Consider the following 144179-nt stretch of genomic DNA (forward strand, 5'->3'; position numbering starts at 1 on the left):
TTTAAGACGTTGAATCACCTAGCCAATGTCACATATGATAGAGGCAAGATTTGAACCCACACCTTCTAACAGCAAAACCAGAATAATGCCTCACAGGCTCCCACCCCTGCAGGCAGCCTGGCTTCTCCCCAGTCCCCTGAGAATTCTGGACCTAGCGGGTGAGCGGCGCCAAGTTGAAGTTCATCCCAGACCCTCAAAACAACACTATGCCTGGTTATTGGGCTCTGAAAGCTCCGCAATCTGGAGCAGTGTTTTTAAACCACAATGGTCACCTATTAGTTGGGTCGAAATCTACATTTTTTAATGAAGGAATAGAATAGAATGGGGGGAAAAACTAGATCAATGCAAGCAGCAAGGGTAAGTTTTGTTTCAGGACATTTTATTTCAGTTTTGCACATGTGTGTGCGGGGCTGTGGGGAATGGTTGCCAGGTTGGCCTTCATGCTTCAGCCCAATCCAGAAATCCAGCCCAATCTTCACTCACCAGCTCCTACATTCTGACAGGCAGCCACATCCCCAGGAGCAAAGGGCACCTCTTTCCAAGCTGTGTGCTAACAGAGCTGAGTCTCCCCAGCAGAGGCACCCGTTTCCTCATGCAAGGGCACTGCACAGGTGAATGGTGTCTGTGTGTGCATGGGCTGGACACTGTCCATTTGGCCACACCCCACTCACTGTCCATTTTGCACCCTTCTCTGCAATGTTCTGGGCAGCTACAGGCTGACCCCTTCAAATGCCATCTCCTTGGCTCTTTCGTTCGTTGGGTTTGCCCAGCGGATATCCCTGTTTGAGATCAGCAGACTGTTTCTCCCCACTCCCTCCTGGCCTCAGCACAACACCCCTGATAAAGGCTGTTCCTCCCAGGACTGCAGCTCCTGCCATGGCTTCGGCTGTCAGTGGGCCCCAGTTACACCATCCCTTATCTTGTCCCTTCAGCCCTAAGGGTGGTAACAGCTTCCCATCATTGCTAGACTTCAGGTGCCTCAACAGGTATTGTTTGTTTCCTTAACCCAGCCCGCACCTCTGTGAATATCCCGTCAATAAAATCCCTTTATTTGAACCATTTGAGAGAACTCTGTAACCTGCTAGGACCTTGACCACCACTGATCCAATGTGTGTGTCTATCTTGCTGTGGGTTACAATCAAAACAGTTTAAATATCACCGACCTAGAGAAACTCTAATGCAAAACAGCCTGGGGAATGCAGGCAGCCTTGGAGGTGGGGACAATGGCTTCAGTGGGGAGCGCAGGGGTAGAGAATTTGGGGTGGAGTGCACTGGGCTAGGAGTCAGGTCCAATGGGGCTTCCTCAACCTCAGTTTCCTTGGCCAGGATGTGGGTACTAAGCCCCGTCCATCATTCATGGGCTCCAGCTAGTGTGAATAGTCTAAGATTGTTTTGGAAGCTGATTTGTTTGTCTATTCCAAGGCCCACATCTATGAACATCATACATATTTTTAATCTAAGAGAAAACATCATTCTCAGTAAACTATCGCAAGGACAAAAAACCAAACACCGCATGTTCTCACTCATAGGTGAGAATTGAACAATGAGAACACATGGACACAGGAAGGGGAACATCACACTCCAGGGACTGTTGTGGGGTTGGGGGAGCGGGGAGGGACAGCATTAGGAGATACACCTAATGCTAAATGACGAGTTAATGGGTGCAGGAAATCAACATGGCACATGGATACATATGTAACAAACCTGCACATTGTGCACATGTACCCTAAAACCCTAAAGTATAATAAAAAAATAAAATAAATAAATAAATAAATAAAGGTACCTAATGCTAAAAAATAAATAAATAAATAAATAAAATAAAAAAGAATTAAACACTTAAAAAAAAAAAGAAAATATCAGAAGGACATCTACAACTTGCTTAAAGGAATTAATAGTCCCCTCTCAACCTCTTCCTCTGAGGATCAAGTTTCTTTCACATCATAGTGACCACTTGCTAAACCCACATTACATCGCATTTGTTCCCTCTAATTCCCCAATTATGAGTCATTGTCCTCCCCTGAATATTTTTATACCTAACTCATGATCAAACTGTCTTGCCAAAATTGTAAGCAAAACCTGTTCGCAGCCACCAGTCAGTGAGGGAAGCAGGCCTGGGGGCTGTGGATAAATCCCATACATTCTCTTGATGTCCTCTGCACCCAAGTCCCACAGGCCACAAGTGAAAAATGCTCCTGGGGGAAGAGGGTCTCCCTCCCTGGCCCACTCCCACTAAGCGTGTATTAAGAGCCAAGCACGAAGTCGTGCTGATGGTGATGCATATAATCAGATCATCATGTGGACGGCATTCTCTGTACAATTTCCCTAGGAGTCTCTGGATTTTCCAACCAAAATGGCAGTGTGGCTCCCTGTCAAATGATCATGCACACTGCAATGCAACTTTGTTGCCCTGCTTTGGAAGGGGAGGCCTGTGGTTGTGACAGATACTGTCAAAAGCAAGGGGGGCAGCACACCCGCTAGCCTGATGTGGGCCAGGATCTCAATACTCTGTTGATGGTCCCCAGCCTGGACCTGAACTGGAACACAGGGCACAGTGGAGAGACACACTTTGGCTTCAGGGGAACCTGAGAGGAAATTCTGGAGCTGCCATTTCTTAGCCATAGGATGTTGTAGGTCCATCCTTTAACCTCTTTGAGCCGCCACACCCCCATCCATAAAACCAGGATGAAAATACCTGCTGCAAAAGGTAACAGTGAGAGTTAAATAAAGCATTATGTGAAAAGTAGATAGCACCTAATAGACACTCAATAAATACTTGTGACACTGTTGAAGCACGCAGGCACTGGTGTGAACCTACCTGTAACCAAATCTTTACTCTGCCATTTACTAGCCCTTGGACTTGGGCAAGCTACTTAATCCTGCTGAGATTCCATTTGCTCATCTGAAAAATCAAGAAAATAATAATACTTACCTCCCAACTTCCCATGGTGGCCTTAAGGAATAACTTCATTAAATGAGACAAGTGGTTAAAAAACAAATATATATATATATACACACACGCATATATATATTCTACAATATGTATATTGTAGAATAATGCTCATTTTTAACTTATTCTTTTGGAATAGTTTCAGACTTACAAAAATTTGAAGGAGTAGCACAAAGAATTCCCATCCACCTTCTATATACCAGCTTCCCCAGACCTTAACATTTTGTCCCCTGCGCATATCATTTTCTCTCTCATGTATACAAACATAGGTGTGTATAAATTCAATTTGTTTCCTGAAAAATTTGAGAGTAAGGCAGAGTCATCATGTTTTTTTATCTCTAAATATTTTATAGCGTATATTTCCTAAAAACAAGTACACTCTCTTACATAACCACAGTGCAATTATTGAAATCAGGAAATTGACCTTGATAAAATAGCATCATCTAATCTTACTCGGATTTCACCAACTGTCCCGCTAATGTTCTTTTCCTGGTCCAGAATCCAATCCAGGATGGCATGTTTCATTTATTTGTCATGACTCTTTAGTCTGCCTGAAGCTGGAATGATCTTCAGTTTTTCCTTTATCTTTCATGCTCTTGATTATTTTGAAAAGTAAAAGCAGCTATTTTGTAGAATGTCCCTCAGTTGAGTGTGTCTAATGTTTCTCATGATCAAATTCAAGTTAGGGATTTTTAGCAGGAACACCATAGTACCAGCAGGGATGTTATGCCTTCTCAGAGCATCACACTACATGGTGTTGATTTGTCCCTGTCAACTGGGGATGTCACCTCTGATCTTGGTTCATGTGGTGTCTGTCAGGTTTCTCCACAGTGTTACCTTTTCCTTTCCATCATTCATAAGTATCTTTTGGAGAGTGACATTGCAGTTAGGTAAATATCCCGTATCTCATCACAATTTCAACCAATGATATTAGCATCTATGGATGATTCTGGCCTGAAACAAGTATTACTGTAGTGGATGCCAATGTTCAACCCCATCATTCTTTCTTCATCCATCATTTGAAAGCTACTGTATTAAAATGCTCCCTCCCTTTATTTATTTATCTCAGGAGTATGAATTCATAGATTCTTGTTTTCTGCCCCCTGAGCTTATGAATTAAGATAAATGTGGCCGGGCAAATGTCTGTAATCCCAGTACTTTGGGAGGCCAAGACAGGAGGATCGCTTTAGTCCAGGAGTTAGAGACCAGCCTGGGTAACATAGGCAGATCCCATCTCTACAAAAAATAAAAATAAAAAATTAGCCAGGGAAGGTGGCACATATGCCTGTAGTCCCAACTATTCAGGAGGCTTAGGTAGAAGGATCGCTTGAGCCCAGGAGGTTGAAGCTGCAGTGAGCCGTGATCATGCCACTGCACTCCAGCTCCCCTGGACAACAGCAAGACCCTGTCTCATAAACAAAGAAGATAAATATTATAGTTTACAGTTGTAAGAGTGTACTCTCCTGCCATTAATGATACCCATTTTCAATTACAATGATGACCACTATTTGCTATACACTTGTCATGTTTCAGCAAATACTAAGCGTTTTATTCACATTATCTCATTCAATTCTTACAATGACCCTACAAGGCAAGTCCCATTATTTTAGATGAGGAACCTGTTGCTGTTAAGAGACTACTATGGCAAAATCAACAGTATAGCTGCTGCTATAAACATAACTGTACAAATATCTGTTTGAGCCCCTGTTTTCAATTCCTTTGGACATATAGCCAGAAGTGAATTGCTGGATCATATGGTAATTTTATGTTTAGGTTTTTTTTTTTTTTAAGAACCACGATACTGTTTTCTAATAACCAAGTGGCTTTTAACACACCACTGCCTAAGAATATTCCCTTCTCCAACCCTCAAGTCTACTCTAATGAGCTTCAGCTGTAGCCTCAAGGGATCGACAGTGCCACTGAAAACCCCACGCTGCCCAAAAGGCCTCTCAATCAGGATCCTGACTGCCCCACACATGGAGAACAGAACTTTGACTCTCAGTAAGACCCTGTGGCCACTTCTACTGTGAGCAGGGAACTATCCTTCCCCTAAACAAGGATGCAGACAGAAGTGGGGCTCCACCTCTGCAGAGTCGGAAGTGATGCCGGAGATGCACACGGAAGTCCTATCCACAAAAATACAAGTGTCTGCTCTGCACCTCTGTCTAATTATGATCCAGTGTCTTCACACCCCCCAGGGACCAGAGACTTGTTTGTTCGAGCTGACATATCTATTATTACTCTTTAGGTAGTTAGGAGAATCATTTGCAATGTTCATTAATCAGTATCACCTTATGGATTACTAAACAGCAGCACTGCTTTAGCTAATGAGCCCCAGTAGTGTAATATTTTACATATTTTATAGCAAGACAATTAAGCAGTGTTTTGCTTTTATAGCAGACCTTAAAATAAATCATCTGAGATACAAAGAGGAGAACAGGTAACAGTGCATATAGTGTGTTTGCTACTAGAACTGGGGAAGTTAAACTCTTCACCCAACCCCTTGTTACGCACATACTCTACCTACATAGAAATAACAGGTTTTCAGAGCTTTTTTTCTCAATTTCCTAGCTTCAGAATTACAAAGTACTTATGTAAAATGTGTGTGGTTCACAGGCAGAGAAGACAAGGGAAGAAGAAGGAAAGATGAATAAGCTGTGTTTCATCAGTGTAGGCAAGAAGGGATGAAAAATGCGAGTATGTATTGAATGTCTACCTATGCCGGGTATTCATATCCACCCTTCATTTAAATTTCATAAAATCCTGTGACATAGGTGTGATGGTTAATATTGAGTGTCAACTTGATTGGATTGAAGGATGCAAAGTATTATTCCTGGGTGTGTCTGTGAGGGTGTTGCCAAAGAAGACTAATATTTGAGTCGGTGGACTGGGAGAGGCAGACCCACCCTCAATGTGAGTGGGCACCATTTAATCAGCTGCCAGCGTGGCTAGAATAAAAGGAGGCAGGAGAAGATGGAAGAGCAGACTTGCTGAGTGTTCCTGCTTTCATCTTTCTCCTATGCCTGATGCTTCCTGCCCTCAAACCTTAGACTGTAAGTTCTTCAACTTTTGGACTCTTGGACTTACACCAGTGGTTTGCCGGGGCTCTTCAGGCCTTTGGCCACAGAATAAAGCCTGCACTGTCGGCTTTCCTATCTTTGAGGCTTTGGGACTCGGACTTATCCACCACTGGCTTCCTTGCTCCTCCACTTGCAGAGGACCTATCGTGGGACTCTACCTTGTGATTGTGTGAGTCATTCCTCCTTAACAAACTTGCTTTCATACATATATCTATCCTATTAGTTCGTCTCTCTAGAGAACGTTTACTAATACAGTAGGTATTAGTATCCCCACTGAGAGTTGCCAGTTACTCAAAGCCATGTAAGTTGTAAATGGCTGCACCAGGATTTAAAAACCAGGTCTGCATGATCACCAAGACCCTGATCCTCCCAGAACTGTGTCAAGAATGCAGGCAGAATCTCCACCCCCACTAGTTTCTCTGCTAGTTTTTTGAATGCCCTCACCTTCCTAGGAGCATGGGCTGACCTCCATAACACGCTTTTCTCCTACGGTGTGCTGACTCTGGGACAGAAGGACAGACAGCCTTCCCATGACTCACATGTCTCTTTGGCAAGACCCTCCTACTCTGTCCAGAACTCCCATTTGCCCCACCCCCCATTAGCCAATCATAAAGATGTTCTATGGCTAACGATGAATTTATGAGTTTAGCTGCCACATAGTGTCACCTCTGCCCTGCAACCCTAGGAGTTTAAAAAAAAAATAGAGCATTCCAGACTCAATTCTACTAATCCTACCAAAGATGAGATTTTAGCAATAAGAGGTTTTACCCAAAGCACCCCACCACCCACCCACACATTAGATCTACTGCTCTACACTCTCCTCCAAGCACATCACAGGTCTTAGGGCAGCAGAGGGACAGGCACGTGTTTGCAGCTGCTCTGAGTTTAGGCCACTGCCACTACCAGCCTCCAGGTGGACCCAAAAATTCAAGACTCAACTAGGTCACAGCTTCCCCATCTGTGAAACAAAAGCAGATTCTTCTTTTCTGCCTTCGAAGCATGAGTTTCCAACCACTGGTAGGGTCTCATGACTGCTTCCCTGAGTGGAGACAGAGTCCCCAGGGCTGGTCATAGTCCTGTTTACTCTAATGGTTCCCTAGGGGCTGTGGCTAGCCTCCCATGACTGCAGGCCACCTGCCAAGAAGGAGGCCCTCACTATGAATGAGGCCATGGCCAAACCTTGTAGTCAAGCAACTCAAATGTCCACAACAGCAGGAAACTGTTTAAAATATGTACATAAATGATCTGCCATAGAGTGAAATACCATGTAGCTATGAAACAAACAAACAAATAAGCCAGGTCTCTCTGAATAGAAATGGAAAGATCTCCAAGATATATTCTGAAGAGAGAAAATTACAGAGTATCTAATGTATTACCTTTTATGTGAAAGAGAGAAATGAGACTCCATATTCATATTTGCTTGCATATATATTTCAATCTCTGAAATACTTTTAATCCCTGAAATAAGATACCAAGGAGGGTGGTTACTTCTTCTTGCAAGCACCTTCTAGGCAGGAGGGCTGAACATCTGGGGACAAAGTTGATAAGAATTTCATCAGATGTACCTTGAATTATTAAACCATGTAAAGGTATTAACTATTCAAAAGACATTATATTTTAAACCTCACAAACACCCAGGAAGGGGCAGAGCAGAACTCACACTAAGTATATAGGATCCCAAGCCACATCCTGCCATTTTTGTGCTCAGGGTACATGGCCTGCACACAAGGTAGACTCTATACAAATGTTTGCATCATGGGGATGCAGAGAGGCCACCATGGCCAGGGACTGAGAATCAGATTTGACTCTAGTCCATAGACCACACTGATGGGGACTTGCTGGCCTCTGAGTTGGGACATGGAGAGGGCAGGGCTATTGCCAGAAAACTCCTATCCCAGTCTGCCTCAACTGCTGGTTTATGAGCCACATCTCCCCAGCAACAAGGCAGGACCTCAAGGTCACCTCCAACTTTCTCCAACAATGAACTCTTCCCCATTCTGGGTTAGAAGGTGCCAACTTCCAAGGTTCCTCTCTAGGTCCATCTGACCCCCTAGAGAGCCTTTCCCAATTGGCCCCTCTGGTGACTCTTTGTAGATGCTTCTATCTTATCACCACCACTTAATGGCAGGGTCCCTAAAGTCACAGACCCTGTGTGGTGTCAGATATCTCTCATTTCCCCATATACAGCATGCACAGGAGGGACCCCAACAGTGTCTATGGACAAAATGCTTGATATTACAGAAGCAGCAGCTTTTTATTACCATTTTACTGCAAGAGAAATCGATGTGATTAGAAGCAGCATATTGAAGGGGAGACCTGATGGCAACAAGTGGTGACAATGGACAGCATAACAGAAAGTCATCAAAAGCAGACCCAAGGATTCCCACATCTCTGCAGCCTGGGGCCATTAGGTCTTGTGGTTACAGGGCTCACCAAGTTAGAGCTCAGGGTCACTCTGTTCAGAGTCAGGCCCCCAAGCCTTGAGGCCATCAGTGGGGATGGGAGCCAGTGCGGCAGGCAATGAGTCCACCACATCAAAGTGCCAAAATCCCACCAGGGCTGGGCCTGAACATGAGGTGGGTCAGCACATGCCCTCCCAGGCTCATGTCTGGGTGTACATCCCTCAGGGGGCCTGCAGAGAGGACAATGGCAAAGTGCAAAGTACTCCTTATCTCAGAAAGAACAAGGATGCCCTGCGGTGGAATAGCACTCACCATTGCATTCTGGGACAAAAGGAAAAAGGCAGTGAGGAGAAAGCAGATGGTGGCCATAATATCAATAATGGCCATTCCCTGAGGGCCTGTGATGAGCTAGCCATGGTTCTAGGCCCAGAGGTACTGTGGTAAGTGAGACAGGCAAGGCCCTTGCTCTTCCCAGCTGATTCTAAAGGTAGATACAGACAACCAACCAAGTAAACACATAGGAAATAAACTCAAGAATGACATATGCTATTCAGAACATGAAACGGGATGATAAGAGAGTGACCAGAGTGGCCATAAGCGCAGGTGCTTGGGGAAGGCCTCTCTGCCGAGGTGATAACCTGAATGGAGGCTGGCCTCTTGAAGAGGCAGTGGCTGTGCTGAGATCTGAGAATAGACCATTTCAGAATGCAAAGCAAGTGAGAAGACCAATATAGGAACAAACTTGCGGGTGTGAGTAATAGAAAGAAGCCCAGCAAAGGTGGGTTAGGGTAAAGAGGGGAAGGTGTGGGAGAAGGTGAGACTGGAGGTATCTCCAGTGCAGCCATCTTGGAAGGCCGTGGAAGCCCTGATGAAAAGCCTGGGTTTATTTCTTTCTTTTTCTTTTTTTTTTTTTTTTTTGAGATGGTGTTTCACTCTTGTTGCCCAGGCTAGAGTGCAATGGCACGATCTTGGCTTACCACAACCTCCACCTCCTGGGTTCAACTGATGCTCCTGCCTCAGCCTCCCAAGTAGCTGGGATTACAGGCATGGACCATCACGCCCCACTAATTTTTGTATTTTTAGTAGAGATGGGGTTTCACCCTGTTGGCCAGGCTGGTGTCAAGCTCCTGACCTCAGGTGATCTGCCTGTCTCGGCCTCCCAAGGTTCTGAAATTACAGGTGTGAGCCACTGGGCCCGGCTGCCTGGGTTTATTTCTGTGATAAGAAAACCACTGGAAGGCCTTAGGCAGGACAAGGAGGTGACCCATTGCACCATCAAAATGCAGGAGTGGAATGTGAAGCACCAGACAAAAGGCTACTTCAGGAGCCAAGGAAAGATGGTGGAGGCTTGGACTTGGAAGGAAGAGGTGGAGATGGATGGAAGGGATCAAATGTGAAATGTATGTTTGAAGGTAGATATGTTTAACTACTTGTTGATGGAATAGATATGGGGGGTAAAGGAATAAAAGGAGTAGAGTGAGACTCGGTCTCACTTTTATATGTCCCTTATTTCTAGCACCAAACATTGCCCACGGCAGGATTTAACGAATACTTAAATACTTAGATGCTCAGCTGTCTGCTGGCAGATTGGCTGACTGGTTAGTTGTTTGAATGGTTGATTGATTGAATAGTTGCTTAATTGGATGGATGAGTGGGATGTTGGTTAACAGGTGGATGGGTAGTTGACTGGCTGGGTGAATGTTCGGATGGGTGGATGGGTGAATAGGTGGATGGGTGAATGAATGGTTGGCTGGTGGTTGGGCAAGTAGGCAGTAGAGATGTTGGTTTGGTCACTAACTGGTTAATGTCTTCCCTACTTACTGCACAATCTCTCCTTCCAGGGTCCTTGGGACCCAACCACTCCCTTGACCCTGATTCCCGGCCCTGGGAGACACCGACACTACTTATTCCCCTCTAGGTCCTGCATTGTCCAGATCTTCCAGGACTACTGAGGGACCAATGCTGAGCATCTGGTCCTGAAAGATTTTCACTGCAGTGGACAGGTATACAAAGTAGGCCCTGACTCAGGCAGAGTACCAGCTTTGCCTCTTAGTGGTGTGTGATCCTAGGCAAGTCATTCTACCTCAGCTCCACTTTGGTAGAGTGGAGCTAAAACTATCTGGACCACCTGCTCACAGGGTCATGAGAATCAAAGGAGAAACCACACATGAGGGTGTCCAACAGATGTCAGGAATGACTTTCATTCTGCTCTAGCAGTTAAAGAGCAAGAGTTCCTGCCTGGAGAAGGCATCTCCCAAGTTCTAGGGCCTTGTGTCTTCCTCACTTGCTGCTGCCCTCAAAGTCAGCCTAATTTGTACCTGGACCTCAGCCCTCTGCCTTGGTGGTAATCAGTGTTTCCTTGGCTTGCCTTTCTCTGCCTTGGATACCTTGCTCTTTGCTGTGCCAATGTCCACCATGCATGGACCTCGGGCTGGTTGTACTTTAGACAAAGCTCTTGCAATGCCATCTGCCTCCAGTACTGCATTTGGAGAGCCAAACTTGTCTCCTAGCTGGAGATCTCAAGCCCAACCCAAAGCACAATGTTTAGAACTTAATAAGATCTCAGTAAGTATGTGTGCATGCATGAATGATGCCTCACTGATTTTCCAAACTGTGTTTTGCCTAGGTGTATAAGTTAGCATTTGCTGCATAACCAATCACCTCAAAATGTAGTAGCTTAACAAACACATACTAGTTCTCACAATTCTGTGGGTGACCTGAAGTTCTGGTCTAGGCAGCTTGACTAGAGCCAGATGGTCTAGAACAGCCTCGCTCATGTCTGGGACTGCTGAGATGACTGGGACCTCTCTCCACATAGTCTCTCATCCTCAAGGATGCTAAGCTTGGTTTTTCCACAAAACAGCAGATGAGCTTCCAGCAGCAAAAGAACACAAGCCCAATGCACATGAACTTAAGACAACATCGCACATTTACTATCTGCTGGCTAAGGCAAGTCACATAGCCGAGGTCAGGTCAGAGTCAACCTAGGAAGGGATTGCACAAGGGCATTGACACATGAGGCATAATTTATTGGGGGACATTAATGCAACAAATTACCATACTTGATGACTTGGAACAGGCTTGACTAGGCCCACATTCCATAAACTCCTTGGAGAAGCAGAGCATTGAAGACCACCAGGGTAGCCAGAGAGATCAAGAAGCAGCTGGTTGAGAGCTATCAGGTCTGGCCAGAATCCTAAGAAAGAAACTGGAACCTTCTATCCAACATGACCCCACACACATACAAGCTTTCACCTCTGTATTAGCTATTGACACATAATGCTGCATAACAACCTCAAAATATCAGTGCCTTCTATTCGCAACAGCAAAGACATGGAATCAACCCAAATGCCCATCAATGATAGACTGGATAAAGAAAATGTGGTACATATACACCATAGAATACTATGCAGCCATAAAAAAGAATGAGATCATGTCCTTCGCAGGGACATGGATGGAGCTGGAAGCCATTATCCTCAGCAAACTAACACAGGAACAGAAGACCAAACACCACATGTTCTCACTTATAAATGGGAGCTGAACAGTGAGAACACACGGACATAGGGAGGGGAAAAACACACACCAGGGCCTGTCAGATGGAGGGAAGGGAAAACATCAGGATAATACCAAATGCATGCAGGATGCCAGGCTTAATACCTACATAATGAGTTGATAGGTGCAGCAAACCACCATGGCACATGTTTACCTATGTAACAAACCTGCATGTCCTGCACATGTATCTTGGAACTAAAAATTATTAAATTTTTTTAAAAATCAGTGCCTTACAACACATATTAATTTTTCTTGCTTGCAGGTCTGTGGGTCAATTGGGGTTCAATTGTGTTTTAGGCTCAGCTGGGATTTCTCTCTTCCACGTGTCTCCTTTTGGGGTCTAGACCAAAAGGGCAGCGGCTGCCCAGAGCACATGCTTTTCCTAGCAATGGCAGAAGTGCAACAGAGAGAGCTCAACTGTCCAATAATATTCTATCTTCTGCTTACATTACAACTGTGAACATCTCATTGTCCAAAGCAAGTTACACAGCTAAGCCTGAAGTCAAAAGGCAGGGAGATGTCCCTTGTATATCATGAAACCATGCCGGGTGTGGCTGTGGAATACTCCTACCTAGAAGTGAAGAATCCAGTCCAATTTTGCAATCTGCTACAACCTGCCACCGTGGCCTCCCTGACCTTTCCATTTCCTCCACCCTGGCTCCATCACTTCAAAGCTAGAAGTAACAAGCAGGTTAGCCAGCCTTGCCCTGCAAGGTGACCAGCACTTTCTCAGAAGCTTCTCTGCTCTGTTCCCATAGTAGAAATGGCCAAAAAGATGCCATGGCATAAGGTTTTGTCTTCCCACAGAAAACAAAACCCTGAGGCCATTGAGCTATATTTGTCAGAATAGAAGCATTAGATTTTGCCTGTTTTGACACTTGTCATCATTTCTGATATCCAATGTCACTAGGATCTTACAGTCAAGGTTGGAAGCAGAACTATTGGCTGATATCCATATCTGACAGGGACTCTTGTCCAGGACACATTTTTATGATTAAACCTCTTCTAGCAGTTAAGACAGCGAACACTTTCGAGGTAACTGGGCAAAACTTCCTTGTGAAACATGTTGATTTGAACCACCTGGGCAGAGCAGATGGCCTGATTGTCTTTCTTTCTTGCAGAGCACCTTTATTGAGTTATTATATTCTCTTAACACATGTAAAGAGAGATCTCATTCATTAACCCATAGAGCTTCCCCAGGCCCCAGGAAGAGGAGTTGAGGGAATGTTAGAAAACAAGACCCTTGGCCAGGCACAGTCATTCACATCTGTAATCCCAGCTCTTTGAGAAGCCAAGGCAGGAGGATCACTTGAGCCCAAGAGTTCAAGGCCACCACCCTGGGCAACAACAGCAAGACCCCAGCTCCACAAAAAATAAAAACTAGCTGAGCGTGGTGGTGTACACGTGTAGGTCCTAGACACTTAAAAGGCTGAGGTGGGAGGATAAGTTGAGCCCAGGAGTTTCAGGTTGCAGTGAGCTATGATCGTGCCCCTGCACTCCAGCCTGGGTGACAGAGCAAGACTCTGTCTCAAAAAAAAAAAAAAAAAGAAGACCCTTTTTAGGGTGCACCTGCTAAGTGCCAAGTGCTACATAAGAGGCTTCAGGGATGCAAGCAACAATAAGGTCTAGCCCCTGTCCTCACCATGCACACACTTGGGGAAGAATCTTAAGGAAGAGGATACAGTAGTTGGTGTAGATGATAAATCCTACCGGAATTTTTGAGGAAGGGGAAGTTCCAGAGGCTGGCTGAGCAGAGATGGTGCCACCTGAGATCACCAATACTCGGTATATAAGGGAATTAAGACTGAAAAAGATGAAATGATTGGCATAATAAAGATGGCGGTGGGGGTGCAGGTGCTATGGCTCATGCCTGTAATTGCAGCACTTTGGGAGGCCAGGGTAGGAGGGTGATTTGAGCCCAGGAGTTCAAGGCTTGCACCACTGTACTCCAGAGAGACCTTGTCTCAAACAAAACATATGGAAAGCACAAACGATGAAAGTTTAATAAATCTAAATGAGGGCCAGGCACGGTGGTTCACACCTGTTATCCCAGCACTTTGGGAGGCCAAGGCAGGTTGATCACCTGAGGTCAGGAGTTCGAGGCCAGTCTTGCCAACATGGTGAAACCCCATCTCTAGTAAATATACAAAAATTAGCCGGGTGTGGTAGCAGGCGCCTGTAGTCCCAGCTACTTGGAAAGCTGAGGCAGGAGAATCGCTTGAACCCAGGAGGCAGAGATTACAGTGAGCTAAGATCATGCCACGTCACTCCAGCCTGAGTGAAAGAGCGAGACTCCATCTCAAAATAAAAAAATAAATAAAAAAAATAAAAGGATGAGGGAACCAGAATTCAATCTCAGTTCTCCTGAATTTGGGTTCCAGGTATGTCCGTGATGTCAGAATCCTCCCCTCACTGACAACTTTCCAGAAGCGTCTTGCTTAGTCTTGTCCCAAGATTATATAGATGGAAATGGATTAGAATAAACTCCACCAAGACTTTCAAAACCTATGTTCTAGACCTGGCTTTGCCATTTTTCAGTCATTTAAGCCCACTACAAGGCCTTCTGTTGGAGCCTGTTTTTCGATGTCTATAGAAAGGGGTAAAAATCAGACAGTACCAGAGTTGTGAGAGCTCTCGCAGGCTAACTAGTACACAAGATACTTGAAGCCCTTCCCACTGGAAGAGATGTAGCCTATACTTGCATACTTCTGATGATAAAGAACTCAGCACTCTCTAGGCAATCATCTGTCATCTTTGGGTAACTCTACTGGAAAGTTCTTAAAGTGAACTGATATTTATTTCCCTGCTTACTCTAGCTGTAGATCTTTAACCTCCCTCTTTGAGATAAGCAGAACCCGTTCTTCCCAAGGAAATGTCTTCCCTCACTTGAGGACTTGGCTCATGGGACCCTAACCTTCTGCCTTCTGTTGGGTGTCTCCAGTGCCTTCCATCACTTCTCACATGGCCTGGTTTCAAGTCTGTTTAGTAACTTGAGCTCTCTTCTCTGGAAAGGTTTCCACTTCTTTTCAGAGATCCAACAACAAAGGACAGAAGCCAGTGTGGAATTCTCACCAGCCCACCACAGAGAAATCCTTCCCTCCCCAGCAACCGCATTTTCGTCTTCACAGCCTGACACTGGAGTGGCACTTCCTCCCACACTTGTGACACATACTGGGCTTTCTTTCAGCCAACTAGGTCTGTTTCACGTGTGTCAAGAAGTCACACTTCCCTGGTTTCTTATTAAGGGATTGCATTTGGACTCATCCAAATTCAGAATCTTACACCTATCTTGGTTTTTTCCTCAATTCAGATCTCTGCTCCAATAGATCAAGAGCCATTTATACCTTTGGGGTGTGTTGTTTGTTGATTTGACGTGCACTAGAGTGGTTTTACTTTAAAATTTTAGAGTGTGTTGAGACTTAAAAGAGCCATTTCAAACCTCTCATTTATTTATACATGTATTTGGTTTTCTTTAAATTATAAAAAGTAGAGAAAAAGTCATGAATGGACATTTCACAGAAAAGGAAGTACAGAGCTAAAGGCTCTTAACTTTACGAAAAGATGGCCACCCTCATGCATATTAAAAGAAATGAAGATTACCCACCAAATATGTGAAGCTCAAACAGTTGCCAAAAATATAGGAAAGAGGCTCACAGTTATATTGCTGGTGAAAATACAAATAGACTACTCCATGAGAGCAATATGAAAACATCTACCAAATTGCAACACAAAAGTAGTAACAATAATGAACATACCATTTAAATTCAAAGCTAACAGAAAGAAGGAAAAATAAATATAGGAGCGGAAATCAATAAGACAAGTAATAGAGAAACTTCAGCGTTGTATTAGAGACAAATAACTTCTGAAATTAAATAAATTGAGGGATATACTATATTCATGGGTTGAAAGACTCAATATTGTTATGATGTTGATTCACTCTGAATTAATCTATAGATTTAATGCAATTCCATACAATTCCTAACAGGCTTGTTTGTAGAAATTGAAATGCTGACGATTAAAATTGACATGGAAATGCAAAGAACTTTGAATAGCCAAAAGAACGTTGACCAAGAGGAACAAAGAGAAGGAGTTGCATTACTTGATTTCTTTTTTTTTTATCATTTTAAAAAAAATTTTTTTTGGCACACAAAGCAATAAACATTTTCTAAAGAGACATACAAACAAAAAGATGCATATGAAGGTTGCACACGGGAAGATGGGGAATAGAAATGGGGGGATGAGAATTAAAGAAAATAAATGAGAGAGGGACTTTGTATGGATCAATGATAATAACTCAATCCTCTATTAGATAAAGAAGAGGGAGAAGGAAGAGGAAGAAAAAGAAAGTGGGATAAAGGATCAGAAAGGGAGGAAAATAGAAAAAATTAGAGTATGACTCCAGCGTAGACCTGTTTTGTTGTCACTGGGTTGGTTGGTTGGTTTGTCTGTTGTATTTTTCATATGTTTCGCCATGTTGGCCAGGCTGGTGTCGAACTCCTAGCCTCAAGTGATCAACCCGCCTCGGCCTCCCAGAGTGCTGGGACCACAGGCGTGAGCCACCACGTCCAGCCCCCACATTGCTTGATTTCTTACTATATAAGTTATAGAAGTCATAGATAGATAGATGATAGATAGGCAGATAGATAGATAGATAGATAGATGATAGATAGATAGATGACTTACTTGGAAAACTACAGCAATTAAAACAGTGTGGTTAACTGATGTTTGACAGAGGTACCAGAACAATTCAACAGGGAAAGGATAGTCTTGTCAACAAATGGTGCTGGAACAAATGGAAAATTATTCAGAAAAAAATGAATTTTGCTCCACAGCTTACAAATGCACAAAAAAAACCTCAAAATGAATCATAAGCCTAAGCACAAAAGTTTAAGTTACAAAATTTCTAGAAGAAAAGATGGGGTGAAAACTTTCAGATCTTGGGTTAGGCTAAGATTTCTTAGATGGGACACACACCCACATACACACATACAAAAAAAAAAAGGAAGAAGAAATAAAGTGGATTTCATCAAAATAAAAACTTCTGCTCTTCAAAAGACACAAGAAAAATAGAAGGCAACCAACAGACAATAAAAAAAGATTCACAATATGTGTAGCTTAAAAAGAATGTGCATATAGAATATATAAAGAAATTTTACAACTCAATAAGAAGACAAAGAACCCAGTGAAAACAACAGACAGAAGATTTGAACAGACACTTCTCAAAAGAAGACATACTGATAGACAATAAGAACACTGAAAGATGCTCTACATCATTAGTCATCAGAGAAATGAAAATTAAAAGGATAATGAGAGGCCAGGCATGGTGGTTCATGTTTGTAATCCCAGCCCTTTGGGAGGCTGAGGCAGCTGGAATGCAGCTTAAGAGTTCAAGACCAGCCTGGGCAACATGGTGAAACCCTATCTCTACAAAGAATACAGAAATTATCCAGGCATGTGGCATGTACTTGCAGTCCCAGCTACTTGGGAGGCTGAGGTGGGAGGATCGCTTGAGTCCAGGAGGTCAAGACTGCAATAAGCTGTGATTGCATCCCTGCACTCCAGCCTCAGTGACAAAGCAAGAGACTATCTCACCAAAAAAAAAAAAAAAAAAAAAAAAAAAAAAAAAAAAGGATAATGAGATTCTTCTACACAACCAATAAAAGTGCTGACAACAAACAAACAAACAAAACAGAATAAGCCTTGTTTACAGGGTTCTGCTCTCCTAGAAGTTCCCACTTTGTGGACCAGAACCTCAGGTAGGCTGTCAGAGGGATATTCCCACTTTGGGTACTTGGCCAAAATAATACCTGGAAGGGTCACTTTTTGATGCCTATAAAAGAATTTGCTGAGAATGAGAAGAATTTGCTGAACCAATTCATGAAGTAAAAATTCTAGACATTTTACAACTCAGTGACCTTACTGTGAATGATTTTTGGGGGATTCTGAAATTGTCAATCTGCCCTTCACTTGGCCCAGGCATGGCTGAGCAGGGGCCACATTGCGGTGGTAAGAAGCGAAGCTTTGAGTGGCACAGACCTGGCCTCCACTCCACTGAGTGACCGAGAGCTTGGGCAAGTTATTCAATGTCTGAGCCTCAGTCTCCTCATACCTAAAAATGGGATAAGGACACTTATTTCACAGTACTGTCATAAAAGTTTCCATGAAATCAAGTATCCCTTGGCACATGATGTTATCAATAAATGACTCATGTTACTCTTTTTTTGTTTGTGTTTTTTGAGACAAGGTCTGGCTCTGTCGCCCAGGCTGGAGTGCAGCGGTGTGATCATGGCTCACCGCAGCCTCCACCTCCTGGGTTCAACCCATCCTTCCCCTTAGCCTCCCTCGTAGCTAGAACTACAGGCATGCACCACCATGCCCAGATAATTTTTGTATTTTTTGTAGAGGCAAGGTTTCACCATGTTACCCAGGCAAGTCTTGAACTCCTGGGCTCAAGCAATCAATCAGCCTCAGCTTCCCAAAGAGCTGGGATTACAGGTGTGAGCCACTGCAACCGGCCTCATGTCACTTTTACTGATAAACCTACCTAACTTTATTAACCCCTTGAGATGCTCTGCTGATCTTCTCATGGGCAGTGTACTTCACCACTGTGTGCTAAGGTGCCGCTGAGCTACCCTGCGACATTTCCCAGCTCTGTATCACAGCAGAGACCACCCTACAAGCTGCACTTCCCAGACTCCCATATCAGCCTATGGGAGGCAAGAGAGACTGGAGGGTGGGGAAGAGGGGGCAGCTAGGGTCCTTCTACTCCCGACTCTCTGCCTTGGGGTGTCTTTGAGGCAGCAGCTCCTCCAAGCTTCACTCCCACTTGATTCCAGATCACACTGGGCTCCAGTAACACCAGCTCTTCCCTCCATTTCTCCGCCAGGCAGGGTAGTAGCTCCCTCCCCTTGCTAATCTCTGGGGTACTTTATTGAAATAACTGTGTTTGGCTTCTGGTCTCCTCCATACCACCTGCGTCCCAAATTCCCTGTCTTACACGCCCCCTGTTGTAAATACCTGACGTGGTTCCTGTTTTCCTGGTCTGCCCCGACCATACAGATGGTTGGTCACCTGGTGCGCAGGACCCTTGAGATTTGCAGAACATTAATTGTCATTACTTATGGCTTGTTCCCAGTCCACCGTCAGTGCCAGTTCTCTATCAATCGCTTTGCTGGGAAAGCTTTGCATCTCTCCGATCCCTTTAGTAAAATGCCTGCTGCTAATTACCTATTACCCAAGGGGATGGGATGGCTTCTTTTTGTTTTAGAAATTTTATGGCCAGATTCCTGGCTGTGGGTATTTATTTCTGGAGTTCATCTCGGTGTACAAATTGGCTGGGGAGTGGGGAGAATTGTATAGTTTTCCTTTAGTTGAAAAGAGGCACTTCCTGAATGAGATCCCAGTTAAGAGTGGATTTTTTTTCTCATCATTGCGCAGAAGCCTGGACACCATGTCTCTCTCCATGTAACACATACAACATCTCTCCACCCTGCCCACACCACCCCTATGCTGACCATGCACAGCAGCTCAGGCCTGTTTGTTTACCAAGTTTACACACAACGTGGTTCAGGCTGAATTTGCATGGTGCTAGGTTCTATGGAGAATACATGGATTTGTCGGACAAAAATGCCCCCCCATCAAAATCAGCTACATAATGTGCAGGACCCAATGCAAAATGAAAATGTGGGGCATCTTATTCAAAACATGTCAAGAGGAAAACAGCAGAGCTCTGAATCAAGCACAGGGTCTTGTGCAGATGCGCAGGTGCACGCCCAGGCACCTGGCTCGTCCTCCACCTCCCCCATCACAGTGCCCCAGGATTGAAGCCTGCTTTAGGAAGACTGGATTTAAGTACCTAAAACAGTGCCAAGTGACATGGGATCAATGGGCTTGCATGGTCCCAGAAGGTGACAGCATCAGGGACAAAGGAGTTCTCTTGGCCACATGGGTAGCATGCACCGAGGAGGGAAGAGAGGAAGGAGGGAGAGCTGCCTATCCTGAAACTCAGCCAGCACAAGGGGACCTGTTTTACCAATTAATCATGCTGTAGGTTCAGTCTCAATGCCGCGTCTCCTTAGATTCCCCCATTACCACTATTTTGGCCCCCAAATCTTCAAAAGCTCAATCACCCTCCTCAAATGCTTTAGCCACGAGACTTTGTATTATCTGCCCTAAACCGGAGCAAGCTAAGGGAGAAGGGGAATCCTTTAGCCTGGGCCAATGCATATCAATTAACCACAGTAGCAGATCACATTAATCTATGCATAAAGAGAAAGCTATATATTGACAGGAATTGACTGATCTACAGGCCACATAAGATCACTAAAGAGACCTGAACCTTGGGGACAGATCCATCTCAGGACTGGCAGCATGGCAGGGGAACCATAGATATCCAGTCTGGATGAGGGAGGGAACCTGGGTTTGAATTGCAGCTCTGCCACCTGCTAAGTGATCTTGGGTTAAAAGATTTCATGTCTTTGACCCTCAGTGTTATCATCTGTAAAACAGGGATGGTATCTATCTTATTTGAGGATTAAAGCATTCACTTTACATACATTTGTATGTAATAATACCTTTTACATACATTAGTATGTAATGATACCTGGCCTAGAGAACGTGCAGTAGTGGACTCTCAAAAATGATAGTTTTTGAATACAGATATATCTGTTATACACATGGCTATGTCCATATGCACATATATTGATATGAATCTGTATTATACATGTGTATTTATATATATTTTCATGCATTCAGGTAAACATGGTTGTATCACCATTCTATTGAGCAACTTTCTCCAACACTGCTCATCCCAACCTCAACTGTCCCTTCAAAACAGCTCTTCAGGTTGTTCTTTCCCTGCCATGAGAACAAAATCTCTGGCAGGTCCCAGAGCTTTTCTGCTTTGCAGTCACTTTCAGTCCCAAGCATAGTCTCATTTCAGTAATTAAAATTTCAGGCCCAGAGTCATAATTACTAACTCCTTACTCTCCCCACAGGCCAGGTTTATCCGGGGAGGCCCAGGGGGTCCAAGGGCAACAGGGTGGTCTTCTCTCCACTTCCCAGCCTTGTGTATCTCCTTCTCTACTCCCCCAGACTCCCAGGCCTCCAGATTTGGAAAAGAAGAGGAAGAAGAAGAGGATTCAGATGTAATCTTGTGCCTTAACTGGCTACCATAGATGTTCAAAGTTCACTTTCTTGAGGGGTGCTTTTTCTGGGTTTCTCTAGAACTCTCTCTCTAGGAATCTCTCCTTCTCCTGCTACTTAAGACACCCCAGCCCCTGGGCTTCCAGAGGTCCTCCCAACTCAGATGTTCTCAGTTGAGGTCACATTGTCTGACTAGCCAAAGTCGACTGTCTCCTGCAGGTCTCCTTGGCTCATGGGAAGGCTCATTCACCCAGGTCCCCAATTCTAGGGAACATGGGTCAAGCTTTCTGAGCGGTCCTGCTTGAGCCTGTCTCCCTTGACTTGTGAGTGAGAGGGAAATACCACCTCCCAGGGGTGGGGCAGGGCAGGATGCAGGGAGCAGAAGGAATTGTAAAATGGGGAAATGTACCACATTTCAACTAGCCCCTAAGTCCTCTGCCCTGACCTCTTTGCTTCAATCCTTTATAATCTTCTGGTAGGTGTCCTTTCAGCATCTTATTACATGTAAACTACCAAAGAAAGAAGGGATTGCCTCTGCTGCCTGCACCCCTGCGTCATCCCATATTTACTACAGTTCCAGCTCAGGGGAAGTACTCAGGAAGCATTCGTTGAGTGGATGAATGAATAGAACTTCCAACCTAGGCTGGCAGTTTATTTAATCTAGTTAACAAACATGTAATACTAGTTTGCCATCTGCCAGAATGTGTTCTAAGTGCCTTACAAGTATTACTACTTAGTCCTCATAACAACACTTTAAGAGGTGAATGTTATGGCCAACCCCATGGTACAGATGATGGAGGCTTAGACAGGTTAAGTCTGGCTCCAGGGTTTCTGCTCTTTACCCCTCCCTCACCATCAGCATCCCCATGGCTTGAGAGTGTGTTCCAAATGCAAATTATCAGAAACCCCCGGATGCACCCACCCACCAAGAGGGTCAGCACTCCATTTTTAGCAAGCCCTTCTGCTGATTCAGGTGCTTGCTCCGTGTGAAACACACTGGTCCATACCTGCTGCCTCTCAAACGTATCCAATTATAAGAATTACCTGCGGTCTTGTTAAGACTATAGCTTCTTACATGCCCCACCCCACCTAATGAATCAGTCTGCAGGGAAGGGGCAGGGAGAACCTCAGAATCAGTAGCTTTTAACTTTCTACTGGGCAAGTTTTTGAAACATTCATCCAAGCTATTCACATTTTAACTCTGCATTGGAAGAAAACTGGGATGAGATACCATAAAGAGCGTGGTTGTGGGTGTGCAGGTGGGTGGCTGGATCTGGAGGATGGCAGGTTTATCTTTCCTGAAAATTGAGTCAAACACAGCAGCTGTTCCATCCCGAAGCTTAGAGGACAGCAGATCACAAGAGAAATCGCAGGTATAAATCTCCCTCCCCTCAAAGGTGGACACCGATGTTTGTACATTGTTCGCAGCTTCCTAATCAGAAGGACAGATTCCACCTCCTGCAAGAATGTTAATGCCACCTCCGTCAGATATTTGCAGCTCAGCCTCAGAAGTCCGGTGCTCCAGGCAAAAGTTTGCCTTTATTGCTGTCTCTTTGAGAAGCATGAGATCGTCATTGCCAGGGATTTCCTGTAATAAATACTTTTGTCGTCTTGACTAAAGAAGTTGTTGATCTGAAACACCTTGGGCTGAAATATTATCTCTGCCTACTCCTTCACAGTCACCCGGCCCTTTCCCAGTCACCCGGACTGTTGCAGTGTTGGGTTTGTGGGAGACTGAAAAGACAAGGAGGAGGCCAGGAAGGGACCGAATCACCCATGAAAAGTGCCATGCCACCCACCCCAAAACTCCTAGTTCCCAACTGCTGCCGAAAATCAAAAGGGAACAATGAAAAAAGGAGTTGGGTATAAGTTGGCAAAATTTTAAATATCTTAGTGTTTATTTATTTATTTTTAGAGACAGTGTCTCACTCTGTTGCCCAGGCTAGAGTGCAGTGGTACAATCATAGCTCACTGCAGCCTCCAACTCCTGGGCTCAAGTGATCCTCCCACCTCAGCCTCCTCAGTTGCTGGGACTACAGTTGTCCACCACCATCCATGACTGGCTAATTTTTTTTTTTTTTGTAAAGGCAGAGTCTTGCTATGTTGCCCAGGCTGGTCTCAAACTCTTGGATTCAAGAGAATCCCAAAGTGCTAGGATTACAGCATTGAGCTACCTCACCCAGTCTGGCAGAATTTTTAAAGTTAATATTGTAAAATAAAAGGATAAGTCCAGACATGTAGCTTTTAGCCCAGCTTTTCACTTATAATATACTCTGGAATATTTATGACGCTCAATCTGTCCAAAACAATCTGCCAGACTGGGCCTTCCAGGCCAAAGGGTTTACATTCTACTCCACCACCATTTACCAGCCAGTGTGACCTTGAGCGAGTCTTTAAACCTCCTGGAGCCTTGGGTAATTTATCTGTAAAGTAATAGAAGTCACACCTTGTTCAGCTGACCTCACAGGCTGTTGGGAGGATTATATGGGAAGATGGCTCTGAAAAGCACTTTGTAAATGCCCTCCCCGTGTGAAGGGTTATTATGGTATAAGAGCAAAAGTGGGTCCTGGGCAGATCCCAGACCACTAAGTATCAGACACAGAGGAAGGAGGTGGGTGGACAGTGCGATATCCCAGGGTGGGTGGTGAAAGATACCTACTCTGTGTGAATGATTGACATTCTTGATGTAATCCATGTCCTCAACTTGGGGATATGAGGATGTGAGATATCACTCATTGAGTGAGGGCCAAATGGAACCAAGGAATCACTCCTCTTCCCAGACATTGTAAAAGTCAAACCTGAACCTTAAAATCCAACTCTGGAAGTGGAGATGTTAGAGACACAAGCGGTAACTCGCAGTGATCCTACAGCCAATTGTGGGCATCTCTTCCCAACTCCACCTCCAGTGACATGTTATTCATGATACTAGTCATGAATTGGCCATGGTGGTGTATTTACACCACAGAAACTGCCAAACACTATAAGTCAGGGTAACGCACAGACAGAATGTAACTGTCGGGATGCAGAAATCACTGCAAAAGATGAAAAGGGGAGACAGAAAAACTCCTCCTCCACTCAGGAGAGGGGGTACCATTCAACCATTAAACCTCTGATTGATCCAGGCAGACCACACAGAAGAGAGCATTTCATAAACCAATTTACAATAAGAGATTGCCCTCCTCCTCTCTCTCTTTTTTTTTTTTTTTTTTTTTTGAGACAGAGTCTCGCTCTGTTGCCCAGGCTGGAGTGCAGTGGCGCAGTCTCGGCTCACTGCAAGCTCCGCCTCCCGGGTTCACGCCATTCTCCTGCCTCAGCCTCCGAGTAGCTGGGACTACAGGCGTTCGCCACCATGCCCGGCTAATTTTTTGTATTTTTAGTAGAGACAGGGTTTCACCATGGTCTCGATCTCCTGACCTCGTGATCCACCCGCCTCGGCCTCCCAAAGTGCTGGGATTACAAGCGTGAGCCACCGCGCCCGGCCGAGATTACCCTCTCTCTATGTAGTATTGGTGCAAACTCCACTCCCCTAACACACATGCTGTCAGTACCACCACTTCCAGGTACCACCACCTCCAGGCAGTCTTCCCTGACAATCCTCATCTTACTCTGCAAAAATCTCCAGCATCCTCTCAGTTCCCACGCACACAGTGGAAGGTGGTTCTTCAGAGCTCAGGCTTTTGGAGTTAGAATGCTCAAATTACAAATCCCATTTTGACCACTTCCTAGTATTTACAGGAAAGCCACTTAACGCATCTGTGAAATGAGGCTAAAATACTCTAAAGCCATCACGAATTGTTACGGGAAGATAAATGGATTGAGTATTCAACATAGTACCTGGCACATAGTAAGTGCTTGATAAACACTAGTCATCAAGACACCCTCTCCTTTGGATGACCATTTCACTCCTCAAACAGGCAAAAGCTGCATCTCTCCACTTGGACTGAAGTTCCCTGAGGATAAAGACCTTCTCTTCTTCATTTGTCAGGCCTTAAAGGGTCCAACATATAGGAAGTCCTCAGGAAATCCATGTTAACTTAAATGGAATTGAAAGCTGGTATGTTTCCCTTCTTTCTACAGCCTCTGTACCCAAAGACTGGATGAACCAGTGACAAGAAAATGCCAGGTGGAAACATCCCAACAGACAGTCCATGAGTGTCAGTGGAACCCTGTGCTGCACCACCCACATCCCTCACAGCTGAGTCCTTCTCCAGAACTTTCCTTCAGCTGGAGGAAGTTGCCTAGTTCAAGGTTATACTCCTCCCTGGGGCAGCTAGCATTCAAGGACTGGTCCAAGCAGGAGTACAAAGACCCAGCCCCTAGCCTCATTCAGGTCATGTCTGAAAGGCCATCCCAGCTCCAGAGTCCCATGGGGTCTGCCGGGCCCTTGGCTGCAACTGCATCACAGCCCAACTTCTCCCTCCACCCCATCCTGCTTCCCTGATTTGTTTGTAGGTTTTGTTCCTAAGTGCATTCCCTAATCGATGTCCTGCATGCTAATTTGTGTCTCAGACCCCAGGCAGTCCCCAGCATGTTTGTGTCCCTGTTCATGGCCAAGACCCATGGGCCAACCCCTTACCCTTATCATTCAGAAGAGATGATGAGACCACAGTCTCTAAGATATGGTTCATTTACAAATACACTCTAGCACATTCTCAGGTGACCTCTTCCCCACTTCTGTGCCAGCCAACGCTTCAAAAAGGGCTCCTTTCAAGCTTAGATTTCTGTGAAGGAGCTCCCCTTCCCTTTCTAATCTCATCTCCTTTCATGATCTTGATTCCAGAGCCCTGCCCTTATTCAGCACTTGTCTTGGGTCCGGGTCAGAAGCAGACCTTTAGATGAAAATTTATCTTACCACGCCTGCACAGTGGCTCACACCTGTAATCCCAGCACTTTGGGAGGCCAAGGCAGCCAGATCACTTGAGGTCAGGAGTTCAAGACCAGCCTAGCTGACATGGGGAAACCCCATCTCTATTATAAATACAAAAATTAGCCAGGTGTGGTGGTGCATGCCTGTAGTCCCAGCTACTAGGGAGGCTGAGGCAAAATAATTGCTTGAACCCAGGAGGTGGAGGTTGCAGTGAGCTGAGATTGTGCCACTGCACTCCAACCTGGGTGACAGAGTGAGACTTCATCTCAAAAAAACAAAAGATTGTATCTCATCTAAAGGTCTGGATTCATGAGTAATTAAGGAAGTGCTCCCAGGAAAGATTGGAGGGAGGACATGGTGGGGGAGCAAGACAGAGAGAAGCAAGAAGAGTGCAGTTTCAGGTGAAGTCCCAGCCCCAGCGGGGGACCAGTCCCATGGGGAGTTCTAAAGGAGTCTGTCCTGCCTCGAGCTGAGAAAGCTGGGCTTTCATATCCCTGCTCCAGGCAGTCCTTAGGGGCAAACCTTCCCAGGGGCACATCAGCCCTAGGGCACATACAGCCCTCTGCCTGAACAAAGTGGCTCCAGTAGCTCTAAGGTAGCATCTTGGAGAGTGAAGGGAAGCAGAGCACAGAGAAGCCTGTGGGTGGACACACAAAAAGGGCAAAGGTAACCCCCTTTTACATGAAGGACAGTGCTCCAGCAGCCCCTCTACAGCACCACCAGCGACATCTAACTGAGGGGTAGAAAACACAGAGGGCTTGCAGGGGATACTGTGGTGCCAGGAAAAGGATGCCAAGCTTGGTCTGGAATCCCAGCCCTGCCCGTGGTCTGCTGCATGATCCTGCTGTGTGATCTCAGCACCTCTCTGAGCCTCAGTTTCACCATCTGTAAACACAGGCTAATAAGGCAAATGAACCCTCCCTACCTCTCAGGCTTGTCATGTGAATTAAATAGGATTATGTAAGGGGAAATGTTTTGTAAACCACGTGGGGATTCCTGTCCTGGAAGATGCAGCCTGCTGTCACCAACATAATCAAGCCCTTTTCCACAACTCAGCCTGGGATTTCCTCCTCTCTCCCCTGCCTACTCCCCCTTGCCAACTTCATTTACTCACTCTCCTTAAAGGCTTCTATGTCTATTAAACTCCTAACTCAGAATAACTTGATAAAATATTCTGGGGGGACTCGCTGGTTCCAAATAGATATATGAGGATCAGGTTGGCCCAAAACACAAAACTCAGAGCCCTAGCCCAGCAGAGGTGCACTCCGCAGGCCTGGAAGTCTGACCCCAGCCCACTGAGCTCTCTGCAGCCAGCTCATTAAATCCTAATCACCAGGACTCCAAGCCAGGTGGGGAGGGCACTATTTGTACAGGGTTTCCTGAGAGGAGCTGGGAGGAAACTACGCTTACACAATCTGCCCAGGAAGTCAGCCTGGGAAGGATCCCCCCTGGGGTCTCAGCACCCTGCCCACGTGACCCATCTTATGGCTGAGAACCCCTTCCCTTTCATCCAAAGCCCTGTTTGAAGTCTGACTCAGGTCTGTGGGGTAGATCCAAGGCGCCCTTAACCCAGGGGGAGTGTTTATGTCTTGGAAGAGGAAAGCTCAACTGACCCCCAGGGTGGGTGAAGTGAAGGGCTGAGAAACTGCTGACTTTGTTGTTTATTTCAACCATATTTTTGTCCAGCTGCTGAAACGGAAGCATCTTGGCAGCATGGGTACTGGCCTGAGAACCAAGAGGTTTGGCATGAGGTCCCAACTTTGTTGATGACTTCTTGAGCAAGTCAACTACCCTCTCGGGGCTGCGGTGTTCTCCCCTGCACAATGGGAGTGGTAATACTTCTCTCCTACCTCTTCAAAAAGGTTTGAGGAACAGAATGGAAGGAGAGGTGACCTCAAAGCTGGAGCTTGTCTGTGCAGGTGGAAGTGGAATGAGGCTTATGTGCAAGATGCTTTACCCACACCCTCTCTTTGAGTCCCAAGAGAGAAATATTACCCCTTTTGCAGATGAAGAAACTGAGGCCAGCTGGCTCCCACACTCATGCTCTTTCTGCCTTAGAGGGGAGCATCCAAGGGGCCCAGGCATAGAAAAATCAACAGTGGGCAAACATTTCATCATTCATTCACTCAGTAAGGATATTCTGGAGCAGGGGCCTGGTTGATGACTGATATTGGCACATGCTGCTGCCCCCCCGGGGACATCTCCCCTCCTGCTGAAGCTCTGCCTCCCTTCAGCCTGGTCTCCAGAGACTTCGCCATTTAGCTCCAGGCCAAAGGGAAAAGCCAGAGCAGAGCTGCGTCCAGCAGTCTCCAGGCTGCTTTTGCTGTTTGACTTTCACTGGGCAACTCATGAAGGCAGAGAAAAGACCTCACCATGAAGTAATGGGCCACACTGCAAGTCAGGAAGTCAGGGCTGAACCACAATAATAACAAGAATAAGAATAGCAATAACTAGCATGTGTTGAGCCCTTGGTCTGAAACAGGCACCATGCTAGGCTCTTTAGATATATTACCTTCACCTCTTTGCAGTCCTCTGAGACAAGGGCATTTGTGGGCCAAGATCAGGCAGCCAGTGAGGAACAGAGCAGGCTTCAAAGCATCATCTTTCTGCCTCCAGAATCCACACACTTATCTACAGCCCCTCTTTCCCTGACATGCTGGGCTACTTTGGGCAAGCCCCTCCACTTTCTTGGCCTCAGTTCCTCTGCTACCCTGCAAATTGCTGGAGTCAGACTTTCTCTTCCAACTTTGACAATCGAGTGTCTTGACCTGGGAGATGAAATGGGGAGGGTGGCCCCAGCTGGCCCTCTCCCTGGAGAAGGGGACACAGATCCCAGCTAAGCCAAGCCTGAGCACAGTGGAAGGGAAACCTCAGGAAGGGATGAACCCCGCCAAACAGCTTCTCCTTGGAAGCCAAATTTCACACTGACGCCAAAACTAAAGCCCCTTTTCAACCTCCCTGTGCAAACTGCTTGCTCTAAGTGACTCCTGAGCTAATGAGCTCGGAATGTCAAATTCCATCAGTCAGCCAGCACAGACACTATGCGATGAAACGCCCCATGCAGGAGGAGGTATGGTTCTCTTGCTTCTTTCTGTTTTTTTGTAGCAACATTTGTCACTGCTACACATGAAAATAAAAACCAGATGGAATCCCTGAGATGCAGAGAAGGATCTTTCCTTCCTGTGCAGTAAGACAAAGGCTGCAATGGGCATCTAGGGTCAATGTGGATAGGGAGGAGCTGTCAGCTTCTCAGGAGAGCAACCTCCCAGCCAGAGCCACAGATGAGCAACACCCAGCTCTTACCTGGCTCTTCTCCTTGGGGCCTAAGAGGAGGATGGAGCAGGTAAAGAACTGATGTTACTCCAGCCCTTCAAAACTCTGGCCAGGTCATGGACACTCACTCCCAGCTTCTCCCACCTAGGGCCCCTCTGTCCAGCCCTGGACACAGCACTGGGACCACTCACTGAGTGTCATCCCTGTGCCACATGACTGCAAGCCCAGGGTGCTGAACAGGACATACTGGGCTGAGAGTGGGCCAGGACCATAGCCTGATCCTCACATCCTCTAGGAAGCCTTCCCTGACCATCACACAATGCCAGGCATTGGTCAGTGAGACCTGCCCTCTCTTTTGATGTCTTCCTAAACTTTAAGACCAAGTCACGTGGCTTTACTACCACTTGCCTTGTTCATGCAATATGTCATGTGTGACCTGCATAGATCCTCACCTAGACTGTCAGCAGCTCCTAGGGGATGGGCAGCACTACATACTTCCTTTGAGGGCCCCCTTAGCCCCTAGCACAGTGCCTGGTTTATCAAAGCTGTTCTATAAATGTGCACAGAAATAATACAGTTATAACATCACTTTGATTAGCATTAATATAGCAATAATGATCATCTACCCCCACCCCGTGTGCTGCATGGGCACTGGACAAGGTATTTTACCTGACTAATTCACCTCCCCAAGGCTCAACTCTGCTACACAGCTAAGTCAGTCTCCTGCACACCACGGTGCCCACTAACTGCAGCTCCCACCCCTCCTAGGCAGGCTCAAAGCCCACACACCAAGAGAATCCAGTCCAGCTGGGGCTCAGCTGGAGGCTAGTGGCCTTTTTCTAGTCCTACAGCAAACATCCTAGAGGCCCAGCAGATCCCCCTGAGCCTCCATTTGCTCATCTGCAAAGTGGAAAGTGTCCCTGCCCAATAAGGGGTGGATGAACAATGACTTAGAAAGAAGCTGATCCTAGCTGGGACACCTATATGGGGTTTCGGGGTGGGGTCTGAGCTCGGTCCTTCCCTCTGTCCATTTTTTGTTGCTATGAGTCAGTTCCATCCTGAAATAGCAGTAATGCCCGGGCAGCTGCCCCCAATCAACAGGCTAATGGCAGCCATTTGTTCCCCAACTTGCAGGAATATAGTGTGCCTAGCATTTATTGAGCTCCTATGGCATGCTAGGCTCATTTAATATACACAATACCCGCAGGCTGTAAATTTTACTATTGCCCTCATTTATGCATGAAGAAACGGAGGCCAAAATACTCGCCCCAGGTCACACAGTTGGCAAGGTTACTGACCACTTTACCCAGATGTGCACTTTGAGCCAAGGTAGGAGACTGGCTTCCTTGTGCTAAATAAACTGGGCTCTGTAAGTCAGTTCTCCAGACACCTCAGCGGCTGCTGTGAGTGAGGGCCCATGAAGATGGGCTATCATTTAATCACCAGGATCTGAACCCTCTTTCTCCAAGCCAAGGGCAGCTATATCTCCTGGCCACTTTCCTTGCCTGAGTCATCAATTTCAGCTAAGATCTTTAAACCCACCTCACTAACAGATTTTCCAAAACTGATGCCTGGGACAGGGGACAGGAAGTGATCATGTTGCTACCTTGTAAACCCTGCCTTTCAACTCTCCCCTTAAGACAAGACACTCTCCCTCCTTTCCTTCTGAATGTCTCTTCCCTGTGCACCCCCCACACCACCCCGTCTTTCCATCTTTCCATTCTCAGTTCAGCCCAGCCACTGCATTCAGCAGCCATTTATCACAGCGCCCGACACCACACAGGGGTACTGTTTGCTCATTTGCCTTCAAGAAAGTAAGTAGTTTTTTGGTTGATGGCCAGTTAAGGGGACTGGATATGGGCAGAGAACTGTGTACCAGACCCCTCCCCAGGGGAGTGCCCCTGGTATGTTATCTGGTGCTCCTGAAATCCAATGCTGGGCTGGTGGGGCAGCCAGGTGTGCCTAAGACAAGGCTGTTTTCCCTCTCTGGAGAGCCCTCCCCCGTGAGGAGGGGGCACAAAGGGCTCTGCTTCCTGCTGTTGGGCTGCCAGGCCGCCGAACAGGGTAGAGATTTCATCTCCAAGCCTGCTCCAGCTGGATCTGTGTGCTCTCCCGCTTCCCACTGCAAGCACCTAGGTTTGACCTCCGGAGCTTGCCCGGCGCTCCCCTGTCTCTCCTGTGGACCTCACTTACCTCCCAACATTTCTGGGTTGGCTAAGATTACCCTCCTCCCTCCTTTCTCTCCACCCATTGCTGCCCCCAGTGAGCTCTCCCTCCTCCCCGGCGCGTGCTCCCAGGGGCTCTGTCACTCCTTGGTACAGCCTGCAAATGAGCTTGTCCAGAGGCCAGACATTATCTCCACCCAAATCCCTTCTCTGCCATTTATCAGCTGTGTGACCTTAGGCAAGGCACTCAGCCACTCTGAGCCCAATGTCCTCAGTTCTAAAACGGAGTTGGTGAGAGTTTCTACCTCTCTGGGGGTGTCTTCAAGAGGATTAAATGAGAGACTGCACATAAAGTTCAGAATTCATAAAGTTCAGAATTGAATGGCACAGAGCACATTCAATAGCTGTTGGTCACAAGCACTGTTGCTGCGAATACTCAAAATCTTATACCTGCCTTCTAACTTTCCCCTGGTCTTGACTGTTTTAATTTATGGTTTTCCCATATTTCTTACTGTTTCATTTTTACATTATAATGTGTTTATACCACAAATGTATTAATAAAGTTTAATTCTATTCCCTGAGGGCCACTTCAGATATTTTGTGTAATCAGGCAGGAAAAGTAGACACTCAGAGAGCCACACAGAGACAGGCAGAGGTGATGGGGAAGGCAGGGCTGAGACAGGGGACAGGAGGAGGGGCGGTGGGGCAGGAAGGAGAGAAGGAGAGACTGAGCGCCCCTAGAAGGACCGACCACCAAAGGGCAACCAAGAGGGGCAAGGACCAGCCCCATTCCCTCGCACCGCATTCTTACTGCCTGTTGGAGACACTGGGCTTACAGAGTTAGAGGGAGGGAACCACTGGGGTCAGCAGGGTAGGGAAATGATGGTGGGCAAGGCAAGGAAGTGCTACCCGTGAGGGCACAGAGGCAGGAACGTTAGGCCCCTATGAGCCACGCTGAGACCAGGTGCTTAAAAGGAAACTGCGGCAGAAAATGTTCCCACCCTCATTCATCTCCCCAACACACACACACACACCCCTGCACACTACCCAGACACATCCATACACACACACGCACACCCACACACCCATAGACACACATGCACACCCACAGACACATATGCACACCCACACACCCAAGGCACACATGCACACCCACACACACCCACAGACACACATGAACACCCACATGCACCCATGGACACACAAGCACACCCTCACGTATGCACAGACACACATGCACACCCCACACACACACAGACACACATGCACACCCACATACCCATAGACACACATGCACACACAGAGACACATGCAGACCCCCACACCCACGAACACACATGCACACCCACATGCACCCACAGACACACATGCACATCCACACACCCAAGACACACATGCACATCCACACTCACCTATAGACACACATGAACACCCATATGCACCCATGGACACACATTCACACCCCCACATACACACAGACACACATGCACAGCCACACACAAACACACATACACACCCCCACATACACACAGACACACATGCACACCCACACTCCTGCACACATGCACGCCCACACACCCGTAGACACACATGCACACCCCCACACACCCACACACATGCACACACACCCATAGACACACATGCACACCCACACCCACACACCCACAGACACACATGCACACCACACACATGCACACCTACACACCCATAGACACACATGCACACCCACACACCCAGAGACACACATGCACACCCCCACACCCACACACATGCACAGACACACACCCATAGACACACATGCACACCCACACCCCCACAGACACACATGCACACCACCCACACCCACACACATGCACACCTACACACCATGGACACACATGCACACCCACACACCCACAGACACACATGCAGACCCACACACATGCACACCCACACACCCAGACACACGTGCACACCCACACACACCCATGAACCCACATGCACACCCACAGACACACACACACACCCACTCACCCACAGACACACATGCACATCCACACTCACTCATGGACACTCATGAACACCCACACACGTACACACATGCACACCCACAGACACACGTGCACACCCACACACACCCATGGACACGCACACCCACATGCCTACTTGTGTATACATGCACACATCCATATACACACAGACACATCCCCACACACTGATACACACTGATACACACCTACCCATACACATGCGCACTCATACAGACACACCTATACACATATGCATACACACATGTACACGCACACACCCATATACACACATACACACCCACACACATACACACCTATGCACACTTATACACATGCTCAAACATACATCCATACACACACACAAGCACCCACACAGTCCCCTATATAAACACGAGCAACCACACGCAGTCCCCCCCACCCACACATTTGTGCATGTGCTCACACACACACCTTCATGACTCTTCGGAGGGGCCTCTCCCCTCCCCTCAGCACCCACAGCATTACCCGCACACACCTGCCAAGACTCGGGCCCCTCTCCTGGCTGCCACCCTGTGGCTCTCTCAGGTCAGGTCTTGTGTCAGCTGCAGCCTCACCTTGGCATGCCTCTCAGGGGCTCACAGGAGGGCTCAGAAATGCAGAAAAGGGTGGCAGAAAGCGAGTGGTCCATGGGGAGTGGCCATGGGAGAGTCTGCTCAGCGAGTCACCAGGGACTTCGTGACTGGAGGGTGCAGAGTCTGCAGACAAACGCCACATTGCTCCTTCCTCAACCACCAGGCATGGCAAGCACTGGGCCCTCCCCACTGGGCCCTCTATCTAGGGCACACATGGGGACTGCAGACCTGGCTCCCCTGGGTCCGCCTAGAAAGCCACCCAGACCCCTAGCCCCAAAGCCTACAAAGCCCCCAAAAGCCCACAGGCCAGCCTGGCCCCATTACCACCCAAGGATATCCATTTCTTCCTCCTCTTGTCCAGCACAGGTAATGACAACGCACTTGAGGAAACTCGATAGGTTGGCTACCTTGAAATAGAGAAGGAGGTCAAGAAACACATTTCCTAACTTTCAAAAGGAACTGTCTGGGATAATTAATCAACACATCACCAATACCAAGGGATTGTTTTATATCAGAAGACATAATTTAAAAAAAACAATAGCAGGCTTGTTGTGTGTTTTGTTTCTAAGGAATGTTGATTATGTTTGGCACCCTGACACATCCAAAGTTCTCCCCCAGTATTTAGAAATCAAACAGAACTTGGCTTTGAGGTCTTTCTTTGCCTGGACTTAGCACAGGCAGGGTCGTAGAAACAAAATGGGCCTCCAACAGGTCTTTGAATGGGCCTGTGATTGCTGTACTAGTGAGGAAGGCACTTGCAATTGCTAAATTGCACTCACTATTGCTTAATTACACCTTTGGATCAGCACCTAATTTGCTTAGGGTGCAACTGAGCTGCCATGGATGTAATTGCTTGTACACTACTTAACAATACAGCCACTGCCAGAGGAGACTGGAGCCTCACTTGGCTCTGCTCAGAGAGGCTACAGCCCCATAGCTGTGGTTTCCAGGGCCACAGACCCCCCAGCAGCCCAGAACAGCGGAAGGCAGCCCTGGCTAGCTAGCTGCTCCCTGGAAGCAACCTGCACGCCAGAAACCTTAGAAAGGTCCATGGGAGGTGTTCACAGAGCGACTAGGAGGACACTCCCAGGCTAACCCTCCCAGTGGGTTCCTCCCCAGTCGGCCCTCTCTGGGAGGCAGCTCTAGGACGTGAGCAACTCCACCTAGGCTCTGCCTCAGCTATCCTGGTTACTCTGGGCTGCCAGCTCCTGCTGGAGCCTGCTTCCCATGGTTAATCTGTGCTTCGACACAGCAGGGGAGTCAGTGGCTAAAGCTGCTGGCACCCAAGGGGCACAGGACCATGACCACAGGCACCCAAGGCCCCAGATAAGAGAGCAAACCCCTCCTCCTGAGAACCCTGGAGCCCTGCTGATGTCCACAGTATGGCCAGACTGGCAACATCAAGATTTATGTCCCACAGAGGAAGGGGGGCATCCACATTTCCCCCTAAACACACACACACACACACACACACACACACACACACACACACACAGAGGCCTCTGTAGGAAGGAAGTCCTTGCTCTCTCAAGAAGGGAACTAGTGTCCAAATGTCTTCCTGTCCTCCTGGAGGAGGAGGGCACCAGTGTTTTCTGATGGGCTCGCCTGTGTCCTGGCTGCCTCCTCAGTCACACCTTGGGGTGTTTACACCCAATTAAGGGTACATGCAGGCCTGTAACTGTGTCACTGTCTCCTGATGTCACCAGAAAGTCTCCAAGCCACAGCAAGTAGACTTAGTTGAGATGTGAAAGGTAAGAGGTAAAGGCTTCAGGGTTAACAATCCAGATGTCGGAGTCAGACAGACATGGGTTCAAGTCCTAGTTCTGCCACTTGAAGCCATACTTCACCTCATGAGCCTCAGTATCCTCATCTGTAAAATGGGTTTTGTTCATAGAACCTACCTTATGGAGTTGCTATGAGGATTCAGGGAAATCATGTACATAAAGCACTTAGCTCAGACCTTGGACCACAAAATCACTCAAGTATGTTCTCCTTCAAGAGAACAAGAGCGAGAAAGCCATGAACTGACCTCACATCGAGTACTGTCTTAGCCAGTTTCCAGCTCTGAGACTTTGGGCAAGAAACTTAACTGGTCTATTTTCTTATCTGCAAAATGGGGATGCATTTCATGGTATTTCGTTCATAGTATCAATGTGAGAAATAACTACAACGAGTGAAAAGTACATGTCATACAAGAGTCACTCAATAGACAAAGCTCTTAACATGATTTTTATTCATTCATGTTATTCATTCATTTGGATTCAATTCGTTCTACTACTTTTGAAGTTTTCAAATAAGTGTAACAGATCTTGCTCCTGGGTGCATTTGGTTTTTTCATACCTTTTCCCCTCCTAGACCCCAAAATAATTGTATATTTCTTTTTTGTTTGTTTGTTTTGATTTAAACAAAAACAAAAACAGTGTCTCGCTTTGTCAACCAGGCTGGAGTGCAGTATCATGATCTCAGCTCACTGCAACCTCCACCTTCCAGATTCAAGCAATTCTCCTGCCTCAGACTCCTGAGTAGCTGGGATTACAGGTGCACGCCACCATGCCCAGCTAATTTTTTTATTTCTAGTAGAGACGGGATTTCACCATGTTGGCCAGGCTGATCTTGAACTCCTGACCTCAGGTGATCCACCCACCTTGGACTCCTAAAGTGCTGGGATTATAGGTGTGAGCCACCATGCCCAGCCAGAATTGCATAAGTATTTTTAGTTCTACTTAGATTTGCTGCTTTGGGGAATGTTTCTGGAAATTTCGGAAAGCACCTTGTTAAATGAGACCCACAGGCCCTAGAAGTGTTCTTGCTGTATACCTGAACTTACATGAGCTGGGTCAGGGGAGCTGGGCAGGGTGGGAAGGGCAGAAATGGGCAGCATCACCAGCCTCCACCCAGTAGGAGAGCTGCCTTCCCAGGACCAGGGCTGGAGAGTCTGGTTTACCTGGATCCAACAAGGATCTCATCTTTGGGGAAAGTGGTGACATATGTGTAAGAGCTCAGAGCCCAGGCCAGCTGGGCAGGAGTCACCACAAAGGCGTCTGCTCATCCTGTGGGGCATCCCCTCATGGACAGTCAAATTATTAAAGAATCGTGGTATTGTGGTTAAGCTTTCAAAAGAATCCTGTTAGAGATACATCCTAACATAGTTACTAAGGACAAGATATAATGTCTGGAATTTGCTCCGAAATAGCCTGGGCTGGGCAGAGACTGGGAAGGGTAGATGGAACTAGATTGACCTTCACTTGATCATTTGTAATTAGCAAGCTAAGACTGCTGTTGTTTAAACCACCAGACTGTGTGGTTTAAACAACAGAAATTTATTTTCTCACAGCTCTGGAGGCTGGAAATCCAAGACGGAGTTGTCAGCAGGACTGGTCCCCCCGAGGAAAGGCTGTATTCCAGGCCTGGGTTTGTAGACAGCCCTCTTCTCCTCGGATCTTCACATCATTTTCCCTCTGGGTCTGTCTATGTCCAAGCTTCCTTTTCTTTTTTTATTTTTATTTTTTATTTTTTTTAGATAGAGGGTCTCACTATGTTGCCCAGGCTGGTTTTGAACTCCTGGACTCAGGTGATCCTCCTGCCTCTGCTTCCTAAAGTGCTGGGATTACAGGTGTGATCCAAGACTTCCAAGCCACCAAACTTCCTCTTCTTATAAGGTCACCAGTCACACTGAATTAGGGCCTGCTCTAGCTATCTCCTTTTGACTTGATTACCTTTATAAAGCCCCCATCTCCAAATCAGTTCACATTGTGAGGTAATTGGGGTAAGGATTTCAACATGTAAATTTGAGGGGGGGTCACAATTCAATCCATCACATAATTACTGAAGATGGGAGATGTATGCATTTGCATTTTCTTCATAATAATGGGCAGAGTGGGTAGACAAACAAGGGAGCAGTGCTTCAAACAACTGACTCAACTCCAGTTTAAACTCCAGAGAGGTAAAACTTGTTCTCCAGAGCTCAAGGAAAATCTTACAACTCTACTGTTTTAGAAAAGACTATGCAACCATGAGAGGTAGAGAGCTTCTCAACATGGAAACATCCAAGCCCAGGCTGCATGACCACCAGTGGTACCTCCTGTATGATTATTTCATGGAAGGGAAGCTGGGCTGGCCAACTTCTATAATTTTGTCCAAATCTTGGTTGCCAAAAAAAGCCAGTGCCCTTGTGGACTGCATTAACAGAACGGTGGCTAAAGGAAAGGGATGGGAGAGTCCTGCTCTACATAGAACTGGAGGGGATCAGCTGGATTATGGTGCTCCATTCTGAGAATCACTTTGCAAATGTGCCATTAACCACTCAAGAGGGATAGAGTTGCATCTGGAGAGGTGCGGTCAGGTGCTGGAGGAAAGCATGCCATAGCATTCAAGAAAGACTGTGGAATCCACTTTACCCGTCCCTCTTGTATCATGCTAGAAATATTATAAGCAAGTTTCACAACAAATACACACTCATATGTATTTCTTTTATAGTAATGATATTCCATGCCCACTCCTTTTGCTTTTATCAATTAACAGTTACATATCTTAAAGAGCTTCCCATATTAGAACACAAATTATGCTTCTTTGTTTTTAACTACTGCACAACATCCCATCCTAGGGTAAATTATGTTACCAATCCCCTAGCAATGAACATTTTGATTGCTTCAAATATTTCCCTATAGCTAACTTAATAATTAATCTCACACAGGCTGGGCATGGTGGCTCACGCCTGTAATCCCAGCACTTTGGGAGGCCAAGGTGGGCAGATCACCTGAGGTCAGGAGTTCAAGACCAGCCTGGTCAACATGGTGAAACCCTGTCTCTACTAAAAATACAAAAATTAGCCAGGCGCGATGGCACATATCTGTAATCCCAGCCACTCAGAAGACTGAGGCAGGAGAATCACTTGAACCCAGAAGGCAGAGGTTGCAGTGAGCTGAGACTGAACCATTGCACTCCAGCCTGGGCGACAGAGTGAGACTCCATCTCAAAAATAAATGATAATAATAATAATCTTACACATATATCACTTCACATATGAATGAGTTCATTTATGGAATAAATCTCTCTAAGTTAAACAAATATTATGGAAGGAAGGAAGGAAGGATGGAAGGAAGCAAGGAAGGAAGGAAGGAAGGAAGGTTGGTTTGATGGTTGAGAGAAGGTACAGGACTCAGGGGAAAAACTTTCCCCTTCCTGGGCACAGCCCCCTCTGTGGCCTTAAGCAAGCAGACATGGAGAAATGGGCAAAAATCACAATCAGACAGGAAGCAGGGAGGTTCAGGACAGGGCTATGCTGGATCCTGTCTCTTTATAGTGACACCTCTACACCCATTGGCTTGGTCCCTTTCACCAGGATGAGAGAGCGAGTCATAATGCCGGGAAGGAACTACCACAAGGTCCTCTCCCTCCCCAAGTGCCTCCCATCACCCACTGGTCTGCAATAGAAGGAGAGGCCAGAAAGGGCAGTGAGCAGGGAGGGCAGGTAACTAGGGCCTGACCCATGGGGGTAAGGGTGGGGGGCAGACAGCCGTAATGTTCATGAAGTGCTGGCACAGAGTAGGCACTTGAAGCAGAAGCAGTGGTTACTTACTCCTGCCCACAGGCTGGCCTACAATCTAACCCAGGCCAGAGGCGGGGAGAGAGCTTCTGAAATGAGCGTGAGGCTTGGATGCTAGACTCCCAGAGGCTCCTGGCTCACCTATTCCCTTCTGTGGGGCAAGGAACCAAGTGACCCCTCTAGAGATTACTCTTCCTGGGGTTTCCACGAACAGCTGATGGGCTTAGATCATTGGTACACACACATACACCTCACATGTGTACATACAGGCCCACACATGCTCTCTTCCTCTACCCTCCTGAGGCTGACAAGTGGATGTGGTCTGTCGCATATTCAGTATATTATAAATAAAGTCTCCTTTTCAGCTACGAAAACTCAAGATTTGAGAGGGAAGCAGGTTGTGGGGTGCCACAGGGTGTGGGCAAAGAAGGGGGGCCTTTAAAGGGCTCTGGCTTTCAATAAACTCTGAATGACACCATCACCCAAGGGTCCTTGGAGCTGCTTAAGTCCCTTTGTGCTGCCTCTAAACGGCAAGTACAGAAGGCAACATTTGAGTCAACATGGTGCTGTTTACTTAATAAGGCAGTGGCCGTCCACTTGAAGTGATCTACAGTAGCAGACACCACTTCTGGCTTTCATGGAAGGCCATAATTGCAGTCTTTTTTTTTTTTTGAGACGGAGTCTCGCTGTGTCGCCCAGGCTGGAGTGCAGTAGTGTGATCTCAGCTCACTACAAGCGCCACCTCCCGGGTTCACACCATTCTCCTGCCTCAGCCTCCCGAGTAGCTGGGACTACAGGTGCCCGCCACCACACCCAGCTATTTTTTTGTATTTTTAGTAGAGATGGGGTTTCACTGTGTTAGCCCAGATGGTCTCAATCTCCTGACCTCGTGATCCGCCCACCTCGGTCTCTCAAAGTGCTGGGATTACAGGCGTGAGCCACCGTGCCTGGCCAATTGCAGTCATTTAGAGTGGGTCAAGGAGAGGAGTGGCAGTGAGCCCTTTAGGAAGCAGACCACCATGGCCGAAGGGGGGCTATGCCTGTGTGGCTGGGGGAGCCACCACTGAGAAGCCAGCTATACCCCGCAACCATGCACCTCACTGTGGCTCCCACAAACATGTCCAATCATGCCCTCTCCACCCTCATGGTCACACCTGTGCTCACATATACTCACACACACACACAAATATTCACATTTCCGAACATCCATCCATACACATGTACTCTGTTACTCAGCCCCACTCACAAGTGCAAATGTACCTGTGCTTACCAGGCTTGCATACTGCTCAGGGGCTTTAAGGGTCCTAGATGGTGGTGGCTGTTGCTCTTCAGGTCCTCCGTACTGCAAAGGGGGCAAGAAGCAGTCCCCAGCTAGGTGCCACTGAAGGAGGGACTCCTAGGAATAAAGCTGATTCTCAATAATAAATTCACCCTTGGATAATACCACACCCAACACACAGATGTCTCCACCAGAGTTTGAGTTTATGCACTCGAGATTGTGCACTGCTTAAGAAGTCTGGACAAAAGGATTGGCGATGGGGTGCTCTGCTGAAATCCAGCTCACATTCCACTTGGCAAGCCACAGGAGAGGAAGGGATGCCTTCCACCCAGAAGAAGGGATGCCTTTTTCTAAGCTGCACAAAGACACAGTATGGGCTACAGCAACCCCAACCCCCATGGTCACGTGCACACTTACATACATGTTTGTGATCCACATGTTCAAAGTTGCATGCTGTACAAGCATATTCAGGTATAGCCACTCATACATATGCAGCCACCAGCATGCAAGGTACATGGCACAGAACTCTCTTCATTAGCACACCCCTTCCTAGGGACCCAGGCACAGATTCTCCTGCTTGGCCTTGACCCGAGCTGATGATGATGCCCTCAACCCCCATTCCAGGCCCTGCATCCCACAGACAAGGTCTCAGAAGTGCCTGATCCCTCAGGAACGAGATCCAGTGACCAGGCAGGTCCCCCAACAACTGACTTACCTGCCCTCTCTTACCTGACCCAGGATGAGGCCACTGCCAGAGTGGCCCCTGTTGAGGACAAAGCCTGGACATGGTGGGCTCTGCTAGGTGACCAAGAACATGGCCCACCCACCTCTTGGGTTTGCAGTGGGTGAGTGTGTGTCTGGGAGAAAGCGGCGAAGCAGGGAATAGGGAGAGCTCTGCCTCCAGGAGGACCTTGCAGCCTCATGGAGCCAAGTGCCAGAGCAGCTGTCTCCAGACCCATGGCTTCCAAATAAGCCAGACCCTCAGCCAATGCCAGCCACCCAGACCTAGCTGTGCTTTTACTTACCCAGGAAGCAGAGGGGAAAGTACCCCCCAAAGGCCCTGGGGACATCTTCCTTTAATTACTCCACTGGTGACTCCTGAAAGTTTCTTACCTTCCCCAGGGCCTCCCTACAAGAAAGAGGCTCTCTAGCCTAAAGAGTCTTCTATGGGGGCCCAGGAGCCCCTGTCTGTGTACAAGCACAGTGTCCTGAAGGCAGACAGCAGAAGACACAGGCAGTGGCCCCAGCCCAGACAGCCTCCCTCCACTCCTGCCATTCAACTGCAGACAGGCCCAGAGCCCAGGGGCTCTGGCTGACCTGGGGATGGGCAGTCCCTGGCATGGCTGCCCCTCCAGCTCTTCTGTTTTAGGAGAGGGGAGGGGCGTCTACATTCTCTGGAGAGCAAAGCCCTGTGAAGTGACCCTGTTTCAGAATGAAATTGAGCTGCCATTTTCATCTTCTTCCCAAATGTCAGCAGCGTTAGATCAGATTAGGAATTAATCTCTTGCCAAAATTCATTTCTGAACAAGAGAGGTGGCTGCGGGCGATGTGGAGGTTTGTCGTTGGTTTCTCAACTCCCCGTATCCTGTCTCTCCCTGTCACTGGGGTGGGAGTGGGGGTAAAAGTTGGGAGAGACTGCACTGAGGCCCCTGAGGGACCTAAGGAATGTCGGGCGGTGGCACCAGGTCCAGCGGGAGGAAGCCCGTGGCATGAGGTGAGTGGGCAGCCGCACTGGCCCTGTGCTCGGTAGCTGTGCAAAGCCGATTGCTCAGGCATCCTTCCTGGGCTGGAGAGAAACGGGAACAAGGGCCAAGCGAATGGGGCCAGAAGGACAGGGCCTGATGCCTGCACCACATCCTCTCTGAGGTCCCTCCCCAAACCTCGCCTAGTCCCCTGCCTCGTCCCCCGCCTCAGTGTCCCCAGCCTCTCACCTCACGGGCCAGAGTAGTAAAAGGAAAAGGAAAAGGCAATTGCAACCTAAAGAGAGAGAAGGAAAAAAAGGAAAATAAATGCCCAAACGCACTGGTCAGTACCTTGCAGGAGGCCTCAGTTGACAAGTGACCAGAACACAGCCACTGGCCTGAATGCATAATTACCTCCAAGCGAAAATTCCCCCATCTAATTTGATATTTGGTTCTTTGCAGAAGCTATAGCCTTCGTAAATAATATACAAAGTAAGAAACCTAATCCCGCCTGCTAGAATGTTTAATTCATCATTATGCGAGCTAATTGGAAGGTGATTATATGGTAATTGCTCATTAGTGGTGTATATTTATCGCTGTACCTTATGTCAAGGCCATGGGAATTGTGTAGAGTCTGTTCTCTCATTTCAAGGATCAGTTTCAGAAGCAGGAGCGAAGCAGGCAAGATCAAGTTCTTTCTGACGTCAGGGTCCAGCCAGGGCTATGGAGACCCGTGCTATATATAGGGCCTGGAGCTGGCTGGGAGCAGGGGACGTCTGGGGCCGGGCTGAGGCCCAGCCATCCAGACGTTGCCGGCAGCCAGGCCACCGCCAGGCGAGGCCGATCCTCCTCAAGTCATTTTCCAAATGAGACCGCATGCCCATCCCAAGCACCTTCGGGACCCCCAGGTGCATCTCGGCCTTTGTGCCTGTGCTGGGAATGGCGACCTTACTTCTGTACTGCCTCTCGGGAGTGGGAGGAAGGGCAGTAAGTGTGGGGTAGGGAGGAGGATGGCGAGGCTCGATGTGGAGATTGAACACTGGGTGGGAGATAGGGATCGGAAGGTGAGGTTTGACTTGGTGAGGAAGGTGGAATTTTGAGTGCTCTGTCTCGTCCCTCTCTCCCGGCCTTGCCAAAAACATTCTCTCAATCACACCACCCAGCGAAGCAGGATGCTGGCTCCATACTGCCGGGTTGGTGTTTAGGGAGGGAAACCCAGAGTAAACGGGGAGCCTACTCCCCGGGGTAAGCGGCGGAGCCACGACGAATGAACTCGAAGCACGAAGAACGAAGAACGGCGGGACGTGAGCGGAACCCAGCCACAAGGCCAGCGCCTGGGATGGGAACTTAGGAGAGGCAGGAAGGCGGGTCTGAAATCCTGAGGGTGTGGAGAGTTGGGGAGGGCTGGGTCTGCAGGTGGAGGTGGGGGCAGGGGCGAAGCCTGGGGCCTTAGCAGCCGGGAGGACCAGGCTCTGGCACTCGGAGTCCAGCCTCCATGCCCGCATCTCCGCACGTGGGCGTGATCTTTGGCGCGCTCTGGCGCCCCCTCAGAGGAGTGCGACGCGCCTCTGCCCTACCCGGACTCCAGCTCTGGGCGCCGGTCCGCCGCCCGCCTCTGGCGCCCCGACTCGCAGCTCCGGGGCCCTCCGGAGACCCCCAGCAGGGCAACAGACACTAATAAACAAAAGGCCAATTAGACGCTGGGGCGCGGCTGATGAATGGACCTTGCGCTTCCAAGCGTGGCGCCGCCTAGAGTTTTCTGGCGCACCGGGTCATGCGGGAGAAGCCACCTCCCGAGGAGGGGTCACGGCTGGGGTCAGAGAGTTCTCAAAACTCCCACTTTCCCCTGGCTATGGGGCTGGCTAGGACAAGAAAATCGGCAGCCGAGCGGAGGGCGCGGGCCGGAAGCTGCGGGAGAGGCGCGAGCGGCCCCGCAACGCAGCCCTGCTATCGGGCGCGGTCCCCCGACGCTGGAGGCCCGCATCCTCTGCCGCCCCGCCCGCGGCTGCTTCTAGGCGGCGCCCCAGTAATTCCAGCGCTGATTGCTGGAATAATAAAGACTGGTCTAGAAAAATGCGCAGTTACACAAAACGGCTGTTGTTTGCCAAACTCCGGAGTTAGTGGGGCGCTGCTGGAACGACACCCCAGCCCAAGCCTCCTCACTAGACACACACGCCTCGATCCCAAGACACACAGATGTTGCCCTAGGGCTGGGCATGGACATCCATCACAGGGACCCCCATCCAAACACCGAGAAACGTCCCCGCAAGCCACACACACCGAGGCCACTCCCATCTTCTGAGATGCACAACTCCAGATGAATTCACAGATACACAGTGCAACCAGACCGTGGCACACAAATTCAATAAACTGCATTTCCACACCGTCATAGGCACTCTGCAGCCTCACAACTGCACGTGCTGGCCCTAACTCAAAACAATCTAGACGCACAAGGACCGCTAGAAATCTTGACCAAATCTACATAAGTAGCCCCAGCCTCTCCAGCCTTTAACTTATTCAAACAATTAGAACTGACACAAATTGACTAAAGTCCTCGCTGAGACACACAATTCTATTCCACAATCCACACAAATGCCATTATACCACTAACTAGTGCTCTCACCCTATACAAACACACAAGAACAGACCCTCACCCTGCCAGCCTTACACCGACTTGGACCAGCCCTTAAAACCCCCACCACAGAGCGGGGCCCCGGGCCAGGCCTCGGAGCAGCCGGAGTCCCTCCCCAACCGGCCTGAGCGTCCCAGACTTTGTTTCCTGCGACTCGAGGCGGGGACGGGGAGGAGCCGAGGTTTCCAAAGCTGCGCGCAGGCCCGAGCCCCCTTTCTGCCTGGTCCGCCTGGCGCGGCTCTCAGGCTGCCACAATCCGCCCCTCGCACAAAAGTGGCCCGGCAGGTTCCGGGCCGCAGCCAATGCGCCAGCTCCTGCTCGGCTTGCCTGCCAGGAGCAGAGCCAGAGGGAGCTTGGAGCACTGAACACCCAGAACGAGAGCCAGGAAGTTCGGAGGTCGAAGGCTTCTCTCACCCTAGGACTTTCTGGCGCCTCCGCGAGAAACGCACACGGAACCCATGTGTACCTCGCAGGAGAACGTAGCCGCGGCACACGTGCGTGGTAGATTCCGTTTGACCCTCTCAGGGCAGCGCAAACGGAGAACCCGTGCCTCTCCCGAACATGCGCTTGGCCAAGGGGTCCCACAGGGAAGGTCCACAAGTAATTAACAAGGAAACGGAACATGGATCAAACTTGTATCCCACATCCCCATTCGGGCTCACAGGCAGGATATGGCAACGTGCATACAGTTCTCCGTGTCCCAGGAGGAGCGCAGAATCTGACCCACGATGCCCATTGAGCCCTGCCTGGGAGCATCCAGGCCTGGCACCCATATAGCACGAAGGGGCACATAGACCTGGGGCTTATGGCTCCTACACCCCCCTGCTCAGCTCAGCACGCGCACACTGCAAAGGGAACGCAGAGGCAGGGCACACGCGCACCCTGCCCCGCGCCCCACGCCCAGATAGTCATCGTGGGATGGCATCTCGCAAATATTTATATTCCTCAGCGCCACGGCAGCCCGCGTCCACATTAGACACTCTAATCCTGCCACTTTAAATAGATGAATTAATAAAGCAAACGAGCGGCTAATAAGCTGACTGTCCTGCCTTTTTGAGGCGGAGGAAGGACTCGAAAGTGCGCCAAATTTGTTTGCAGTGGATCAAGGCAAGCCGCCTCTGCTTCACTTTCTTTATCTTAATTCCGACTTGAAAAGATATAATTATCTAGTTTGAACAGAGCTGCTATCAAATCCTTCTTTGGGCCGGGAAGGGGGGCGTTGGAGTGGATTGCGGCTCTCTGAGCCGCTCCGTGCAGCCGGAGATAGCGCGTAATGAAGATGTGGAGGCCTGAGATACAAAGGGCATTAACCTCATTAGCATGAAACCTTTTCTTCTTACCATTGTGGGACCCTTTCAGCCGCCTAATCCCCCCTATTTTCAAAGCTTGGTTTGTAATAAAGCTTTTAGTTTTTTTTTCAAAGCTAATAGTATTCTCTGATGATTTTATTGCTGTTACACTACATAGGACATTTACCCCAAAAAAGAAAAATCTTCACCACCGGCCCCCTTTTCTTGTACTTAAAAAGTATAAAGTATATAATTTCGGCAGAAATAAACCTTTTATTAAGGAATTTTTTTTTCTGGACAGACCATCTGAATTTTAAGAATGTTTAAGAATGAGCTCGGTGTTTGAGGTATTCCGGGTTTCGGAAGGTGAGTGGAAGGAAAAGGTAATTTGTACTTGTTGAAGAGAAAGGGATGCTTTCCGGGAGCACTGACTGGAAAGCGCTTGAGACAGCTAGTGGTCACCGATGGTCGTGCTGTCAAAGCGCCTGGAAGCCCCACGAGGGTTTCCAGGACACCCCGAGGCACACCTGTCCCTGTGAGACGCAAGCCCCGGTCTCCTGAGGCCACCCCGTCTCCCTCCTCCCCCGGCAACTCCCGGCGGCGGAGTATCCCCTCACAGCACACACACCTTCCAAGAAGAGTCTGTGAAAATGCACTATGAGCAGCCAGGTTTCTACAGAGGGAAAGAAATGGGGGAAAAAGGGGAGGGGGAAGACAGGCAGAGATGCGGGGAAAGTAGAAAGAGACGGAGAATGAATTCTACTTTAGAGGAGGAAAAAAAAAGAAAGGAAAAATTTCCATAGTGCCCTATAGTCCCCACACGTGCACGGAATGTCTAATCTTAACTTTTCAAGGCAGGATGTTAACAAAGCTTGTATTTTTGCCCTGCATTGTAACTTGGCCTTATCACAGTGTAAAGGGTGGGGAGATTGTCCTAAATTATGTCCAGGCAGCCCCCCTGGATCCGTGGATTAAGAGATTAAAGGAGACCACTGGGCAAGGCCTCCTCTTTCCCCTTCATATTCCTGGTATGATAATTGCTTAAACTGATTTGCACTTTCACAAAAGCTCGCAGGACGCTTTGTAGCTCGAACAGAACAGACGAGGTTTCTCTATCAATGGAAATAAAACTGATTAATGCAGCCTATCAGGATAAGAAGCAAATGAAGCATGCAAAAACAACCTCGTACCCCCAGAAAGGGGAAGGAGGGAGGGAAAAAAGCTAAGTTTCCTCCAAGTCTGATTACAACTTTTTCTTTAATGTTAAAATTAAGAGTTGAAGGTTTTTCAGAACACTTGCCTTATAAGGCTGCTGAGGCCCTTGGGCTTGGCCCATCACCTTCAGCAGATTGAGGCCAGGGAGAGAAGGAAAGAAAGGAAGGAAAAATAAGACTTGTACTTTGGGGTTTGAAGTCAGAAAGTTTAGAAGTTGCAAGATTCTGATTCTGCTACATGTTTTCCCCAATATTTTGGGAGAGTAGTCCTCAATGTGTAACTATATGTCCAGTTTTTTTTAATAACCAGAGGTTAAGAGAAGTAAGCATTTTAACCTGAAGTTCAAACTAAACTCCCTCAGTAGGGCATACAATGGGCAAAGGTCTGGTTGGAAAACTTTTCTCCCATCCCTTTTCTGAAGGACTTAAGTTTTCCTAATCTTCTCCCTTCTCCACCCTCATCTTTCTTTAAAATGCCTGAGAATCCATCAATCTGGCCCTTTTGTGGGTGAGGAGCCTGGGTTTCTTGAGCCTAGTTGGGGAAGGACCACACTCAAATTACTGAGATACATTTTTATAGATCCACTTCAATTTCCCAAGACGACTACTCTGAGGGCATATTGATAAATCTTTATTGACAAAATATTGACATTGACATACTTCTTGGAAGTATATAGTGTGTTAGAATTCTAACAAATTAACACAAAACACAAAAATATTTACATTCTGGTATAGAAGACATTAAGGAAGCATTTGTCACTCTCTTTAGTAAGTCTATGATCTTGGAATAGAAACTCAGTGCTTGAAAACTTGCCGCCGTGTGCTTGGCCACACTTAACATCATCCCCGCTAACTACAGTCCTTCAGTTTTTGCAATAGATAGATTTAAAGTTTGGAATAGGCATTGCAGTGAATGGTTGAACTCGGCCAATTTCTCCACCCACTGAAAGGAGAAGTTTGCATCAGGGTTTTAAGCCTCAGGATGTTAGGAAAGGGAATGTCCAAGAAATATAGTTAATTTAGGGGTCTTTTTCCCAGTACAAGTCCTGACTCTTTTTGTGGGCACCCTCCCCCGCCACCCCAGCCCCCCCCCACGTCGTCCTGCTCCCCGTTTCTCTGTAAGAGGACCACTATCGCTGAGCCTACTTCATTTAGCTTGCACAACCACTTTGACATCAGAAGGTATCAAAAAGTGTTTACAGACTGCACATTTCTTGGGAAAAAAATCAAAATAAAAAGCACACAGAACCTGTCTTTAAAAGGAAAAGAAAATTACAATTCATTTTCGGTCTTTAAACACCATTCGCCCAACAACTGCTACATGCATTTCAAGGATTTGAAACAGGTGTGGGATGGGGCTAGATCTGGAATTTTCGTTTTTTATTACTAATTATTTTTAAGGATGGGGGAAACACAGCGAAGTGCAAAAAAAAAAAAAAAAGTCCTGTGCCTGGTTGGGTCGTGTTTTTTATCATCATCATTATCATTTTTTAAGTGGACTGTGATAAACGGAATACCTGCCAATCATCTTGTCTCCCCGGTTTGGTGTTTGACTGACAGCTCCCCTTGTCAGAGTGCACGTTCAGCTTTCGCGCTCTCTCTCTCTCTCTTTCTCTCTCTCCCTCCCTCTTTTTCCTTCTCTCTGTCTCTCTCACTCACTCAGCTGCCTCTTTAGACGAGGGTCGCTTGTTGATGAAGGAGCCTCCATCCTCTGCCATCTTGGCGCGGCCTCGGTTTGGGACCTTGTGCCCTCGCTGTCCAAAGTCTTCGCCGCATTCCGCTGCTCCCTCTGATTCCCTCTCCCTTTCTCGGTGAACGTGTATGCGGTTTGTTTTTGTTTTGTAGGGTTTTTTCCTTCTCCACCTCTCCCTGTCTCTTTTGCTCCATGTTGTCCGTTTCTGTGGGGTTAGGTTTATGTTTTTAATCATCTGAGGTCACGTCTATTTCCTCCGGACTCGCCTGCTTGGTGGCGATTCTCCACCGGTTAATATGGTGCGTCCCTTTTTTCTTTTGCTGCGAATCTGAGCCTTCTTCTTCCAGCTTCTGCCTTTTGAACTTTGTTCTTCGGTTCTGAAACCATACTTTAACCTGCGGGTGAGAGGCAGATGGGGTGCGTTAGTTCTTTCAGATCACCCTTCTATCAAGTGCCTGATCCTTTCACCCAGCCCAGACTCCAGTTCCAGACTCAGCAAAGACCCAGACCCAGAGATGCAAGTCCTAAGGTCCAGCCTCCCCAAGGCCTGCCCTCAGGGAGCAGGGCACCTAGTGCGTGGTGGAAAAGAAGCCCAGCTCCCTGCCCTTCTGAGCCTTCCTGAAGAGCCTTTCCCCAGGGCCCTGTGGCCCGGAGTGCACTGAGCCCCCTCTCTCCTGGCCCTGCACAGGGCATCTATATCCCGCTGAGAGCAAAGCCTTGCAAAGCATGGGAAGCCCCTACAAAAATAATAAGTGATTAAAAATAAAAAGAGACATGTCCCTAACTCCCTCCAGCAAGTGAGTGCAAGAGAGACCTCAGTCCGCTGCTGCTGCAGCTTCCCTCAGGGCCCAATGTGCTTTCTATTTTCTGCTGGTCTGGGCTGCGTTTCCTAAATATAGCGTCTCCTCTTCGTGGCGAGGGCCCTGGGTAGGCGATCAGGGTTTGCCTTCGCTGCATCCTCCGTGCGGGGGACTCTCACAGGTGAGCAGGAAGGGGATGGGGCTGGAGGGGCCCAGGAGGGACATGGAGTGTGCAGGCCTCCAGACCAACCCAGCTGTACCTTTATAGCTAGGAAAATGGATTCAAAACTGAAAGCTTCTGAAAAACCGTGGGTCACACAGAAAGTAAGAGAGAAACTAAGAGGAGGGGAGGTGACAGCAAGCCCCCTCTTCCCTCCTTCTAAACAGCCCCGGAACAGGCTGCTGGTCACACAACCTCGGACCCCAGTCCCATCACTTCCCACCAGGGTGGGGCTGGAGGCCCGGCCTCACCAGAGCCGCTGTGAGAGGTCTCGGGAGCAATGAGGTGGGAGTCGGCTGCCATCCCATGGCCCCCTGGGAAAGCTGAGTGGTGGGTCCTCATTCAGCCACCAGACAGTAACACAGTCCAATCTTCCCAGCAGTGGGGTACAGGTAAGGGAGATGGCAGTGACTGCACCTCTGATACCCTCCCCCCACAACTCCTATCCTATCTGGATAACAGTACCCCACAGCCCAGTGCCAGTCCCTGGACCCCTGGGATCCATTCCATTCCCTCCTTTGAGGCCGCTGGCCGGTCCGTCTTGCTCTCCCGGGAAGCCCCAGTCGCCCAAAGTGCTCCATGAAAAAGCTGAGCGGGAACAAGGCTGAATTTAATTTGCTTTGAGTTTGCTAATTGAGGGGGAGGACGGTTCATTTCTCCCCGGCGCTGGCCCAAGGCGCGCGTCGGTGCGCTCGGGGCTTGACACGCACACAAAGACTCCAGGCAGCGTGGGCAGCGAGGCGGACAAAGACCACCGCCGCCTGGGCTGTCCAGGAGAAATCAGCCGGCCCGCGCCTTGTGCCGGGCTCCGCACAAACCCGCCAGGCCCTCCTCGGTTTTGGGGTGGGGAACATGTTTTAAAACAAAAGCCTCGACCTTTCTGCGCTGCCCAGGAAAAGTGTTACAACTTAATCTGCCCAAAAAACGTTACTGTTTGCTGGGAACTTTGACCCCGCCCTGCGGCTCCGTGTACAGTAGCGCCCACTGTAGTCCTAAACCCCCTCCCCACCCTGGGATAAGCCCAAGCCAGGCCCGCCCAGGGACCCTGCTGTGCAGAAGGCCTGTGCCCTGAGGCAGACCCTCTCTGCAGCCTCCCAGCTTTACTTCTCTGATGTAGGGTAAACACAGGACGCTTGTCCTCTACCTTCTGATCGCCCGTCTCCTTCAGGGAAGTCACTGGAGCCGACGGTGTGAGCCGTGGGCTCGCTGTCGCTCAGAACTCATCTTTAACCCACATCCTGTCCTTACCAGCCTCCAGCTCCAAACATCAAGAAACCCCACTGTGCTCTCCCTCTTCCTGGACCCCAGCAGGGTCTTCACACTCTCACCAAAAGTCTCACCAGAAATGCAGGGACGTCTTAGCCAGGACATGCCCAACTGGACAGAGAAACAACTCGGCGCGTTTCCCCAGAACCTGGGGCAGATTGGCACTTACAGCCCCTTTCTGGAGCCCAACAAAGCCAGCACCTTGAGACATACATCCCGAGCCCAGGCGTGGAACCAGCTACCAGGACCTGTGCGGAAGGCCCTCACAGAGCTCCGTGCTCATGGGTGTGCTTGGGAGCCAGATTTGGGGTGGGGGCGCACGCCTAGATGGGTTCCTCGCGCCCGGGCCGCACTCACCTGAGTTTCCGTGAGGCTGAGGCTGTGTGCCAGCTGCTTCCTTTCGGCGCCCACCACGTAGTGATTCTTCTCAAAGGCGTGTTCCAGCCTTAGAAGCTGGGACGGGGAGAAGGCGGTTCGGATCCGCTTGGGCTTTCGGGCCAGCGCGTTGTGCAAAAGGAAACTCTCGGGGCTAGTGTCGTTCCCTGCGGGGAGCACAGCAGAAATCCGATTAGGGGGGCTGCTCTGACCTGAGCCGCGCACTTCTCCCGAGCCGGGCTGGCCCGGCACAGCGCTCAGGGCCTTCGCATAGCCGCGCCGCTCGACCTGCGGGGTCCGGTGGTCCTCCCAAGGGCTCACGAAGGGAACGCCGGGTCTCCACCTGTGCGGCACCCAACCAGCCGCTGTCGCAGCGGGGCCAGTCCCCAGGCTCCTGACCTCGGCCGGCTCCGCAGCCGCCCTGGCGCCGCGGGCCTCGCCACCTCCTCGCCGGGCGAAGGAGGCAGGGAAGGGAGCCGCAGAGCCTGGCTGGGGGATTGGGGCCCACAGCCCGAAGAAACGACTTTCTCTTCTTTCTAACCTCTCGGGGAACTTTGACCCAGGGTAGAAAGGCGGCGGGATGCTCTCCAGAGTTTTCTTGGAGATTTATTTTTAAATTATTTGTTTTGTTGCCCCTCCGGGAAAGTACAGAGGCGGGGCGAATCGTTGCAGCCCGATCGGGACAGAAATCTCGCTGGCGGGTGTGCTTGGCTACAGCCGCTGCTGCCTCTCGAGAACTGGGCTCCGGGGTTCCCGGCTCCCGAGAACTAGAAGAGAAACGCGAGCGAAGGGATCGAAACCCGGGGGGTTACCGAGTTGCAGACAGCGCCAGGACAGTCTGTAGCGCAGGAAGATCCCAGCGGCTCCAGGTCTGGTGGGGGGACCATAAGCATGACTGATAGAGAAGGAGGAAGGGCAGCCCTAAACTTTTCAAGCAAAGCCTCAGAGTTTTGGGTTCACTCATTAGGGTAGGAAATCGATTCACTGAAAACCCAAACAAAGAAAAACAAGCCGACAGTCCAGGCAGGATGCAGGCAAATCCAGTTCGGGATTAAGGGTAAAAGGCTTTTTATTTTTTTTCCTTTGGTTTGATTTTTTAAAATATGGGGAGGAGGGTGACATCTACCCGATTCTAGGCTCTGGCAGGAACGCAATGGGTTAATGAATGGACAAGCCGCGGAGTATTGATCGGCTGCCGCCGGAGGTAGGTCTTTTACCGACTCCGATCGGTAAACTACCCCTTTTTCTGAAGTTTTAACTCTCCTCCTCCCACCCCGTACCCAGAGAAAAACAAACAAATCAAAAATATCGCAAGAAATGAAAACACCGAACAGATATTTCCCTCTAAGACAGTTTCCTGACCAGATTCTTTTTTTTTTTTTTTTTAAGAAAGAAAGAAAAAAAAACAAAAACCAGACCGAACCTGCCTTCCCGCTGTGGCTGCTCGGCGCCCCAATTAAGCAGGTCGCGGCGAGAGCTCCGAGTCCTGGAGCTTTCCTCCCGCACGGTTTCCCGCCCCTCCCCAGGCCTCCGAAAAGCAGGAAAGAAAAAACAAATCTCATACTTTTCTCCGGGGGCGCGAGGGTCCTCTCGCCTCCAGAAGAGGGTGGAAGACTAAGAAGCCGCGGGTCTGGACTGAAGGGGCGCAAAGTGGGTGGTGAACAGGCTCGAACGCAGTCGAAAGCAAGCCTGGCGGCCGAGTCCTGTCCGCGCCCCTCGGAGCCAGGACGGTTGGGGGCATTGCCGATGGTACCAGGAGCCTGGGGATCCCGCGGGCTCTGCCTCCGCGGCGCCGGGCACGCACAGCCCAGCCTGCTCGGATACTAGCGCACTGGGGGACAACTTCTCCGTTCGCACCCCTTCCCAAAGGGTCAAGCGGCCCGCAGGCCATCACTCCAAACCAGTCGTAGCTTCGGAGACTGGGGATCGACACCACTCCCGGCCCCGCGCCGCCTAGTTTCCCAACAGGGCGCGCTAGCCCGCTAGCCAGAGGAACCTCCGCCCAGGCCTTGCCAAGCACCCACCCGGAGCAGGCCGGGAGCAGTGAAGGATGCGGCGGGAGCGGCGCGCTGCAGTTCCGCGACGTGGCACGTACCTTGGAAGCGATGACCCAGATATCGGTAGCGGTGGATGAGCCAGGGGTAGAAGGTGGACGGATCCCGCTGCTGCGAGGCGAAGAGGGGGTGTGGCGAGTGCGAGGAGGGTAGGGGGTGGGCGGCCAGGGCGTGCGGCGGCGGTACCGGGTGCACTGGCACGGCGGGGTTGGGCGGGTGCGAGACCGCCTCGGCGAACACCAAGTCTGGGTTGGAGTAGACGCCCCTACCGGCGGCGGCGGCGGCGGCCGAGTGGAAGCCGTTGAGGAACGGATTTATGGGGCTGGAGTTAGCGTAGCTGAGTGCCGCGGGACGGATGGGGTCCTCGGAGCGCGAGGCGGGCAGGGGACTGTCCTTGGCCACCAGCGACTCGATGGTGAAGCAGCGCTTGGGCGCCGGCTGGAACATGCTGCGCCGAGGAGCGGGCGCCCTGGGCTCCCAGCTCCTGGCGACCGCCGCACGCTGCCTCCGCCGCCCGCTGCCCGCGGCGAGGACGGACGAGAATTGGGGACTCGTTTGTTTGGGGTGGGGGTGGGGGTGGGGGGAAGGAAAGGAAGAAAGAAAGGAAAGGAAAGGAAAAAGGAAAGGAGGGGGGAGGGAGAGGGAGAGGCAAAGCCGAGGATCCCGAGAATCTTGCACCAAACGCGCCCAACCTGAAGAGAGGGGGGAAAATCCTTCCAGAAGAATTTGCAGGCGTGGATTGGGGTAATTTTTTTTTCTTTTTTTTTTTCTTTCTTTTCTTTTTTTTTTTTTTTTTTTGGCGAGATGGCGTTGGGGGATCGGAGTTAGAGGCAGGGAGGAGAAGGGGGGAAAGTTCTCGGGGGAGGCAAAAAAAAAAAGTTTTTTCTCCTCTGCAAAAGGCGGGCAGGGCGCCCTAAGTCCAAGGACAATCCATGGAAGTGTTCGCTTCTTCACAAGTTGTGCAAACGATTTGTTAGTTCATGAGCCTAATTAGTGCGGGGATCACATAAACAGCTTCCTCCGAAGCCTGGTAAATGGCTTGATGATTGGTCGCTATTACTCGCCCTGAGGTGGAAGGGGGGAGACTCTTTAAAGTGCGTCAGAGGGAGGTGAGCGCCTGGGAACCCGGAGGCCTGGATCCGGGCCGAGAGTGGAACGGAGTCGGCGCCGCCGCCTCGGCTGAGCCTTCTGCCGCCCGCCGGGCCGTCCGGCTTCTCCGCGCCTTCGCCCCTCGCTCCCAGCTCACTCGCTCCTGCGGCGCCCGCTGCGGCTTCTCCTCCTCCTTCGCCTCCTCCTCTTCCTCCAGTTTCTTCTTCTCCTCCTCCTCCTCTTCCTCCTCCTCCTCTTTCCCCACCTACTCCCCCTCAGCCACTGCCTCCGCCTCCACCAGCACCACTCCCTCCGGGGCACCCCGGTCCCTGCAGAGTTCCTGGCCGGCGCCGCCTCCGCTGCGGCCCCCTGAATCCCGAGCCTGCTGCGCCCAAGCTGGTAGGACAGACGGACAGACAGATTCCTCTCGCCTAGCGCTCCGCCGCTGCTGCCTTACGCGGCCCCGCGTCGGGAGAACTGGGATCGCCCCAAGAGCACCGCGAGGGTAAGCGGGCGGGGGCTGATTCCCGGGCTAAAGGCGCCGTTCGATTATACCAATCCCCACCCTTAGCAAAACTCCCAGCAGTTTCCTAGGCCAGGAGGGATCCTGGAGTGAGGGGTACGGGGTCCTCCCACCCCATCAACCACGCTTAGCTTCGAGGTCCCAGGGTCGGTGCGTTCGCGATTCTTGACCCGGCTCGTTCGCTTGCGAGTTGAGACTGGGAGCTGCCGACCCCGCCGGAGCAGTGGGCTTCCAACTCGCTCCCGCTCTCGCCCCACGGTCTCTAGCGTTTTCTGTCTGGGAGGGTGCTCACCTCCTTCCCCAAAGCAATTCCTTCTGGAATATCTGGGACCGGCAGTCCAAGGTCAGGGGAGAGCCCGATATGGTGCTACTGTACTATTATGGTTCCGTCGTAATTATTTTTGTTAGTGTGGTCAATGTTATTACTATTATAGATGATATTATTTTATTATTATTTCTATTATTATTATGCCATCTGTTGTCCCGGGGGAGGGGGTGGGATGCTGTGCGAACCCAGTGCAACTAGCGACTACGGATCGCATCTCCGGTCCCAGGCCGTGTCCGCATTTTCGAGCTCGCCTTCGGTTTTGGGATGATTTTAGGACCGACTTCCCTCGTCCCCATTGGCTCGCGCGGCGGCATAATTATGATCACATCCCCAGGCTGCTGGCGCTGCTCTCTGTTTATTGGTGGTTAAAGATCTATTATCTATTCATCAGCCGCCTCTTTTTTCCTTTTTTTCTTTTTGCCAATTACATTCCTCTAAAGTGAAGTACCAGCAGGTATTTTGCACGTTTACAATTAATGATAAAAAAAATTCTAGCGTCCTTTAAAATTATTACTCCCAGGCCCCTGTCATTTTTCCTAAGAACGCAGAAATGCCTATGTTTGGTGACTAGATTGCCCTGAAACCTGGGAGAAGCCAATGGGAGTGGGGAGAGAAGAGTGAAGTCCACTGTGAGCCAGGCTGCCCTGCCACCAGATGCATAGTTGAGGGGACAGGTCTCAGGACAAGCTACCTGCTTCCTCCCTTGGTTTCATCTGGTGTATATTTATGTTTGTGTCAATTACTCCTTTATTCCAGATATAATGTTGTGTTGGGGCAGGTGTCCAAAAACCTCTTTTAGGAAACTAGGCAAGAAAGGAGTTGGGAGCAGTGTTTTCCGGGGTTGTCAGGGCACCAGACAGATTCGTGAGGAACCGGCAGAGATCATCTTTGTTGCCCCCACCCCACATCTTCCCAGGGAACACACATACACATCTTCACATATGAGACAGGTGTGTGCCTCAGCTTTGCCCTCACAGTGGGAGACACCTGCCTCTCCCTTAGGCTTCGAAGTTCTGGGCTGGGGTCCTGGCCCACTATTGTCCCTCTGTCAGTTCCAGGTGGCTTTGCTTTCTCCTCCTCCCCTTTTTCCAGGCCCAAAGATTCTGGGCTTTGGATCCAGCCCTTGGGGTGGGGGTGCACTTAAAGATGCACCTCCCTTGGGCCTGGACCACTGTCCCCCAAAATATTGTCTACAGTTTGGAAATTCCTCTCTCAATTAGGCTGTGGGGTTAGAGGCCTCTCCTCTAACCCCAGCTAGGCCAGCAGGGAGCCTGAAGACATGGCAGAGGGGGGAGGTCTGTTGGCTGTGCCCAGCCAGTAAGCCCAGAGTGGAGCTAGAGGTCCGCCCTCGGGTTTTGGAGGCCAGAAACAAACACTCAGCTTAGGCAGACTGTGGATCCCGAATCCTGGCAAGCAGGAGAGGGTACCTTTCATGCAAGCTTCAGAAGGAGGACTGGAGGGCCAGGCTCTGGCAGTGCCCTCAGGCCAGACCCACCAAACTCAGCCTGAGACTCAGGGGTTGCAAACTGGAGCCACTGAAAGCTCCACCCTTAGTGATCTTGGGTGGGGGCATAAAAGTCATTGACCTTGAGGGCAATGGGTATCCAGTCTGTCTGGGAGATAGGGTGAGACCTAGATGGTTTGTGATGTGTAAGGGTGATGGGTGCCTTCTCTCTTTTAAAACTTGCAGCCCTGGGCGCTAAGGTGCAATCATTATTCCCTTAACCAGGACAGTGTTGGGCTGGAGATGGGACCCCTCAGCCTTCTGCCCTAGGCAGGGACATTTGGCTGCAGTAGAGGGGTAGAGTGCTCCCCAGTCCCACTTCAGTCAGTCGGCATCCTCTGCAGGCCACTCGCCTTTTATAAACTGCCCTTCTGTGGCCAGGTTTGCCCCAGGGGCTCTAGCTAGCCAACAGGTAGGCAGGGGTCAAGGGACAGCGGGGTCTGAGGTCTGGTGTCCCCCTTCCTGAAGGAACCAGGGCATGCTAGTTCCTCTGCTCCAAGTGCTGCTAGACCCAAGCTGCACTCCAGCCCCTTGAAGAAGAAGCGGGTTTCCAGTGAGTCAGGCAGTTCAGAACCCCAGAAGCTGGGTAATCTATGCTAATTCATGCACTCGGCCTGAGGAGCCCGGGAAGGTTCGCGGGGTCTGGGCCCGATGTGCAGGGAAATTAACTAGGATAGTAACTCATTAACCAGACTAGCCAGTGGAGGCGCTCCAGGGCACTGGACGCTGTGGTCTGGACTGGACCCTAAGCTCCTAGATAGCACGGCTGCCCTGCCGCTCAACTGTACCTGTGGATTTAGGCCTCGCAGAATATGGCCACCTTTGTTCCTCAGCTGCCCAAGGAGTGGGTGTTTGGTTAAGTAGCCCTGCCTGGAGTGGGAGATGTGGGGATTTCTGAGGCTGCAGCTTAGAGCAAGGGGCTTCCTCCCTCTGCCCCACATGTGCCCCAAGCCACTGCTGCCTCTTGGGCTCTGTAGACTGAAGAATCTACCTTTGCAGGCAGCTGGACTAGCAGACACATTCAAACGTTCTAATTCCGAATCTGTCACTGAATGACCTTGGGCAACACAGAAACCTCCCGACTTCATTTCGTCATATGTAAAAATACAGCCAATGCTGTCTGGGAGGCAGTGGGGAGTAGCAGTGGGCTTGTTTTGGAGGAAGATAGAACTATCCTACTTCCTGATTGTGGTGGTATTTACATGACTCTATATGTTTTTCAAAACTCACAGAACCGTACACTACAAAGTGTGAGTTTTACTATATGTAATTATACTTTAATATAGCTGCCCCCATCCCCCAAGATGAGAGACTTGCATTTACAGCTTAACTGTGTGACCTTGGGCAAGTTACCTAACTTCTCTGTGCCTTGGTTTTCTCTTCTCTGAAATGGGAATAAATAATAGTACCTTTGCTCTGGGTTTGTTCAATGAGATAAACAAAGCAAAGTGCTTAGACAGTGTCTGGCACATAATGAACTACAATAAAAGTTCGCTTCTGTCCTTAATGCTGCTATTACCTACCCACCTCCAAGGCTTGTTACTGGGTTTCAGAGACTGTGAACAATATAGCTGTACAAACATCAGCTAATGCTGACAGTCCTGCCACACTCCTCCGAGCTCCCCAAAAAGCTGAGAGCTTTTCTAGGGGGATGTTGGGGTGAGCAAGGCCTGGAGTCCTGGCTCCTTGGTTGGTGTCAAAGGGCGGAGACTCCTGCCGATCTCTGATAAGCATCTGCTTGGAGTTTCCTGCAAGGTCCCCCCGGGCTTCAAAGGAGCAAAGGGCAGCAGTGCTTCACCATCGCTGTGCTCCGTGCTAGGCCTGTGAGGTACCTGGGGCGGGTGCATGGCCTCCTACAACTGAGAATAGGTGTGTGGGAGCTGTCTGGGGTCACCACCTGTGTGACTTTCACCTTCTTGAGCCACGGTTGACTCATCTGTGAAAAGGAAATAGCAATGTGTTAACGGTTGTTGAGAGGAGTGAGTGAGCTAATATTTAGCACACTGTTAGCGTTCATCACATTTTAGTTATTGCTAGGCCATGGCCTTGTGCCGTCGAAGCTCCCCGCTGCACTCTGCCCCGTCTTGGTCCCTGATCGCCAAGGTTCGGGTCCTCACGTTGAGCCAGAACGCTGAGCCCGCCCTGCGCTCCCGCGGACCGCCGCGGACCGCACCGACGCCCGTGAAGGGCGAGCCCTTTCCCGGCCCGAGGCGCGCGAATGGTGTCCCGAGTCGGAAAGGCCTCGGGGGCGTTAAGATTTCCTCCAACCCACTGAGATCACCAGTCACGCCAGCCTCTCCGAAACCGTACGGTGGCGGTGAGAAAACGAAAAGTATAATTAATGCCCTAAAAACATTTTTTAAAAATTATTACGACAAATCCCTTTCTGGCGTCTTCCCCAGAGGCCTCTCGCCAGGCGGGCGCGGCGGCCCGGGGCCCCGATTGGCGTGCGCGCAGCGGCGCCTAGTGGCGAGGGCCGGGCGCGGGCGCGGTACCCACCAAGCCCCCGAGCCCGAGGGCGGGGGAGCGCTGGGGTCGCGCCGCACTGCCAAGGTCTCGCCTAGGCCGTCATCCAGGCCAGCGGAGGCGTTAAAGGAGGCTCACTGGCAACGGAGGAGCCCGGACGGCTTGGAAGTGCGTCCCTCCTGCCTCCTTCAGCTCCAGCTCTTGGCTTGAGAGCTCGCCATCCACGCTGGAATTCCAGCTCCAGTAGGAGTCCGGCTTCCTTCCGAAGGGGACGCAAAGGGGCGCTGGAGTGGGACAGGTTCTGCTCTAAGAAGGACTAGGAAGCCGTGATCACCTGTGCAGCCACAATTCCATGCCTGAGGTCCCATATCTCCCGGCCCGACTCGGGTGGTTCAGAGAACAGGCCTGGGATGGCCTGCGCGGGCCCCGCCTGGGGTGGAGTCGGAAGAGCTGGGGTCCCGGGGTGCGACTCTCTCAGATCCGCGCCCCCTCGCGGCTGGCTGAAGACGCCCGACACAGGGGGTCTTTGGTTTTGGCAGGGGTGGCAATTGATTACGACACACTCCTAGCAGCGCACGTTGACTAGCCCATTCCTCTCGGAGCGCGCGGACTCCCATCCGTCCCAGGGCAGCCTGGCTCCTCCGGTGATGTGGGGCCGTGGAATCCGCTTGGGCTTCCCTGAAAATCCGTGTCATAGGAAGGCGGCCTGGGAGCGGCGCCCTCAGCATAACTGCTTGGAGCTCCGAGCCCTTGCTGCAGGGTCTTGACCCTGGCCCTGGCCTCCGCGGGTGGCTGCAGGGGCGCTGTCCTCCTCTGGACATCCGCGCGAACGTCTGCGTCTCCGGAGAGCTATCCGTTTTGAGACCCAAAGTTTCAGTGACGCATGGAGCCACTGGCAGGACCCCACCGTCGGGTTTTATCTCCTTCATCGCGTTGAAACTCGTCACTCCCTCACCACACACACGCTGTCTCGATTCATTATTGAAAGCAAGGAAACAGAACCAAAGGGGTTTCCAGTTTCTTTCTCCCTCAGCTGCCTTCAAATGAAAGCCTAGGACCGAGCAAGGACTGGGAGGGACAGACAGACGTACACACAGACGGTGGTGCAGGAGCTAGGGAACAAGTACACTCTCGTTCGGGCGCCTGCCCAGGATAGGGATGAAGACAGTTGCGTCTCCCTTGCACTCTTTCGGGATGGAGGGTGGGTGGGAGCGTGGCAAGTCCTTCCCATCGCCCCCAAAGCTACATCTCTATGAGCCCACCAGAGCGTGCACCGGCTCCTGAGTTCCCAGAGGACCAGCATGGGGAGCGGAAGCGGGGCGCACCTTCCACGCCTCTGCAGTGCTTTCTGGCTTTTCATGTTTGAGGCTCTGCTCTCTGCCACCGATGGCCCGGCCGGCCTTTTAACTTGGAGTCTGGTCCTCGCCCGACAATGTAAGGCGCTCCTTGGGTTTGTCATCGTCCATCTAGGAGCCTATGCTACTTCTGAAACGCTGGCGTCCCAGGAGCCACACTCTCAGGGACTTAATCGTCTCTTCCTTTAATACTTCCCCATTTTCAGGACGTGGGGGCTGGGCTGGGGCTTGGAGGGGAAATCCTGCCATCTGAGGAAAAAAAGGAAACTGGAGGTTTTTTCTTTTGGACTGCGGCCCTCCTTGAAACATGGGGAGGATTGGGCCAAGACTTACAAGAAAGCTAACAATTCCTCTCACCTGTATCGAGTTTTAGCAATTTTTCAAAAGTATGTGTGCTCAAGCCCGTGATTTCAGTGAACATCACAATCTGGTGTGGTCAGTTAGGGAAACAGTCATGATACCCACTTTTCAGATGAGAAAACTGAGGCTCAGGGAAGTTACAAAAACCACTCCGCGCACACCCACCTCCTGGCCATGGGTGCAGGGATCACTTCACTTGGAGCCCTGGGAAGACCACCCTCTCCTCCCCGCCCACAGGAGTCAGGCGCCCGCACTCAAGCCAAGGAGAAAAGGCAGGGGAGAGTGTCCTGCAGGTGGGCTGGGGTGCACGCGGGAAGGTTCGCCCGGGCGGCCCCACTTAATGTCACTCTGGCTCTTGCCTCGTATGCACCCGCTCACCGTTGACCTCCGTGCCGCTCTTCCCGGCCTCAGGCCCTGCCCTCTTTCTTCTTCCTGGTTTAGCTCCTGCAGTCTCCAGCCCCGAGTTTAAGACTGGAGGGCGGAGGGTGATCGGTGGCCTCGCCGCTGCCAGTGAGCGGAAGCGCGGGCAGGGCAAGGGCTGCGTGGCGGCAGCTGAGACTCCGTGCGCCCAGTATCCCCAGGTCGCTCGCGTGGGAGACTCACAGTGGTCGGGAAACCTCTGCTGGTGGCCACAGAGCAGCGCCTGCGCGGGCGGGCGGGAAAAGGGGTGCTTCCAACCGCAGCCAGCGAGGCGGCCCCAAGACCCCTCGTCCAGCGTCTTCTGCTTCCCCGGCTCTGTCCCGCCTGCGCGGAGAGAGCTGGGGGACAGAAGAATGGACAGGGACTGGGAGCTTCCGAAGGGGCTCACGGGGGTCTGACCACGACCACTCCCCCATCGCGGGCCCTGAGAAGACCCCAACTCTCTGGAAGCAGCCGCAGCTTTGCCGGACCAGAAGGCCCTAATTACAGACGGGCTCTGCTGCAACTCGTGGGGGCCCGGCCCCCAGGGGAGAGTGAAGGAATCCTCTGGTTAGGGCCCCCGCAGCTGCCCCCGCCCCCGGCCACATTCACATTCTGGGGCTCCTCGAGCCTGGAGGTTGGCCATACCAGGCCCGGCTCCCCTGTTTGCATCCCGTCGGCGTCTGGGCGCGGGAAGGCTCCGTGCACCCCGCTTCTCCCATGGCCACGCGGAGCCCTCGGCTTCGTGGCCTGCCCCTGGCGTCTGGAGGAGACGCCGCTAGTGAGGCCCGAGGGAGCCTCTGGGGACCCGCAGCAGCCGAAGCCCGCTTGGGCCTCGGAGGCCTCCTCTACGCTGGGCCCGAAGTGTCCTCCCACCCCTGGCGGGGACCAGGAGAGGCCCGACCGCGGCCGCCCTCCGCTTAGCCCCGGCCGCCAGCAGCTTGCCGGGGGCGGCGTGCGCAACAAAGGGTGGCATCGCGGCGGCGCGGACAGGGACAGCATTGATTCAATATTAGCTTTTCATTCCAGTCTATTGTGCCCATCTGAGATAATATTGACTCTGAGGTGAGAGCCCACAGACAACAGGGCTTGTCTAACACTGCGCTGCAGGGCGCTCGAAGGGAAGAGAACCAGAAAGCGCGAGTTAAAGAGACTGCGAATAAAAGCTGCTCGCGCGGCGCGGTGGCCGCCGCTGGCGCCCAGAACCTCGGACCCGGGAACTGGGGGTCGTGGGAGGGCCGAGGGGTCTGGAGGTGGCTCTGAGGAAGAGAGCCGTGCTGTGCGTTTCCAAGGAAAACAGCCCTCGCTCAACACACACTCCCATCTGCCAGACACTTGATGTTGAGGTTCCCCTTCTCGGTAGCTCTGGAGAAAAACTAATTCCCCCACACACTGTTTTGGGTTGCTAGTAAGCCAGCAGCGGCCATTGAGATATTTTTCCCCTTGTAAATGGTGTAACTCTTTAGGGTAACTTTTCTGTCAAAATGTTTCTTCTATTTCCCCAGCCAGTGAAGGGTAAACACGCAGCAATTATCATTAAACTGCATTACTTGCGAGAGCGTGTTTAATATCAAATTTCCAACTGTGCATTTGGCTGTGCGTTCAATCGTCTCCTTGCAGCCCATCATTGAGTTCCCTAACTGCCTTTCTAACCGCAGCTTTAAAGGGCCTCTGGAACGTTCCAGTCTTGCATATAAAGATTCGTTTCAATTTTCAAATTGCCTCTAAATGCCTCCGTTGGAAAATGGCATTTTAAGTTGTTTTACGTGTCGGAGACAGAATACTTAGGCTTACACTCGGGGCACCAAACGCAAAACGCTCAGGGCTTGCAGTGAACCTGGTGAGTGTGCCCTCGGGTGTCATTTACAGAATTCGTGCCCTCCTCCCAATTGGAGTTTGACCTCTATCAGAGATAATCTCTTCACTCGTTTACCCCAATGAGGAGCTGGTGGTTTGAGATCTTTTCATCCACCCCAAAGGCACGTGGGCGCGTGGGGAACTGGGATAGGGTGAGGGCTGGGGTGGCTGCATCACTATGAGGAGACCCTGATGTGCTTCCCTCCTTCCCCTCCAGCGCCTTGTACTGAGCTTGTGCTCGGCGACAAGGAGCAGATCGGCACCTGGGCTGTTTCAGAGGACATGATGTCTCCTATGTACCATCTGTAACATAGACGGTCCGTTTGTATTATATACTGTTTAACATATAATATGTATTATGTGGTTTCGTATCATAAATTAATATTTAACATCCAGTTCCTTTATAATATTGTTATATTACTTATGTAACAATGTTTTATCATATCTTATACAAGGGCAAGAGGGAGAGGAGACAGGATGCCGTGGGCTGTTTATTTCTCAAAAGCAATTCTAGATTGTGTGTGTGTGTGTGTGTGTGTGTGTGTAAATGTATTTGGGAGAGGCTTTAATTTCCAAGTACGCATTTGATCATTTTAATGTAACTTTATAAAGTCCTAATCGAAGCCACTTTGAGACCAGCTATGTCTTTATAGCAAAATACCCTGGAGTCCACTGTCGGCTCCAGGACAAGGTTGAGGGGAAGGTAGCTGCTGTGAGGGACAGCAGGTCCCCATTGGAAAGTGATTTTCCAAATGTTTATTCCCCGGGGACAGAGGAGCCGATGTTCTGGACTCCGCGGCCGTCTCCTGTCCTCGCTTGTGTTATAGTGGTTGTTTTGGTTTTGAGAGAGGCCGTTTAGAGGCTCTAGTGATCCCTAAACTGATGTCATGAATTAAAAATGAATGTGAGGAGTGCAGCATATGCTCGGCTGAGGCGTCTGGGAGCTCAGAGAAGGCCTTTCACCTCGGGTTCCGGGCTCCAGACGACAAACCGCGGGGCTCCAGCCCAGGTGCCCGATGCGGGCGGGCCTGGCAGAGCGGAGGCGCTGCGCGGGCTCCTGCAGGTCCTCTGCCCCAGCTCGCGGCCGCCCGTCCCTACCCCGGACTGGGAAAAGCTGTCCGGGGCTTGCATCGTTTACAGATCAGATGTTCCCAACTACAGTTTGCTTTTAATACCAATTGAGAGCTAAAATAAGCAAACAGTCGGGAGTTCCCGTTGGAGGGCAGGGGCCAGGTGTGCTGGAGGAAAATAAAGTCGGAATTTCAGATGTCCTCACGTTATCGCTCCGTTAAAAGGCAAGAACCGCGCAAGTGATTTAGTTTAGGGAGGTGGGGGGGAGGAAAAAAGAAAAAAAGAGACGAAGTCAGGTGTAGCCAACGAAAAGATCAGAAATGAGAACCTTCCTAACTTTACAGCTTAATAAACAGGAGGCTGCTAACTCAGAGGCTTGGGAGCTGGGGAGGGAAATTGGGCTGGCGAGGTGGGGAGGTAGGGAGTGTAGGCTCAGCGAAAGGGCAAGAGGGAGAGGAGACTGTCAGGATGCCGTGGGCTGTTTATTTCTCAAAAGCAAAAACCCCCAAACGGTTACCTGGTGAACATCTTGTAGAATAAAACAAAGAAACTTGGCTAAAACCTGGAACAGGCAGTTTAGGCTCCCCAGTTCTGGCAAAACTTGAGGTTCAGTGAGGCCCAGAGCCCACTTGGGATCTGGTCCAGTTCCCAGCCTTGGGAAAGGTTGTTGTGGGTGTGGAGAAGTAGAGACTGTACCTCCCAGCTCTGTCCCTGAAGGAGCTCCCAGGCACCTGCTGGGATGAGCTGGGAAGTGGGTAGAGGGGCTGAGATCAGAGGAGGGAGGAGAATGTCTTCTTGTTGCTAAAAATACAACAACCCACTCCCCTCACCCCAATGGCTGCAGTCTCTGGCCCTGGCAGCACTGGGAGGCGTCTACAGAATGGCAGGCCTTCCAGATGAGGAGCGGATTGCAGTGCCAACCATGTGGATGTGGGTCTTCCCCAGATGGGCTTGGGCACATCTGGCCTGTCTGCAGCATTTTCTGCATCCAGGTGATCCATCTCGTCCCTGCCCGGTGTAGTGGAGAACTTTATTCTGTGTTAGCACCAGAGTTCCTTATTTCTACCCTGTTCTCTGAGCCCCCATGATCCCGGTTTAAAGGGCAGCTGCCTGGGTGTGGTGAAAGCAAGATAGACTATATTTCATTTCTCATCTGCCAGGGCATCTCACATGAGAGATAATTCATTTCTATCACTGATGGCACCAGTCCCATGTACTGTGCTGAGCTCCCATTACGAGGATTTATTTCATCCAGTCCTCCCAGAAATCCATTGAAGTCTATTCCCATTTTCCATATGAGAAAACGGAGGCTCTAAGATGTTAAGACGTTCATCCAAGGTCACACACATGGCTAGTAAATGAGGAAGTCTGGATTCCAACCCAGGTCTTTCTGACTCTAACAGGTTTTCTTTCTCCCCCCTTCCCTACGTCTGATATCCTATCAAAATGCCTGCTTTTCCCCAAAGAGGAAGCCACTGGGTGAGGAAAGAGACAACACTTTGTTCTTTAGTCCTCCAAAAAGTCAATGACGATAGGATAAAGAGTCTGGATCCCACATCCCCTCCAGAGCATTTATTCCAACTCTGAAAGAGACAACAGACTATTGGCACATGGACAGCATGGGTGGTTTACAAATAGCCTGACCACACCTCACTTCAGTCACCTCTCCCACCAGCCCTGTGAGGTGGACACTGTCATTATTACCCCACTTAGAGAGGCAGGAATGGACTCACCGAGGTTGCACAAGTTGCTCACTCCCCATCCATTCTGTGCAGAGCCCTGGCTGTCCCATTCCAAGTCTCCCAGCTTTGTAGATTACCACATATGGGACCATTTAACCAATGAAGTTAGACCTTGCATTGTTTTGTGAAATTGCTAAGTTTTCTCTTTTTCATGTTTTAAGTATTCCTGCACATATTATTTCAGGATCCAACTTTTTCTGCATTTATGCCTCTCTGAGACTCATACCTTTTCCATGTATGTACCCATCTGTATTGCAAAGCCATCAAGGAAACAGAACAAGGAGTTGCACCTTATCTGTGGTCAGATGATACTCAGAGACCTATACTCATGGTATATAGGTTTTATGGATAACTGTATATTTGGCTGTATTACCATTTGCCTTACTTGTATCACTCAAACTCAAATGTGTGATCAAGGATTTTCAATCGTATGTCTCTCTGTGTGTGTGCGTGTGTGTGTGTGTGTGTGTGTGTGTGTGTGTTTCATGACTTTCAAAGTACAGTTAACTCTCGCTTTAGACAATGTTTTCTCTTTGCTAAGATCCAAGGGGAGGAATTTGAGGCAGAAGGAATTCTTTGGTCAAATAGTTCCATGTTCAAAGAGATAAACAAGAGTGCAGACAGGAAGTGGCTCAAGGGGTCTCTGATCTTGAGATACTGTCCAAGAAGTCCCCTGCCACCAGGAAAAGCCTGCCAGGGAAGGATGTTCTCAGCCCTCGGACAACCAAAGCTCCCTCATCAGGCTCATTCTGAATCTCACTTGTTTACTTCTCCACAAAAGCCATGCTCTCCTACCCCATGAAGAAGCTTTTTTTCCTCGTTATCGTGAAATGTTTTATATATATATATATATAAACATTATGCCAGAATGTGTAAAGAAGTCAATGACAATCATGCAAATTACCCCTACCTGGGGGTCACCACTGCCGAACATTTTGAGATGTTAACTGAAAAAAAAAAGAAGGAATTAGGGCTGGGTGTGGTGGCTCATGCCTGTAATCCCAGCACTTTAGGAGGCCGACTTGGTGAACCCCAGCTCTACTGAAAATACAAAAAATTAGCCGGGCGTGGTGGCACACACCTGTAATCCCAGTTACTCAGGAGGCTGAGGCAGGAGAATAGCTTGAACCCAGGAGGGGGAGGTTGCTGTGAGCCCAGATCACACCACACTGCACTCCAGCCTGGGTGACAGAGTGAGACTCCATCTCAAAAAAAAAGAAAAAAGGAATTAGGTTATGCCTATACATTGTTATATTTGTCTCTAATATTGTTAGATATGTCTAACAACATTGTTATTATTGTTTTAGTGACTAAAAGAAAGGGAAGAAACAGGCTATGTGAGTCTGTTTATGTGAAGTAACAGGCAAAATGAATCTATGGATATGGAACTCAGAATGGTGTTTGCCTCTGGAGTGGGTTGACTAGGAAAGGCTCGGGAAACTTTCTGGGCTGCCAGAAATGTTCTATATCTTGATTTGGGTGATGGTAACAAGGATGTATACAATTGCAAAAAGTCATCAAACCTAAGATTTTAAAATACTTTATTATAAATGTTGAGACCTTAATATAGAAAAAGAAAGAATCTTGGACAAATATTATATCAAAAAAAACAAACAAGAGAGATGAAGTAGCAAAAGACTGACCTAAAAAGCAGGAAATGCTGAGCTAACACCAGCCACACAACACCTGGAGCTTTACAAAGAGGAAGACCAGGCTTGGCTCCCCTCCATTTCAGCCTCTCAGAGGCCCTCCTAGGTAGGCTGCAGGTACATCCAAGAGGGCTGGATCCTTAAATGGGTAATACAATCTTAAGGTCCTGCTGGGCCTCACTGCTTGCCAGCCTCCCTCTTCTTTAATGCTGTCACTCTGCCATGTTCACAGTGAGGCACTGCATTTCCTGATAGGGGTGAGGGTCCCTTTGAATGTAACGAGAATTCATGCTTGAGTCAGGAAGGAAGGTAAAAGGCCTTAGCTTTAAAAAGATTCCAAAAGTTTCTTTCTTAGCCACTCTCTGGAACTCAGAATGTGGTCTCTCAGAAGCAATGTTATAAATGGTGGTCAAGATGCTACCCTAAAATATCTGTTCAATGTCTACTCATAAAAATACAGAATTTTAAGCTTGGTGGGTGGAGGAAAACTGATATACTAGGAGATTCTTTAGGAAAAACTGTGTTTCCTAAGTGTATTGAGTGATAGCGGTTGTGTGTCATAAAAAAAAATGAGAGGAGGCCGGGCATGGTGGCTCATGCCTGTAATCCCAGCACTTTGGGAGGCCGGGGCGGGCGGATCACGAGGTCAGGAGATAGCAACCATCCTTGCTAACACGGTGAAACCCCGTCTCTACTAAAAATACAAAAAAGAAATTAGCCGGACGTGGTGGTGGGCACCTGTAGTCCCAGCTACTTGGGAGGCTGAGGAGGGGAATGGGGTGAACCCGGGAGGCGGAGCTTGCAGTGAGCCAAGATGGCACCACTGAACTCCAGCCTGGGCGACAGAGCGAGACCCCGTCTCAAAAAAAAAAAAAAAAATTAGAGGAAAACAATATTTTTTTTTCCCAAAAATATACCTATCTGCCAGACACTGTGTTGGCATTTGAAATTCAAAAATGAAAAATCCTATGATATCCTCCCTCAAGAAGCTAGCCGAGGAAGACTAACCTTGTAAATACATAAGTACAATAAAATCTTCACAGGCGTTGTGATAGAGGTCGTCATAGTTAAACAAAACAGGAAAATAGAAGTGAATGTTGGTTGGCAAGGGGAAAGGAATTTTAAAGCAGGGAGGGCTGATGGGGTAAGGAATTAGATGAAGACCTTTAGGTAGACTTTCAGGGTTCATGGGCACAATGGCCCTGGATCTGATGCTATTTCCAAATGTCTCTTTCTTTCACAATAAGATCATTACAGTTTAACTTCTCAAGCACTGTTGGGGTGGGGTGATTGTTTTTTGACTTTCAAATTATCTGAAGGGAGTAGAGGTGAGAAAACTTGCAATTTCAAAGGGAAAAGAAAAGAACATTTAAAAGGTATGTAAACCTAGGAGAAGGACTGCCAGAGGGGGATTTGACTGAGTATGGAGGAAGGAAAAAGCAAAAACCCCAACACTGGAAAAGAAACAAAAGGTCAGTTCCCCACATCAACCACTGGATGATGAAGCTGACTCAGGACAGCTTGGGTGCTATCATGAGAGCAGAGTGGGTTAGGAGTCCCTGTGCTCCCAGGAGTATGAACGTATGGGATCACTTAAAATCAGATATTTATAGTATTTTCAGATCATTTATTAGTTCCACCAGTATCGAGCATTTACCATTTATAAGGAAATTTGCAATTGACCTGTAATTAACAGGGTTAAAAAATTGAGTCTGTCATGGTCCTTGCCCTTGAGAACCAGTTAGGGAACTAGACAGCTAAATATTATTGAACGTGATAAGTGCCCAAACATACAATGCTCAGGAAAAAGCTACTGATGTTCTGTTTAAGCAACACAGACAAGAAAATATTTCTTTTGTTTCTTTCCCAAGAAACTCCTGTGGGTGGAGGAAAACTGATATACCAGGATATTTTTTAGGAAAAACTGTAAGGTATTTCAGTAATTGGTAGACAGTAAGACATTACAAGGAGGGCCATGGGTGATTGACCTGAGCAGGTAGAAAGAATATATTGAGCAAGGGTCAAAACAGAACAAGCATTTATTAAGTGCTTACTGCATTTCAGGTACTTCACATATAAGATCACATTTAATTGTCATAAAATCCTTCAAGGGTAGGTATGTATATCCATTTTTTTATAGAAAAAAATTACGGCTTACAGAGGTTAAGTAAATTCTCCAGAGACACACAGAGAAAGTGACAGAGCTAGGATTTGAACCTTTCTCTGTCTGATTCCTAAGCCCTGACTTCAGGCCACAATTCAGCACGGGGTATTAACCATGCAGGATCTACTGAGCCCCCACGGCTGTTCTGCAGGTAGAATGTGATTAGGGAGTCAAAGTGCCTTTGGAAAATGCAGGCATTAGACAAGCATTATTTGTTAAAATAATTTGCGGCTATGTTCTCCCCTTGCTGGTCTTCATTCAACAAATATTTCTTGTGTGCTAAGCCAGGCACTGTTCCAGGCACTCAGGATATAGCAGGGGGGAAAGCAGATAAAATCTTTACCCTGGTGGAGCTCACATTTCCCCAGCAGGACAGTCTGCAGACATGAATAAAAAGATTGATCAGCCATGTGAGAGAGAGTGCTTAAGGTCTCTCTCTCTCTCTCTCTCTCTCTCTCTCTATATATATATATATATATATATATACACACACACACAGTTATATAGATGTAGTTATATATATAGTTATATAGATACAGTTATATATAGAGACTGTATATATACTCTCTCTATATATATATGCATATTCACTATTTGAAATATTGAAAAATTGGAAACCCAAGAGACTAAATGTTCTTTAATGGGGACTTTTTTCTTTTAAGTATGTTTCCATACTATGGAAAACTGTGTAATATAGCTATCAAAGATGGAAGTAGCTCTTTTTCTGTAGTGTCATGGAAAGACCTCCAAGATCTGTTAAGGGGGGAAAAAGCAAACTTCAGGACAATAAATGATATGATCCCATTAAGGCTTAAAATAAACACTACTTGTTTGTGCTTGTGTGTGTGCATGTGTGTATTCACATACTAACATATGTTATATGTGTATACTTAGATATAAATTCAGAGAAAAGTTCTGGAAAAATACACACCAACCTGACAACTGCATTTCTTCAGGAGAAGAGAGGGGAACTTGCAGGAATTGGTGTGGTCGTGGTACTTATTCTGACTACAATGTATACTTCTTGATTTCTGATGATGAGAATACATTCACATATTGCTTGCATAATTGAACAGGGAGACAGATGCATGCATGTGGGTATAATTTAGTTATAGCAATATGATTATGGATGACAATTGTTACTCTTTTAATCTCCTTTGATGTTGTTTTAATATGTCTATGGAGTGAGATATACACATAGATGGGATGATGCCAACACATAAAAGATGGAATTAAAACATGGCAACCTGGCTTGGAAATCTCGCCTCTCCCCACCCCTCCTGCAGTTTATAGTGAAACCTTTTTTAAGAGCATCATGGGATTTTGGATGGAAATCCTTGATCTCCCAGTTCTGAGGCACATGTAATTATTTCACAGTTATTAGCCTCAAGGATCTTTGCGATAGATATGACTTCATTATGAGAGCATCAGGCCTCTCCCAGCAGTAATTGAGCTTTGGGTGGAGCCAATGTGGGGGTTCTAGTGTGTGAGGAGTGGCTCCCAACAGGATTCCCCTGGTTTCTGCACCAACTCAAGCAAGCCGGCCTTAGCTTTGGCTGATCCCTGAAAACCAGCTAATGTATCCCACCCAAATCTCTTCCATTGTCTCTCTCTGTGACCTTGGGCAAGTCTTTGCTGTTTCTGGGTCTCCAATGGAAGAAGTTGAACCACATGGCCTATGATGTCATTTCCTGTCCCAAACTTTTGATTTCTATTATGACAAGTTGTTACAGGAGCCCTCCATCCATGCATTCATTTATATGCACCTGTTTGTGTGCTGGGGACAGAGAAGCAAGGAGGCACATCCTCTGGCCTTAAGGAGCTGCTCGTGGTGGCATCAAATTCTTGAAGATGTTGAAGCTGGTGGGTCTGCTAGAAACTCAGACAGTTTCTCAGAACTGGACTCAGAATAGATGTGTGGGGAGCCCTCTCCACTCTCTGCCTCTGGATCTCTTGGGTAAAACTGGCATCTGTTCCTCCAGTCCCTTTATTCTAAACATAATGCTGGTAGAGCCTCTACCTCTGCTGGGTGGCTTCTGGTTCTTAGAGACTAACTCACACCCATTTATAGGAGGGAATAAAGAGTCTCAGTGTGGGGAAAGGGATGGCCTGAAGTCACAGGAGTTCTAGGTGGACTGGTGATGGGACTCGGGGTCTTCTGGCCACTCCACTCATTCAGTAAACTTTTATTGATCACCTGCTGAATGCCAGGTGCTTTGCTAGATTGTGGGAGCACAAGTGTGAATCAATGGAATGATTTGTCAGATGTGTGTTGCTTTTTATTATAAAAGTGATATATGATTCTAACCACTCACATCCTTACAGACCATAATGTGAGTGGTTAGAAGCTCTCCCGGACAGGACAGTATCCTCAGAGAATCCTCAGATCTGTGCCCTTCTCTGGGGGCTCCAGAGAATTTCCTCAACCAATCTTATCCCCCAAGGAGCAGAAGGCTGCTGGGGAGGCCCAGGTGCAGTAGACACTGAGTCAGGGGCTGGGGTCAGAAGTCAAACTGTACTATGGCAGGAAGTACCATAGTGCCCTTGGTCAAGGCCAAGCTGGATTAAGGGGAACATGCTTCCATGGGCTGAGGGTAGGTAGGGGTTTACCCAGGAGAGACGGAAAGAGGGAGTGTGGCAAAAGTAGAGAATTCGTGCCAAGCTGACCCAACCTCTCCTTCTCTCTCCACACTTCCTTGCTGTGTGACCAGGTCAGTGGCTCGGCCTCTTGAGCTTCAGTTTCTTCTTCCATGAAATGGGAATGATAACAATTATACTTGTTCTTCTCTCAGATGATGATTCTGAAGATCAAACAAGGTGATGGGTAGAAAGGTAAATTATAAAGCACTTTAAGATATAAGCTAATGTTGTTGTACTTTGAAGTGATGCATCTTCCTGCTTCCTAACTGACCCATCCCGCTTTGCCAGGTCTGTTGTGTGAGGTTCCCAGTATGGTGGGTGCAAAAGCAGTCATGGGGGTTGGGGAAGGAATCCCTGGCCTGCTCACCACTTGTGGGCTAGAGGGGGCCATCCAGAGTTCCTTACAAGGCAAGTGGGCAAGCTGGCATTGGCATGGGCACTACTGAGGGCACTAGTCCCACCCTGAAACTCATCAACCCAATGCTGCATATGTGACTCCTCCCATCCAAGAGTGCCCAGGGGATGGGGTGATCTGCAGCCTGACAGGAGCCTGCAAATAGCATTTTTAGGGCATTTGTGGGCTCCTTTGAGAGACAGGCTATGCCATGGTCCCATGGGTTCCTCAATAAGAAGAAGGGACTCTTTGGGGGCACTAAGAGCCTGGGTATCAGGAGACCCAGTGGCTTCTGGTCCTCATGTGCTGTTAACCTTAGGCAAGTCACCTCACCTCTCTAGGCAGATTTGTCAGATGTGTGTTGCTTTTTATTACAAAGGTGATATATGATCATAAAAATTTTAAATATGACAGAAGAGGAGAAAGTACAAATGAAGGTGCCCCCCCCCACACCCTTGCCATTAGTCCGTTTTCATGCTGCTATAAAGAACTGCCCAAGACTGCATAATTTATAAAGGAAAGAGGTTTGATTGACTCACAGTTCCACATGGTTGGGGAGGCCTCAAGAAATTTACAATCATGATGGAAGGAGAGGGCAACACGTCTTTCTTCACATGGAAGCAGGAGAGAGAACTGCCGAGCAAAGGAGGAAAAGCCCTTTATAAAACCATCAGATCTCATGAAAACTCACTCACTATCACAAGAACAGCAGCATGGAGGTAACCATCCCCAAGATTCAATTACTTCCCACTGGGTACGTCCCACCAGGTCCCTTCTACAACACATGGGGATTATGGGAACTACAATTCAAGATGAGATTTGGGTGGGGACACACCCAAACCATATTACCCCCTAATCCTACTGCCATGGAACATCTGCTATAAAAATTCTTTTACATATACGAATAGCTATGTATGTTTATTAAGCAGAAGTTGGGATCACAAGGCTATATTGTTTTCCTGCCAGTTCTCTTCATGTGTTGATATACCTCAGACTTTCCTCCATCAGTGCACAGGTCTGCCTCATTTGTTCAACCAACTGCATAGGATTCCAGACTTTTGGAACCCTTTTCTGAATCTTTACACAGAGTAAATTCCCTGAGATGAAATTACTGCATCAAAGTATTTCTCTACACTCTTAATACGTTAAATATGATCATTCCCTTTTAAAACTTTTGACAGTGGTGAGTGAAAATAATATTTTATTGTTCTAATTTTAAATTGTTTGATTATTAGCAAGGTTGAGCATTTTTTGTATGTTCATATTTCTTTTTCTATAAAAAGCTTTGCTTCTGTCTTCCCAATTTTTCTATTGGAATGATAATCTTTCTCTTATCTGAAAACAGCACTTTATATAGTAAAGCTCTTAATCCATTGTTTGTCATACAAGTTGCATTTTTTTCCTAGTTTGTCCTTTGCTCATAGTATGTTTCTCATACCAAAGATTTAAATATTTATGCAGGCAAAATTGTTGGTCTTTTCCTTTATGGAGTCTGAGGCTTATCTCTCTTCAAGAAAGTCTTTCTCATTCTCAAGATTATGGGATTATTGTTTTTAGTCTTTTAAATCACTTTTAAAAATTTTTTAAATGTGTACATCTTTAATATATCTGGATTTTTTTTCTGTGAATGTAACATGAAGTGAAGACCCACTTTTTTTTTCTCTTAATGGATAACTAATTATTCCAACATAATTTGCAGAACAATATAGCCCTTCTCCATTAACAGGAAATACAACCTTTATCACGTACTAGATTCTTATATTTTCTTCTATTTATTCTATTCTGCATTCTATTTTGTTCATTAACATATTTGATATTCCTACAAAATTAGCATACTGCTTAATGACCCTGACTTTGTAATATCTTTTAAAATCCAATAGGGCAAAGCTGCTCTCATCTTTCTTCACCTAGGAAAACTGTTCTCATGCATCTGTTCTCCTAGATAATATTTAGAATCAACTTGCCAGTTATTTTAATCAGAACTATTATTGGAATTGTATCAAATGTATGAATTAATTTGGGAAAGAGTTGAAATCTTCACAATATTTAGTCATTCCAACCTGAAACACAATAATTTATTTAGATTTTCTTTGATGTGCTTCATTATTTGCTTCTAAATAGGTCTTGGATGTTTCTTGCATGAATTAGTCATTGAATTTTTAGTTTTGTGGATGATTTATGCTTTGTTTTATTTTGTTTTGTTTTGCTACAGTGAATGGAATAATTTCTCATTTTATATTTTAACCTGTTTACTATTATATGAGAAAACTAGTTTGTGCCTGGTAATCCTTGTGAATTCTCTTATTTCTGTTAAGTAACCCGTTAAATCTCTTGGATTTTCCCATTTAATAACTGCTTTACTTATTGTCAAAGTAAAGCATGGCTAGCATAGAAAATGAAAACATACAAAAGGAAAGAAACAAGAACTACCTGGAAGACTTACTCTTCAGAAATAGTTACACTTAACATTTTGATAAATGTCCTTCACATATATATGCATATAGTTAAAGACAGTATAAGAATATATACATAAATATACATATATCTACTGAAATAGACATATGTAGATATCTAAAAATTAAGTAGACATATGTATAGTTTTCAAATAGCATCATAATATGAATGTTTTATAACCCACTTTTCCTATAAAATATAAAATATTACAAACCTTCTTCCACATAATTCTTATACATTATACATTATCGTTTTAATGGCTGTTTTAATTGTATGACATTATTTAAGCAATCCTCTAACTTCAGACATTTAGGTTGAGTCTATCTCTTAATATTATAAATAATTATATAGTAAACATCTTATTAGCTATATCTTTATAAATATTCATAATTGTTTTTAGAAGAAATTTCTAGAAGTGGAATTTTTAGGTCCAAAGGTATGCAACAATCTAAAGCTTTTGTGACAAATTCACAAATTGCATTTCAGAAAATTTGTGCCAATTTATTCTCCCACTTCCATTATTAAGATATTTGTTTTGTTTAAGACAAGGTCTGGCTCTATCACTCAGCCTGGAGGACAGTGGCACGATCACAGCTCACTGCAGCCTTGAACTCACTCCTGGGCTCAAACCATCTTCCTGCTCAGCCTCTCAAGTAGTTGGTACTACAAGCATGTGCCATCATACCTGGCTAATTTCTTATTTTTTTTTTTTAATGTACAAAATTACAGGAGTGAGCCACTGTGCCAGGCCTATATATTTTTTTAATCCTACTTTCTTCAGTAAACATTGTTCCGTAGGCATTTCCTGAGGTCTTAAACTCAGTGGCAATACTGATTGAATGGTAACAGAGTGTTTTGACAGGACCAACCCTCTGCTAGACCCTCAGCTGTCCCTTCTGTTGCCTGAGATAAACCTAAGAGCTCCTGACTCCCAAACCAAGGGGCTTTACTTGAGGAATAGGATCAGGGCATTGAACTCCATCTTCTCAAGCAAAACTAAAATGGTTAACTCAGCCCCAATCCTTTGCCACCTGCACAGAAAGGTGGCTGGGAGGCTCCATGAAATGTTAATCATTCTAAGAGATCACTACCTACGAGTAGCAGAAGAGTCATTTGTGCTTTAAATAAAAACGCCTCTTCCCTGTCATTTTTTATCAGGGAAAAGACTGTCATATTTCTCCCCATCAGGTGTTCGCTTGGCAAGAAACTCACCGAATTCAGGTGTTTTTCTCAGCAGCAAATGACTACAAACATATCTGCATTGACAAGTTACAACTTATATCCTTCTATGGTGTTTTTGCTCTTTTGAAATGTTAATAAAAACTTAATGTGGAAAAAAAACAACTTTTTCCAAATATGTGTACCAATGGGCCCGAGGCAACTCATACTTTCTTATGAAATAAAGTAGGTCACTCACATCAATCATGTTGTCTTAGCACATTTTTTCCAAATTAGGAATTTTCAACCCATCATACCAAGTTATGGCATCTCTTTTCCAAACATTTCCTTTTAATATGCTCTTTAACATGATAAGCAAATCTAATAGAATGCATTAGTGTCACTTTCCAGTGATGGAGTGTTTCCTCCTGTTGCAATCCACGATGAGTTCAGGGAAACATTTTTACTAGCTCCCTCTGTAACAGCGATTGCTTGTCAAAAATATGACAATGACCCCAAAGCTGTGAAGATCACACTTGGGTGTCAGCTTTTGAAAGATTACCAGGAGTTCCTTCCTTGCCTCTCCATGTGTCATATATGTAGAAACTCAAAGGATATGTGTGCACCAAAACAAAATCATAAATCCAGATTGTGTACGTGAGGGGAATGTTTAAATGTGGCCTGTCAATTCATCAGTACTGCGTATGAATTCATACTATCCTATATAGATCAAAAGCTTGTACTGGACTTCATTTGAAAACCACATTGCTCGCAGAACACTTCCAAATCTCCTAGATCGTGCAGAAAGGGAGGATCCTTGGCTTAATATGTGTGAAATTCTCCAAAACCGATTGCCATCTTTTGCAAGTGGCTTTGGACCCTGTGCGACTCTCCTTATAACTCATTTGAGATAAATATATTTGCATGTTCATATATTTGACAACGTTTGTCTGGCAAAAACAGGGTATTTGTTTCCCCTTGGACCTCTGGTTCTTGGACTCATGTGTTCAGTGTTAGCACTTGAGTTTCTTGAGGAATTTTTTTTCTTTGTTTGGACAGAGTTTTGGAAGAAAACATTTGGGAAGGTTGGAATGGGAGAGGTTTATAGAGCACCCAGGAATTCAGTTGTTTCAGGCTTTGGGCCACCCAACAGGAAAACATCTGAATGGAAAAGGGAAAGTTCAGTCTGTTTTCTGGATCTTTGGCCCCCTGAGTCTTTCATCTGGACATGTGGGGTCATGCAGACACTGGTTTCCGTTGCCCACACCATAAACCATATCACTTCTCCTTCATGCCTTGGGGTGGGGGCAGGTAATGTTATGGACTCTGATTGGCTATAGCTTCCTAACACGGCACCACTATTGTCGGGAGCTAAAGACTTGGGGCTGTGTATCCTAAAAAACATCATTAACTCACTATTAACAAAAATGACTGTGCTGGGGCAGTGGAGGATACAAAAATTGAGACACAGTTCCTGTCCTTTAGCAGCTTGAAGTCAGGCTTGATGTCAAGTAGAAGGTGATGAGAAAAAGAAAAAAGTTGCCCAGAGGCCAGGCACGGTGGCTCATGCCTATAATCCCAGCAATTTAGAAGGCCGAGGTGGGAAGATTGCTTGAGCCCAGAAGTTCAAAACCAGCTTGGGCAACTTAGCGAGACCCATCTCTACAGAAAATAAAATATGAGTGGGGTGTGATGGTGCACACCTGTAGTCCCAGCTACTTGGGGTGCTAAGGTGGGAGGATCGCTTGAGCCTGGGAGGTGAAGGCTGTAGTGACCCATGATTGCACCACTGCACTCCAGCCTGGGTGACAGAGCAAGATCCTGTCTCAAAAAAGAAAAGAAAAAAAAAAATGCCCAGAGACTTCAAAGGAGGGAAAGGCTGCCACCAGGTAGAGGTAGATGAGATAGAAGATTGGGGCGGAGACGACCTTTGAACCAGGCCCATGTGATTAGGCTTTGGATATGCACAGATGGGGAAGAGCATTCTTCAGAGCAAGATAAAGGAGCAAGCCTGGGAAAGCATGCAAGGAGTGGGGGTGTGACGACAACCCGGGACCAACGGACAGCAGGCTGCAGGGAGAGAGGCAGAAGAAATCAGGAGAGGCAGGTCTCAGCAAGTGTGTGCGAAGTCTCGAATGCCAAGCTAAGGGGACTAGCCTCTAAGGAGTGCTCCCCGTCCCATGAAGCCAAAATGGTTCTGTTCACATCAACACATTTGTCTGGAAGATTATTAGGGTGACAATGTTTTCCTTGCTGCATTTGAATACCCCCAGTTTTCTGTTTACACTTCACCTTCTACACATAGGCAAATGCTATAGCAATTAAGTTTTTCATTGCCATGGTTTGAAGCACAGTCCTGGAAACTCCTGCTAGACTCAAAACCATCATTCACAGTTTAGGATTCTCCCAAGTTATATTGTTTTCCATGAGTTGATTAAAATTTGTAGATGCAGCCCGGCATCGTGGCTCATGCCTGTAATCCCAGCATTTTGGGAGGCCGAGGCAGGCGGATCACGAGGTCAGGAGATCGAGACCATCCTGGCTAGCAACGGTGAAACCCTGTCTCTACTAAAAATACAAAAAATTAGCCAGGCGTGGTGGCATGCGCCTGTAATCCCAGCTACTCAGGAGGCTGAGGCAGAAGAATCACTTGAACCCAGGAGGCGGAGGTTGCAGTAAGCCCAGATCACACCACTGCACTCCAGCCTGGGCGACAGAGTGAGCCTCTGTCTCAAAAAAAAAAAAAACATTGTAGACGCTGCTACTTTTCTTCTGGCCCATTGCCCCAGGCAGGATTAAGCAATGCAAGACTTCAGGTGCTTTGGTAGATACATTCGCTTGTTCGACAAATACTTATTGAGCAACTACTATGTGCCTAACATTGCTCTAGGTGTTGAAGATGACATGTGTCAACGAAACAAACAGGGTCCCTTCCTTCATGGGGTTGACTTACTGGTGGGAAAGGCAAAAGGTGAGCAAGATAACTTCAGAGAGTTATAAGAAAAATAAAGGAAATAAGCAGAGAGTTACAATAGAAAGTAACTGGAGGTAAGAGGACAGCCATACAGAGAAGCTGGTCAGAGAAGACCTGAAGGCCAAGGAAGAGAAGGAGCCAGCGAGGTGAAGAGCTGGGAGAAACACACCAGGTGGAGGACACAGCAAGTGCAAATGCATGGTGAGCTAGAAAAAGCCAGTAAGCAAGAGGGAGCGGGAACAGATAGGGCTGGAACCCTGCAGGAGCAGATTTGGGATTTGAGGGACACCAGGAAGCTCCTGCATCATTTTAAGCAGGGCACTAACAGAGCTGTGAATGTTGGGGTGCCCGCTTAAGAGCCACCACTAGCCACCATCTGCTCTGGCCTTACCATGGCTGATGTCCCCACAAAGGCAAAACGAGTGCTCAGAGTGCATTAGCTTTTATTTTTATAACAATCTTTGTACCCAAACCACTGTAGCATTTTTAATAAGAAACTGGCAGAGAGTCAGACATCTGTACTTGAAAAAAATATCCAAGCCAAGTATTTCTAAATGTTTTATATTTACTTGTAACATTAGAATAACTATGAGGTTGCTTTTTGCATAATCAGAACCATTCTCATTAGGGTTCGACAGATCTCGTCCTTCATGAACTCGGGTGGTGGTTTTCATTATGGCAGTGACATTGATCTGACGGGAGTGAATCTCTCCTTGAATATTTGTGGGAAAGGGGGGAAGAAGTTGAGAGAAGCCAGGGAAAGCTATAGGAAAATAAGAACTCTGGAAAGATAACCATCAACTTGTCACTGTAAAGAGCCCAGGCTTCAAAGTCCAGCAGAGCTGGGCTAGAGAAAAAGCTGGATGACCTTGAGTAAGTCCCTCAAGCTCTCTGAGCTTCAGCTCACTCACAGGCAAAATGGGGATGATCACAGAACCCCCTTCCTAGAGTTGTGATGAGGTCTGATATGGTTTGACTGTGTCCCCACCCAAACCTCATCTTGAATCGTAGTTCTCATAATTCCCACGTGTTGTGGGAGGGACCAGGTGGGAGGTAACTGAATTATGAGGGTGGGCCTTTCCTGTACTGTTCTCATGATAGTGCATAAGTCTCATGAGATCTGATGGTCTTATAAAGGGTAAGTTGCCCCTGCACATGCTCTCTCTTGCCTGCCACCATGTGAGACGTGACTTTGCTCCTCCTTTGCCTTCTACCATGATTGTGAGGCCTCTCCAGCCACATGAAACTGTGAGTCCATTAAATCTCTTTTTCTTTATAAATCACCCAGTCTCAGGTATGTCTTTATTAGCAGCATGAGAATGGACTAATACAGGTCTAAGTCAAATCACATACGTAAGCGGGCCTTTTACAAAGCTGCTTTCTATTGCCTTCCTCCAAAATTAGTATTTAACATCCAAGATTGAGACAGCACCCATATCTATTTATATCTTTTTCTAAAGTCAGGTTGCAAGATTTAACAAATAAACCCCCAGAACACCCAGCTAAATTTGCATTTCAGATTAACAACGAATAATGATTTAGTGTAAGTGTGTGCCATGCAAAATTCGGGACATACTTAGAGTAAACAAGTATTTGTTGTTCATCTGAAATTTAAACTCGAACATCCTATAGTTTATCTGGAAACCCTATTGTAATGGTTTACTGGTCCTAAGAACATTAAGAAAGAGTATTTTTGAGATCCAGTCCAGTCTTTATAAGTAAACTGGGCACTTGTTTCAAAGGCAGTTTAATGTCTTTGTAAAGACTATGCCTAGAACAGACCTGGCATATAGTAGGTGCTCAATAAAGGTATATTGGCTGAGGAGGTAAAAGATTAGAAGACCTTGTCACAAGTCAATTCAATTTGGTATGTGTACACATTTTAGACACGCCTTCTAGATCAAGTATCTCCTTTACCTGAGGTAGGTGAGAAGACGGATCCCCATCTGCTACCGCAGCCCCCACTTCCCACTGCCAGAATCACCAGAATCTAAAACAAGGATGGTTTCCAGCTTTTGTCTTCCCTCTCAGCCACCTGTAGCCATTCTGGAGCCAGGTTTGTGCAATCACATTTCAGTCTCTGCCCTTAGCTCCTCCCATGGCTTCCCCCAAAATAACATGGGCTGTAGGAATGTTTCCCCTCAACTCATTTCATACCTTATTTTATCTAAAAGGAAGGTAAAACTTCCAAGTGCAGAGTGCACCCTTTTTCTCCCCTTCCTTCTGGCAAATGGGGGCCATGTGGGCTGGGAGGTGGGTACAGGTGGAGTTTCTGGCTGGGAGAGGCTGCTAGGGGAAGGTAAAGACAGGTGTGGCCTTTTGGGCCCCCCAGGCTGGCAAATGTCTACATTTCCTGAGAGGTGTGAGCTCAGAGGGCTTCCCCAGGAATCTCGGCTGGACTTGTAAAGAAAGGATCCCAACATCAAGAAAAAAAAGCCGGCCAGTTAATTCCTAGTGAACTCATTTTCTAAGACTTCTGAATGTGTTTTGAATTTTCTCTAAATTAAGATAATCATAAAAGGTTAAGATATTTAAACAGAGCACCACCTGATCCCAGGGCTTGATTTGTATGCTTAATTAGTTCCCGAACATATGGTTCAGAGCTTCTTATAAAAACAAGGTAATGACTTGAAGTATATTTGGGTATTAGATTGAACGATGTTAAAGGGACATTCAGACCCATCTCAAAGGCCTTAACCTGCCCTTGATCTGTGCTGGAAGCTTTTGCTGACATCTGTTTCAAAGAGATATCAAAAAACTTTCCAGTGGCCTCACAATAAAACAAAAATCCATACGGAGATAGATATCAGGCATTAAAATACTTAGGATTCAGCACGGCCTGAGGAATGTGTTGCCCTAGAATATAAGTGGGGTGGGTGGGGAGGGGGAAGTTGAGGAGGGGCTCCCGCAAAGATGCAAAGACACTGAGAACTGCTGAGAGTGCAGTGCCTTGGTGCAATGTGGAGAAGGAGCAGATGGGTCACAAATGTCCCCAGGGCCCTTTGTTCTTTTGTGTGTTTCAGTCCCTGATAATAAATCAGGTGCTCCTGAGTGTGGAACATAACTCAGGTCACCAAGAGTCACTTCCTCAGCTCCCACATAGCCCCGGTCTTCCCCTACCCAAACCTAGGAGGAAGGAGGTATTGCCCTGACTCACCCCGACTCTCTGATCTAGTTGTGTGATGTGCCTCCGACCCCCGCCACGCCCACATTGAAGGGATGATGCATGTGTGCGTGTGTGTGTGGTTTGATCTGAGCTTTTTTTGAGTCTTTTTTTGTTGTTGGTTGTTTTGAGACAGGGTCTTGCTCTGTTGCCTAGGCTGGAGTGCACTGGCACAATCGCCACTCACTGCAGCCTCAACCTCCAGGGCTCAAGTGATCCTCCCACCTAAGCCTCCTGAGTAGCTGGGACCACAGGCACTTGCCACCACATTAGGCTAATTTTTTTTCTTTCGTATTGACAAGGTTTCTCCATGTTGGCCAGGCTGGTCTCAAACTCCTGGGTTCAAGCAATTCTCCCACTTTGGCTCCCCAAAGTCCTGGGATTACAGGTGTGAGCCACTGCACCCAGCTACATACATAATTTTTTAAAACATATGCTTGGTCTGCATAATACAATGTCCAGACAAGCCCACTCCCCAACTTCCAATCAGGTTTCTGCCCCTAAACCCTCCTTATAGAGGTGAATGGATCTAGCCTATTTGTGAAAATTTGAGCCACGTGTGGGAAATGGCTGTCCATTAGGCACAGCCATGAAGGGCCATGAAATAGGTCCCAGAGGGGATGGGGCCATCCATTTGGCTTCAGTGCACTATCACTCTCCCCAAATGCACCCACTCATCCACACACTCTCCCATCCTTTTACCAAGTACTCATCAAGCACCTGTTGTGTGTGGAGTACAAGGTGCCGTGGGAAAAGCAGAGCTGATTTCGGTATCGTCCTGCCCTTTAGAAGCTCCCAGTCAAAGGAAGGAGACAGCAGATACAGGAAGACGTGTCTGTGAGAGGTGTGAGGATCAGACATAGGAAACATACACTTCAGGCAGAATAGTTAGGGCGTCTTTACAGACGAGACATGGCGTCTGCCCTGGGCTCTGAACGCTATACCCATTTGGACAATGGTAACTGATGGAGACAAGGAACTCCAGGTGGAGGAATAGTGTGAACAAAGGCCTAGAGAAAGGAAACCACTGTATGGGCCCCAAACAGCAAGTTGCTTTCTGGGTTACAAACACCATACACATCCCCATTCATCTGATCCTCAAACATCCTTGTGAAGTCCACAAGGCAGGAGTAATTACTTTCATTTCACAAATAAGAAAACCACGGTGCATACAGGTTACATGCATTTCCCAAGGTTTCACAGCTCAGATGCAGTGGAACCCAGACTCAAATTCAGGCTTGAACTCCTCAGATCCACATGGGGCTGAAAGGTTAAGACAAAGGTCAGATTGCAGGAGATCTTAAATAAAGACTAAGGAGGTGGCTATATTTGCTGTGTAGCCCCTGGGAGCCACAGAGGACTTTGAGCAGGGCTAGAAGATCCATCGGGCAGCTGTGAGCAGAAAGAGGCTGGGGGTCAGCTATGAAGGTCCCTCAAAGGTTATTAGGGCCAAACTGGGCCAGATGCCAGAGAAGGAGGAAAACACAAACGCAAGACAGGGAAGGCAGGCTCCTGTCACACCGAAGGCAGCAAAGAGGCTCCAAGCACCATTGCAGCTGTGCTTCCAAAGGGCTAATTCCTCCCAAATCCAGCAGAGACTTCAGCATCAATGACAGCTACCATTTAGAAAGAGTACAGTGAGCTGGGCACATCCTCATTTAGTCTTCATAACAACCCTGTGAATTGCCCATTCTTATTATCGCCATTTTACAGATGGGCAAACTGAGGCACAGAGTAAAGTCAACAAGGCAGGTATTGCTAAGGAACTTGACCATGGCTACTCAGGGAGGAAATGGAAACTCTTGACCACTATTTCCAACTGCCCCCATTAGGCCTTACATGCCACTCAGACCGCTAGGGATGGGGGGCTCCCCGTCGTCCATCAGAGGACATCTGCCTAGTGACCCCAGGCCTACAAAACCCTCCTCAATCTGGCCCAAACTTACCTTGTTCCTTCGTTACTTCTCCCTGGGCCCCAGAGTGATCCCGCGGCCACAGCCCAGCAAGCAGGAGGCCAGATCTGGGCTGTGATACAGACAGGGAGAGTCCCTGCGAGCTGGAGAGCCATCCTGGGGCGTCGCAGCAGGAGGCCAAGCTGAGTGGGACTAACATCAAAGCCAGCTGGGGGCGGGGGGTGGGGTGGGGTGGCACAGCAACAAGGAACAGAAGTGAGCAGGGGCAGGGCTAGTCCCATAGGAATCCTGGGCAGGGGCCTCTCTGCCGGTCGAAGACACCGCAACCCAGGGCTCAAGGCAGAGGCCTCCAGCCCCAGCTGTGCCAAAACCTCCTCCTGTCCCTGGGTCCCCATGCTATGGGCTGGGGGGCCAGTGAAATGCGGGCTGAGAAGTTGTCTGTGAGTAAATGAGAAGTTAAGCTCCCAGCCCAACTGCCGTGGCCTCTCCTCCCGGGAGCCCCTTCAACCCACCACTTCTCTCAGCAGCACGATGGGACACTGTCACATCCACACCCACACCCTCCGATATTGCTGCTTTCATCTTCCTGTGCGAGTGCAGATCCCTCATAGCTTGGTCTGTCGCACTGCTCGTGGCTTCTGGCATAGCACCATGCACATTTTAGGACTTCTAGAAATCCTTGAGACCTGCCTGACACAGAGACACATCCTTTGTGTGGCCAGAGGTCCATAAAAGCATTCAGGAAGTCATTTCCTGAGAGGCAGGATGGTACACAGCATGGGAAGAGCACTGCCCAAGGAGCCCAAACCCAGACTTCTAGCCCAGCTTTGCCACTGACTTCTTGAGCAAGCCTAGACAGACCACATCACCTCAGTTTACCTACCTGTGGCCCTAAAGCAAAGCTAGCTAGTTCCTACAAAGCTCGGACCTGCCAAGTCTAGGCAGAAATCATGCTTCTCCTTCCTTTGCCTTGCCTCTTGAAAGAAGTGAGTGTTGGGATTCCTCATCTTTGCCTGCTGACTGCCTCTTGGTCAGGCCTTAGTTCCAGACCACCTCCTCTAAGAAGTCTTCCCTGACTACCTGCTACAGTAGCCCCCTCCCATCTCCCTGGAAGTCTCGACTGTGTCACTCTGTTTGATGTTTCCATTTGACCTTTTCCTGTTTGGATTTTTTTTTCCCTATTTGCTTCTTAGCTGCCTGCCCTGATAGGATGTTAAGTTTCAGGACAGCAAGGAGTCGACCTGAGCTGGCCTCTGCTGCTCCTTGCTCAGTTTCCAGAGCCCAGGGTAGTGCCTGTGTGGGACAAAAGCCACCTTCTTAAGCACTCAGTACATGATAGTTATTCTAGTTATTCAGTTTCCAGTGAATAACTGTCATGTATTGAGTGCCTAAGAAGGTGGCTTTTGTTTGCCTATTGACTGTCTCCTGTAGTAAGTACGTCAGCCCCATGGGATCAGGGACCTTCTCTGTGTTGTGTGTCGCTGTCCCCAGCGCCAACCACAGGGCCTAGCACACAGGTTCTATTCTAAGGTATATATTAAATAAACTTAGTCAATGTATTAAGTTGAATAAAGGGCTTTCCTCTCCCCAAGAACACTTTCAATTATTTGGCCCTTCCCTCTAGTTCTACATTTTGAAAGTTGTTTGTCTACCAAGCCAAGGCACTTATAATGTACTAATTGCTCTCCTATTTTAAGAACTTAATTCTAACTTGGCTGGACATGGTGGCTCATGCCTGTAATCTCAGCAGTTTGGGAGGCAGAGGCTAGCAGATCACCTGAGGTCGGGAGTTCGAAACCAGCCTGGCTAACATGGTGAAACCCTGTCTCTATTAAAAATAGAAAAATTAGCCAGGCATAGTGGCGGTTGCCTGTAATCCCAGCTACTCAGAAGGCTGAGGCAGAAGAATCGCTTGAATCCAGGAGGTGGAGGTTTCAGTGAGCGGAGATCATGCCATTGCACTCCTGCCTGGGAAACAAGAAAGAAACTCCGTCTCAAAACAAACAAACAAAAAAACTTAATTCTAACTGCAGTCCTATCTTTCAGGCAGCTTCTGACAACCACAAGATATTTAGCACCACCGTTTCCAGCTGACGTCATTCCAGATTCGTGCAAAGGAAGGTGACATGTCAGCCCAAGTGATCTTGTTGGGAGTAACTATACTATCTCCATCTCCATTAGATATTAAGAAACTGCAAAAATGCTCAGGAGTCCACAGAACAGTCTCAGCCAACCCTAGAGCCCCAGGATCCCTGGACTGGCTCATCCCATTCCCACCAGCAGTGCTCTACCTCCAGAGCCTGAGACAGTGCCTGTGACAGAGTGGGTGCTCAAGTAATATTAATATTTGTTGAATGAATGAACAAATGAACCATGAGCACTTTTCTGTGTCATTAGACATTCTTCTTCAATAACCATGGTTATCCCTCATGCCTGAGGAAATGCCAAGTCTTCAGCCCCATCCTGTCTCACTGCTGCAGAAACCCACAGGCTAGGCTCAGCACCAGGTCAAAGTAGGGAGGGAGAATAGAACATCTTTGGGGTACTGTCCATTTTGTGTCTGGCCCCCAAAACATGGAGTACCAGAAAGCTGGCGGTGTGTAGAAGTTACTCTGGGACTGTGTGAAGCAAGTTCAGAGGCATGAGCTACAGCATCACTGATGCCACGAAATTCCGGCCATGCCCTTGGGATGATCACCTTGCTGTTCCATGTCGCTCTCCTAGCTGTTGGTGCTAGCAGTCCGACTTCCTTGGCTTGTGGCAGCTTCACTTCAATCTCTGCTTCCACTGACACATGGTGTTCTCTCTGTGTCATGTTTTTCAAATTTCCCTCTTCTTAGCAGGACTCCAATCATTAGATTAAGAGCCACCCTAATGCAGTATGACTTCATCTTAACTTGATTACATCTCCAAAGCCCCTATTTCCAAATAAGGTCACTCTCACAGGATCCAGTAGACATGAATTTAGGGGTGATACTGTTCAACTCAGATGTCTCCAGCCCCAGAGAGAGGCTTAACTATGTTGGCACTTCAGCCTAAGGGGGAATCAGAATGGAGGTAGTGGTGAGGCTCTTCTCTAGCAAGTGTGCTGTGAGCTTTGGCCTAGAATTCTAGAACTCAAGACCCTTGGAATAGAGGGGACAGGTTCCAGTCTATGGGAGACATCTTTCGGACAGTCCAGTCTGGCTTACCTAGGCGGCGATAAAATTTGGGCCATTATCATGGATTCTGAAGTTTTTTGCTTGAAGGACATTCAGAGGTTGCACCCACCATCTTCTCATCCTATAGTTGAAAACACTGAAGTCCAGGGAAATTAAACTATTTTCCTTAAGTTGCACATTTGGTGAGTGGCTGGGTTAGGTCAAGAGCCCAGCCTCTTCACTCTGTCCAGTGCCCTTCACACGTGGTCACTTAAATATTAATTCTAACAACAGTAGTGGCACCTATGGAATCAGGCACCTATGGCGTCAGTTTTCAGGGATCAGGGAGACTCAAATTCCTCCAAAATCCTCATGGGCCTCTCATCAAAGACACTTCAACTTTAATGTTATTATTTGATCACAGGTGTGTTTTCAACCCTATGAAAGTGTGAATAAAGGCATGTTTAGAAAACTTTGCAAATGTCTTTTATTGTGACATATGACCTAAGGTGATGCAGTAGGCTTCATCTGCAAAGGTAGCTTCAGGACACGACCCCTAGTTACCTGCTTCCTTTCCAACCAGACTGCCCCCTAAACTCCTCCAGCATGGAATTCTAGAGTCTAAAAGAATAATGGCAATGCCACTGCTACCTCCTGAGTGCCTGGAATATGCCAGGCTCCATGCTACATGCTGTAGATGAATTACCTCATTTTTCCTTCCAACGGCCCTTGGAGGGAAGAACTTCTGTCTGTCTAGAAGATGGGGAAATTGAGGCTGAGTTTGGCCCACAGGCATGTTTTTATTTTCTATCTGAATATCTCTAGGTAGAGCATCCACTCCCCAGTTGTCAAAGGCTCCATCATCCCATTTTCGTAACCACACTCACCTAAAAAAAAAGTTTGTTTTTTTTTTTTTTTGAGACAGTCTTGTTCTGTCACCCAGGCTGGAGTGCAGTGGCCCAATCTTGGCTCACTGCAACCTCCGCCTCCTGGGTTCATGCCATTTTCCTGCCTCAGCCTCCTGAGTAACTGGGACTACAGGCACCTGCCACCACACCCGGCTAATTTTTTTGTATTTTTAGTAGAGACAGGGTTTCACCATGTTAGCCAAGATGGTCTCAATCTCCTGACCTTGTGATCCGCCCGCCTCAGCCTCCCAAAGTGTTGGGATTACAAGCTTGAGCCACCGCGCCCAGCCCAAAAAGTTTTATTTTAAACGGCTTTATTAAGATATAATTCACATCCCATACAAGTCATTCAAAGTGTATATAATGGAATGGTTTTGAGTATATTCACAGATGTGTGCCACCATCACCACAATCCATTTTCGAACATTTCCATCATCTCAAAAAGAAATCCCATACCCTTTAGCTGTTACTTCCCGTCCTCCCACCCCTACCAGCCCTAAGAAATCATGATTCTGCTTTTTGTCTCTGTAGATTTGCCTATTCTAGATATTTCATATAAATGAAATCATACAATAGATGGCCTTATGTGTCTGGCTTCTTTCATTCAACGTAATGTCTTCCACGTTCGTCCACGTGGTACTGTGTATCAGCACTTCATTTATTTTTATGGGTGAATAATATTCCATCGCATCGATAGACCACATTTTCTTCATCCATTCATCAGCTGATGGGCATTGGGGAGATAATATTTTCCTGGCACTTTGTGCCAGTCCCTGTTCTAAGTGCTTTATCTCATTTAAGCCTCACAACAACCTTGTGAGTTAGGTGATTTTGTTACTCCTATTTTACAGGGAAGGAAATAGGAGACGTTATCTAACTTGTCCAGAATCACACATCTAGTGAAGATCTGGTTGGCCACTGAGTGTAATTCCCAGAGGCACACGGTCCTCTTTTGAGTTGTGTCTTCAGGGTAATGCATATGCACCTCAGCCTGCTCATTTACCCATAAGTGGAATCAGAAATGGCACAGGGAGGGGCGAGGCGTGGTGCCTCCCACCTGTCATCTCAGCACTTTGGGAGGCTGAGGTGGGTGGATGACCCGAGGTCAGGAGTTCGAGACCAGCCTGGCCAACATGGCAAAACCGTGTCTTTACTAAAAATACAAAAAAATTAGCCAGTTGTGGTGATGGGTGCCTGTTATCCCAGCTACTCAGGAGGCTGAGGCAGGAGAATCACTTGAACCCGGAAGGGGGAGATTGCAGTGGGCTAAGATTATGACACTGCACTCCAGCCTGGGTGACAGAGTGAGACTCCATCAAAAAAAAAAAAAAAAGGCACACAGAGGACCTCCTCTCTTCATTACCTGCCCCCCAACTTGGTTCCTTCTCTGGACTGTCCAATCACCCACTCAGGAACATTCTGGAAAACCACTTCTGTAATATAAGCAGCTTCTTTCAACAAATGATGTTAGTCAACAAACCCCCTCAAGGGGCAGTATTTGGGCCCTGTAAAATCTTCAGTATCTGGGACCTCACTTGTTCAATATTTGTGATCTTTTCAAGAAGTTGGGCTGGGCTAGAGTTTGATTCAGTTAGCAAAATTTTCTTTTTAGATAATGGAAATTCATAGTATACACAGGATTGTAGAAGGAAGGTTTAAACAAAGTGTTTTCAAGCCTCTCAAAAATAGCAGAAGTACCAGGATCAACCCAAGGACTGAGAGGCAAGTTGTACACAATCCTTGTCTATTCTTTAAGCAGGTCCCCTAAAGACCCCACAGGCAACCCTGCCAATGGGATAGTGAAAACGCTTTTCATACTGAATGTGCCATGACTGCCTCCCTTCAAAATATGTCGGATTTCAGACTCACCCTCTGATTCTCTGAACCTAAGTCCTGGTACTCAGTCTTATTCTTCTATGGAAAAGCTTTTCTCCACCAATCAGATATTCAACAGAACTAAGTAGTGAGCCACAAAATCCCCCTTGAGCCACATCGGGCTGAGAAACACTGAAGATTAGGTCCTAGCAAGGGAGCAGCAGGAAAGAGCTCTGGAGGGAACTTCTGAACTTGAAGCCTCCTTCTTCCTTTCACAAAATCCTGTTATTCTTTCCACAGAGAAATTCCGCCCAGCTGAAAAGTCTGAGGGCTGGGGTGAGAGCCCTGCAGCCGAGACAAGCCCTCAATACCTTAAGCCTATTGAGTCCTGGTTGCCTTTGATCTAGGCATTTCCTGTGGTCCAGCCAGTGAGAGAATGAGGAGTGTCTACTGATGCCAGTATTTCCAAAATGAAAACTTCTACTTCTTTCTAGAATCTTAGACCCTGGATTGTAACAGATCATGGGCTCAGGCTGCCCCACTCCATCCTGGTTTGGGGTTAATTATTTTAAAGTCACAAAGATTTCAATTTTCTGCAGCCTTCAAAAGGATGCCTTTTATCCTGTCTGCAGAGCAGCTTCAGTGACGTTCTATTGCAGGGAGGGGGTGACAGCAGAGACCCAGCAAAATACAGAGGTTTCTGACCCACTGCACCCTGGCTTGGACCAGCCCCACTGGTGTGGATGCTGAAAATACCGGGCAGAGAAAGCCAGAGATCTGAGGCTGGGAACTGACCTTCTCTGACTGCTTTTGTAGCTGACTTCTTCTATCTGGGTCCCTGTTTCTCCCTCCACAAAATGAAACATTCAACTGAAAGGGACTGCAAACAGCTTTCAACTATTTTTGCTAATTCTAATCTATTGGTAGAGGCTGCCTAGAGTTCTGTATTGAGGATTTCGAGGCTTAGCAGAAGAGAGAGCTGGGATCAATTAGCAATGTCTGCTGTGAGCAAGCGAAAGAGAGCAGTGACACATTTACTTACCATATATTTGCCACTCCTGACATTGACATCCAAAGTCTTCTTTGGCTCAGATCTTGTGTGCTTTTATGATTCCTCTCACCTGTGCTGTTTTCATTGCCCTTTGCAAGGACCTCTCTCAGGGGCTGTTGCCACCTCCCCCGACCAGGAATTGACAGTGGTCTAGAGATGATTGTTTATAGGGTTGGGTCACATAAGTTAGATGCAACCAAGGCCAGAGGAGGCCAGAGCTCTCCTTGAGACTAGAGATAAGCCTAAAGGGAGTGTTTCTCTAATCGACACTGAACTGAAACCTATAGGGATAAAGCATAGCCAATGTGGATAACCCCTTCCAAGATCACCCACCACTAGATAAATGTAAGGTGTGGCCTCCATCTGTCTGCTGTAGGCATGGAGGACTGAGAAAGCAAAATTCCGCTGGAAAAAGTGAAAAGAATTTTGAGCTGAGGCCTGCTGGGAATGGGGCCATCTCCCAGTCTATAAAGTGGTGATGGCGACAGTACCTCCCGCGAGGGTCATTGTGATGATGTAATGAGATAATGCATTCAAAATGCTCAACACAGTGCCTGGCACTCAGTAATCGATGCCTAAGCAAAGCGATCTAGTAATTCACGGTATTATCCTCTGGGCTCACTCTTTGGTGGCATTGGGCCTGAGGATATTAAATCTCTTGTGAAACCGGCCCTCCCGTCGGCAGGGCGGGAGCTTGCTATCTCACCACTGAGGCCCTGCGTTCGCCAGTTCCAATAATACGATTAGTCATTTTTCATTCCTGAGATATCTACCCATGGGTGGATGCATGTGTGCATGTGTGAGTGTATATGTGCCTTTCAGAGAAGGGAAAAATCCATATTCTCTCTCTTCTAACCGAATTAATCAAATAAATCTTCTATAAGGAGCTGCTAAATGAATTACAGATGGCTCTGCCCTTTTACAGGTTGCAGAAAGCACCCGTTACAGTTCTTTTAATTTATCAGAGGAAAAAAGATGCCCTCGTGTGCCCCTTCCCTCTTGCAGTAATAATCAGAACCAGTCTATTTTCCAAGGGTCCGAGACTCATTTTCAAAAAATGTGTATCAATAGATGTAACAGCGGGAAGATTATTTTGCCAAGTTCCAGCCTCCAGCATGGGGAAGGTGCCCTGGCTGGGGAGAGCGTTTATAAAACCACATTTAATAAAAGAGAGTGTTATATTAAGTATGTTTGCTAGTGTATTTAAGCATATGGTTTCCATATCAGGCCTAAAGATGCCAAACACATGCTTTACCTTCTTCCTAACCTTTCCTAGAAACGTCCTTTCTAGGGGGCGGTGGGATGGGAGGAATTTTTGTGGATGTGTGTTGTTTTGTTTTGTTTTTCACAACTCTTGCTCACATGGAAAAGCACCGAGGAATGTTCAGAAAACATGTGAAGACTCTGCCTTTTCTACTTATGTAATTAGCCCAAGAAACTCGCCTTGCTTACTTTCTTAAGTGTCCTAACATTCTCCCCGAGCTCCCTTGCCAAGACACTAGGGGCTGGCTGATTTTAAAGTGTGAATCAATTTCTGCTGCAAAGAACTTGAGCTCCTGGATTTTAGACGTGAACCCTTTGGTAAAAGCAAGAGCTCCAAGAATGGCTGCCCAGCTTTGTGTCCACACAAAGTCCCTGCTTTCAGCAACCCATCCAACTATTTTCTGCCCACAGATCCCCTTTTTGTACCTGGGCTGAGCATTAGGGGTTTTATCCTTTTTCCTGTAGGTCAGAGGCAACCGGCTATGGCCCTGTAGGCATGGGGTCCCGGGAAAGGCAGCTTGAATGGGTCTCCATGGCCCCCCACCATAAAACAATCCCCAAATTCTGAGATCATCCCGGAAGCCAAAATACCAGCCTAGGAAGGGGGTTGAGGAGGGGCCTCTGCAGGGAAGCCGCCCAGCCCACCCCCCACACCAGCAAGCAGATTTGCCTAGGCGAGTTATAAATCTACTGGTACCATTTCTTTTTCGTCACTTGCCTAATCCTGTGCCCTTCGTTTCATGTGCTGTAATTATTAACATCTGCTTTCTGAGCCCAGACCGCATGGAGTTTGCAAAGGCAGTTTTCAGTCCAGAACAATGGTGACAGCTGTTTCATTTAGCCTCGGGCCAGCACTTCCTGTTCAGTCTACATCTGCCCTCCTGTGTCCAATTTCTGTTTCGGGGTTTTGTGTTTTGTTTTCTATTTTTTTTCCCTTCATCTGACCTTGCTATATGTTTAAGAAGAATTTCTAACTTAGCACTGCAGCTAGGATTTCTAGCACATATGCTTATTACATTGGCGACAGCCAGAGAGAGACAGGAGAAAGCCCAGATTGTCTCCAGCAGCTAACACTGTGGAGGGCAGGGACAGAAGGGAGGGCTGGCTGGGGACCCGGGAACCAGGCTCAAAGGAAATTCTTGGGGCTTGGAGGTGGGGACTTGTGTGACCTCTCTAGAACTTAGACACAGGAAAGACGGGCCCAGCTCATCTGTGCCCAGGCCCGGGGTCATCTCCATGGCTTATTTGGCAAGGGGTCACCCAAACATCCCATGAGGAAGCCCATGTGTGTGGGTGGCCACCAACACGCAAGGGCCCTGCTTCTTTGGAAGCCAAGCAAGTTGCAGAGACCCAGACTCACTTTTTCCCATGGAGTCACCAGCGTGCCATCAAAATCCCTTTTAATTTGCAGTGGGAGATCCACAGAATGGGAAAAGGAAATGCTGTGGGTAGGAAAACAAAGGACTTCAGCTTTAAACAATCTGCCCAGACCCCTTCCGCATACCTGGCTGTGTGTGTCTGTGTGTGTGACCAAAGAGAAGGGAGACTGCAGCCCACCCCTGCACCCCCCGCCATCCACCCCACCCATCCTAACTCCATCTGATCTAGGCTCAGGGTTCCCAGCTCGGCTGGCATACAGATGTCGAGTTATTAGCCGAGACCCCACCACAAGCGCCAGGTTAGAGACCTCAAGATTTGTGATAGCTGCCTTCAGCTATTTCTTGCCAAATAGGGCAAAAACCAATCTCTGCATGGATAACAACTTTCAGGAAGGTGTTAGTGTCCCATGAATGTGCCGAGCAGAGCTTGGGAGTCGGTGGGGGAGCCATGAGTACTCAAATCAGGACACGTGGCATCTGCATCTGTGCCTTCTGTTGAATCTGGGGATGTCAGGTTGGCAGAGACTCTGGAGATCCACTGCCCCACTTCTTTAGTTTTCCTAACAGGTGGAGAAACTGAGCATCAGAGAGAGGAAGTGACCATTCGTCAGCTGTGGCTAGGTCTAGCTTGATTTTATCCAGAGAGAAGCACAGAAAGGTCAATCTGTGTCAGTTCTAGGATCTTGAGGTGTTTTTAGCATCCCAACATGAAGTGTCTCCTTCAATCCTAGGCCCTGTCCACCCTTCTAAGTGACTCACATGAAAATAACTCAAGACCTCACTCCCAGATGGAAAGAGTGAGGCAAGTCGGGGGGACCTCGGCAGCAGCCGTCAGTGCTGAGGCCCATGTCAATCCCATGGCTCAAGGCCATTGGAGGACTGCTGAACCCACCAGCTCCCAAGAGCAGAGTCGGTGCTGACCGGACACCACCTGAGGTTCTGGGTGAGCAGTGGAGGGCCCATGTCCTCCAGAGGGCAGGCAGACACAAGGGAGAGAGGCCGCTGCCAGGGATGGGGGTGCAGAGCCGGGAAAGCCCAAACCCGAGGGCACTCGCCATTCCCAAACCTTGATTTGAGCCTGAAGTGGCCACGAGGCCTGACCCAGGCTGGCAGAGGCATCACAGGGCCGTTCCCTAAACTCCAGAACCACAGCCAGGCCTGCACCCCTCCACCTGCTGGGAGCCTGCTCCAGCCCCTGGGTTCCTCCCAGCCTGCCCGCCCAGGCCCCTGGCCCTGCCCCCACCCTCAATCCCTGGCCGCCCCCTCCACTCTTCCTTCCTTTTCTCACTCACTCTTTTTCTTCTTAAAGTTAATTGCAACTTTTTTTCTCAGCGCCTTGATCTGGATAAGCCACATCTCATTAGAAAAAGATTTAGGTGGAGCCAAAGCAGGCTAGAGAAGGAATCCCTAATCAACAGAGAAAAGATTTGGGTGTAATTGCTCTCTCCCGCCATTCTCGCCCCCTCCCTCCTCCAATCTTTTTCTGCTCATTAATCCGAAAAGAAAGTCGCAGTCTAATGTCTTGGTGTTCAAGTATCTGCCGCTGCATCAAACCAATTGAAGTGCTTTGGGGCTTTTGAAGGGGGATCTGTATGGAGAGCGTTGGCTGTTGGGGTGCATGGGGGTGAAATATTTTGGTTGTTGGGGACTGTGTATGATGCACTTTGGTTGAAGGAGTAAAGCTGTTTGGGTGTGCGTGTGGGTGTGTGTGCGAAGTGTTTTGGGTGTTGGGACATGTGAGTGTGTGTGTGGACCCTTGGTTGGGGTGCGTATGTGTGTAAAGCTCTGTGCGTGTGTATATTAAGTGCTTTGCTTACTGGGCAGATGTGTGAAGCCCTTCTGGTTTCTGGGTTGCGTGTGTAAAGTACTTTGGTCATTGGGTGCATGTGTGTAAAGGTTGTTGTGGTGTGTGAAGTGCTTGGTTGTTGGGGTGGGCGTTGTGCGTCTGTAGGTGTAAAGGGCTTTTGGGGTTGGATGCGGATAGGTGAAGTGGCTCATTTGTTGGTATGAGGGTATGAAGTGGTTTGGTTGTTGAGGGGTGCATGTGTAGTCCTTAGGTTGTGTACGTGTGTGTGCGCATGCGTGTGTGAGACAGAAATGCTGTGACGCTGTGTTTGCTGGGTGCATATGTGTTACATGCATGAGTAGCTGCTTTCCTCTCGCCCCAGTTAAACCCTGACAGATGCTTAAATGGTGATATGTGGAAAATGAATTTCGGAGCAAACCATCTTCCCAGGCAGGGACCCTGGGTCCTCTAACACCCAGCAATGAAATGGTACAGCATTTTCAGGCTCTCTCTTCAGAACTGGGAAATTTTTTACAATGACCATTTATCATTGGTGGGGGTAGGGAAGGATGTTTGAATTAGTTTTTTTTTATTGAAAAAATTAATTCATGTTCAAAATGAAAAAAAAAAGCAGGAATACATACTCCTGGCAAAATAGAAATATTACAAGGGGCTGGAGGATGAAAAGTCAAGCTGTCTCGCACCGCTGTCCCCAGCTCCCCTCCCCAGTCACTCACTACCAGTAACTTTGGCGCCATCCCAAACACAGGCCACGCATCTATGTTCCATGTTGGCCTATATTATACACTATTCTGCACTATGCTTTTTTCACTTCAGAATACATCTCGGAGATTGTTCTCTATAACAGTAATTGATTGGGGAAAAAAAAGATGCCTCTATTCCGGACAAGCTGAAGTACTAGGAACCAGGTCTCTCCCTGTAAAATATAATCAGGATACCCTGGTCTGATGCTGAGTCTCCTGTTTATTGCCTCATTTATTCCTCAGAAAATCCAGAGAAGGAGTTACTACACCACTCATAGAGGAGGACCCAATGCAGAGAGAGGTTGGGTCACTCACCAAAGCCACACAGGATGTGGCAGAGCTGGAATGTGAACAAAGGCAGGCTGAATGCAGAGCTCTGGCCCTCAATCTTTGCCTTCCAGGAAAAATAAAAAGGAAGGAATTGCCTGGGAGCTGGGAGTGAGGGGAGAGTTAGAGGGGTCTCTGCCACCCCCAGACCTGCTGGAGAGCCCAGAGCCCTGTGTCTGAGCTACCCCACCTGCATTTGTCACTCTCCATGAGCCCCAGTGACCACTGCTGTCAGGAGAACCCAAGCAGAAGCTGGCTCCCATCTCCCAGCCCAGGCCCCTGAGGGTGAAGCATGGCTTGAGCCTTTTCATGTTTCTCTGAGCACAGCCCATGCACAATTGCACCCCTTATACCTGCTTATTATCAAATATAAGTCGCGGTCGTGGAGGCGGGGCACTCCTGTAATAAGAGTGTTTCCACTGAGGCCCAGAGTTGAGCTGGGTGCGGCGAGGTGAGGCTCTAAGCTGGCAAGCAAAGACAACACTCCACAGTGACCAGAGTCCTGAGCCCCAGGTTGCCACGATACCAAGCCCATCCTGAGGGAGGATGCGATCTCTTCACCTCCCCCATCACCCCATATCCTCTGGATTCCTCCCTCTTACTGTATCTCAGTCTGCTGTGCAGTTGTTAAGAACACTTCCACCCCATCAAGGACAAAATGGACATGAATATTTGCAGAGAATGGGAAAGACTTGTTTGTGGTGTTGGAGGAAACTTATCCGGGAAGGTAAGGTTTTCAAAGGCAGCCCAGAGGCCTGCTGATGACAGGGGAGTACTGGGGACTTATTAGGCCAAGAAGGCGGCCATCTCTGTTCCGTTAGGGTCCCAAATGATGACCATCTACAGACAAGGTGTAGATACAAAGATCCTCCTAAAGCACAGAGCCACGTGCTCAAAATGCTACGGAGGCCGAAAACAGTCCTGTCCCACAGGGCAGCCCCTTGCCCCGTGGCCAGTCCAAATTGAGATGTGCTGTAAGTGCAAAACACACACCCCATCTTGAAGACTTCATAGGAAAATGAAACAAAGTATCCCATTAACAATTGGATATTGACTAGATGTTGAAATGATGGTATTTGGAAGGTATTGCATTCAATGAAACAATTTATGGAAATTAATCATGGTGTGTGCTTTGGTTCGCCCTTTACCTTTTTTTTTTTTATGTGGCTATTAGAGAATTTAAAATTACATATGTAGCTACCATTACATTTGCATGGGACGGCACTGGCTTAGAATCTAGCCTTTCATGAATATATACCGCTACCCCCATTTTTCCAATGAACAAACCAGCTTGACCAAAGTCACTAGCTAATAGCCACAGAAACCAGAATTCACATTATGAGAGGCCAGTGATTCCAGCTGGACAGTCTACTAGTTGATAAAACTCCTAAAATAAGAGAGGCGGTGTTATTTTCACAAGCTCTTATGCAAAAGTGTTCAGTGCCAGCAAGGACTGAAGCAAATGTAGAATCTGAGGAAAGCAAACTAAAAGCCTGTGATTGGCTGGGCATGGTGGCTCACACCTGTAATCCCAGCGCTTTGGGAGGTCGAGGTGAGAAGATCACTTGAGCTCAGGAGTTCGAGACCAGCCTGGGCAACATAGCAAGACAACATGGTGATGTATGTGCCTGTAGTTCCAGCTACTGGGGGTAGGGAGTGCTGAGGAGGGAGGATTGCTTGAGTCCAGGGGTTCAAGGCTGCAGTGAGCTATGGTCGCATCACTGCACTCCAGCCTGGGCAACAGAGCGAGACCCTGTCTCTAAATAAACAAACAAATAAATAAATAATAAAAGCCTGTGCTTGACCTCCTGACATTGGTTGGGAATGTTAAAGGCACTGGGTTGCTCTTTCTGAACAGGGACTGGGAAGGCTTCTGCGTAAACTTGGCCAGTCCCTTCCCCTGTCTGGGCCTCAGCTTCCCCATCTGTCAACACGAAGCAGTGGACTAGATGTTCTCTGAGGTCTATCAGGACACCCGGGTACATCTCAGCAGATTCCTCCCCTCCAGGGGTGAGGGTGAGCTTCGGAGCACCGAACTGGGTCCTTGGGCTAGTGACAACCTGTCTTGTGTCATCTGTGAGTTGGGGATGAGAAGAGGGTGAACTTCAGAGCTCTGCACTGAGAATGAATGAGATAGTGCAGGTAAACATATCCAGCACATGCCTGGTACACAGGAAGCGCTCAATAAATGCTAGCTCTTGTAGTCATTGTGGTAGTTACTAGGTTGATCAGCTGGCATGTATTGTTCTGGGCCTGTAGACTCAGATTCTCAAGCAATTTCTGCCTGGGAGCCTCCGGCTAAACGGACACACTCAAATGCTGAATTTGATGGAAGGCAGGTTCACCTTGCACTTGGCTTTTAAAGGGCTCCTTACCACTGCAACTCAATTCCATGACTGGATGGATAACCGAAGCACCTGGGAGGAGGGCAGCTTGGCAGGAGCCCACGGGAAGATTCAAGGTTTCATAAGGAAGCATCTTCTGGTGTGTCAAAAGCAAGACTAGGCCGGGCGTGGTGGCTCATGCCTGTAATCCCAGCACTTTGGGAGGCTGAGGCGGGTGGATCACCTGAGGTCAGCAGTTCAAGACCAGCCTGGCCAACATGGTGAAACCCCCTCTCTACTAAAAACACAAAAAATTAGCTGAGCGTGGTGGCAGGCGCCTGTAATCCCAGCACTTTGGGAGGCCGAGGCGGGTGGATCACCTGAGGTCAGCAGTTCAAGACCAGCCTGGCCAACATGGTGAAACCCCCTCTCTACTAAAAACACAAAAAATTAGCTGAGCGTGGTGGCAGGCGCCTGTAATCCCAGCACTTTGGGAGGCCGAGGCGGGTGGATCACCTGAGGTCAGCAGTTCAAGACCAGCCTGGCCAACATGGTGAATGAAAACCCCTCTCTACTAAAAACACAAAAAATTAGCTGAGCGTGGTGGCAGGCGCCTGTAACCCCAGCTACTCAGGAGGCTGAAGCAGGAGAATCGCTTGAACCTGGGAGGCGGAGGTTGCACTGAGCCAAGATCACACCACTGCACTCCAGCCTGGGCAACAAGAGCAAAACTCCGTCTTAAAAAAAAAAAAAAAGTAACACTAGAAACGTCCACAGCCCTGGCGGTGTGTTAGGGGCTCACCTTTTTCCCTGAGTAGTTGTCCAATGTCACTTTTCCATCTGCAGGAGTGATGCCAATCCGTGGCCACAGGCTTTCTTCTGCCCCTTTTCCCCACCGTGGGAGGACTCTGACCTTTCTTCTCAACAGCTGTTTACATTTTTTTACCCCTGAATTGTGGGTAAACAGTCTCCCGTATTAGATAAAGGCGTTATCAGCTCACCGGCTCATCCCCTCCACACAACCTCCAGTGCAAGTCTGCGTCGGGAGTAAGCCAAACGCGATGAGTCTCCCAGCTCCTTATCTTGCACTTAATTGGAAGAACCTTGAGTTCAAAGTGTAGGCGCCCAGCTGTCTCCGGCGTGCGTCGGCTGCCACCTGCTGGGAAATCCTGGTATGGCGTGATCTCCTCGGCCGACAGGCTCCTTCGCTGGGGGAAGAGGTTCATTCCCTCAGCCAAGAGGTATTTCTGGAGCAGAAGATATATGTCAGCCAGAGTCCTAGGCACTTAGAATGATTCAGTGAACAAAACAGAGACCCGTATACCTGATTTTTTGGAGCTTATCATTTTTCAGAGGGTGATAGGCAATAGACAATATCACAAATACATGATAACATGTTAGGAAGTGATCAATATGTGGGAAGATTTTTTTTTTTTAAGTAGAACATGTAAAGGGGGTTGAAGTGCTCGATGGGGAAAGGTGAGTTGTAGACAGTTTTCAGGGTCAGCCTCATTGAGAAGGTTGAAGCTTTTTGAACAAAAGCTTGAAGGAAATGAGGGCAATTTCCAAGGAGGAAGAGTGAGGCTGGCTGGGGAGATGAAAGTGCAAAGGCCCTGGGGTAGGAATGCACTCTTGTCATTCAGAGAATACCAAGGAGGCCTGTGGTGCTTGGAGGGAGTGGGCCACGGAAGAAAGGTCATGGTAGTGATCAGAAAGAGGGGAGGCCAGAAGGTGCAGGGTCTTGTGGGCCACGTTTAAGGGCCATGACTGTATTAGTCCACTTAGTCTGCCATAACAAAATACCAGGTATTGCTGTAACATTTAGTTCCTCCATAAGAGAAAACCTGGTGGGTGTGGTGGCTCACACCTGTAATCCCCTTTGGGAGGCCAAGGCAGTGGATCACTTGAGCTCAGGAGTTCGAGACCAGCCTGGCCAACATGGCAAAACCCCATCTCTATCAAAAAAAAAAAAAAAAAAAAAAAAAAGAGAAGAAGAAGAAAGAGAGAAATATGACAAAATAATATAACTTCCACTGACTTTTTTTAGACGTATAATTTCACTTACTAGATACATGAACCAATCCTAAAATATGTGTGTTGCCCCTGTATTACAGAGAGGTAAACTGAGGTTCAGAGAGTTATTGTATTACATGAGAAGCTGGTAATTGAAACTAAGTCTGTCTAAATGTGAAATCCTAGCTCATTTTGTTAAGTCACCTCTACCTCCCTAAGGTATGTGTATTCATCTCTGGATTTGATTTGCTAATATTGTGTTGAGGATTTTTGCATCTAAGTTCATGACAGACACTGGTCTGTGATTTTCTTTTCTTGTACAATCTTTATCTGGCTTTGGAATCAAGGTTAAACTAGCTTCATAAAATGAATTGGGAACTATTCCCTTCTCTTCTAGTTTCTGAATAACATGGTGTAAAATTCGTGGTTTTCTTTTTGAAGAATTCTCCAGAAAAACCATCTCTGAAGCTTTTTAAATTACAAAGTCCATTTCTTTCATAGTTTTTGAGCTATTCAGATTGTCTGTTTCATCTGGGTTGGGTTTTGATAGGTTGCAGTATTTACAGAATTGGTCCGTTTCTTTTAAGTTGTTGAATTTATGAGCGTAAAGTTGTTCAAAGCATCTGCTCATCATATTTTTAGCAACTACAGGATTTGTAGTGATATCCTCTGTCTCAGCTCTGAGATTGCGGTAATATGTCTTCTCTCTTTTTATTTTTTGTCAGTCTTGCTAGAGATGTATCAATTTTATTGGTTTTTCTGAAGAACAATCTTCTTGTTTTATTGATTTTTATCTATTATTTTCCTATTTTCAATCTATTTCTGCTCCTATTTTTACTTCCTTTCTTCTGCTTGCTTTGGGCGTAATTTTCTTCTTATTTTTCTAGTTTTATGAAGTGAGAACTTTGATTATTGATTTCAGATGTTTCCTCTTCTAATGTTAGCATTTAGTGTTATAAATTTTCCTCTCAGCACTGCTTTAGCTGCACCTCAGAATTCTATGTGTTTTTAATTCCCTTTGAGACTCCTTCTTTGACCCATGAATTATTTAGAAGTATGCCATTTCACTTCCAAGTGTTTGAAGATTTTCCAATGGTCTTTCTGCCCTCTGAATTTTAGTAACTGTCTCTGATATTATTTCATCTCCATGAGAGCAGGACTTTATTTATTCTACCGCTACATCACTGATGATGGGAACAGAACAATAGTATGCTCTCAATAAATAAGGATGAAAGCATGATTGAAATAATTTAAAAATCAAGACATGGAAAACTGAAGCTTAAAAAGGAAGAGAAGGACATCAGAAAGTTGATGGTGATTATCAGTGGGTGGGAAAAAATGGTTACCTTTTATTTTCTTCTTTTTATTTCATATTTTCCAAATTCTCTGCAATGAGCATGTCCTAGTTTTACCATCAGGAAAAGGAATTATAAAAGTGGAAGTTGCCATTGCTGATCATTTTCACTCTCTCCCTGGCAGGTCATATCAGAATGTGAGTTGCTAAAAAAAACTGAAGATGACACGACCTCAAAATGGCCCTTAAGAAGGTCCCAGAGCTGAATTGACCCAGACCCCTCAGAAGACAGGGAAGGACCCTGCTAACCACCCAACTTTTATAGGCTTGTAAGATCACTGCGACAATAACTTTCTCACTGAGATCATGCACCTTTTCAGTCACAAGGTCATTTTTATGTTTCTCTTCTAGGCACACAAAAGTCCTTAGAGATCTCATGAATTAGTGTTTATCCCAGGATATCTGGTTTGGCATTGTAAATAAAACATCCATCTGCCTAAGTCCAGCCGTCAAAATTACTTTGACAATTTACTCCGAGGAAGCAGTATTAGCATTTGCTTTCAGAGTTCATGATGTGCAAAAGATTACTTAAAAATAGGAGGGAACGGAGAAGAGATATCGTAGTTTTTTTATCTTGTTTGTTTTTTAAAAAAATATTGCCATCTCTTATATCTTTAGTCACAGTCTCTTCATGATTTTTCAAGGCAATTTCTTTGGGAAGCCAAGTGGCTGAGACAATTTGATGATAACTCAGCCAACCTGCATCACTACCTAAACAGTTTTTAGGTATGGATAATTTCTGAAGATGAGTGAACATGCTTTTCTGCTTTTGAAAATAATCCCGAAAACTTGGCTTCAATTTTTGTCAACAAAGTGATTGCCCAGATCTGAAAATGTTTTTTCACCCTTTTCTACTTTTGAGGTGAGGTGATGTCCTGTAAGGTCCAGGGATTTGGGAGGGGCTCAGGATAGGGCAATTTTATAACCTGATGCCTGGAGGTAGTGCACAGTGCCATGCATGGGGATGTCCCACAAAAGGCAGGGAAGCAGGTGTGGCAGCGGCTATGTCCTCTTTGGAGCTGAGCCACAGAGGGCATCAGGATCAATGAGCCGATCTTTATCAATCTGTCTGAGTCTTAAAGAACAGCCAAGGACATGAGAATCTGGAAAACCATAACATAATCGAATTGGGGGAGAATTTGACTCTCCCCCAATGAAGAATCCACATCCCAGGCACGATTCATGTCAAACAACATAGGCTATGCTAAAACCAGCCAGAAATCGGGTCTTGTAATATAAACTAGTCTGTGTCTTACAAATCATTTGATTTCTATAATTCCTGGGTACTTGATTTGCTCATTTTTTTTCTGTTGCTGAGTTGACTGATTTGAACTACTATGTCAAAAGGCATAGATTTGTTTATTCATTTAATTTTTATTGACACCCACTGTTGCATTTAATTCAAAATTATTCATTCCTCCATGGCTCCCTGCTAGAGACCAACCTCAGCCACTTTGGGAGACTGTTCACCAAATGTTTCTAGTTCTCTGCTTTCTGAGCGTGTGAGGCTCCTCCTTCCCTGACTGTGAAAGTTAGGCATGGCCACAAGCCCACTTTGGCCCATGAAATGTGTACAGAAGGGACACATTGGGCCAGTGAGTAATTCACTTCATACCCTCTCTTCTGTTGTATTGGGGATGTGTGTGTTGAGACGAAGCCATCGTGGGTCCCAAACTATGACATGCACACCACTCCATGCTGACCCTCAATGGACAGGTAATGTGAACAAAAGAAAACATTTATTGTATAACGCTGCTGAGATCGGGTGCTTGTTACTTGCAACGTCACGTGGCCTCTCCTCGCTGATGCGCAAGCACACACACATGCACTTGTCCACATGTTTTGCATATACGTTGTGCTGCTTGGGAAGGAGGCACTCTCTCTTTGCCACAACTCTCCCAACTGAGAAGTCTCTTTTGTCCTGCCGTGGGATTCCTGTGGCTAATGCACTGGATTCATTCATTTCTTGGTTGGTTTTCCATGTAGAAAGCCAAAGAAGACTTGGAACATATGTACCCCAGGGCAGTGGGTAAATCCAAGAGAGACACAATCTCTGTCTCTAAGGGCTTACAAGCTGGCTTGGCAGAAGACAGATCCAGGCAATATATAATAATGACAACCACAAATGGGTGCACCAGAGCAAAATGACAAGATGCTTGCATGGCAGCAGTTTTAAGAAGGAATGCATCAGGCGGGGTGCAGAGGGAATGTAAGAGCAGCTCCAGTCCCAGGTGGCTCCTCTCAGCCTCTCCAGATCCACCCTTTGCCCCTCTCCACGCTGCTCTCTACCCCACGAGACTGACCTGTCTGTCCTACAGTAATAGGCTGCAACCCCTCTGGCTCTGGGCTGGGTCTGGTCAGTGGGGTCTCTGATAGACTAGAAGGAAGTTGGTCAGTGAAGCTGGCATATTTATTCCTCTGTCTCTGTTCTCACAGGGTCATCTCAGGCTGGCTGCACGCCTCAGCTGAAGATCCCAGCTCCTGTCAATGCCACCTCTCCGCTTGACTGTCTCCTTCCAGATTCGGTCTGCCCTTTAGGCCCAGGGGTGGTGAGAGCCCTGAACTGAGATCCCAGCTCCAGGATATTGCACCAGCCCTTTCGGTTTCCCTATACCCTGCCCACACCTTAGTCAAGGCAGGTGTAGGCAGGATACACATTTTTTTTAAGGGACTCCTTAAAGCGTCCTAATTTGAGTGTGCATCTGTTTCCTGATAGCCCCTGACCACTAGATCTTGCTCTGCGGGAGCCAGCAGTAAAAAGGAAATGAATGCTTTTTCTAATTATAGGGTCAGTTGGTAAAAGAGGTAGAAAGCTTTTAAAAATGATTCATTCTTCATTAAGAAATGAATTATTAAATGGCTTTGCTTCTCCTAGAGTTAAAAAAAGGGTTGGAGGCCAAGTATTGGCCTCTTTGCACCTGTGATGAGCAAATGGGCTGTCCTGGAGCCTTTGTCTCCCAGAGTCCTTCACCAATACTGAGGCACAGAGGCCAGCCAGGGTGTCACGTCACCACCAAGGAGCTCCCCCAATCCCCCCTTATCTGGCAAAGTTGACACCAGAATTCCAACCACTGTTTTTAACTTGAACCTGAGAGCAGAACCGAATTTCCAGATGCTCAAGGAAAATTGTAACCTTTCTTTGGAGTTTCCATATTTAGCATAGAGCTGCTTGGAAAGGAGGCACTGTCTCTTTGCCACAACTCTTCCAACTGGTAATTCTCTTTTTTCCTGCAGTGGGATTCCTTTTGCTAATTCACTGGATTTAGTCATTTCTTGGTTTTCCATGTGGAAAGCCAAAGGACACTTGGGTCTGGGAGTGCCCTAGGCCCTGTCCTCTGTTCCCAATCCCCAGGGACCCTCACTCCTTAGCTGTGTCCAACTCTGGAGAGGTGGTGCCAGGAAGAGGCTGGTACCTGGAGCCCCAGCATTTCCCAAAGCAGCTGGAAGACGCAGACACATGATTACAGCTGCTGGGACGGGATCCGGGGGGTGGGTCAGCTCAGGCATGCCAGGATATAAAGAGAGAGGAAGTGCAGATGGCAATTTGGAAGATTTAGGAGTTCTTGGGCTGTCATCAGATTTTATGTGTTGTCATTGACATATGTTTGTATTCTCTCCAGAGCAGGTATGAGCTGGGAAGAATGAAGGCAGGGCATGCCCGTGTGCCAGCTCTGCACAGCTGGATAGATGAGGAAAGATGTGGAGGAGAAGCCGGGGATTATCTGGAAGTCTAAGGGTGTTGTTTGCCCCTTGGGTTCCAGAAGATGCATGCCAGGACCTGGGGTGGCACCGCTAGGAAGCAACAGAGAGGAGATAAAACTCACAGCAGACGGACTAGCCTTAACAAAAACTTCCTTGAATTAAAACACGCTTTTCAAGAAAACAAATATCAGTTCAATCAGCAAACAGCAGATTAGTTTCTCATCATAATGGCCAACAAGGGCCAGGTTGCTGACCAGTGTAAGAGCTTCAGAAAAGGAGAGGGGAGATGGGATGGCCAGAAGGAGCAAGGGCACTGTACATCCCTGGACAACCTCATTCTAATGGTCAGGGGCTGGGATGTGCATTTTGGAGTGCAGGAGAAGTGGCAACTCACAAATGCTAGATTTTCTTCTAGAGATGACCAAGCTGTAGTTCTCAAAGCAGTGGCACTAGGGCAGAAAACTCTCACACTTTGATATGCACACACAGCCCCTGGGGATCTTGTTGACGTGTAGATTCTGATTCCGTAGGTCGGGCTGAGATTCTGCATTTCCAACAAGCTCCTAGATGAGGTCCATTTTGCTGGTCCATGAAACACACTTAGAATAAGTAGCAAGGTATAGGAGGATACTGACTTTGCTCAGTGATGCTTGTGCTTCCTTCCAAACTAAAATAAAACAAAAGCAGACATAAATGGCCCAACTCAACAGCCTGAGAAGTTTGGTGATAATGACCCAAGCCCTGGCCTGGTGACCAAGTGGCTGCTCAGAGAGCTCCACCTCCAAACTCCTTCCCTTCCTGCCTCCCCTCCAAGAGTGAGTAATTCGCCAGAGTTCATTAAGGTCTGCTGTCCCCAGGGAAAGATGGCCCAGTCACCAAGTGCAAGTGTATAGAATGGCTTACCTGTGCAAAGCTATCAGCCCTGGACCTATGGGCCTAGAAACATGACTTGCCACTCACTCACTCACTATCATTGGTTCATTTCTGCAACAAACACTTCCTGAGCATATGCTATATACCAGGCCCTGAGCTCAGCTCTGGGGATACAGGATGAATGGCAGATTGTGCCCTCAGGAAGCTGACAGCACAGTCAGCCCGCTGGAGCACATATGAAAAACAATACGGATGTTTTGATGTATTATCATATTGATTATTATGATGGTAGTGTATACTTTTGGTGGCCTGCCATACGTTAGGCATTGTGCTAAGCACATTATATGGTTAATCTCATCAATCCTCACAACAACCTATGTGGCAGGTACTATTATTAAACCCACTTCAAAGAGGAGGGAACTGAACCTCAGAGAGGGTAAGTAACTTGCACAAGGACACCAGCCAGTGAGGAGAGGAACTGAGAGGAATGGCCGGACAGGCTATCAGCCTCTGTCCCCACATGCTGGGTCTAAGTGTCTGCTAGTGGACACATTCCCTTCCTGGAGGGAGAGCTCCTGGGGAGCTGACAGCAGCACTGAGTGAGTCTCGAATGTGATGGGAGTGCATTAGATCACATGGGTGATCTGATGAGTACAGAGGCATCACACTGCAATGACTTCATGCACATATCTCCCCTGAATGGACAGAGATTTGGCAGAGGCCAGGAGCTCGAATTTCTGGCCCAGTGTCCCCCTCTTTTCCCTGGGGAAAGCCAGGGACACACTGCCTGGCTTTGCTACACCTTGCTAGGCAAAGGCAGTATGTTCTCCCTCTCCTTGGCCTCCCTGGCTGTCCACACATCCACACCCACTCACACATACATGCACGTGATCATACACATTACACAAGCCCACATGCCCACAGACATGCTCACACTCACACTCACATGCATACACTGTCATGCACAACACACATACATACATTCATACACACACACACACACACACACACACACACGCACAGGCACTTCTGATGGCCAGTCCTTTGGGGGTATGTTGACACTGTGAAGCAGGTGAAACAAAGTCTTTGCCCTGCTTTGGGCCTATTATGTTTGTTTTATAGTTTAACTCTCAAAAGACAACTTTATTTTCCGAAATCATTCAGGTTCCCAGCCAGGTGCAGTGGCTCACACCTGTAATCCCAGTACTTTGGGAGGCCAAGGCGGACAGATCACCTGAGGTCAGGAGTTTGAGACCTGTCTGGCCAACATGGTGAAACCCAGTCTCTACTAAAAATACAAAAATTAGCCAGACATGGTGGCACACACATGTAATCCCAGCTATTCGGGAGGCTGAGGCAGGAGAATCACTTGAACCCGGGAGGCGGTGGTTGCAGTGAGCCAAGATCGTGCCACTGCACTCTAGCCTGGGCAACAGAGCAAGACTCCATCTCAAAAAACAAAAACAAAATCATTCAGGTTCCCTAGGGGACCCTCACTGTGTCCTGGATTCCATTCCATTTTTAAAGTCCCAAACAGCTTGTATGGCCACTTCCCTTGACACACAAACCAGATAGGAGTCTTAAATGACACAGAGTATTGATGGTTTCTTTAAAAGGAAATCCACTCTCAATGGGAAGTTGGATAACTTTGCATCCAGATTTCATCCATCTTGGGCTTTGGTGGCTGCTGTTTGTTTTTTGTGCAGGAGAATCTCTCCCAGCCAACGTCGATTCACTAACAGTGGTTAACCTTTGCTCTCTACTCCTGCATCAATCTGCCACCTACCGCATGTTGAGCCATGCTGCTTCCTGGCATTCCTTTTGGATTTTCAATTTACTACCCAACTACCAGTCCTAATAACATCAGATAAAAGGGCTTCTGCTGTGCTGCGCTTGTGTTCAAAAATTATAAATGCCGTCGACCCAGAGTTAAGTCCAGCCTCAGAGAGACAGAATATAAATACCCAAGTGGCCCTGGGCCACTGAGTTCCTCAGACATTATGTGCTATGGGAGTTCCAGAAAGGGGGATTGCCTGATTTTGAGTGCAGAAGGCTTCCTGGAGGAGGCGAGATTTCTGATAGGCCTCTGTTATGAGCTAAATTGAGTCCATCCCAAAATTCAGATGTTCAAATCCTAACCTGTAGTACCTAAGCACGTGACCTTATTTGGAAGCAGAAGCATAGCAGAGGTAATTCGTTAAGATGAGGTCATAGTGGAAGAGGGTGGACCCCAATCTGATATAACTCGTGTCCTTATAAAAAGCAGAAATTTGAAGACAGACACACAGGAAGAAGATGAAGGCAGAGACCTGGCTGATGCAGCTACAAGCTAAGGAACACCAAAGGTTGCCAGCAAAGCACCAGCAGCCAGGGAGAGGCCTCGAACAAATTCTCCCTCCCAGCAAAAAGGAGGAAGGAAGGGACCTCCAAAAGAAGCAGGCCGGGAATGGTGGCTCCTTCCTGTAATCCCAGTACTTTGGGAAGTTAAGGCGGGCAGATCACCTGAGGTCGGGAGTTCAAGACCAGCCTGGCCAACATGGTGAAACCTCATCTCTACAGAAAAATACAAAAATTAGTCAGGTGTAGTGGCATGCACCTGTAGTCCCAGTTACTCAGGAGGCTGAGGCAAGAGAATCGCTTGAACCCGGGAGGCGGAGGTTGCAGTGAGCCAAGATCGCGCCATCGCACTCCAGCCTGGGCGACAGAGCGAGACTCCATCTCAAAAAAGCAAAAAAGAACCCTACTGACACCTCGATTTCAGACTTCCAGCCTCCAGAACTGTGAGATGTTACATTTCTGTCATTTAAACACCCAGTTTGTAGTACTTTGTTGCAATGGCCCTAGTGAGCTAATACAGCCTTGAAGGACAGGTAGGAATTTGTAATGCCCAGAGAAAGCAAACTGGCCACAGTTGTTGAAATTAATAGAATCGGCTGGGCGCGGTGGTTCACGCTTGTAATCCCAGCACTTCGGGAGGCCGAGGCGGGCGGATCACGAGGTCAGGAGATCGAGACCACGGTGAAACCCCATCTCTACTAAAAATATAAAAAATTAGCCGGGCGTGGTGGCGGGCACCTGTAATCCCAGCTACTCGGAGAGGCTGAGGCGGGAGAATGGCGTGAACCCGGGAGGCGGAGCTTGCAGTGAGCTGAGATGGCGCCACTGCACTCCAGCACTCCACTCCAGCCTGGGTGACAGAGCAAGACTCCGTCTCAAAAAAAAAAAAAAAAAGAAAAGAAAAGAAAGAAATTAATAGAATCGAAGTACCCCTATCACTACCACCCCAGGCCATCACTTTCAAAGCTGTTCAAAATGATGCAGCCGCATGAGAAGGCCGGAGGGCCAGGGCAGGAGATGGGCTCCAGGTGGGCCCAGGCTGCCTGCAGAGCCAGCTTGCCCCACTGCCTGGTTGCCAAAGAGCACCTGTGGCTAGGAGGAGATGCCCAGGAAGAAAATTTGGCCTCATCCCTGCCTGCCTCCCTGGCAATGGGTGATGCTCTCTGCCAGCTGGCCCAGCTCCCCCACCACATACCTGGCTAGGAGTCAGTAGGAAAACAGTGTGTGTTTGTAGGGCTCTGCACTGAAGGGTATTAGATCCATGCAAAGGCTAATAAATTAGAGATAAGCGGGATTTGTTGATTTGCTGGAGGTTAGAGCTGCAGGATCTGGCATCAGCTCTGGGTCTTTTCCATGGCCCCAGGCTGGCTCAGGTGTGAGCTGAAGAGGGAAAACTGTCTGTTTAGGTTGCATTGGGTTCCCTTAAAAGATCTGTTGAAGTCCTAACCTCGGGTACCTCTGTTTGTGCTATTTGGAAACAGGCTCTTTGCAGATGTAATCAAGGAAAGATGAGGCAATGCTGGATTTAGTCAGGCCCTAATCCAGTGACTGGTGTCCTCACAAGACAAGGGAAATGTGGACACGGACACACAAACAGGAAAAAGCCATTCAAAGACACAGACACGCAGGTACACAGGGAGAACACCATGGGACAATGCAGGCACAGATGGGAGTGACGCGGCTGCAAGCCAAGGAGCACCAAGATTCCAACCCCCGGGGCTGGAAGAGGCAAGAAGGAGCCTCCCCTAGAGCCTTCGGAGGGAGCATGCACTGCTGACGCCTTGATTCCAGACTTCTGACCTCCGGAAGCATGGGACAACAGATTTCTCTTGTTTGAAGGCACCCAGTTTGTGGTCCTTCATCATGGCAGCCCTCAGGAGTGGATACAGGCCCTTCCCTGCCTGCCTGGTGGAGCAGCCTCCACGGGGAGCCTTTGCTAGCAGGAAGAGGCCCCGCATGGGGCTCAGACCCGCCTCAGAGGAACTTCTCTCAGCCTCCTCTCTCCGCACACCCCACCAAGGTGTGAAATCCCTCCCCTTTACCTCTGCCACTTGCAGATGGCCGGATGCTGGAGCTGTCCCCGCCTCTCTGTAAAGTGGGGGAAGGGCAGCCCTCCCTGCTCTACTTTTTTTTTTTTTTTTTGAGACAGAGTCTCGCTCTGCCGCCTAGGCTGGAGTACAATAGCACGATCTCGGCTCACTGCAACCTCCGCCTCCCGGGTTCAAGCGATTCTCCTGCCTCAACCTGAGTAGCTGGAATTACAGGCTCCTGCCACCACGCCCAGCTAATTTTGTATTGTTAGTAGAGCCAGGGTTTCACCATGTTGGCCAGGCTAGTCTCAAACTCCTGACCTCAGGTGATCCACCCGCCTAAGCCTCCCAAAGTACTGCGATTACAGGCGTGAGCCACCTCGCCTGGCCTGCTCTACTTCTAAGGCTTCTTGTGACAATGTAAGAGAAAGGAGGTGACAGAGCTTTGCAACGGGAGGAGGGCTATGTGTTCTGGTGACCAGCTCACTGTCTGGTGTTGGGACAGGAAGAAGCCCCTGATACGGGCAGCAGGCTGGGAGCCAGGGAGAAGGAAAGACCACGATCCACTCCCTGGTATATGGCCCTTCTGCACCCCGTGGTCTCCTTCCGGGTGCCACAACGAGAAGGCACACATCCTTGGCACAGCACTTGAGGCCTTTCACCACTGGCTGCAGTCACCCCTCCAGACTCACTGCATTGCACCAACCCTTTTCTGCCCACCCCACACTATGCTGTCCGCAGCCTCTACCCTAGCCACCTGATTCTGCAGGCCAATGTCACTTTCTTCCAGTCCAGGTTCTATTCTGGCATTTCTTGTCATTATTTTGCTGAGAATGTGTCTCTCTTGACTTTGAACTTATTGAGAGCAGGAATCATGATTCAGCCGTATATCCCAGCACTTGGCCCAGGGCCTGTCGTTTCCAGGGCAGGTAGTCTAGGTTGATTGAAGGAATGGCATTTAGTCTTTAAAATGAAAGCATGTTGCCTAGCTTGGTTATTTTTGAACTCTACAGTTCATCAAGGACTGCGTTTACCTGAATATCCTCTGCAGAACACCAGTTCCATAAAGTGCTTCACACACACACACACACCAATTCTATAATGTAATACGTTTTGGAAAGGCTACAAACTACTACAGCCTCTTTTACAGATTAGCAGTGTCCATGAGCGCACTAAAGGCTGAGATATTCTGCAGTAAAGAAGCCTATTTCATTCTGTTTCACCAAGTATTTCTCAAATTTATTTGATCATATGTGGCAGAAAATGCGAAGTGTCTGGCATTCCTCATTTCCCTCTTCTTCCTTTAACATGGAACCCCTGATGTTTTTAGCTTGGCACATCGCCACCCAGAATAAAAACTACCTTTCCCAGATTTTCCTGCAGCTAGGGGCAGCCCTGGGATAAATTCTGGACAATGAAATACAAGCAGAAGTAAATCATATATGATTTCCATGAAGGGACCTTAAAGAGAAGTGTGCCCTTCTCTTCCCCACACATTCCTCCTCCTGTCTGAAATGCAGATGCAATTGCTGGCATTTGAGCAGCCATCTTGGGCCATGCAGTAGCTTCTTATGGATGATCTAGGACTAATTCAAGGGTCTTGATTTACCTCCAAACTTTGTTTATCTACAAAAAACAAAACTCCATCTTCTTTAAGCTACATGATCTGGCATTTTCTGTCCCATGCAGCCAAACATAATGTTGCCTGATGCACCCTGAAGCCCCCTTGTCCACACCACCTAATTCTGCAGGATGTTATTGTAGAAATCTTGATCATCTAGAACATGGAAAAGGCACATGAAACCTGGAGCATTTTCAACTCAGTCCTGGTTTTCCCTGCCTCCACCCCAGCATGTGTGAACTAAAACTATTTCTGCAAGATGTTATTGCAGAAATCTTGATCATTAGAACATAGGGTGAGCAAAGCCTGTGGCCAGGGCAGGCACTGATCCCGGGGTCTCATCCTCCACTGGAGTCATGGAGTGGTTGCATCCAGCTGGAAGGGCAGGGCAAGAAAAGGCAAAATGCCAGCCCCTGAGAAAGTGGGTGACCCATGGGCCTGACTGCCACCCCGTGCCCCACAGTCAGGGCAGCAGGAGCATGGTGTTCCTACTGCCTCCCCACCAACCTCACCTGGCTCCCCCTCTCTCACACTCACTACTCTTTGGCCACATTGGCTGTCCTTCAGTCCTTCCAGACTGTCCTCTGTGGAGCTTCCCAACACGGTCCCTCCACCTGTAATTCTGCTCACTCCTGGCCGCCACCCACCTCTCCTTATCAGCTCATTTTCGCCTTTTGGGTCTCAGCCTGTACGTCCCTCCTCAGAACCCCTCCATCCTCACCCTGTATGAAGCAGCCCTCGGGCCCTCCTGTCCTTCTGCATAGCCTACTTGAACACAACACTGACGGTATTGTGGGTCTGTTGACTTGTTTTCCTAATCCCCCCTGGCCATCCAAGTTGAAGAGGGCACGGTCTTTGCATGTTTGGCTCATCACTGTGTACTCAGCACCTAGCACAGAGTTGTTGCTCCATAAAGATTTGCTGACAAGCTGTCCACGGGTGAAGTCCAAAAGCCTCGGGCTCCCGGCTGGGTGATTGTGCCCTGAGCTAGAATTTCATTGCAGTTTTGCAAAAGTGCCAATGACAAATCTGTTCATCAGCACAAAACAGACACTGGCGCACTGGGTTTGTCCTCACCCACACCCTCACCTAGGGGCCATCAGTCAGGCCCTGTGTTCCAGGTCTCACTATCTCAGGCCATCACTCCCTCCCTGTCTTGCAGCTGTCAGAGGACAGGGGAGGCGGCGTGAAAGAAGGATCTGATACGTTATGCACTGAACATAGTAAAAGTAATGTAAGCAATCCAAGGACATACTGTGAGAAGCACATCTTCCTCCCTCCTGGCACCCCAGTCTCCCAGTTATCTTCTCAGAGGCAACCACTGTCCCCAGCATCTTCAGTGTCCTTCCAGAAGTGTTTCCACGAATACAGGAGCACATGCATTAATAGGATTTTCTTATTCACATGTTAGCATGTTATGCATATTATCCTGCACCTTGTCATTCACTTGCTCTGCTTTTCAACCTAATATATGTTAGAGATCCACCTACATGAGGCCACCTCATTCTTTCGACTGGATCACATGTTTGGCATTTTATTGTATGACTGATGCCTCAGTCCCCCAGTGAGGTGGTCTAATGAGATATCTCATTTCTCACCTAAATAAAGAATGCTTTCTGAATACCTCTTTGCACACATGTGGGAGTGTGTCAGATAAATACCTTTAAGTGGAGTTGCTGGGCCAACAGGTATGTGCCCTTTAGCTTCTGTTAGGTAGCACCACAGTGCACTCCTAAGAGCTTCTGCTAGTGGGCCCTCTCATCCAGAATGTATGTGATGGGGAACATGTGTCCCCGTCCCCAGTACATGGAATCTTCTGACCCTACTTCAGTCCTGTTTGGGCTGGTCTCTACTCCCTAGCCACCACTGCCCACCTGCTCTCCCTCCCTCCCTGGAACCCAGGCTCTTACCTGCCCTCTGCTCTCGAAATTCTAGAAATCCTTGCTTTAGGCCTGCGTGCTTTGTCTAGCATCTCTCTTCAACATTGACCCACACGGAGGCCCAACAGTGACCATGAACCTGTTACCTGGGAGAGTAGGCAAACTCCCAGAATTCTCTCACTGTGAAATGCATTTGTCCAGAAGATTCAAGTGTCTATGAAGTTCTGGAAAGTAGCCCCATGCCCAGGGAAAGATGCCCTTGTGAAAGTGTTTCACAACAAGCAGCTGAAGCCAGCAGAAGGCATGTTCCATGGCTCTCTACAGTGTGGATCTGTCATCCCCTGACCTGAATCACTGGACTTGGAATGGGGGTGGCATCCTGATGATAATTTGACCTTTGACCTTTAACTCCCAACCTGTTGGTGAAGAAAGAGTCTTTTTTTTTTTTTTGGAGACAGAGTTTTGCTCTTGTCACCCAGGCTGCTGGAGTGCGATGGCAAGATCTCGGCTCACCGCAACCTCTGCCTCCCGGGTTCGAGAGATTCTCCTGCCTCAGCCTCCCCAGTAGCTGGGATTACAGGTGCTCACCACCACTCCTGGCTAATTGTTGTATTTTTAGTAGAGGCAGGGTTTCACCATGTTGGCCAGGCTGGTCTCAAACTCCTGGCCTCAGGTGATCCAGCTGTCTCAGCCTCCCAAAGTGCTGGGATTACAGGTGTGAGCCACTGCGCCCGGCCAAGAGTCTTCTTTACCAATCATCTTCATCATTCATCATCTTCACTCACCACCTTCAGGCATGGTTCAAGGCATTAGAGAGAGTATCATGATGACAGGCAGGACTCCCAGGTCTGAGCCAGCCTTGGCTTCACCTGCCTGACTGACCTCAGAATGTCTCTCCCTTCTCTGGGCCTCAGATTCCTCCTCTAGAATGGGAGGGGTTTGCTTTGGGATGGGCCCTGGGGTCCTAGCCCTAATAGGGGCCTTCCCAGCTAACCCCAGGCTATCACACAAAGGGGGGCTGTAGAAGCCGGACTCCCTGCCTAGCTGGTCCTCAGGCCACCCCTCCATCACTGAGTCCCAGATGGGGCTCAGAGCAGCCAGCTCAGAGCAGCTAACTGGCTCTGTGTTCCTCTAGTACACTTTGTTTTTTGTTTTGTTTTGTTTTGTTTGAGACAGAGCTTCACTCTGTTACCCAAGCTGGTGTACAGCCTCTGCCTCCCAGGTTCAAGTGATTCTGATGTTTCAGCCTCCCAAGTAGCTGGAATTGCAGGCATGCATCACTGCCCCTGACTAATTTTTGTATTTTTAGTAGAGATGGGGTTTCATAATGTTGGCAAGGCTGGTCTTGAACTCCTGACCTCAAGTGATCCACCCACCTCGGCCTCCCAGTGTGCTAGGATTACAGGTGTGAGCCACCACACCCAGCCTCTTCCTGTACACTTTAAACTTTGCAGAGGTATTCAGGGGGCTTCCCTTGCCATGCTATGATAATCTTTCCTTCTCCTTTTGCCCCAATATCCCCTGCCCCTAGTCTCAAACACCCAGATATACTTTTTTTAAAATTTTAATGAAAGAAAACATGGCCCATTCTCAAACCTCCAAACAGAGGCCACAGGTAAAATTCCCTCCCAGCCACCAGCACCCCAGGGAGAGTTTCACCTCTTGTTAAGGACACATCTCAGGGCAGCCACTCTGAAAACAGTGCCTGGGGGTCCAATGGAAGCACCTGCTCATCCAGGGCTCAGTTTGGTCCCCAGCACTGGGCAGGACACCCCCAGACAGATCCTGGAGCCCAGGCTCTGTGACCCCTGAGGAAGAATCAGCCCGAGATCAAAGCCCCATGATGGAACTAAGTCGTTGTGCCTAAGAGGGAAACTGGAGATGGCCTGGAGGCAGGTGGCTGAGACCCACCTCAAGGAGGGGCCCCAGCCCAGAAAGCTGCTGGCCTGCAGTTCAGCCAGAGAACCTCAGGGTTCCTAAGTCTCTTCTGGCTGCAGGTGAGGCTTGTATCTTTGGGTTCAGCCTGGAGAGATGGAAGCAGGCAAGCACTCTCAGATGTGATCGGGATGGTGGTGGGAGTCAGATTCCTAAAGACAAGCTTACCAGGACCTGGGAGGCCATGCCTGGTCTGCAAGGAAGACACTGTGATTGGATGCAGCTGGACTGCAACAGGTCCACCTGGTGCAAATCCCCTTTTCTTCATCTGTGAGCTGGAAAGAACCTCCCTGGAGCCACTAGATGGCAAACAGGCTAGCTCAGGTTAAAGCCCTCACCACCAGATGGGCGAACGGGCTAGCTCAGGTTAAAGCCCTCACCACCAGATGGGTAAACGGGCTAGCTCAGGTTAAAGCCCTTGCCATCGCATGGTACATCCACACGTGGTATAACAATGCCTTCCTTTTGCTCTATACCTGGCGTCTATGTGCCCAATTTATAGATTCAGGCTGGCCTGTGCTCAACTCCCAGCCCCTCTATAAACAAGCTGGCCTCGGGAAACCTCTTGAACTCTTTAAGCCTGTTTCCTCTTCTGTAAAATGGGCAGGATAACAGTGCCTGCCCCACAAGACTTGTGAGAGTCAACAAGAGAATGCACACACAATGCTTGGTGGCTTGCAGGCACAGAGGAGGCTACTCTTTTGCTAAAGATTAAATGCACCGTTGCCTTTTGAGGAAGTGCCTCCTTGCCACTGCCATTTCTGCCCCTGTCTCATCCTGCTGGAGACTCAAAATATCTGAGGGGGGCTGGCTGCGGTAGCTCACGCTTGTAATCCCAGCATAAGCCTTTGGGAGGCCGAGGCAGGCGGATCACTTGAGGTCAGGAGTTCGAGACCAGCCTGGCCAACATGGCAAAACTCCATTTCTGCTAAAAATACAAAGATTAGCTGGGCATGGTGGTGCATACTTGTAATCCCAGCTACACTGGAGGCTGAGGCAGGAGGATCACTTGAACCCAGGAGGCAGAGGTTGCAGTGAGCTGAGATCACACCACTGCACTCCAGCCTGGGCGACAGAGTGAGACTCTATCTCAGAAAAAAAAAAAAAAATCTGAGGGGCCCTCTCATTCCCCCACAGAACCAAGCAAAGCCCTGGTTAGGAGCGCTGGTCACTGTCCCCAGCCTTGGCTCCCTGGAGAGAAGAAACGGTGCCTCCCCAGGTATCTGAGGAGGGGAAGAGGAGACTTCCAAGAGAGCACTAGGATGTTCATCTCTTTCCCCTTCCCTGCCTCTCTGCTGGGCTAATGTTCATTGAACCCCTGCAGTAAGCCATGCATTGTGGGGGAAAGAGGACAAGAATCGTCAGGAAGGATTCAGATCTAGTTGGAGACATGCACCCAGAGAGAGAGAGACAAATAACACACCACAAGACAGCCATCCCTCTCTTCAACAAATAAGCACAGCAAAACTCTCCAACCAGCTTCTGCCTTAGGAGTCGAGGATATGAAAATGAATGAGATGCTGTCCCTGTCCTCAAAATGTTCACTGTCTAATAATATAATTCCACTCAGCAACTGAGGGCTTCCAGGGGCTTTGCATGCTTTGTTTCATTTGTAATCCTCACCCACTCTCATGCAGGAGGTCCTGGTATCCCCATTTTGCAGACGAGGAACCTTAGACTCTGGAATGTGTCCAACGTCTGAATAATCACCACTAGGTGTCCAAAGTGCTCTAACTAGAGCCTGCACACGTTGCCTTGGGAGCTTCAGACTGACTTTTCAGAGCAGCGCAGGTTGTGGTCAGGGAAGAACAGTGTCTGAGCTGCTTCTTGAATGACTCAATCTCCAGCAGGCCAGGCAAGGCAAGGAATTCCTGGAACAGGACTAGTATACGCAAAACACCTGGGTATAAAAGAGCACAGTTAGGGGGCATGAGCTATTTGCTCAATTCTAAAATCTAAGAGGTTTTCAAGGTAATGGTGGGAGACGTAGCTGCAAAGGGAGGCAGAAGCAAGAGCTTTGAACAGAAACCTAAAAAGTGGAACTTCTGGAGGCAATAGGGAGCCATTGAAGGTTGTTAAGCAGGGGAGAGAGCATCTCAACGATCACAGGTCAGTAGAAGTAAACCATATTGTCAGGGCTCTGAGTGATGGGAGAGAAGAACATGGGCAGGGTGAGCCAACAAGGTTCCTAGAGGCAGGGCACTCCAGTTAGGCCCAATGCTCAAATGAAGGTAGCAGATTGATAGGAAAAGGCAATGGTCAAATTAAGCCATGGACAAGGCACATGAAACCTGGAGCATTTTAGACTCGGTCTTCGATTTCCCTGCCTCCACCTCAGCATGGGCAAACTAAAAAAGAAACAGCTGAGAAAGTGTCAGATGTATTAAATCCACTGAGTTCCTGTCTCGGGCTCTTGGGCTCTGCCTTTCATGCTATATTTAGATGCTCCAGAATTCTCCTCTGCTCAGGCATGTCCCACGCCCCCTCAGAAGAGTGAGCATGTTTCCCGGGCTCCCCCAGCCTTTGCCAACCCCATCAAGCTTCCTGTCTGACCCCAAGACACATTTTCCAACTAGGGTTTGAGGGACTCCACGTGGCCCAGCCCCTCTTCTCCCTGAGATCTGGATTCTACAAAGAACCAGCCAGAATTTGGCGTTACTCTCCTCATGAAGAAAAGAAAGCCTCAATTCTTTCTTTGGCTGGGTTTTTCACCATAACTGGTTTTCATTAGCTTTTCAAGTGGAAAATAAATTTTCCCCAATGGAACATTGCCATTTATTTGCAGAAAGTCATTGTTCATTTCATATTTTTTTATGCTGAATGACTCAAGCCCGAGTCTGCTGAGGCTCTGTCCAGGGCCCCCAGGGAGTGTGATTTAGAAACCTTCCTGGCAGGCACTGTTTGAGGAGACAGTGTCCAGTTGCCTCTTATTAAACCTGCAGGGTTGAGAAAACTCACTTTCCCTTCCAGTCCAAGTCCTAGTTCACCTGGCAAAGAAGCAGCTTCTCAAAGTCTCCTCTTCCTCCTAGCCTCTCCTCAATCTGGTGCTAAAAAGAGAAGGAAAGAGTAAACAAAACCAGGAAAGTAATCCAGTTGATAAAACGCCAAGTGATGTTGTTCTGCGGAGCCAGAGGGGGGCCACCTGGGCACAATTCTCCTACAAAGGAGCCAACTCTTCTGGGGCTGAGACCAAGAGCCATCTGGACTCCTAGGCCAGCCCCAGGGCACTGAGCAGCGGGTTAGGATACTTAAGGAGAGGCAAGTCAGGCAAGAAGCAGAAAGACAGGAAATGGAGAGATAGGAAGCAGAGAGACAGGAAGTGGAGGGACAGGAAGTGGAGAATCCAGCAGGGGCCAATGTTGGACAACACTCCTTTGCCAGCTGCGCTCCCCATGCAACGGGATGAGGAGATTTTAAGCCTCTACCAGAAAAACTCAAGTCTGGAGATAACTTAATTTTTCCTGGGTCTCTGCCAGCCATCTCCAGAGTTTTGTCAAATTCTCCACCTACTTCCTCTGTGTGTGGAAACTCAGCCTCCATTTTAGAAACTCCATTCCCAACAGTGGTTCTGCACCCCCACGCATTTTTGTTTGTTTGTTTGTTTGTTTGTTTGTTTGTTTTTGGTTATCCTGGAGGTTTTGTGGATTAAGATGTGTGAGATGGGGGGTTTATAGGGACTGGCTGGAGGTATGCCCTCCGTTCCACCCACACACCCACACACACATACACACACACACACACGCTGTTGTGCAGAAGACGTTTCTTGGGTGACTGAGCAAAGAATCAGGTATTTGGATGTCCTGATTTGACCCTGAGAAAAATAGCAGCCATCCACAGAGCTCTGAAACATACTTCTCACTGCTTGGAATGGCAGCTCCTCCTCAGAGCAAGTTGGAAATTTTTCTACTTTATTGCATAAATATAGAACCAAATCACACACTATATAAAGTTTTATATAGGAATATATAGATTTTAAAGTTCATGGTCTTCTCCTCTTTCCTTCTAATCCCACCACTCTCAGGATTACTATTTTGTTGTGTATCATTGATTTTTTTTATTCATGCTTTTTTAATGTAATGCTTATGAATACACATTCCCCTATTGGCTTTTCTCCCCCAGACAAAACTGGGACAAGCAATTAGCTTTTGAAAAATTTAACGATATATCCTGGCCATTGTTCCAGCTCAGAAGATATGGCTCTGACTCTTTTTTAATAGCTGCATAGCATCCTATTGTGTGGATGTGCCATGATTTTATTAACCAGTCTTCTGTTGATGGACATTCAAACTGTTTCAGGTTTGGGGATTTTTGTTGGTTTGTTGGTGTGTTTTCTACTATTATAAATGACCTTGTAATAGTTACTGTGCATCTCTCCTGCTGTACTGGGAGTTTTATTTTGTAGGACAAAGTTCTAAAAGTGGTCTAAAAGATTTATGCGTCAGAAGAAACGTGTGTTCAAATTGCAGTAGACACTGCCAGATAGCACCTCAGAAAGATCTTGCAATTCACACCCCTTCAGAATAAGTCTTCAACTCCAAAACCAGAGGGTGGTAATTTCTCAGGGAAGGCCTTTTTTGGATTTCACTTTATATTTAGATAAAACATACAAAATTAGTTTATAAACTCTAAAGCATTTACAACTGAGATGTCAGCCAGTGATCATTTACTCCTAAATTCTAAGTAATTGCACTTCCAATTTCCATTCTACAGAATTTCCCTAAGCCATTGCCTCACCCAAGGTTTTGCAAGCTCCTGATGCAGGGTGAGAAGTGGGGGAGTCGATAGTTTTAAAGTCACCTCTAGCTCCTCACTCTAGCTCCAAACAGAAGAGAAAGAGATTGTATTTCCCTCCCTCTAATTATTGGAAAAAAGTCCTAAATTTTGCTCTAATTGGACCAACCTAGGTCACAGGATTTGAGCCAATGTGAGTATGGCCTACCATGAATAAAGGGGAGAGGTTAAGCAGGGTGAGTTCCTGGAGGTGGGCAGGGGCCTGAAATCATTCCATTTGAGTTCATTTTGTAATCCCACACATGCTGTTGTGGCCCATGCCACATTAACCTAGACTTGGGACTGTGCCCTTTTCTATAATACATACATGCACACATCCTCCTCACATACAGTTATTCATAGTGTACAGACTACTGAAACTTTAGGGGACCTGGAAGGACTCACATCTTAGGACACATACAACTTAAAATTCAAAGTTCAATAAACCACTTTCTAAAAATGCCCTGTCTTAGTCCTTTTCGTGTTGTTATCACAGAATAGCTGAAGATGGGTAATTTATTAAGAAAAGAGGTTTATTTGGCTCACAATTCTGATGGCTGGAAAGTCCAAGATTGGGCTGCTGCATCTGGTGAGGGCCTTAGGCAGCTTCCACTCATGGTGGAAAGAAGGGAGGGAAACGTGCAAAGAGATCACAAGACAAGAAAGAGAATGAAACTGGGGAAGCCAGATTTTTTAACTACTTGCTCTTGCAGAAACTAATCCATTCCTGGAAGACTGAGAACTCACTCCCTCCCTCAGGGTGGCATTAATCTATTCATTAGGGATTCACCCCCATCCTCCATCTCCTATGGCCCCTACCCAAACATTTCTGAAATGGAAGCTCTAGACTTCTGATCTTAACTGGATCCATCTTTTTTTTTTTTTAGACAGAACCTCACTCTGTTGCCCAGGCTGGAGTACAGTGACATGAGATATCAGCTCACTGCAATCTCCACCTCCCAGGTTCAAGCAATTATTCTGCCTCAGCCTCCTCAGTAGTTGGGATTAAGATGCCCGCCCCTACGCCCAGCTAACTTTTTTGTACTTTTAGTACAGATGGGGTTTCACCATGTTGGCCAAGCTGATCTTGAACTCCTGACCTCAGGTGACCCACCCACCTTGGCCTCCCAAAGTGCTGGGATTGCAGGTGTGAGCCACCATTCCTGGCCTCATCTCTTTCTCTCCCCACAACTCTGTCCTCTCTCTCAGAAGAACAACTACCAATAATAATAATTATTTCCCATCAGGCATGGTGGTTCATGCTTGTAATCCCAGCACTTTGGGAGCCCAGAGTAGGAGGATCACATGAGGTCAGGAGTTCAAGACCAGCCTGGTCAACATGGTGAAACCCTGACTCTACTAAAAATACAAAAAAAAATAATAATAATTAGCTGGGTGTGGTGGCATGCAACTGTAGTCCCAGCTACTCAGGCAGCTGAGGCAGGAGAATCTCTGGAACCTGAGAAGAGGAGGTTGCAGTGAGCCAAGATCACACCACTGCACTCCAGCCCAGGCAACAGAATGAAACTCCATCTCAAAAAAAAAAAAAAAATTATTCCCTTTTCTTGCACAGTGAAATTCAGTTCTGCCCAGCCCTTACTCCCAGATTTTGCCAGAGCAAGACAAAAGTGTCTTTCATACAATGGACTTTACTCTCCTTAAAAAGAAGCAGGAGTTGTAAGTAGCAAAAAGTTTTCACTTCTTTCCACACCAAAAAGCTTCATTCATTTAATCCATTCTCCACTCTTAGCACAGTGTTCTTTTAAAAATGTAAATTATATCACACCCCTGCTCCATCCCCACTGGCTCCTCCAAGCCATTAGAATAGCGTCCAGACCCTACTTTGGCTTTCCAGTCCCCGCCCCAGATGTGGCCCCTGCCCACCTCCAGGAACTCACCCCCCTCAACCTCTCCCCTTCATTCATGGTAGGCCATACTCACATTGGCTCAAGTCCTATGACCTAGGTTAGTCCAGTTAGAGCAAAATTCAGGACTTTTGTCCAATAATTAGAGGGAGAGAAATGCAATCTTTTTCTCTTCTGTTTCCCCCAAGATACAAGCAAGGAAACGTGTGGCATCTTGCTACCATGAGCTGAAGACAAAGCCTACATGGGGAAAAGTGCAAAACCAGGAGAATGGGAGAGAAATGGAGCCACACACTGATGCTGTTGTGAAACGTCTCAATCAAACTGCACCTCAAGACTGCCCTATCACTGCATTTTTCATTTACATGAGCCAATAAACTCTCTCATTTAAGTCAACAGGAGGGGTGTTTTCTGTTACTTGCAAGAGCAACATCCCAAATAATACACGAAATTGTTCTCTGTTCCATTCGTCTTCAAGGGGGTCAGAATGAGCGGCATCTGGTCCTGTTATCATTAACTATGCAAATATTTCTTCCACTTCACATCACGCTGAACAGAGGCTCATTCTGGGGTTCTGCCCCTCAGCTCCCCAAACCTATCTCAAGGTCCCATTGAATCCCCATGCCTCACCTCTCCCTACTCAAAAAAAAAATACATAGGGGCTCAGCCCACAGAGGAGGAGCCCTCAGATAGCTACAGCCTTGTGTTCCCATGCCCTGCCTTCCACCTACCCCTTGCTGAGGCATACTTGATCTCCTCTCCAAGAGCAGGGGGAACGGGCTTGGGGCAATCACAGTTTTCCAGATCTTTTATTCCATACTTGGATCTTAGCTTTCAATACTCAAAGCCAAACATTTAGCCCTTGTTCTCTTCTTTGTGCTCTAATGATCCTCTCTCGAGGTGATGATCCATATGCCAAAATGCGGAGAGCATTACTGATAACAGGAAAAACCACGAGCAAATGTGGAATGAATGTATCCGCTCCCTGTCTCTTGTCAGAGACCTCCTCACAATAGCTGACTGCTTTGGGGAATTGATAAGTTCTTGGAGCAGAGGGCGTGAGCTTGGGGAGACACCCTCACGGGGCCACACGTGAGGAGCAAGAGATGGTTTCTATCCAGCTAACCATTTCTCTGACATTGAGAAGAGGTAACAGCTGAGAGCAAAAGCGGGGTTGCTTGGGATAATAAAGAAGTTTCTAGAGACTGTAGACTCAGAGAGGAAAGGTGAAACAGGAAACAGAAACTTTGAGGAAAGAATAAAGGCATTTCGAGGGCTATCTCTGGTGTTTTGCTGTGTTGTGCCATCTCTCACCGAGGCCACTGCAGCAGCGTCCCCACTGATCTCCCACTGTGTCCCCCACCAATGCGTCCTCCACACACTGAGAGAATGACCTTCCTGAGATGCAAATCTGGCTGTCCTCTTTCTGCCTAAAACCTTCAGTGGCTCCCCATTGCCCTCAGAAAAAAAGTCCAGCCTCTCCAAGTAGCCGTGAGCAGCTCCATGATGTGACTCCTCACCTTCCACTTTATACTTGGCAAATTGAGCTCCTGCCATCTCCTCACCCACCTGTGGCCTCCTCTCCCTCACTGCAGGGTTTTGGCAACCACGGACCATGCACGGAAGGCCCCTGCCTTCTCCTCCACACATTTTTTTAATCCTCACAACCACCCCAATGAGGGGATCTGTATCCTAATTGTAGAGATGAAGAAACTAAGGCTCAAAGCATTTAAGTCCCATGCAAAGGCCACATAGCTTCAAAAGCAGAGGACCCAGGTTTTAAAACTAGGCCTGTCCAAGGTCTATGATCTTTCCAACATGCCAATGCCAACAGGACTGGCCATCACAACACAAGTGACCTGGAGGAAGAGCACGGTGACGCATCTTTACAAGACAAGAGCTCTCAGCTCTGGTATTGCATCATCCTCCGGGACGCTGAGGCTAGGTAGTTTTGCAGGTGGGAGGGAGTCAAGAAAGATCTAGGAAGACAAATACTGTCTATTTCTACTTACATGAGGTAAGCAAAATCCACAGACAGAAAATAGAATGCTGGTTGCCAGGGCCTGGAGGTGAGGAGAAGGAGGAGTTACCATTTAATGGTAAAGAGTTTCCGTTTTGCAAGAAGAAATTTCTGGAGATGGTGGTGGTCATGGTTGCACAACAGTGTGAAGATACACAATGCCACTGACCTCCACACTTACAAATGGTTAGGATAGTAAATTTTATAACAGGTGTATTTTGCCACAATCACAAATAATTTTTTTAAATTGCACAATGAAAATCACAGGGTTCATGGGAATAATAGAGTTGACCCGTAACATTCAAAGACTGTCATTTACATATTTTGAAAAGATAGGAATCTAATAACAATGATAGCACAATTTTGCACATGTTCAGTGGTGAGAGAGTATATAAGTATCACAATGCATGTGGCACTTTATCTTGAAGAAAGAAAGAAAAAATCTGGAACAAGTTTCTCAAACTTATTGGTCTCAATACCTCTTTATACTCTTAAAACATAATTAAGAACTCCAAAGAGCTCATGTTTATGTGGTTTATAGCTATCGATATTTTCCTTATGCTAAATAAAAACTGAGAAATGTTTAACCAAGAAGAATACACAGGTGCAACTTCCATCCGTCACCAGAATGATGACATCATCCCATGTCACATAGGCTCCAAAAACCTGCACTGCACACTTGTGACAAAATGAAAGGGAGAAGGGCAAATCACATCATCATATGCTTTTTTTTTTTTTTTTTTTTTTGAGACGGAGTTTCACTCTTATCGTCGCCCAGGCTGGAGTACAGTGGTGCAATCTCAGATCACTGCAACCTCCACCTCCTGGGTTCAAGCTATTCTCCTGCCTCACCCTCCCGAGTAGCTGGGATTACAGGCATGCGCCACCACACCCAGCTAATTTTTTGTATTTTTAGTAGAGATGGGGTTTCATCATGTTGGCCAGGCTGTTCTCGAACTCCTGATCTCAAGTGATCCTCCCGCCTCGGCCTCCCAAAGTGCTGGGATTACAGACGTGAGCCACCGCACTCGGCAACATCATTATATTCTTATGAAAATAGTTTTGACTTTACAGATCTGAAGGGCTCCAAAGAACTTCCGCACATTTCCAGAATACCCTTCGAGGAGCTAAGGAAAGGCTGATGCACTGCAGAGAGAACAGCCCGAGAGACCCCGCCATGCCCACCTGACCTGTGTACAGTGTCCTCTGCAGCTTAGCGCTGGCCCCAAAGCTGCCCACACTCCACCACTCCCTGGGGCCATGGCTCCAGGACCTCCCCAGGGCCCTGGACAGCAGGGAGGCCCTCTGGGTTATTCCCAAACTTGAAGCAGGCAGAAGCAGTTGTTTGAAAGCGGCTTTGCTCTGTCTGCCAAGCCAGGAAAGTTAAAGTCCTGCCCTGCAATGTTGCTGCAGATCCTCCGTGAGTGGCAGCCAGTTTTTAATAAGGCTTATTTAAAAACAAAAACAAATCAGCTTATTTACAGTGTGAAATGAGTTGTGTTCGGTCCTAATCCCCTGTGGTCAGTCGGCACTCAGCACTTATGCCAGCCATCCTGGTCCCTGCAGACCGCCTTAGTGAAGGTTATGTCCCCTTTCTAATGACTAGAGGCAGAAATCCAGTAATGCATTCAGTGCAGTGAAAACTTAATCCCAAATATCATTTTTACTCATATGAGGAAAGTTAACCCACTGAAGATTCAATTCGACAAACATTGTCTCCGAATTGAGGTCATGCATTTACTTAATTGTAACATTGCTGTCTCTCACATGAGCTTCCAACCAAGACTCAGGTCAGGACTCTCTGATGGGTTTTATTCATCCGATCTGCAGCTCCCTCCTGGTCAGTGAAGCCAGGAGGGAGCAGGGATTGGCGATGTGCTCCCATCTATGCCCAGCGGAGCTCCCGGAACACTTGGGTGTTTAAGGATGAGGAGAGGCCACAGGCACGGGGGCATCAGATCCATGCCCCTTTGGGAGCCCTGGGACACCAGAGGAGCCTCTTACACAGGCAGGCTCCTGGACCTCGTGGGAGAAAGGGTGGAAAGGCTGTGAGCCTGAGAGGAGGGCCCCCAGGTGACTACTCCAGGGCACCCAATTAGTCAGGGTTCTCCAGAGAAGCAGCACCAAAAGGATGTAAACATATAGAAAAGAGCCCAGGTGCTGTGGCTCATGCCTGTAATCGCAGCACTTTGGGAAGCCAAGGCGGGTGGATCACTTGAGGTCAGGAGTTCGAGACCAGCTTGGCCAACATGGTGAAACCCTGTCTCTCCTAAAAATACAAAAAGTAACCGAGTGTGGTGGCAGGCACCTGTAATCCCAGCTACTCGGGAGCCTGGGCAGAAGAATTGCTTGAACCTGGGAGATGGAGATTGCAGTGATCTGAGATCGCGCCACTGAACTCCAGCCTGGGTGACAGAGGGAGACTCTGTCTTAAAAAAAATAAAAATAAACATATAGAAGAGAGGTTTATGATATTGGCCCCACAATAATGGAGGCTAAGAAGTCCCAGGAAAGCCAAGAGTGTTGTTCCATTCCAAAGGCCAGCAGGCTGGAGGATGCCCAGGAAAAGCTAAAGTTTCAGTTCTAGTCTGAAAGCAGGAAAATGCTGCTGCCCCCGTTCGAAGGCAGTGGGGCAGGAGGGATTCTCTCTTCCTTGGAGAAGCAGCAGACTTTTTGTTCTAGTCAGGCCTTCAACTGATTGGGTGAAGCCCACCCACATTAGGGAGGGCCATCTGCTGTCCTCAGTCCACCCATTCAAATGTTCATGTCCCCTAGAAACACCTCCACAGACACACCCAGAACAATGTCCACCAAATATCAGAGTAGCCCATGGCTCAGTCAAGCTGACATATAAAAATAATCATCCCAAGTACCCAAAGAAAAGGGAGACAAAGATTATCTCCAAATCAGGAGGGAAAGAAAGGGAGTGTGAAAGAAAGAAAGCTGGGTGTGGTGGCGCATGCCTGTAATCCCAGCTACTCGGGAGGGTGAGGCAGGAGAATAGCTTGAACCCAGGAGGTGGAGGTTGCAGTGATCTGAGATTGCACCACTGTACTCCAGCCTGGGCGACGATAAGAGTGAAACTCCGTCTCAAAAAAAAAAAAAAAAAAAAAAAGCATATGATGATGTGATTTGCCCTTCTCCCTTTCATTTTGTCAGGAGTTCGAGAACAGCCTGGCCAACATGATGAAACCCCATCTCTACTAAAAATACTCACCCCAAAGCAAGGGAGAGCTGAGAACTGGGGGCCCCACCACAGGCTGGTGGTAGTATCCAGGACTTGGGGACTTTCCTTTGTGAGATCTTCTTGAGTCCTGCAGCAGCAGGGACCATGACATGCAGAGAAGTTAACTCTGTCGGGTCTGCAGGCCCTGGGAGGTGACCATTCGTAGAGCAGACATTTGAGCAACAGTTTCCATTGCCAACCCTGAGACCAAGCAGGGCCTGCCTCCAGCAGCAGGGACTTTCAAGACAAGGCCACATTTTAGACCAACAACACTCCTGATGACACTTCTATGGCATAAATGATTAACGCTGAGTCTCTAAACAACCAACAATAAGACAAGAGGACATTGACCAAGGAGAAAAGGGAGGAACAAGAATTCAGAGAACCTGCCCCAGAGCCTGTACAAGGCAACACCTGTGAAATGGTTTGGCTCTGTGTCCCCACCCAAATCTCACCTCGAATTGTAATTCCCATGAGTTGAGGGAGGGACCTGTAATCCCCACGTGTCGAGGGAGAGAGGTGATTGGCTCATGGAGGTGGTTTCCCCCATGCTGTTTTGTGATAGTGAGTTTTCACAAGATCTGATAGTTTTATAAGGCAATTTTCCCTGCTCTCTTGCACTGTCTCACCTGGTGCCGTCTAAGACATGCCTGCTTCCCCTTCCACCATGATTATAAGTTTCCTGAGGCCTCCCCAGCCATGCAGAACTGTAAGTCAATTAAAACTCTTTTCTTTATAAATTACCCAGTCTCAGGCAGTTGTTTATAGCAGTGTGAAAATGAACTAATATTAATGCAACCTACAAGCATCATCTCATTTAACAGAAAAGAAAACCCAGAAAGGTCATGGTGACCTTTCTGTAACTAGTCATAAGTAATTATGATTTCATAATCAACAGAATCAAGTGCCTATGATAAGGCTGCCCCTGTGCTTCATGGTATGAATTCTTTTAATCCATTAATGACATTACCTGGAACAACCCTGAAAGAGGGGAACTATTATCCTTCCCATTTTATAGATGGAGAAAGTGAGGCACACAGAAGTGAACTATGTTGCCTGGGGTCAGAGAGCTTCTAAAGGGTAAAGCTGGGATTTGCCTCCAAACAGTCAACTCCATTGTGCCACCTCCTTTGATAAGTGGGTTCCCTACTGGGGTCCCCCAGGTCTGGCTTACACACTGGCCTAAGGCATGACTGAGTGACATGAAAGCAGGCTTCTTGCTGGCTGAGAAAGCAGACCATCCTTCCACCTGATTCTCTCTGGCTTTCTCATTCCTCTTGCCACGGACACAGGCAGCCTCTGGAAGGGGAAACAGCAAATGGGGGAAAAACAGGCAGCCACCTAGAGCGAGGCTAGGGAGAAGGTGGCAGCTATAAGGACAGAGTGTAGGTGCCCTGGCCTGTAGGGAGAGCTGACAGGTGGGAACCGGGTGCCTCCCCACTGTGTTGGGGTTCTTACCTGAGGGTTCTTTAGCCTCTCATCCCCGCTGCAGTCTCCCCTATTGCATTTGTAAACCCTATGGTGACAGTGACAGGGGCTCTGTCTCCTCTCCACACTCAGTAGACAGTCCATCAACCCAGCAGACCCGTGATCCAAACAGCCTTCTCAAGCCAACCTTGGGCTTTTCTTTTTCCCTGAGGGGAAGAGTTAGGTCTGCCCTTCCAGTCCAGAACAAGCTCTGAATTTTAATTCTGGATTGAATTTCATGTGGATTGAGCCCAGAGCTATTCAGAGATGGCTTAGCAGCCCTGACATTCAGCCTCCAGTCTTAGGGAAAAGCGACCTAAATCAGCAGCCATCAAACCCAGCTCATGTGGAATTCTCCCTGTGGCTCCGATAAGGCTTTTGGGGAAGCCTCTGGGCAGGTTCACCACCTTTTCAGAAACACGCCGCCCATGAAGCCAGACCCATCAACACAGTAGGAAGGCAACAAGACAGGAAGGGCACAGAAGAACTAAGAGCTAAGATACCTGCAGCCACAACTGCCTTAGATGGGAGGCTTCTCTCCTCGGCCCTTGCTGGGCACCAACGTATATATGCCAAAGCTAGAAACCTGGAGAATGGGGGCTTGGATTAGCCAGGGTACTCCCGAGAAACAGAACCAGCAGGAGATATTTGCATATACACAGGGGGAGAGAGAGAGAGATGATAAGGAATTGGCTCATGTGACTCTGGAGGCTGACAGATCCCAAGATCTGCAATCAACAAGCCAGAGCCCAGCAGAGCCGAAGGTGTAGACCCAGCTAGAATTCAAAGGCCTGTGAACCAGGGAAGCTGATGGTGTAGAAAGTTCCAGTCCAAAAGCCAGCAGTCTTGAGACCCAAGAAGAGCTGCTGTTTTCGTGTAAAGGCAGGAAAAGTCCCATGTCCCAGCTCAAAGCAGTCAGACAGACCCTCTTTCTCTTGAGACGGTCAACCTTTTGTTCTATTCAAGCCTTCTCCTGATTGGATGAGACCCATCCACATCAAGTCCACCTGATTTCCTCAGTCTGCTGCCTTACATGTCCCTCTCATCCAAAATACCCTCACACAAACAACCAAGATAATGTTTGACCAAGTATCTGAGCACCCTGTGGCCCTGTCAAGTTGACAGCCATCAACTTCTCAAAAACATGAGAAATAAATACTCATTGGTTGTTACACAGCAATAGGTAGCCAATACACTTTCAAACCTCACAACTCTAAGAAGCAAGTATTATTTCTCCCATTTTACAGATGGAAAAAAAAACAGAATTGAGGTTTCTACATAGGCTTGTGTCATAAAATTAGTAAGTGGCAGAATTGGGATTTACATCTAGGACTTTCTGGGGCTAAAGTCCAAAATGTAAGTATTGGTGCTGTTCCTGCAAAACCCTGCACTGATGCACACCTGTGATGATGTAACTTTGGATGTGATACAATTGACAGCAGACCTCTAGAGCCCAGAGCTGCCCAGCTACAAGCTTCACCCAGTCATCCTCAAAACTTCTCAAGAATGCCACCTCACATTTAATGTGTGTTAATTTTTAGTCCCCATTTAATAGCATTACAGTAGATCTTACTGTATTATAATTAATTAGAGAGCAAGAGTAACTTTTAGAATAAAATGTCAGCGTATGTTGGGAAAGAGAATGAAGGAAATGTTTATATATGAGAAGGTAAACATCCCCAAAAGAAAAAGGAGACATGATTATTATTCTTCAGTTCAAGGGGCTGGTGCGCAGCTCTTACTCCAGCGGGAGATCAGTGAGGAGATTCTTGCAGTTAATCAGCCCAGAACCAGTCTCCAGTTAACTCGGCTCCTCATTTCTTCTTCAGCCTGAGTAGGGGCCCTAAATGAACCAGAGGAAGAAGCAACCAGCCGGAAGCAGGTCCCGAGATCCTTGCAGCCTCGGCCACCAGGAGGGGCTGCCCCACTGTTAGGGCTCCTCCTTGCCCTGCCCCTGGGCTCTGCCACACACAATTGGGCAGAGGGGCTGTTGCCACTCCATCCAGGCCTGCTGCAGCCCCAGGGAGGAAGAACCGCAGTGCTGTGTCAAGGCTAGAGAGATTCTGGGGAAGTTTTGGCTTTAATAGAGGCCACATGCAGGGAGAGCAGGTGGGTGGGGGAACAATGGGAATTGGAATCTGAGATTGAAGGGCTTTGGGTCAAGGTTTGGGCTTCCATCTTTTACTCATGACCTGAAAGCCAGGAGGGGGTGTGAGTTGTATGTCAGAGGCTTAGTTCTCAAGGAAGGCCTGGGGGACAGGGGATCAGATGCCTTTGGTAAGTGTCAGGCCATCTCTGCAGGCAGACGGCCTCTGCCTCCTACACCCCACCAGCTGGGTAGTGGAGACTTGAGAAAAATAAAGGACAACCATGTGGATCACCAAAATACATCTCAACCGGCCCCAGCCTTGCTGTCTCCCCAGACTTTGCCCCAGGAGCCAGCTCTGCCAGGAGCAGGGTGCGCCTTTCCCGGCGTCAGCATCTGGGTCAGGGCTTTGCTATGTGTTTGTTTCTGGGCAGGCTGACTTAAGCAGTGACTAAGCTTGAAAGTTATAAAACTTGACAATAAACCTGTCAGTGAGGCTGTCAGCCGGGCCTGGATGTAGAACCTCGGTGTCTTCTGCGGCTAGGCAAGGCCTCTTGCTTCCAGCTCCTTTAAGGGTCCTAGGCAGCCCCTGCCTGAAATCTGCATAGCTCCGCAGGTCCTTTCTGCTGGGCTGGGAGCATCCAGCTCTACCGCAGTTTCAACAGCCGGGCTGAGCCTGTGTAGGAAGAGGGGCCAAGATCAGTGTGACCTGATGAATTTCGCTCAGGCATTCTCTGAAGCCCTTTTTGAATCTATGGGCAAGAAGCCCTTGGATTTAATGAAGGGGACGGTCTCTCTGGGGATCTTCCTCCCAAGGATGCTATTTACACAGAGCAGCCACGTAACCCAGAGTCTGAAGAGACTCATCCCATCTCAGCTCAGTCCTGTGATTTGGGCAGGAAGCATCATCTCTCTGAGCCTCAATTTTCCTAACTATAAAATGGGAAGGACAATATAATTTGTCTTTCCTGCCCCACAGGCATCTGGCAGGGCTCACGTGGAATACTGTACTCAGAGGATTTGAAAAAGTGCAAAGTGACACATAACAATGAAGAATAGCAAGTCTTGAGTTCAACCCAACGACCTTTACCAAGTGCCGGCTTTGTGCCAGGCAATGCCTGGGCACCAGAGATGCAGAGGTGAGTGAGAGAGAGATAGTTCCTGCCTTCTCTGGGCTCAGCACTCTGCAGGATGCTTGGAGGTGGCAAAATATCAGTAGTAACATTAATCAGCATTAATAATAGCTTCGCTCACTGTGTGCCTACTATGGCCCAAGCTTGAACTAGGTGCTTTACACACATTAAATCTTTTAAATAGCTAGGTGAGGTGGGCATTGTTATTTCCATGAGACTTAGTGGGATGAAGTCATTTACCCATGGTCACTCAGTTGAGAAGCACAGGTCATCTGATTTCAAAACCTCTCCTCTCCAGGAGTTCACCTTCTTCTGCATTTTCTAGCATGCTCATGTTTTTTGTCTGTTTGTTTTGTTGGATTTTTGTGAGCTTCTTGAGACAGGGTCTTGCTCTGTCACTCAGGCTAGAGTGCAGTGGCACAATCTCAGCTCTTTGCAACCTCTGCCTCCCAGGCTCAAGCAATCCTCCTGCCTCAGCCTCCCAAGTAGCTGAGACTACAGGCATGTGCCACCATGCCAGGCTATTTTTTTTTTTTTTTAAGTAGAGACAGAGCTTAACCATGTTGCCCAGGCTCATCTCACTCCTGGGCTCAAGTGGTCCTCCTGCCTCAGCCTCCCAAAGTACTGGGATTACAGGCATGAGCCACTGCGCCTGGCCTCATTAAGGGAGGAGACCACCCCTCATATTGTCTTATGCCCAATTTCTGCCTCCAAAGAAAGAAGAAGTAAAAACTAAAAGGCAGAAATGAAATCCACAAGCAGACAGCCCAGTGCCATACCCTGGGCCTGGTAGTTAAAGATCGACCCCTGACCTAATCAGTTATTTGCATAAAAAAAGCACTGTGAAGATCCTTGTCCTGTTCTGTTCCATTCTAATTACCGGAGCGTACAGCCCCCAGTCACGTTCCCCCTGCTTGCTCAATTGATCACCACCCTCTCACGCAGACCCCCTTAGAGTTGTGAGCCTTTAAAAGGGACAGGAATTGCTCACTTGGGGAGCTCGGTTGTTGGAGACATGAGTCTTGCCAAAGCTCCTGGCCGAATAAAGCCCTTCCTTCTTTAACTCGGTGTCTGAGGGGTTTTGTCTGAGGCTTGTCCTGCTACACTACAATCCTCCTGCCTCAGCCTCCCAAGTAGCTGGGACTACAGGCATGTGCCACCACGCCAGGCTATTTTTTTTTTTAAGTATAGACAGGGTTTCACCATGTTGCCCAGGCTCATCTCAAACTCCTGGGCTCAAGTGGTCCTCCTGCCTCATCTTCCCAAAGCACTGGGATTACAGGCATGAGCCACTGCACCTGGCCTCATGTTTTATATAATGTTTCCTTTGCAACCTTTAGCAGCAGAACTAAACAGCTCTGTGCTTTGTTATATCAGTAGTTAAAGGAGATGTGTGTACAAGCATCATCTTTGCTGTTGCGTGTCCTTGTGCATATCACACCACCAGCAGTAGGAGGAAAACCCTCTTGGGCATTTCCCCTGCAGCCAGCTCTTTGAACTTGGACACATCATGATGCTCTCTGCTCTCCGGCTCACTCATCCGTACAGAGAAAGACTTTGGTGAGGTGATCCCGAGGGTCTTCCCTGCTCTAAAAACCTGTGCCACTCTACGTCAATATCTCCCATTTGGACCAAGAGGGGGAAGGCTTTGCAGTACTTGTCCCAGCTCAGCTTCAAATAGGCTGTGTGACATTGGGAGAGTCACTTAACCCATCTGGGCTCCAATTTCCCCATCTGTGAACTGGGAACAAAGTGTTATTACTCTCCCCACCTCACAGGCTTATAGTGAGGATCAAATCAGACAGAGGCCATGAAAACAGTTTGAAACTTCTCTAACGGTGTGGGGATGAGGTATGACTACTACCTCACTAGTTATCACTGAGAGACGTGGAAAGATGGCCCCAGAAGGTGACTAGAAGGAAGGCAGACAGCCCTACCTGGGGACCTCTGCTTCCCTCTACACAGAGCTCCACTGTGTGGAGGCCAAACTTCCCTCTGTCAAACATCAGGACCCTACTGGAATTTGTTCCTATTATATCATTAGTTGTTTTCATTACTCTAATAGCTGACAATCATTTCATGCTTATTCTGTGTCAGGCACTCAGCCAAACGTTCTGTGTTGCTACAGCCGTCCGGGGTCAAATCAAACAAATCCTAGTCATTGAAACATTCTCTTTTTTAGTCAAAATAGGTCAAAAGAGTTTATGGGAGGTGTCAAGGTTAAGAACATAAGGCAGACAAACAGGGCTCCAATCCAGTCTAAGCTGTTAGTAGCCAACATGACCTTACACATCATAACTTTCTAAGTCTCAGCTTACCCATCTGAAAAATGAATGAGAAAATGCCACTGATCTCAAAGAGATGCTGTGAGCATTTCACTAGGTCGTGCTTGTGCCAGGTGCTGGGAAAAGGGAGCTCCATGGGGGTAGACACGGGTCGGGGGCCCACATGCTGCTGGCAGAGGACAAGGCAGGGCTCGGGGGTGTGATGTGCAGAGTCAGGCAAGGTGGTGATGGGGCAGCTAGGGGCAGAATAAGCCCTAAACCCCATTGGCTCAGGAAACACAGGAGGGATGGGCAGGCTGGACGGGAGTCTCCCTTCCCCCAGGAAGCCCTGCAGATGACCAGGAGTTTCCTCTGCAGACACATTGTCCCAGCCCATCTTCCTCTTCTCCCTCCCTCTCACCTCCTCCCTCTCTTCTTTCCAAACTCCTGGATCAGGGGGAATCTTATGATTCCAACAAACCTGCCTCGACGATGTCATATCAGGCTGCCCTGCCCCAGAGAAGAAAGGGCCATGACCAGGACTGCCATCGGTGAGGGAGGAACCAGAACGCAGCTGCTGATGGAAAAACACAGAACTTCTGGGAGGAGGAGGCCAGAGGGCGGTCCTGTAAGTGAGGCTTCTCCTCTCCGAGAGGCCATGGCAATTGCAGCTCCAGCCCTTCAAAACCAAGGGACATGGAATTGGCTCTGTGTCCTCAGTCAGCCAGAGGGGTGGGGGACCAGCCCTGAGGAGCTGATTCAGGAAATCTAAACCTGGGCCTGGGGGCATATATTAACACAGTGCCCAGGTTGTGTCTGTTCGGCGTTTGCCACATGGCTTCCGGAAGTAAGCTAGGGCATGGAGGAAGTTACTGAAACCCACAAGTCTTAGACTTTGAAAAGTGACCCCATTTAGTGCTCTTTTGCCCATAATTACTTTGGTCTCCTTTCTTCTGCTCCACGGACCTGAGACAATAGCCATCAGAGTGAGGGAACCCGAGGGTGACATTGCAGCGCCCTCTCCACCTAGAGCTGCCAGCAGGGCTCAGGGACCAGGGGGAGGCAGGTGGCTCCTTCCAGCTCATCTACATACAATCAGCTCATAAATCAGCCAGGCCATTTTTCTCCCTGCCTGGCTGGCCTCTATGCCCTGGGTGACTTGTCTCTTGGCCCCAGGCTGGCCTGTACTCAGCAGGGCAAGCTTGGCATGGGGCCCGGGAGCCTTGGCTGGTCCATCCTAGAGGTGACCCCACGGCTGGAGTGTCCTCCTGCTCACATGGACCTGTCTCCCCACACAGGTGAGCAGCTTCCCTTTCAAGCCGGCATTCAGAAGTGGTGACAGCATTCCCCAGCCCAACCTTCTACTTATTCAAAAACAAAGAGACTAGCCCACGCCAGGCATCCTTTTCCTGCTGTGGAACCATGGGCAAGTTCTCCCACTGAGCTGGTGTTCGCTGTGACATGGGGAGAAAAGCGACTTCTGCTTTGAGGGTTTTTCGTGAAGATTAAATGAGAAGATGCTGCATGGTGAAGTCTTTGTCCCCTTGGTGTCTCATGGCGTCCCCTTTCCTCCTGGTCCTTCCTGCCTCCTCCCCTCCTGAATTGTTTCCAGATTCCACAGGAGGAGGCTGCCCTCACCCCTCCCAGCAGGGCTAAGCCCCTGCTCCCGGAGCTGCTCCCGCTTCTTAGAGGGCTCTGTGCCTAGCAGAGGTTGGCTTGTTTTTACCTGTTGGAATCAGAGGATGGCAGGGATTGGGAGGATTAGCTTCCTCTGGAGTATGGCCCCCAGAAAGGTGGAGAGACTCTCCCACAACACAGACATTTCAGATCTGGCACTAAACAGATGTCTAGGAAACACATCATTCAGTCAGTCTACAAACTCTGAATGGGCCCCTGCTGGTCAGAAGGCTCAAGGAATATAGAGATAAGCCTTTTTCTCAAGGAACTCTTCAGGGCCAGAGGAGACACATCCCTGGAACCCCATAATAAAGGGCTGCAACTGCAGGGATTTGGGACTTCAACCTCACTGTGCCAAAGGGAAAGTTAAGCTTGGGAAGTGAGTCACCAACACTGCCTTCCTTTTGTTCCCAAACAGATAGCTATAATTTCACAACCTGGAGACATAGCCTAATTTCCTCTACTCCCTCCTCTCACACATTTACTTTATTTATTTATTTATTTAAGACAGAGTCTCACTCCCTTGCCCAGGCTGGAGTGCAGTGGCACGATCTCAGCTCACTGCAACCTCTGCCTCCTGGGTTCAAGTGATTCTCATGCCTCAGCCTCCCGAGTAGCTGGGATTACAGGTGTGTGCCACCACACCCGGATAATTTTTGTATTTTTAGTAGAGATGGGATTTTGCCATGTTGGCCAGGCTGGTCTGGAACCCTCCGGTGATCCACCTGCCTCAGCCTCCCAAAGTGCTGGGATTACAGGCGTGAGCCCCCGGGCCCTGCCCATGTTTATCTTATGTAAAATGTAGATTTACTGAGCCCAAGAAAATGCATAATTGACTTTTTCCTCTACTCCCTCTTTTCACATGTAAAATGTAGATTTATTGAGGCTCATAAGAGCCTCACAAGGATATATGTGTCCCTCCCTTCCCCACCCCCTCCTGCTTGCTCTTTCTCCTTTAAATATGAAGTTCCCAAAAAACATAGATCACAGATGCTCCTGTGATTTGTTTCCCCACCCCCAGCCCTCCGTGGGTCCTTAATCTTGGCTAAATAAACCTCTAACCAATTGAGACACCAGCCTTTGTCACTTTTGGGTTTACAGAAGTCTTCACAGGTGTGGTTGGGACCCAAAAATGGGAGTGGGTATCCCCGCATGGGGTAGAAGGCCAGGACTGGCTTCCTGGATAGAAGCCCTCATTTTAAGAACTGCAGGATGAGTTCGGGGTGAGGAAGCGGTGCCAGCAATTGCACAGAGGCACGACGCACATTTGGGAAACCACAGGGTAGTCTGTGTGGCAGAGCAGAGGGGCAGGCAGATGAGCAACTAGTCAGTGCACTCAGGGGAGCAGATTCCAGAGGACTTGTGGGTACTCTGGCCCATGGAGAGTCCAGGACTCAGGAATAGGACATGATCAGACTCATCACTCTTGCAGCACGAACCAGAGGGGAGGCTGAGGCCCTGAGGCTGGAGCGCAGCAGCTGGAGCAGGCCTGACCTGGAAAGTCACTGTGTTCAGCTGCCTGTTTCCATGTCACTTGTTCCAGGGTAAAAATCCACTTACCAAGGAGTAGAGACCAATTACTATTTCTTACAGTATTGCAAAAGAACCTTAAAGGACCACCCCTGCACCCTCCCCCCGGCACAAACATCTACACACACAGGCACGCTCGTGCACTTATGCACAGAACCACACAGTGACCCCAAACACCAGCCCTGCACCTTCCTCAGGCTGGGCGTCCCAGGCCACCTCTTTTGGCCCAGCACATGCAGCTTTCCCAGATGGTGATTCAGGGCCTTGCTGAGGACATCTCCAGTGAGGACCCCTCCAGGCAGCTCCACAGGCAACAGAACACTCATTTTCAGAGTCGCTTCTTTTTAGCCCCGTGAGCCAGCTTTGAAGCCAGCATTTTCCATCTTCCCAAATCACTAGGATCCAAAAGAAAATGATAAGGAAACTAAATTCGCCCTCCTGGAGAAATGGAAAACTTGGAGCACATTTCTTCGTTTTTGTTGCATCTAATTCCATTGTTCTTAGGCTCAAGGGCATATTAAGAATCACTTGTGTTTGTTAAATGCCAATCTCAGGTCTCACCTCCAGATATGCTAGCTCTGTAGGTCAGTGTGGAGCTCAAGAATTGGCATTTTTAAGGTGCCCAGATAGTCAGAGACCACACTTTGAGAAAACAGAAATGTGGCACATTAGCCACAAAAGTGTTGAGGCAGAGGATCCATTTCCTCCCCCTCTCACTTTCTCCTTTCCTGTGTGACCTTGGCTAGTTATTGCACCATTGAAGCTGTCATAATAAGCCAGGAAGGAAGAAATTTCCTAACTGTGCTGACTCCACCAGAACCCCTGCCTCCCTGAGCAGGGAGAGGTGAGGAGTGGCAGATGTTGTTGGCTGCCTCCCCAACAGCCATTCCCTTCCCTGGTCCATGCCTCTACACTCTTTCTTCCTGAATAGAACCCCCATTCTCTTCAAGAAACAAGGACTGTGTGTTCCATAGCAACCTGGGCCCCAGTCCTAGCCCTGGCCCCAGGAAGGAATCTTGATTGGTGAGGTAAGAGGTAGGTCTGCCTCCCTGAAATGTCCTGATCCCAGAGGTGAGCAGAGTCACAGGTTCAAGAAGTTCCTAGTACTTCCCCTAGCACTACAGCTGAAGCCCTTTCTCCAGCCAGTGCAGCCTCTGGCATCTGAGGCAGATCCCAGCAGAGGACACCAGTGGCTGGAGAGGTCTGCCTGGTCCCTCTAGGGTTCCAGCCTTTAATTTGATCTCATGCTTGCTGTGCTGCTAACTGTGGCTGCCTCTGAGAGGTAGGATTAGAGCCCAGGAGGCAAGTATGTCCACGTTTTACTTTAATCACATCTGACTGACCTGGTGGCAATGAAATCCCTTAAAATGAAGGTGGGGATTGGTGGAGAACAGGAGGGGGTGGGAGGGTGTGGTCAAAAGAGACTTCCAGGACTTGCCTACAGCAAGAACATCCTGGGTTGAGGCAGGTGGAGGAAAGAGTGGTGCCTAGCCCTTGGGTTCTTTCCCTGTCCCTTCTTGCTTCCAAACCCTGGCTTTGGTACCCACAGGCTGAACCCACTGTTATGGTTTTGCTGTGTCCCCACCCAAATCTCATCCTGAATTCCCACGTGTTGTGGAAAGGACCTGGTGGGAGGTAATTGAATCATGGGGGAAGGTCTTTCCTGTGCTGTTCTCATGATAGTGAATAAGTCTCATGAGATCTGATGGTTATTATAAGGGGGAGTTTCCCTGCACAAGCTCTCTCTCTGCCTGCTGCCATCCATGTAAGACATGACTTGCTCCTTGTTGCCTTCCGCCATGATTGTAAGGCTTCCCCAGCCACATGGAACTGTAAGTCCAATTAAATCTCTTTCTTTTGTAAATTGGGCCAGTCGTGGGTATGTCTTTATCAACAGCATGAAAACAGATGAATACACCCACCCTTGCCCTTTCAAGTCTTGTTTCTTCTGTCCATGAGGCTTATTCAAAGGCTATATTCAGACCCTAACTCCAAAGCCAGTCTGGGAGCAGAGCCTGGGTGAAGCCAAAAGTTGCCTCTATTTGATTCTTTTCTGTGCTACTCATGGTCTTGCTCTAACACTGCTTCTACCATTGCCTTTTTAAAAGATCTAATAAGTGATTCTTAGATATGCCAAAGAGGTGTAAAATATAACATAATTCATACCTGCATGCCCACCATTCAGCTTAAGAAACAAAGCATTTCCCAATGGAGTTGAAGCTGATCCATTCTCTCTTCCCCCTCCTCAAAATTAGCTGACTCTTGTGCCTATCATATGGATTAAGTTTGACTACAAATAACAGAAAACCCAAAATAGTTACTCAAGTGAGCTAGAAGTTTAATGACCCTTGTAAGAGAGAGCTGGAGGGAAGCAGTTCAGGGCTTCTGTGGGAGCTCCACAGTCCCCAGGACCAGCTGTCCCCAAGCTGCCACCTGCAGCACCATTTACACCTCCTGGACCAAGAGAGCTGCCATGCTCCAGCCATCTCATCTACTTCAAGCCAGCAAAAAAGGAGAAATGAAGGAAAGAAGGGCACGTCACCTGCCTTAAGGGGACTTATTGAAAGTTGTACACTATGCTTCCTTTACATCCTATTGGCCAGAACTTGTCACAAAGCCACACCCAGTTGTGGGAGAAGCTAGAAGATGTCATTTTTATTCCAACAGGCTATGTGAAAAGGAGAGTGAAATTGGGAGACCCCTGGTGGTCTCTGCCACATCATAGTCTTAACCAATATGCCAGTTTAGGACACTAAATTGCTGAGGAATGGAGGAATGTTGCTTTTTAATTTTTTTAATTTTATTTATTTATTTATTTTTGAGATGGAGTTTCACTCTTGTCACCCAGGCTGCAGTGCAATGGTGCAATCTTGGCTCACTGCAACCTCCACCTCCTCTTTTCAAGCTATTCTCCAGCCTCAGCCTCCTGAGTAGCTGGGATTACAGGCATGCACCACCATGCCCGGCTAATTTTGCATTTTTAGTAGAGACGGGGTTTCACCATGTTGGCCAGGCTGGTCTCAAACTCCTGACCTCAGGTGATCCACCCGCCTCGGCCTCCCAAAGTGCTGGGATTACGGGCACGAGCCATCACGCCCAGCCAGATGTTGCTTTTTTAAAAGCAATTTTTAGTATATGCCAAAAAAAAAAAAAGGATACAGATAATAGAACTCAATGAAATCTCATAAATGAATCATGATATAGACTGTAACCAACACCCCAGAAAGGCCACCTCATGCCAAACAGGAGTCTGATTAGAAAATAAAATCCCAGGTTAGTAGCTGTCTCATTCCATGTTGGTTCATGAGAATTTAGTTTGCGTCACTCCTTGTTCTTAGAGGACTAAGTTTCCAACTCCTTGTTCTTAGAGGACTATGTTTCCAGTTTCTGGTAATACTGGTGTTTCTCTTGATGAATGAGCTGAAACTGAAGGTGAATTTCTCTTTAGAAAAATCACGATCCACAGGGGGTTACATCCATGGATTTAGTTACAAGCTACATGAAATAAAGAGAGATGGCATTTATTGTGCGCCTATTGTGTCAGCTTTTGTGCTGAATGAAGATGCTGCTTTTGAAAATACAACCAGTGGAAACACTGCTGTCCCCATTCCTGGATCTGTCACTGACTGGGGCTGTGTGATGTCACTTGAACCTGAAGTCACTTGAGCTGACTCTGCCTTCGTTTTCTCATCTGCCAAATGGGGATAATATAGCGACAATTAAAAGAGAAAAATGTTGCCAACATGGTCTATAAATATAAAGCTCAGGCTGGGCACAGTGGCTCACGCCTGTAATCCCAACCCTTTGGGAGGCCAATGTGGGTGGATCACCTGAGGTCAGGAGTTCAAGACCAGCCTGACCAACATGGTGAAACCCCGTCTCTACTAAAAATACAAAATTAGTCGGGTGTGGTGGTGCACGCCTGTAATCCCAGCTATTCGGGAGGCTGAGGCAGGAGAATCACTTGAACCCAGGAGGCAGAGGCTGCAGTGAGCTGAGATTGTGCCACTGCACTCCAGCCTGGGCAACAAGAGTGAAACTCCATCTCAAAAATAAATAAATAAATAAATGTAAAGCCCGGTGTAGACATTGCTTCCTTCTCCTTAGGAGGCCAAGTGTTTGACCAAGCTCTGCCTATACAGTGTGTCTTTCCACTGAGCTTACCTCTGGCTCCTAAGTGCCATGAAGGCAGAGGCCATCCCCACCTCCCACCCCTGAGCTGATGATGGAGTGAGCACTGAGACACATTCAATGGATGGAGCCAAGGGCTTGCTGTGTTTCCTTTTTCAACTGGATCTGAGTCATGCCTCCCTTTGCCTCCCATTGCAGCCCTCCCC

General features: G+C 48.1%; 1 protein-coding gene and 1 long non-coding RNA gene across 2 annotated transcripts; one reads left to right on the forward strand and one right to left on the reverse strand.

Moving 5' to 3' along the window:
• Positions 1 to 48301: 48301 nt before the first annotated feature.
• EMX2 (empty spiracles homeobox 2) lies at positions 48302 to 55363 on the reverse strand. The gene is made up of 3 exons (XM_003255009.4): positions 54141 to 55363; positions 52028 to 52212; positions 48302 to 49779 (listed from the first exon to the last, which is right to left on the reverse strand). Exons 1-3 carry the CDS (start codon positions 54544 to 54546, stop codon positions 49612 to 49614), a joined length of 759 nt encoding a protein of 252 aa, XP_003255057.2. The 5' UTR covers positions 54547 to 55363; the 3' UTR covers positions 48302 to 49611.
• A 246-nt stretch (positions 55364 to 55609) lies between these two features.
• LOC105739491 lies at positions 55610 to 104593 on the forward strand. Its single transcript, XR_004028660.1, has 3 exons — positions 55610 to 55693; positions 95590 to 95801; positions 103552 to 104593. It is a non-coding gene; the product is annotated as an uncharacterized LOC105739491 (long non-coding RNA).
• The last annotated feature ends 39586 nt before the right edge of the window (positions 104594 to 144179 follow it).

The sequence above is a fragment of the Nomascus leucogenys genome, chromosome 3 (assembly GCF_006542625.1).
Source record: "Nomascus leucogenys isolate Asia chromosome 3, Asia_NLE_v1, whole genome shotgun sequence".
Classification (NCBI taxonomy): Eukaryota; Metazoa; Chordata; class Mammalia; order Primates; family Hylobatidae; genus Nomascus; species Nomascus leucogenys.

Bases quoted from the DNA above. Each gene is read 5' to 3' on its own strand.
- EMX2 (XM_003255009.4), bottom strand. From the start codon at position 54,546: ATGTTCCAGCCGGCGCCCAAGCGCTGCTTCACCATCGAGTCGCTGGTG. The intron at 52,213-54,140 runs GTACGTGCCACG...TGCTCCCCGCAG, and splicing joins TCTGGGTCATCGCTTCCAAG to GGAACGACACTAGCCCCGAG. The intron at 49,780-52,027 runs GTGAGTGCGGCC...TCTCACCCGCAG, and splicing joins TCAGCCTCACGGAAACTCAG to GTTAAAGTATGGTTTCAGAA.